Here is a 144179-nt window from a genome sequence, read left to right as displayed (position 1 = left end):
CCTCCCTCTCTTTCCACCTTTTGAATATAATCTTTCCACCTTTTCTATTCCCCCCTCTCTTTCCTTCTTTACTCTCCATATATACTATATGATATGATAAGTCATTTATAATGCGCCTGTACACAAGTGTTTCTAGGTGTATAGACCTGCAGTCCTCTTTCTACCTTTATCGACAATCTCAATTCTCTTCTCATTTCCATTGTCCCCCTCCTCTTTCATCCTCCTTGGAGACTTTAATCTTCATCTCAGTGCTATGCACGCCTCTTCTCCTTTTCTTTCCCTTATTGAGTCTTATCACTTGTACCTACTAAACACGCTGCTCTCATTTTTCTGGCTCCTCTCTTGACTTAATCTTCTCATCTTTCTTGACTAATACTCAAGTCACATTTCACGCCATCTATTCGTCTGACCATGTCCTACTGACTTTATCCCTTCTCTACCTTCTACTTGTATTTCTCCTCATGCCGATCCTCCCTTTCTTCGGTGTGATATCTGCTTTTCCAATCAGGTTTCCTTTGTCCCTTTACTCCCTACTTCCCTACCCCCATCAACTACGTTTACACTGACCAAGCAGCAACAAATCACAATTCTAACATCTGGACTACACTGGACTCCCATTTTCCATCCTATCCTTTCTTCCCTTCTCACAAACCCTCTTATCCCCGGACATCTCTTTCCCTTCGATCCCTTAGAACCTCCCTTTGGAAGGCCAAGCACCATTAAAACAATCAACACTCTTCAAATGACTATTTTAACACTAAGGTCTCTTCACTTCATGCCTCTTTTTATCTCCTGCTATTCACTCTGAACAACCCTCTCACTCCAATTCCCCTCCCTTCTCTCTTGTTTTGTTCCTCTAAAAGATGCCTTCACTGCCACCCTCCTTTCTCGTGCTCATCCAACTGCCTCACCTTTCGGCCCCTTCCCTGATTCCTACTGTGTACAGTTCTTCCCCTTCCTTGACTAACCTTCCTGTGCAATCTCTCGCTCTCTTACTCTAAGGTTCCAGCTTCTTTCCAACATGCAGCTATCACCCATATTCTTAAAAAACCCTCCCTCGAACCTTTGTTTCCCTCTTATTTCAGACCCATTCCAGTTCTCTCTTTCTGTCCTCTTGAAAGAGTCATTTCCAATCAAGTCTCCGAATTTTGAAATCACTGCTCTTTACTTCCTTTTTATGAATCTTGCTTCCAGCCATCTTAGCCTGCAGAAGCATCTCTATTGCACATCTCAAACTCTCTCCACTCTGCACACCACAACAAACTGTCTTTTATACTCATACTTCCTTGCCGCCATTCAATCTTGGATGAACTCTCACTTTCTGCACCTTACTCCCACCAAAACATAGATCGTCTTCTTTCTTTCCTCTTCCTCCTTCTCCTACTGGCCTCCTGTTGCCTTCTGCCCTCCTTACAATCTCCTCCTCAGCCCGCTATCGCGGTGTAAGTAATCGTTGACCTCTTTCTTTCATTCTTCTTCTTCATTTCCAACACTCTCTGCATTTGTCTCTTTTATCTTTTTCACCTCTGCCATGCTTGCCAGTTCCTCTCCAGTCACGTGACCAAACCTCTCATACTCTCTGTCACCTTCTCCCACCTTCAGTACTGTTCCTTTCTTTTTGGTGATCTTCCACATTCCCATCTTACACCGCCGTTCTAGCTATAACTCAGCTATTTTTCACATTTTCAAACTCCCACCTCACTCCTCTATTTCCCCTCCCTTCTCTCTCTCGACTTCCATTAGACTCACCTCTTTCCTTTCACTTTCTTTGTATAATGTTCAAATTCCTTGCCTCTTTCTACCTCTCATCTTTACTCTAATTTCATTCTCCATTCCACACCCTCCTTTCACAGTTCATTTTCCTTCGTACTGTCCCAAAAACCCCTGTGCACTTCTGGCCCCAAAACTCTGAAATGCCTTTCCTTGCCTGTCTGTTCCTTGCCTTCTAATCACACATTTCGTACTTATCTAAAAATGTATGTTCTTTCCTCTTTTGCTAACTCATATGTTCCCTGTTACCTGATGTTTTTGTTTTACCATTGTTCATTCTGTATTGTACCACATTCATGTAATTATTGTACAGCACTTTGGTGAACGCACTCTGTAAATATCAATAAAATACAAAATAAAATACAAAAAAGCATTTTCATGGAAAGTCAGATGCATATTTTTATTCATGGAAACAGAGGTAACTAACTGCAATGAGATTACGCCCAGGATTAGGGGGTGGTTATATTTATGTGTGTGTGTTAATTTCAGTTTCTGGGGCTGTGGTGATCTGTTCAAATGTGTTTGACCTTGTATTTATACACCAGAATATGCCTTTCATTTGCATGTGTGTCTTTTGCTGGTCATAAGAGTGTTCTGGACAAGACAATGACAATCAATCACAGATGTAAGGGGTTTTTCAGAGTTGGGTAGTAACAGTAAAATGAACAGTATTTGTCGAATACCGCTGATTTTACTATACACCGAATTCAGGGTTTGATCAAATGCCATCAACAGTATTACATGGGAAACCACCGTAGTATTTTAGATGGACATTCTGCAAAAAATCTGCCTTTTGTTTATCTCCACCTAGCAGGTGGATGAAAACAAAATCAAAATTGGCCCCAAATTTTGGAAAAACATTTTTGTTGTACAGATTATTTCCTTCAATAGAGTGAAATGAGCTTTTAAAAAGGGCCACATTAAGGGGCATAACAGGTGGGAATCTCTGATAGCTCCCTTCTAAGGCATACAAGGCTCAGAATTGGTTGTTGTGTGGTACAAAATGTACAGTAGTGTTATGAGCCACTATTGTGCATCATCCATTTCTATCTATAGAAGAAATTATTTTTTAAAAAAACACCTTTTTACATTAGCACCAGCGGAGGTGGCATTTCTGAAATAGCACTGGAGGTATACCAGAAATACCATCTTTGCTGGTAGTAAACTTTGAATTGGGTGGTACATATCTCCAGCAGCTTTTCATTAAATAATCCACCCAACTCTGAATGACCCACCCTTAGTTTGTAGTTTACTAATAATTAATATGAAATATACATCTTTCTGTGTCTGTTTTACAACTTTGACCAAAGGTGAGACTACAAACACTCCAGCAGCCAATTCTAAAGCCATCCTTTCATTGTGAGGGTAGATTCAATAAGGTTGTCTGAGTGCATATCATCTCTCATACACTCGATGTGGTATTGGGATGATACCTGGTGTCCCATATAGGGCTCTTCACCTGCTGTTCCAGTCTGACGGAGGTGAGGGGGGGATATAGGGATGACGTTTCCACCTGCTCCTCTACATTGCTCACAGCCTTCACTTTTATTCATTTCTGCATCTTACTTATTCTATTTAACAGAATCTCCATATTGATGCAGAAGGACTTGCCCATTCTGACACCCCAGTCTTTAATGCACATGCATTGTTGTATGCAGAAATATGGTACTCTACATTTAGCGTTAAACACGTATTTTTTGCACATGTACCAACAGCAAGTTGAATGTGGAAGAGCTGAAATGGAGGACCAACCTTTCTAAAAAATATAACATTTGGAAGATTTGACTTGATTGAATGGGGGAACATAGTTGCGCACTGAATGAAATGAACGCAAAACTTGAATTAAAATTAGAACAGTGTGATGAATTATGAGCATGTATCTTTTCATATGTGTGAAAATATAAGCAATGTATTATTAGGTTGATGTGTAGTATGTAAATATGATTTTTCATGACTTGGGGCCTCATTACGACCCCGGCGCTAAACCATGGTGCTATTTGCACCATGGTCCATGCCGCGGTCCGCCATGGTGAATGGTGGAATTACCGCCCATTCCAAGGTTGGCGGGGCGGTAATTCCCCATTCACCATGGGCCCTTCCCCATTCCCATTTTTGCCCCATAGGGCTCAATGGGAATGGGGAAGGCGCTAAGTACGGTGCCGCAAATTGCGGCACCGTACTTAGCACCAAGGTCCCTTTGGGGCACCCTACTTTAACGGCTGGTAAAACCAGCCGTTAAGGTCGGGTCCCGCAAAGGGACCTCGTAATTAGGCGCTAAGTGTTTAACGGCGCCGCAGCCTTTTATGGCGCTGTTAAACATTTAGCGCCTGGGTCATAATGAGGCCCTTTATATTTAAGATTTTCTTGTGGTAAAATATTAATTCTAATTTACTTCTTTTTGTATTATATTTTTAAGTGAACCAAAAGTATGATTTAAAAAGACTACTCTTTTTGGCATAATTTGCAGCAGGTCTTTTGATTCACATTTTGAGTTATAATTGATCATGAATTATGAATGCCTGGATGATGCACACACAGGCCCTTGATACCTGTTAGGGACTCAAAACAGGCACTTGCCCTGCCTTTAGGATTCGGGGCTGTGTAAAGGGTAGGAATTGGCATCAAAGTTTTCGATCCTTATAGGTGTTTACACTGCTATGAACTTTCATCCTCCTTTCACAGAGCATACACATAGCAAAGAATGTCTGGAAATAACTGGCTGCAAAAGCATCGTAAAAAGACATTGGTACGCTGCAGTACATAGACCTATTTTTACTGTTTCTGGTTTTTCTAATATATGTAACGGCAAATGCTAGCATAGAGATATTTTTGAAAATTTAAAAAATTTTAAAGAAATGACTGGCTATGTAGGGCCCACGTAGAAAATGCTAAAAACAAGTGCAAACATCATACATGTATATATATTGTTTCTCCTATGGGCAAGTGTAAGGAATTGCCATCTGGCATGGGTGAAAAGCCATGTACTTTATTATTTTATTCCTAAATAAAATGATGTGGGTAATTTGATTTCCAAAAGATTAATCTGCTAACCAGATTCCCCTTTTCGTCAACTCCATGCCAAAAGCATAGTGTGCTTATGCCCTGCTGCTTCAGTTGCTTGATCCGTAGCTCCTGCTCTACCCGTGGTGTAGAGCAGGTTCAAAGGTCACAAGATGTCCACTCAACATCCACAGAGACAGCGAAGTCTCTGCAGCGCGGGGGCATCATTTAAGATATGCCCCCTCTACCAACATTCTGATGGTCAGAAGTAACCCATTATGGTGGAGGATAAACTCTAAAATAAAGCTACGCCTGTGTGTAGCCATACTGCATGACACAACATATAATCATGAAAGCAACATCACAATTGAAAGCACACATGTGTCAGTTCCTGTGAGTCAGCTCTGCTGTAGAAGTTGATGTGTATTCTGGTTAGCCAGCTGGAGACTGCCAAATGGCTGGCCAGGAACCTGGAAGATGCCAGGAACCTGGAAGATCAGGATGCAAGAACAGCCAGAGTGCTGAAAGCTGTAGAGTAGGGGATTTGTTTTCAGATGTTCAGGGAATGGTTCAGAAGGAGTGATCAGCTATCATCTGTGAATTGAAGGCATCTGCTGAAGTAGTCTGCCAAGAGGCGGTTTAATGCTTCTTCCTCTGGTGCTATTGCTTCCCTGAGCACATAGACAAGAAAGCTTGCTAACTTGCTAGCAGGGTTCCCGGACCCCCTTCTCTGATCTACTCCCTCTACTATGCAGCAACCTGTGTCCTAAAGGAAGGGGGCCCTGAATCGAGAGCAGGAAGCCTGGTGATTATTCTGAAATTCCGTTGCCCCAGCTAAGTTTCCATGTGCATCTACCAATAGGAGGGTTACTGACCTTTTTTTAACATTTCAGTTGGGTACTTCTGCATCCAGGGAATTATCCGTCCTTTCATGGATCCATCCGTTCATTTTCTTTGTAACTCAGTAAGCACTGCTGTAACAGCATTGCGATGCCCCCAAGCCGCTTTGTGCGCTTTATAAATTCAAATAAATAAAATAAATACATTCCTCCGTACTCATTGCTGCCAAACCATCAGTGGCCTCTCTGCCCTTAATCCTTTCTGGGAGACTGATCCTCATTCACAGGCCAGGCTTCATTCTGAAGTGACACTCTCCTAGTGCTTCCAGAGTGCTGTCCCTGGCTTTCCCTGCCTTCATATGTGCGATAGGATGGAGGAGTAACTGTCTAAACTGGCTCGATATCCCAGCAAAAGGCCTTGACAGGGACATTCACTTTTATGTTGTTTGCCATGTTTAGTCAGGTTTCATATGTATTTTATTATCTTGCTACCTATTTCAACCATGTTTTTATAAGTGTTCATTTCTTAGCACCATAACTCCCACTCCCGCCCTGAGAGCATGTACTATGCCCTTTAAAATGAATTCAATTGGATTGGATTTAGTTTAGATATGTCTCTGGAAAATGTGATTTGTAGTTTTGAAATTTCGGACACATGCATTTGCCAAGCTATCAACGTTAGTTCCCGTAGCCACACTCCCCACTGTAAAGCAAAATTCTTTCTTAAATGAAAAAAACAACATTGTCCACGACGAGCTTTTTTTAATCTTATATGATGATCCTCATTCATACATCCAGTTTTCTCAACTTTGTCCAGAGGACACATTGTAATGCCCTGAGAAACTCCATTCATAGGATGTGAGTATATAATGAATGATTTGATGGTAGATAGGTTAGCCGAATTTTGAAGGATTGATGGAAAGGACAGTAACTTAAAAATGTCAGGATGCTGTGGTGTCTATCATGTACAATTATAATTTCAACATCATAATTTGATTAAAGAAATGGGGAAATTGTGAAAGCATTTCTAAAATGTAACCATGACTAGATAGAAATGGCATCCCTGGAGCTAAGGGGACATGACACAGGAGGGTTCAGGTTAATAGTTGAATGTATCACCTTCTGAGGCTGGATAGACTGAGAGAGGGGTCATTATTGCAGGATAATGACCCGCCACCAGGTTATGGCCCGAGGCAAAGCCACCTCTCTTGGCAAACCCATCTCCTTTTTTAGGTTCTTCTACTATTTACAGATGACTGGCAGATCCTTTTCCACCCGAACCCCTCTTCTCTCTTCCTCTTTCTTGAAATGCCTTTTAGCTATCCTCCACTGGATTGCACTTTGTTGTCCTATAAGACAGAGCCATCTACCTCTTGTCACATCATGCTCCACCCCTCTTCCCTGAGCCTTTTCCTTTTCCCTCTACCATCTTTCACCATCACCCACAAGATTAAAACTACCTAACATTAGTAAAATGTACCCCCTCCTCACCTACCACGCCACTAACACTCGCATATCCTCCTTTGTGCTCAGTCAACCTGACAGCTATTCACGTCTTCTCCTGGACCTGTCTCTCTAATCCTTTCCCCCTTAACAAAACTCTGAACTTTGTAAAGGTTACTCGGTGCACCCACCCATGCTCCTCTTCTACTTCTGCCTACTGACTCTACGCTAGCTGGCTCTCCGCGAACCACCTGTCGCTGTTCAAATTCCTCCTAGTCACCTACCAGTCAGCAAATTGCCTGTCCCACCCATCTGTCTAACTTAATCCCCTCTTACTCATCAACATGCACCCTACTTGCCCCGTCCGTCTCAGTCCTGCGGGCATGTACACCTTGTGCTTCCTCTAGCTCCTGTTCTTTTTTCCCCCTTGCCCTTTATCACTGGAATGGCCACTTCTGGGTACCAAACACATAACCACTATCCCTGTTTCCATATTTGCCCTTAAACTTAATCTCATCACCCTGGGAACTGATCTTTCGGGAACCCAGTACATTCCTGAACCTGTACACTGTCCCGCTCACTTTATCACCTCCTCTTCTCTCTTGTACACACAGTTATCAAGCCGTACATATATTGTGATTGCCCTTATGTATTGTAAATTATTTATATTGTCAGTCTATGGCCTGCCCAATCTATGTTTTTACTAACATGACTTCTCCTGCCCCACTCCCTAGAGAATTACCTGCCTGCTGATCACTGCTGTTCCTTGTAATGAACCTTCTTAAGGATTGTTCTTCGTCCTGATTAATTACTCCTCAACAGTGTTTCTGATTGACGTGCTCTGCTTCTTGTCCAATAAATAGAATACAAAAATACAATGCATTTGCATATAGGGTATTATGGTTTGTGTTCTCAAGGTTGCATTCTGTATCATAATTATCAGTAACACACAAGAGTACATTTCTGTGTGTGAAGTTAGTTAGATAATTTTAGGTTTGCTGTCTTATTTCAAGTGTTGTTTTCTTTTTTTATTGAAGTCACTAATAGAGCCGCCAACAGTTTCTTATTTATGATGTATAATCAGACACAGGATGCTAAAATTGGTGGTATGCCCCATCATTAGCCTTCAGATTTAAGCACTGGCTTGCGGCCATACCACCTTGGAGCTACCACTGTGAGGAATTTGACCATCCGCACGGGAAGAGTGTGTTGACGTGGCCTTTTTTAAATTTTTTAATAATGAAAAAGAATGATGGGAGACCAACCTCAGAGGACTGTCTGAGGCCATTCCATACACAGTCCATCTGCTTCCCGGACAAAACGCATTGTCACATGTACTCTGGGAAGACACAGCCGACAGGCACCGTCTTCCCCTGTCATATTCAGCTGGAATGTGGCAGCCACGGTACATCAAAGCAACTCAAGGAGGGGAAAGGTACACTTTCCTCCAGCATGGGCAGCCTAATTTAAATATCAAAGGCCCCATGGATATGCATTGCTTTTGTACCCCTGCTGGGGGCAGTGCATAATAACAAGATAATTGAAGCAAGCCTAGAGAAGAGGCTTGGTTGCCGGAAGAGACAACAGGAAGGCAGGACTAACACCCCTTTGGTATGCAGTGTGTCAACTTGAAGCTAGTTCCAACCTCTCTGTATGAAAGGCAGTGAATGACGTGTCTGGGACCAGCAGTTACCGCAGGTGTCTCTGCAGAGCAAACCCCTTTCAGAGGGATGAAGGATGTGATTTGGGAGAGACAGGAAGTCTTCTCCCAGCACGTACTTCAAGAGAAGCCTGCGCCTTAATCAAGAGTCACAGTGGGCTCAGTTAACCAGAGAGACACTTTGATCTACAACAGACAGGAAGATGGGTGGGACTTAGGTATATGTTTTCACCCCTTGTCTGTCCTGTTGCAGAGCACTCTGGTCCGGGCCTCATGCATAACAGAAGATTGTTGGTGGGAACCCAAGATTGGTTTATTAAGGTGGGCTTAGCCTGCACCAATCACTTGGGCCCATTTGGCTTTAAAAGAGGGCTGAACCTCTCACTTAGCAGATCACATGAAGACCTTGAAAGGAGTAAGAAGAAGGACTCATTTGGACCCGAGCTGAAGGTACAGTCTACCTTACATCTTCCGCCAGGAGTTCCAAGAGGGAAGCTACATCCCTCCCATAAACATCTCCTAGGGAACAGAGGGATATACCGGACTCAGACGACCCTTCCAGCAGCTCCAGAACTGGTACTCAGCCAGCACACAGCATGCCCTGCTAGGTTCTGCCAGCAAGCTTCCTGGGTGGGAAGTGCCGGAGAGTATCTGAATTAAGAACAAGGCTGTTACCTGCAAAAACCCTCCTGAGCTTTGGGCCGTCCGCCTTGAAAGGACATGAGCCCTGTGAAGAAGCAAGGAGTGCCACACAAGCATCATCCAGTGTCCAACTTTTAAGGACATTTTCGAGACAGTCAAGTCCTCGAACTGCATCCGGCTGCAATGCTGACTGTTGTCATGCCGCAGTCACCAGAGCCGTCCGAAACACCTTGACCAGCATACCAGATCCGCCAGCCACCACAGAGACAATGATTCTTGGCCGTGAGCTGCAGCACCGGACAGCCTGCAGACGTCCGTCCAGCCTCGCTTGCCGAACTGCCTGCCGCCTGGTATCCGCAGCTGTCACCCGCCACTAACTCTGTCTCAAAGGTTGCAAAGCACCCTGGAACCACCTCGTCGTTGTCAAGCACCAAGAACTTCCTCAGGACCAGGTACTTTGTGGTTCTGCCCCCATGGTCCTTCTCCGAAGGCCCAGAGAGACAGTTACGACTGTTTGCCCCTTTGGTGCTGAAACCAAATATTCTTGAACAGTAAGACTGATTACTTTTCCAATTACCCTCCTGTCAGTATCCAGAGTGCATCCCTTTCCTTCATGAAACTGTCTATCCTCTGTGTTCCTTTACAGGCTGGGTTCTATTTTGTAGTGTGCTAGAACTGTCTGTTATAGTAATAATAAAGTAGATATTTGTATCGCACCTTGACTGGACAGTCCCTTTTATCATTGGGTAATAATTGTATTTCACTGTGTTGCAACTAACCAACGATCCGCGATCTTGCAGAAATAAGTCTGCCATTCCGTCCACGTTACCAAAATTGGATACAGAGGTCTTATAATTCACTTGTATTCCAATCTGTTCGGATCCCTTCTGGTGTACTATAGGTGTGGGGTTGATTGGTGGTTTAGAAACCGATATTCATCCTGGACCACTGGTGCCCCGCAAGTTGATTTTTCACAACCACCCAGCCCAAAATCCTCAGCAGTTGCTGGAAGGTTTGAAGCTGGGTGATGATGATTTTTTCACAAAACTTTTTGGCAAAGTAAACAAAGGTACCAGTAAGGACGAGAGATGATAGTTATATGTTAGGATCTGAAGGGACTTTCTCAAAGAAACAATGGCTACGATGAGTTCTCATGTTCGCGGCCCAGGAATTTAGAAGGCGCATTCATACAGGGCACACTAAGAAGCCAGAGGTCTTTCAGCGCTGCATTGAGATGAGATTTAAGAGCGATTTGCCGATTTCAACAGCAACAAAGCTTTCAGGTCTGTGTCAATATTTGTTCTGGATGAGTAGAGCCGGAAGTGCTTCATTTATTGGAGTAGCAGAAATCCGTTTAACGGAAGGGAGGGTGGGAGACTCAGAGCACCAGCCCTGAACGCACAAACTGAGCAGCATCTAATCACTGACCGAACAGTGATGGTCATTGCCTAAAAGGACTGCTGAAAGGTGGGGGTAAACTATTCAACACCCGGTGGGTGATTTCCAGCTTCAAAACTTTCCCCTCTTAGGAAATCTGATTTTCTGATAGTGTCTCCTCTTTTGTGAGTCACTTTAAGAGACGTTTTATCTTTGGGGAAATTCATTTTGCCACAGCATGGCTCTAATGTTGAAAGCCGCGTGTACAAACAAGAGTGGGAAGGTGTTCAACCAACCACAAGGTTTGCTACATGGTCGCCATGATCAGTATCCGCTCCTTTACACAGCTTCAGTTATCTGATTGGTTTTATATTTGTATTCCATTCCTATTTTTGCACTGACGGGATCTATAGTTAGTAGTGGAGGATAGTTAAGGGGCTAAGCACCTCAGAAAGGGGTCCAGCGTTCCCTTTGCAAGCTTGAATCCCACCAGGGCACACTCAGCTAGGTGAGTACATTGAGTGCCATTATTAAATTAGGTAATAACAACGCCCAATAGTACCCCAGACCGGCATGTGGCTCATTCAAGTTCCTTGGATTGCATATCTGCTGGTGTAGTCCCAACATATAAGCAAACTGGCTGTCAATCGTTCCCCCTCCCTGCCTCCCTTTTAAAGCTGGTCCCTGGGCTAATAACACTTGAGCTGGCACGCCAGAGAGGGTGTTAGGGCCATTAGCACCCTGGGTTACCAAATCAGTAACCTGGTGTGCTAACAAAAAAAATATTTCCATTCCTTAAAAGGGACGCTGTGCGCATCCCGTTCAATTAATGAAAATACTGATCCAAAATGGCCACCATGGTTATAGAAGGTGGGTCTCCATAAGCCCCTCTTCTATGACCATGGCAGCCAGAAAAGGGAAGCTTCTGCTGTGGCGGCATCATTCAGGTAAGTGGAGATGGGGATGGGCAGGGGGTGGGGTATTGGGATACTTTAAATAAAATGATAAGGGAGGAGTGCAAGGGCTTTCGGGGAGATTGCGGCCCACAGCAGAAGAGGCAGCTAGCGGATTCCGTGGAACATGGGCTGAGATTAAAGCTTTCAGTCTGCGTTTGCAGGACCTGATTGGCAGTGCCCCCCACCCGGGGTGCTAATGGACAATAGAAATGGGCTCTCTGTGGAGCTCCCTTTCCTTTTTCCAATGGCAGCACTAGCCAGCAAGTGCTATTTCATCCAAAAAAAAACTTTTAAAGACTTATTGGCAAAGCCAACAGTTTTGGCTTCAGTGTAAACATGGGATAGGCATTTGCCAGACACTGCCATAATTGTACTCTCTGGCTCTTAGATGGCAACAGCTGGAAACTGATGTGAGCATATGGACTTATGATGCTTGGCAAATGCCTATCTAATACTTATAAACAAGCAAAAACTGTTGGCTTTTCCAGTCCTTGTTTCTATTAGTAATTTAGTGCTTGGACAGCCACCTTGTCCATAAATTAGGTGGCTGTAGCTATAACTAAAAGCGTTCCCAGGACGGTGTGTTTTGGTAGCAGGCCAATAGTGGGTGGATTTTGCCATAGGGGTTTGCATGGCTATGGGTGGTCAGCAGGTGGGTAAAAGCCAAACAAGCTGGGGGCCCATTCTAACATCCCAAGATTTGCCTAGCTGTACTCAAACACACTCGTTTTGGATTATAAGTGATGCTAAAGCATCTCCTAATAGCCAATTAAAAATGCCATTAGCTCCTGGGTATTCTTCCAGTGTGCTACTGGCAATAATGTTTGTGCTTTGATGACTGGGATCGGCCACTGCGTGTAATGCCTCATTTGCTGCCTAAGAAATCTGTCTACCAGAAGCCCTATTGGGTGAAACTACTCTTCCAGCTCTGGCTTTATCTTCAAAAGTCATGAACACCTGTGTGCCAGAAGAGAGGAGGCACAGGGCCATCAGAATAGTTCACCTCCTAGGCTTAACATGTCTGTGGAAGGCTCTGCCTTTTTAAAGGGTGGTACAAGTCTTTCTAGTAGGGATTCAGTATTTCATTTCTGTGACTCTTAATGCAGGCCAATACTTTCATGTTGTCATCTGATATTTCTTTATTATGTATGATAATTAAACCAATAGGTAACCCCTAAGCCCATATGGGCTTCAGTTAGTTTGAGGGTTACATAAGACATAGGTATAATTGTATTGACATCATTAGGGAAGAAGGGAGGTTAGTCACAGAAATAAACACACAGACACAATGGAGGGTTTATTCAAGTGTATTTATTAAGTGTGTATATGCTTTGTACTTTGCTCATCTGGGTGTACAAAGGCACCCTCAATGAAGGGAACACATAAAATCTTCAAGGGCTGGACAATGGGCAGGTCACCCCTGCTCGAGAGTGTTGACATATCTGCCACAAGGACTTTAGGATGGAAAAAAAAAGCTGAAAACAACTTTGGGAGGAAGGGTTCAAAGGAGAAGAGAGAGGCTGAACAAATACTTCCAGGGATACTGTGGCCTTGAGAAGCCCGCCCCCCTTCAAGGCTTCCAAGTTCCAGCAAGCCAGGACACCTATGCCACATAAGGCTAGGCGTGAAGTGTGATCCACAGGCTGCGTGTCGGTGCATATTAGGTGCTTACGCAGCCTGATGGTGAGATGGCCTGTCCCGGGAACAGAAGGACCGTACCCGCAAAGGCTAGCTATGCCTGCTTCCAACCCCTGGTAAGCCGGGGCCATGCGAGCATGGTGGCCCGGGTAAAAGGAAGAAGCTGGTGGCCTGTGGCAGCTATCATCCCGTCCAGAAAACCAGAGTGGGCCGGCCCGAAAACCAGCATAAACAGGCTCCATGAGTGGTGTCACCTGGGAAGAAGTCACACCCTGCTAGACATCCTGGCCTGCCCCGGGGGCCAGGCTGGGTGGCCAAAGAAGAACCAAGTCCCGGTCAAATGTGAGTCAGCGGCCCATGTGAAGGGGCTGCCCAACCCCAGGCTGCATGAGTGGTGCGGGTCAGGACCGGTGTTATGGCCTGAGTGCTCTGCGGCCCTCCCAGGCACTATAACGGGTGGACTGGGAAGACTAAAATGTCCTGGGCCATCTGCGCAGTGCAGCCAGGCGAACATAGCAATGGCCGTGGGGAGAAATCAGCCCACCCCAGGGCCATATATGATGGGGCCATGAAGAGTTGCAAAACCCCTCTGTTCTGGGCACGTGCGCAGAGTGACTCACACCAGCGAACTGGCATTGGGGCCAATCAGGGTGGGCGGTTAGACATGGACCCACCGGGATGGCACATGGTAAGCGGGACCAGGGCAGGGCCGAGTGTGCTACTCACACATGTGGCAAGCCCAGGGAGCAATGAGTCTCAACTAGGGAACAGCACCTGCACCACCATTGAGGAAATGTTGATGGGGTGATCTAGCCCTGGAAAGTTAGACCTTCACTGCCTGCATATGCCTGTAAACTAATTTCAGCACTGTAATGGAGGCAATTATCCAGTAAACCCAGCCACGAGGGGCAGGATGAGTAACCCGTTAAAGGCACCAGTTGTAGAGTTGGGTTTAGGGGCCATCCATGGCCTAGTGTCAGGATGCAAATTGACAAGGGGGGGTCCTGGGAGTCTCTCTGCCAGGCATTAGTCCTGGTTACGAGAGACTTACTCAGAGTCTTTAGCTCACTATCTTTCACAGAGAAGAAATATCCCAAACATATCAGTCTTTGTCCTGCCCTGGGGCAGTCCAGCACCGAAATGCTAGGCAATTCTCCTCTGAACAAGAGTACCAACAGCATCCCCAGACACGTGTTTCGATCTGGTTGGACCTCATCAGTAGGGAGGAGCTGTGCCTCTCTAAGAATAGTGAGCAAGGGGTCCACGTCTGGATTCCCCTAGTAACTTAGGGTGAGACCCAAAGTTACTTGAATATGCAAATTGACAAGGGGGGTCCTGGGAGTCTCTCTGCCAGACATTAGTCCTGGTTACGAGAGACTTACCCAGAGTCTTTAGCTCACTATCTTTCACAGAGAAGAAATATCCCAAACATATCAGTCTTTGTCCTGCCCTGGGGCAGTCCAGCACCGAAATGCTAGGCAATTCTCCTCTGAACAAGAGTACCAACAGCATCCCCAGACACGTGTTTCGATCTGGTTGGACCTCATCAGTAGGGAGAAGCTGTGCCTCTCTAAGAATAGTGAGCAAGGGGTCCACGTCTGGATTCCCCTAGTAACTTAGGGTGAGACCCAAAGTTACTTGAATATTTTATTATTTTAGACTAGCCTATTTTGATCTGCACCTGCCCATGCCTATGTAAGACTAGCCTAGTTGATTTGCACCTGCCCATGCCTATGCTAGACTAGCCTATTTGTTTTGCACCCGCCCATGCCTATGTTAGACTAGCCTATTTGATTTGCACTTGCACAGACTATGTTCTCCAGAAAGATTCTGCAGACCTCTCTACTGTTCATTTTACCGTTAATCCACACAACTATGCCCCAAATCAGGCACTCACCTTGTCCCCTCCTTGACAGAAACAATAGACTCTGAGCCAGACTACTGTGTCTTTATGAGTCCAGAACTAACAATAACAAGAATCTAAATCCCTGCTCCAGCTACAACACTATTACCCCATGCCATGAGCCGGCACCCAGACTACCGACATCTAACGATAAAACTAACCAACCCAAACCGACTGACATTGGAAATCAGGAGCCAATAAACATGACCACTATATCTGGAGCTCTTATTAACGTCAAATCACTAGTGGCTCATACCACGGAAATAGCAGACCTCCTATCCTTTGATGATCTTGACATCCTAGCCGTCACGGAATCTTGGATGCATGACGCAGCTGGTCCAGCCCTCACGCTGGCAACACCCGACAACTATCAAATAATTAGAGTGGACAGACCCAATACCAGAGGGGGCAGCTTAGCTATCATAGTGAAAGCCAACCTTGCCATAAGACTTCTGACTCCACCCCCACTTAAATCTTGTGAATTACTCATTGCCAAATTGCCCATCTCCAGCTGCCGCACCTTAACAATCTACCTGATATACAGACTTCCAGGGCCTACCGGCACCTTTGAGGAGGATTTATCTAGTCTTCTGGCCAACAACACTAAAGACTCCTTGCAAATATTAAAACTGGGCAACTTCAACCTGGGATTTAATGACCCAGAGGACAAACAGGCCCAGGCAATAGCAGCCATGTTTGCAGAACATGGACTAACCGAAAAATGTCTTTACCCCAACACACATCAAAGGAAGGACCCTAGACTGGGTAGCCAACCTGAATTGCATAACCACTATCACTAAGATAACACCACAAATGTGGACTGACCACCACCTAATTGACTTCTCCATAGCAATAGACAAACAAGTATCCAAATCTAAAGTCATGGCAACACCTCTCCCCACCAGATCCAAAAAAAAACATCACGCCAGACAAACTTCTACCACACCTCCTTCCCTCTATTAACTCTCTCCCAAGCAACTCTGACCCCAACTTCCTTGTTGAGGCATATAACAACACTATGACTAAGGCCCTTGCTTTCATTGCGCCTCTCAAACTACGCAAAAGTAAACAACAGGCACACCTCAATGCCTGGTTTACCCCCCACCTTAAAGAACTAAGACTCCAAAAAAAGAAAATTAGAATCCATGTGGTGACACTCCCTTTCAGACGAAAACAAACTCCAACTAACCCTCTTTGCAAACAGCTACAAAAAAGAAATAATTTGTACCAAAAAAAGATCTCTTCAACGAAAGAATTTCCAATGCCAGCTCCAACACCAAGGAACTGTTTGTGATCCTACGGGAGCTAGAATCCCCCAAAAAGACTAACAATGGTGCACCAGCATTCAGAATGCCCTATCCAACAACATAACAACACTTCAAAATAAAATTGCCAAAAAAAGCCTCCTTGTCCCCCACTGAGACACAATTTACCAGCCCCATTACAGCTACTAGCATTCCAGCCCCGTTCAGATTCACCAACGTTTCCATTCAGGAAACTGAGAAAATGATAAAATGATTGCATCTCTGAAGCCATCTAACTGTAAGGGCGACAACTGTCCTGCCCAACTAATCAAAGATGCTGCGAGAGACCTAGCGCCTTTCATCTCAAAACTAATTAATGCCTCCTTCACGTCCAACACTGTCCCAAGCAACTTAAAAGAGTCATGGGCTCTACCTCTTCTCAAGAGACAGACTCTACACCCCTCCATCCCCACTAACTACAAGCCCATTACTCTTTCTCCTTAAAATAATAGATAGAGTAGCCTACCTACAAATTCAGAACTATCTTGAAGTTAACCACCTTCTAGTCTCTCGCCAATCCGGATTTAGGCCACAAGATGGCACGAAAACAGCCTTAATCGACCTTAAAACTCAAATTGACAAGCTCAATGACAAAGGAAAAACTGCTATGCTGCTCCTCCTTGACCTGTCGGCAGCTTTCGACTTGGTGGACCATGCAGTTCTGGGCAAACACCTAGCGTCGGCAGCCCACTTTTTCGAGTGATGCTATAGCCTGGGTCCAGTCCTTTTGAGATAATAGGACAATGAGAGTTTTCTCCACATCGGCATCGGCGGACCTGATCCAGACTACATGCAGCGTTCCACAAGGCTCTTGTGTCTCGCCAACCATGTATAACATATTTACCAAGCTCTTATTTGACGAACTGGACAAACTGGATGTCACCTACATGAATTATGCGGACAACACCCAGATTCTCATTCCCCTTTCGGGCAACTTTGTCACTGATACGGCCTTGGGAAATGAAATATACCTCCTCATTCAGGCATGGATGGCATCCCATGGCCTCTGCCTGAATGATGACAAAACAGAGATCCTGATTCTTGGGTCCGTGGCCAACCTAAAAAAAACTTAACTCCAACTATTCCACATTCAACATAGATGGCAATATAATTAAAGTATCTAAAGAGGTGAAAACGCTAGGATTCTACCTTGATTCCACCTTAACCCTAAGGAAACAGGTAAACTCCATGGCATCATCCACCGCTTACACCTGTAAGCTCATCAGGGCATGCAGACCATTCCTAACAAAAGCTAGCTTCATCATTCTCGCCAATGCCTTAATATTGTCAAAATTGGATTACTGCAACGCCCTTTACCTAGGGGCCAAAACATATATTACTGACAAAATTCAAATGCTACAGAACAATGCCCTCAGGACCGCCCTGAACATACGTAACAGAGAACACGTATTTAACAGGAGAAGAGAACACCATTGGCTAAAGATAAGCGACAGGATCCTTCTCAAAACAGTCTCACTAACATTCAACTGCCTCAGCAACGCAGCTCCCCCCTATCTAACTGAGAGAATAGTTAGGAGAACTTCGACCGGCCCCTCCAGAGCGGCCAACTCCCACTGCCTAGGGATACCTAGATTTAAGCTTACAAAATCTGGTGGAAGCAGCTTCCCGGCAAAAGCCGCTCAGTCCTGGAATGCACTACCACTAGCTCTCAGAACTGACCAGTCCTACTTCAGCTTTAGGCTGCCCTCCAATGATGTATGATCCCACCTGACTAACCCCGCTACATTAACCCATGTATCAGCCTCTGTAACCTTTTGTACTTCCTCTCTGTACTTGCTTGTATCTTTTTGTACTTGACCTTCTGCCTCACTGTATCTTTCTCACTGTGTAACTAAGCTTTAAGTATCCTTGTACCTTGTTGCGCGCAGTTACCCAAGGGTTCGGTGCGTCCTACAAATCAATAAATAAACCAACAAAGAAACATTTCCCTTAAGGGCATAAGACAATTAGGGCAGACTGCATTTGCCAAGCTAGTTGAAGGAAATGTTTTTAGGAAACAACGGGATTAACTAAAGGAATGCTGGAAGCCCAGGAAAGATGTGTGTTGGGGCCTGCTCAAGGCCCACATTAGCGGGGGTTCCTAATGGGGGTTATCCTTTAACCCCATCAATAGACAGGGCAGCCATAGTGAAGATGATATAGCAGGGGGGCGGGTCAAATATATATTTGCTGTAAAGGGCTAAAAACTCGTCACAGTGTGCCATATTTTATTTTGATCAGGGAACTCAGGTCTGTAGCCTACCTCCTGTTAATGTGTACTTTATTCATTTACAGGTTGCTTAACCTTCTTCGCCATTTGCATGTTGACTCTGGGGATGCTGGGTGTGGAGTGGTCCTACCCTGGTCTATTGGCGATGGCCACACCAGTGGGCCAGGGCACCTATAACTCCAGGGCTACAAATACATTTGTTATGTTACATGCCAATCATGCTAAATTCCCTTTGCAATGGTCTCAACTCAATGTGGGCTTCTGTGGGTGAGCGAGTCCTGGATCTGACAGTTCATAGCCTGACATGGCATTACACACATTATTTGTAGAGTCCTGGTATCCGTGCAACAAACACTGTGGTGTATCAGCTTCAAAACAAGGTGTATTAACTTCATCAGTTTGAGGTTGAGATAAAACTCTTATTAGGATTTGGGATCTTTCCACGACAAAACATGATAATCTTCTCTGAGAGCAAACTAAGCAGCACAATGTCATAATTGTGTACATTATAAAGTCCCAGGGTTCGCAATATAATGGGACGGGGTTCCTTCATGAGTTCCCTAGTCTACTACACTCTCTTCGGGTTAATGATAAGATAAGATAATCTCTTATAGGGTTAATGGAGAATAATACTTTTAGTTTCGTGGTGATATTTAAACACATGTTTTGTATTAGATTATTTAACGTGTTTACAGTCGCAATCTTTAAAGCAAGATATTGGTCAGATTATTGAAGACGCATAAGATAGCATTTATTTGCATGTATACGGTTTGTATTTCATGTTGTTAAGTGAGTTGACCATGAGTCGTGAGCAGTGTCGATGAGGTGACCAAAACACAATAATAACATTTAGCATAAGAATGATCCTTATGCTGAATGTTATTATTGTGTTTTGGTCGTTAAATAGTCTAATACAAACATGTGTTTAAATATCAACACGCAACTATGTCTGTCACGGTACTCAATCACGATAATTGCACACATTGTCACTCTCACACAAATGCACAGCCTTGACAAAGACCCTGTGTTGAAACACGTGTTGGCAATTCTTGACATGCAAATGGCATACATTTAACATGCAACTGTATGCAAATTTGTCTGCCAAACTCGGGCAGCTACTGTGACCTGTAAGTGACTCCAATAAAGCAATCCCACTAAGTCAGTGCCTTGTCTGGGATGCCCAAGGGAAGCCCTTATTTATATATTTTTATGGAAAGTTATAATCTGGATGATGAACCCTTGTATAACACCCCTCTCTTAGAATCCCCCTTGATTCCACTGAGCCAAGAAGTAGGCTTGTTTTGCAAATTTAAAAGGTTTATTTGAAAAATTAAACAATATATATATATATCACACTTTTATAATAAATTAATAATTGATATCACACTTATGAATATAATGTTGATCAACAATGGGTAACCTGACACTAGCACACTTCTTTACAATCAATGAGGAGTTGGTATAGGATGGATAATTCAGCGAAAATACTTTTATGGTTTCAAGGGAAAAGCAATGAGGAATGAAATGCAGTACAGCAATAACTTGATATGATTTTAGCAAAAGATAATATAATCACTTTTTCTCTGGCAATTCCCCCCCCACCCCTCTATGCAATGCAAGAAATGGAAGGAGGAGCACACAGTTCTCAGGAATGCAATCAAATACAATACAAAATTCAGTTCCCCCCCAGCAAGCTTAGAGGAAAACAGGTAGAAGTTTGAAACACAGGCGCATTACTTTAATATGGTTTGCAAGGAAGTGAAAAGGTGCTAAAATTGCTTTTAATTCCCTCTAGAGGTTCAGGGTAGGTGATGGCTACTTTATATTAGTTCAGGCTCACTTTAGCAATGCTCTATGAGTAACTAGCAGGTTAAATGAATTTTAGCAAAGGAAAGCAAGGAGCTGCTGACTTTTTTTCTGGAGAAGAAATCAGGCCAAATCGCAAATCACGGTAAAATTTGCGAGTGCGTGAATCGTGATTACGGCAAAAGTATAAGGAGTAGCAAGTCGGTTTTAGGTTCGTTGGAAAGCCTAGAATCTAAGCTTTTAAAGAGATACGGACAATTTAGTAAAGGTAGCTTTTCGGATTTAAAGTAAAACTCAAAATGACAGGTGACAGTTTGCAGCTTTAGAATGACAGATGACAGCTCGCAGCTTTAGAATGACAGATGACAGGATTACTGGGAGGCAGTTCTACTTAGGTTAAAATAGTTTGCATTAGATTATTTTAACTAAGGGATTGGGTTTCGCACAGTTCTGGCAGTACTCACACTATATTTTTAGAAGGACTGGGCCTCGTCACGGATCGGGTCAACTGGACTGGACTTCGGGCGGTTCTGCTCACAGCGTCTGGGTCAGCTCTGCTCTGCTGGTCTAGCCTCTCTGGATACAGCGGCCTCTGGTTCTGGATACAGCTCTGCTTTCCGGTCCGGATCAAGTGGATTCTGGATGTAACACTGCTTTCTGGGTACTGGCAAAAGTTCTTGGCAAAGAATTCAGACAGCTCGCCTGGCTGTGGAATAGTTTGCATATGATTTTAAGGATGCTGAGGCCTGCTGAGAAGAGTTCTCAGTTTGTGGGTTTAGGCCCTTTCTTTACGTTCTGAAGTAAAGTTCTGGTCTCTGGAGATTGATGGATGTGAATTCTGGAGTCTCCCGGCAGAGCGTCCCGCAGAAAATGGAATTGAATCCTCTACCTTGGTTTCAATGTTCCTTTTATGTGTTTTGAAAGTGGGTGTGTGCGTAGCATCACTAAGCCTGCCCCTCTCTTGATTTGATAGGTCAATAGATTCTTTGGTCCCTGATTTGGGAAGGGATAGTGTGTCAGAGTGATGTCATTTTTATGGCCTCCAGAAAGAACACTCCCCTCTCATCTTTACACACAAATCTATTTCTGTTCCAAATACATATTTCCCAGGTACACAAGTGGTTGACATTACATGTACATATTACACATTGCTTACGGTAGTCTCTGTTCCGACTGGCTTTTCTAGGAGCTTGCATTCAAAAATGGCAACTTATTTTCGATTTTAGTGGGTTTTGCAACATTGGTTTTTCATCTAAAATTATGCAAATGTACACCCCCCTTCCACACATATCCCAGTAAATTTCCAGGTCGCTAGCCTAAATACTGTGTGTGCAATATTCATAATTAGCTGGGTTTTGCACCAGACATCACACAAATTGGAGTTTGGTCTTGAATTGTGGGCACAGTTTTAATTTTAAGGATCCCCAAATTACACATTTCTGTCATCTGGTTACAAAGAGTTATCAGTATTTTTATGAAACATATATTTGCCTTCAATTCAACTCCCCAAAGTGTTTGGGTCCGCCTCCAGAAGCTTGGGTGGGTCAGGAAACACATGTCTCTCCTTGCTGGCAGAGGGCTGTTGACAGGAAACACTTAAAATTAACATACCCCATTGAAGGGGAAGAGTCTTTTGTGTGGGCTCTAGCAAGCTGAAGGAAAACCCCTCCTTCTCACTCAGAAGGGCCATGTGATATCCTGCCTCCTGGTGTGGGAATCTCTTAGGTGTTAAGATTTCCCAGCCTCTTGGCCTCTGGGAACAGCAGGTGGCTAAGATTTTTTAATTAACCAACAGGCTTTGAAGTCCAGCTGACTCAGGTCCCTTTGTCAGCTATTGAACTCAGTTCTCCTGTCAGAGTTTAGACCGCTAGCGCTGCCTTGTGGAATTTGTCGGTACTGCATCCATTTAGGAGTTGTCTTGAATTTGACAGGAGATTTTTGCTATTGTTTTGATAGGCATCCTTACATTAGAGTGGTTATGTGGAACCCCCCCACAAGAAGGTTGAATCTTTAGAGTGGTCTTGTGCCCATGATTTCAGCAACTTTTTGACATCAGTAAAACTGATTTTTGAACAAAGGTCTCCGGTATTAGCTATCTTGCAATGTTTGAACTTGACATTTGGAGCTTGCCCTCAAAGAAACAGAGGTGATTTAAAAGCGCTTTTTCTCTGACAGGTGCTGCTATTTTTCCTTTGGCACCACCTTTCACTCCTGGCGCTTTTGGTATGCGCACAACTGCGTGGTTCTCCTCGACTCTGGGATGGAATGATGGGCGGCGAAAGCTCATCCCCACATCTACCCAGTCTATTGATTCACCATGGGTCAAAACCCTTCACAGACCTAACCAACGCACCATTAAAATTGCCCAGATTTACCATCTAACGGTGTACGACAGTTATTGGAGATTCATCCTTGGGTACTACCATACCACATGGCAATTGCCATACATAGCGCCATGGTAACTGAGGTTCCAAACCCAATTCTCCATTTCAAAGTAATATTGCACTGCTGAAAAGTGGCTTTACACTGCCGACACTGAATCGCATATCAAAGAGTCTTGTTTGAATGAAAACTAGGCCACTATTCTGCAACTGCCTAATTACTTCCATGAAACATCCATAGAATCCTATTGCACAAAGGGATTTCTGAACCTTGTACTGGCTACACCAAGGGGTGCCCTTTTTCCAGAATCTCAATCCTGGGTGAAAACCTACTATGCAAATGCCCCCAGACAGATACTACGTACACAAATCCAATTACTTATGGACTTTTTGAGGCAAAGTGCAATAATGGGCTGCCCGGCTAGGCCATTATATAAACCATTGTATCAAGCAAGGCTCCCATCGGCAAGTATAACTCGATAGACCAGTGAGCCATGTGGTATGACCAGCAAAATTAAGCAGGCACGGCTACACCAATGTGGCGACATGCCCTTTTGCAAATCCTGCCACACCCACAGCACTGCTGGGCTCCGAATCCTGAACTGGTATGGCGGGTTTAACAGTGCAGGAAGGACATTTTTCACAATGTTGACCAGCTCTGATCGGATATTAGTTGTATTTTACATAGGGCCCGAGCTGGCCTTGTTGAGTCTTCCAGCATGTGGGGGCGTGGGGATGCACAGAACGCACTCACTCCCTGAATTGCTTTGGAAGGTAGTTTTTACCCTTATGCCATTATGCTTTGTAAGTCATGATCAGTAGCTGAAGCGCATTCTAAATTCATCCGAGAGCCAGCGCAATGACACTGTAATGATATCAGTGGCGTCTGGTGGGGAGTCAGATATGTGTTATTTTGTAATTTTATCTAACCATATGAATGCGTTCTTAAAAAATACCAAGGCTAGAATTGTAACTGATTCAGCAGATCAGCAGATGGATCTTTCTGTAGTGAGTGGAGCCTAGCCAACATCAGACTCCCGAGAGCTGTGCTCAGCCCAGGCTTTGGAGTGCGAGTTACAGGCCACAGAAACACTAGCCTGTCCATCACAGGAACACATATAAGACCCAGTGCTCTCCCTCAATATAGCCAGGGACAACACTTTTCAGAAAATGTACCGTAGATATAGAAAACTTCCAAAATAACCACCAAAACACCTACCCCGTCAGAACACGCCCATTCTTGCAGCAACCCCCCTAATAAATGCAGCCTCAGAAGCAATTCAGAAATATTTCTCCCCGGAAACAGACCATTGGCATTTCCTATGCTAGCAAAGACCTACTATATCAATGATTTACTCCGTGCACAGGGCACAGGCGCGTATGAATCTAAGAGTGCTCATTGTCCCTGGTGTTGCTTTCCACATCATAACACACAAGACTCTTTCTCTAATGTTATATAACCTAAGGGAAAACATGCAGAGTGAATAAATCACTGTGTAATGTCTTCAAAAACTAGCAACAGTTTAAAATCACGTTTATTAATATATCTATATCTTTAAAACAGCCAATATCAACAATGAATCATGACAAAGTGCAAACAGTGCAATAAAGTGCTATGGGGTTAGTATTCAGGTGCAAATCATGCGATGCACTACGTTGCAAAGCTGACATTCCAAATGTCTAACTCCGATTGGAGTGAACATGTCATCACTCCACGGAGAGATGACTTGAACTGGCACGGTCCCTGTATCATACAGGTCATTTAATCCTTGTCTTTGCTACAGTGGTGTGTGAATTCCCGAGACCCTATGGAGATCAGATTATTTTAGCCGTATCTGTATAGCATTTAGTTTTAAGGCTGCTACGACACTGCCACCAGATATGAAAGACTTAAGAGCATGCCAGTGTGTTTGTACCATGGGGCTACATGTTTAAAATAACCTGTTTTCTGCTTCTACATGGTTTTGGGCTTAGCAGTCATTTGTATTAAAACCATCCCCATCATACACATCATCATCAGCAGCTATATTCGGGATAGAAACATAAAAGCAATAGTACAACCCAATCAATTACACATTCTAAAAATCAGTGACACTACTATAAACAATGCACGCAAGCAATGCGTAAACACTAGATTCCAGGAGACGATTTTGCACTAAAATACAATGGGCCTCATTACGACCCTAGCGCTAATGGGGTAACGCCGCTGGAAAAGGCTGCAGCGCCGTTAACCCGTTAGCGCCTTACTACGAGGTCCCTTTGTGGGACCCGACCTGAACGGCTGGTCTAGACCAGCCGTTAAAGTAGGGACCCGCAAAGGGACCTTGGTGCTAAGTACGGTACCGCAACTTGCGCTACCGTACTTAGCGCCTTCCCCAGTCCCATTGAGCCCTATGGGGCAAAAATGGGAATGTGGAAGGGCCAATGTTCAATGAGGAATTACCGCCCGGCCATCCTTGGAATGGGGTGGAAATTACCCATTGAACATTGGCGGACTCGTTACGACACCGGCACCAACCATGGTGCTAATAGCGCCATGGTTTAGCGCCAGTATCGTAATCAGGGCCAATGTATGAATTCATACAACCACGTTAAAATATATACCACCTAATACACCGTCGCCAGATCTGATTCAGAACATTTCCAGGACTCAAACTGGTATCAATTGCTGGGAAGAGAAATGTTTAGTCAGTCTGGATCTCCTGGTCCAGGCCCGGTGTATAATAAAAATATAGTTTCTTTTACTGATAGCTTTGAGGAAACGAAGGTCAGGGGTGCACAGCAACACCTGTGTAATATGATTTAACTTTACAAGTTAATGTTAATGTTAAATGTATTTGTACCGTGCACCGTCACCAACGGAATTGGTCCCCAGGTGCTCTGGCGGATATGTAAACAAGAAGGCAGGGTGGGTTAGTAGGGTGAAGAGGGAGTTGGAAAGTGAGAGTAGTGGTGTGCTGTGGGCAGCATCAGTTCGGTTTTCCCTGTGCGCTGGGCTTTGGTGTGAATATCGGACCGATGCAAGACCTTGTGTGCTCTTGGTGCAGTGTATGTGTTGTTTGTTTGCTGTTGCAGCGTGGTGAAGTGCGTGCGGCTTGCTGAGCGAGAAGATGGTTTTGTGTATTTTCGTGTGAGTTTAGGTATGCAGAGATTTGACCATAGGGTTAAGGGGTTATAGATCTCTTAGTCAAGTGATATATCTCAAGTGACAGTAGGAATTTGAAGACAAACAGATATACACTATTTTTCACCATGATATATCCACATGCCTCTACTCTATGAAGCCTTATTCCCGAAAGGTGGCAACCTTGCCTAACAGTTGCTGGTGTGTCAGTAGACGGTGCACATAAGAAAATATATCTATTGTCAGTGTTTCAGGTACACCACCTCAAGACATGGAAGCCCACCTAGATAGGAACCACTTACACCGAATTCATCCACCCATGATCATCTGATGGTACATCCATCAATGTACCAGACAGGGCACAAGGTTGCCAATCATTTACCTACCAAGTCTCAGGGTTTGGAACAAGCTTGTTTGAGTCATCAAAGCTAGAAGGAACATGGCGAAAGGCCAGGGTTCTGTCATTTTGCCACCTGCTGGGAGAATGCCATAGGAGATGAAGCAATGCCAGGGAGGAAATAGCTGTGCTAACCTGAAAGGAGAGCGTCGCAGTGATACCCCGTATGTGGGAAAACCTACAGGGGTGCGCAGCACCTGTGAAGTAGGTGGAAATGTTGTCAAAGCTGCAGATGAAAAGATCTAGGCTCGTTGGTTCTGAGGTTGGTGTCAGAGATCGAAAGTGTTAGGTGGACAGATAGCAAAGAGGGGAGCATGAACAGCGGAACAAAGTGCCGTATGAAAGTATTGCTTGAGTGACCAACCCTGAAAAGAGGGCATGCATGGCCAGCGGGTAGAGATGGGAATGAGTAGTCACAGGGGGTGCTGCGAGATAACCCCCACCCACAAATGCAAAACATGGACGCAGATGGTGGAAGGCCGAAGGGAAGCAGCTAGCATTTTGGGGCATGGGAGTCACAAACGAAAGGGAAGTGTCATTCCAGCACCACCAACAATAGACCAGCAGTAGAGATTGGTGAAATAAAACAGGCAGCCTAGGGAACTAAATCCAAATGAGCTCCCATGTTTCCCATATAATAAAAAACAAATATCTTCTCTGTACAGAGTTCCCAACGACTTGGTTCCTAGAACAATTTCTATGCTGCACCCCCTCTCTCTCAATGCTAGATTGTTTCAGCTGGGATGACAAATACACACCTACACCTGTTTTGCATTTTGATTGTTGTTTGTCATAATGTAATGCTGGAATGCTGGCTCGCGTAGCTACACATTCATCATTCCACATTCTTGGTGGTTGGAATGGGGCTGAGTGGCGGTGCGTCTACAGGGTCTGTATTTCCAATAAAAGACTTACCTTTACCTCGCCTTGCCTCCACCATTACTTCACTGGCGACGAGGGTTGTGGCGGCAAGGTGCACAACCCAGTACACCCATGCGTGTGAAGCGTGCTTACACCAAGACTGCTTGGTCACCGTTGCTGTTCCTCTGCATCCTGGGTGATGGCAGCGGCAAGAAGAGGAAGCACTGCAGCCCACACTAGAGCACCCATGGGCGGCGGCCACCCAAAATGTAGGCCATATCAAGCCCTGACCGTTGGAGCTTGGAGACTTTGGTGCAGATGAGATTATGCTATTGGAAAGGACCTAGCGACGTTGACGCACCCCATGGCCATCTTTGGTTGCCTAGGAACCCCAAGGACAGCATTGCTATGACATTTGCACACCAGCAAACAGCAAGGTGAAGCTGGCGGTGCAGCTGAGACACACAGTAGGAGGAAATAAAGAATAAGGTTACCAGCATTCATAGGCAACCAGCACAGGAGTTTTCCAGCTCCTGGCAAACAGCAAGAAACAGAGACCGGAGGTGGCAAGTGAGGGTACTGTGCTAAGGCAATCCACAGTAAGGTATTTTGGCACTCCAGGTGGATATGGCACCATGTCATTCTTATATCCAGTTATCTGTACTGCAAGAGGGCACAAGAGGTGAAGGGGTATAAGGGACAGCTATTCAGGAAGTCATTCAGTGCACTTTTGTGTAAGTTGCACACGCACTGTGACCCGAGCAACCACACTCAATCATGCAGCACAGCAACACCAGACCTCCCCCAGCATTATTAATGTCCCTGGGCGAACCCCCAGTCTTGTAGGATCTAGGGGTGTACGCATTCATAGTGTATATGAGAACAGCTTGAGGAGCGAGGTACAGTCATGATGAAAAGGAGGCATTATTGAATTGTCTTGGGACTGAAGGACTCAGAGTGTTCAGGCATCTTCCGGGTGAAGAAGTGTACATCCCAGGTGGCGTAGAAGGGGCGAGAGTAGTATGTGCGTATGAAATAGTTCTCAAGAAATTAGAAGGACGATTTGGGTAGAGTCCCAATGTGGTACTTGAACAATACCATTTTTTCTTTCAAGGCAAAAGGGTTGGAGAACGTATCGATGCCTACGTTATGGCTTTGCATATTCTCATATCCACGTGCAAGTTTACAGGTGTACAGGAAGAATACTTCAGAGACCAGATCATGATGAAAACGAGCAATTCTAAGGCCAGAGAAAGGTTATGGGTAGACAGAGATCCCCCTTTGGACAAGGTAATAGAAATTACGAGAGCCGTTGAGGAGTCTCGTGACAGTGTTCAGGTCGTCACTGAGAGGACAGACAGGAATAGTCAAGGGGAGTCAATCCAGGTGGTGTTGCCACCATCCAAAAGAGCAGCAGCGACACCAGAAAAAAGTCTGAGAGGTTTGAGGTGCAAACTAAAAGACTGAGTAGAATGAAGCAAAGGGGCGGGTTGAGTGAGGTGTACAAGAAGTGCGGTTGGTCGAGTCATCCCACAGGGGCAAAGGAAGCCCGGCATGGGCTGTGGACTGTAGGCGTTGTAAAACTAAAGGGCAGTATGCCAGGATGTGCAGGTTGAATGGTGAAGATGGCAGCGCTAAAGGGAGACGAAGTGTCAGGATGATTCAGGCTGACAGAGTTGCAGGGAGCACTGGGGCCCTTGACAGCAGTGTGATGAAGGAAGAGGTGATATTGCATGTTGAGTGGGGGCCAAGAGGGGGCCAATGGAACATTGACCGTGAATGGTGTGCCGTTGGAAATGTTGGTGGACACAGGTTCCCCTTATAGCATGATCTCTCCAGAAGTATACAGAACTTTGGGAAGGAGAGGTCTTCCCTCAAAGCTCAATAAATAAATGTATTGAGGTATGAATGGGATCGAATTTAATTCAAGGGACACAGCACAGAAGGAAAATTGTACGTGGCACATAAAGGTGCGAGCGTTTTGGGGTGGGATGAACAAGCAGCTCTTGACATAGAGGCACATCCTAGAAAGAATGTGCCTGTGCAGAGTGTGGAGGAACAGTCTGGTGACAACATGTCGGCACAACATTTATGTAGCAAGTACCCTGAAGTGTTTGCAGAGCACCTAGGCATGTTGCAGGGATTCTCGCACAAAATTGTCCTCAAAAGGGGGGCGGTACGCAAGGTGCAAAAGGTCAGGAATGTTCCCGTGTTGGCCAGGGAAGGGTTGAAGTTGGATGTAGAAAAAGTGTAGGAGGCGAGGATAATAGAGGAATTTGAGAGTTCTGAGTGGTTGTCCCCAGTGGCTTTGGTGCGGAAATAGGACAGAGGATTAAGGATGTGTGTGGATTTTAGGGAGCTAAAGTCCAATATTTGGGTTGATCACATCTCCTTCCAAATATCAATGCATTTCTATTGACTATGGGACATGCAGAGTGGTTTTCCACCTTTGATCCACAGTATTTTACAGTTTATGCATTTCCATTATTCTGTGGCTGTTCATGTCACTAGAAAGCACCTGTCTAGTTCTATGTAAACTTTCGTCCATGGTTTCTGTTTATTTTTGGTCCAGTTTGTTGATTTTGTTTTCTCCTTTTGTTTATTGCACATTTTGGTGGTTTGTTACGAAGGGGCGAGAAGTGTCATAATATAATGCTGGAATGCTGGCTTATGTAGCTACGCGGCCAGCATTCCACATTTTGGCGGTTGGAAGGGGGCTGAGTGGCGGTGTGGCCACGGTGTCTGTATTTCCAGTAAAAGACTTACCTTTACCTCACCTCACCTCCACCATTGCTTCATTGTTCCTGTATACCACAGCACATCTTGGAGTGTTATGTTTTGAATTTGGCAAGTGTAAGTCTTGAAAAGTGACTTGGTCCACAGATCACTCGGAGTTCCAGGTCCAAAAATGAATCATCTTTATTCAGTTACAGTGCAGAAAAGAACAGGAGTAGGTTACAAGACTCAGGTTACATAGGGGAACATCCACCGGCAACCCTCTCTCTAAGCCAACCTCTCATCCTCTGTCATTCAGAGAACACCCAGTAGAGAACATTCACACAGCATTGCATTTCCAGGCACTCATGACCTCACATACCTCCTGAGCAGAGTAGAAAGGAAGAAGGTGGCCGGTGGTTGTTCCCCAGTGTATCCTGTGTCTTGTAACCTGGTCCTGTTCTTATCTGCACTGTCATGGAACATAAGGAGACAGTGATATATGGGATCACATATTCCCAAATATCATAATGAGTTTTTCCACAACAGGCATTAATCCTCAAAGTTGGAAATCAGAAGCCACAGTTTCAGTACATATAAAAGTCAATGGAGCCCCTCCAAGGATTCTAAAGTGATATCTCCCTGAAACAGGTCATCTAATTGAAATGGGATGATGCTTTGTAATTGACTAGCAGAATGGTCAGAGATCAATTTCATTTTGACTGATACACGATATGAATTTAGAGAGGGGCTGAACCTCATCGAACAGGCTCTAAACCATTATGTACTTGCTGGAGAGCATGTGCTGGGGAACCCTATGTAGGCATTTGGATTTCATGAACTGAACACTGCTTCAGGGGACAGCTTTTGTGCATTAAATAAATACATAAAATAAAGGGTAGACCCTATTTTTCCAGTAATTAGGGGCTTGCGCCAATGGTCATCTCTTGACGTTGACCTTTTTAACATGAGCAAAACAGAGATGTAAATATATATAACACTGGTGCACTTACCATCGCCCTGTATTTCACTAACCTAAGAATTGATTCGCTGTATCAACAGCTTTAAGGAGGTGGCGAGGGAAGGGACGCTATGAGTGCTGCTGTCTGAATTGTGTGTACCTTTTGCTGCTGCGCCCCATGCACAGAGAGGTAGAGGAAAAAGTTGAGCTTTTTGGAAAGAATGATAATATTAATTTTCTGTGTTTGTGGGTAATTTGCTCCAAGTGAGAGGGTATTGATCCGATAACTCATGCTTCCTCGGGAGGATAGCTCAGGGCAACGGGTTCGCCTTGTAAACAAGAGGACACGGAGCAACACAGCTTCTATTAAGCGCGTTATAAATAACCAATAATAATAATTATAATTATATCATTCCTAAATTGGGAAAACCCAAAGAGGATGTCTCAAGGAGCTCTAGGATTCAGGGCTATGGGCATTTTTTGTGGGCTGTGCTTGTAGGTTTTCTCTTTCCCGGGCCTTGCTCTGCTATTTTAGAGAATGCTGTCTGAAGTGCTGCCTCCTTTTCTCTATATGGGCTTTTTATTTTTGTTTGCGTTCTGAAATGAAAAAAGGTGATGACTTGTACAGTTTCTGCATACAGCCCTACTCTGCTTTTGCCTTGTTTTGACCCACTGTGTTTGATCTCTCCATGGCAGAAAATGGCACCTCTACCAGAGCTGGAAATCCCTGGCCCCAAATCAAAAACCGCAAATGGCATCGCAAACCCCTATGGCAAGTATCAGCGTGCGGGAGCCGTACGGCAATGTGTTGCTGTGATTTCTGTCCACCTCACGCTAATGTCTCCCTGTCACTATTCTCTATAGCAGACAGCAAGTCTCCACCGGAACTCGAGAAGGCACTGCCGCCGGCCTATTCCACCCTTTCCTTGGTCAATAATGCAGCAGGCGAAGGGGACCCACGAGAGGAAGAACCGGTAGACCCATGGGACATGCCAGAACTGCAAAGCACAGGGCCCAGGTGGTCAGGTACTCACACATTCATTTTAAGCTGCCAGGCCCTTCTTTTGTGAGCTTTCAAATAAGACAACATGGCTCTTTATGAAGATGAAATGTTTGTCATTTATACGGTGTGAAAAAATGGCTTTTACTATTTGTAACATGGGGTATGCCAGTAACATTGCACCTTGATAAGTATAGAAAAGATGAAGAGGTGTTCTCTGAAAGCTTTTTTTTTTAATTAACATGGAGTTAGGGAGAAGTTGAGAGAAATGTCAGCAGTGCCATTTTATCATTGAAACTAGATGTATACTTCACTCTGCAGAGCGAGCACATAAAGCATCACTTCATCCAGCTGTGTGCTTAAGCGAGGCAGGGATGACTGATAGTGGCACACATCACTCCCCTTATGACAGGACGCAGCCAGGACGCTACTATCAACTTCATCATCTCCACGTAGAGAGCTGACTTAGCTGCACCAATACACAAAAGGTTATCAGAAAACCAGTACAAAAAACACACACATTCTAGATCCCCTAAAAACCCAGAAACGTTTAAAATGCTGTCTTGCCCATAATGAGTGTAAAAACAACAATTCTGAATCGGAAGCTTAGAGTAGGTAAGCATTTAAATCCTGGCACTTTCTAAAAGCAATGCCTGACAGCAACGTGTTTTCCCACATTTCGTTGTGACTGATTGGAGGTCCAAAACCACCAACAGCCAGACATTGCTATTGGTGAAACCATATCTGCTCGGGGATCTGCACTCCTAAGTGCTAGATTCCTGTGCATTTCGTGCTGTGTTGCGCGACGCCATGTGAAGGATCCACCCGTCACACAATGCCCCGGAATGCAGATGGAGAACCGGTGGCTGGAGCGGAGCACGGCATCCCTGCTTTTGCCTCCTTGGCTACCCACCCCGGACTGCTTTGAAAGGCCTGCTGCTGAATGTGGACAGGGACGAAGAGGAGATATTGAGAGCCCAGGCATGCTGCACTTCCGGTCCCTGCACACAGGCAGAGCATGTGCGTTGTGATATGATATGATAGTTTATTTATATAGCGCCTATACACAATGGAGGTCATTACGAGGTTGGAGGTAGCCATGGTGCTACTAGCACCATGGCTACCCCTTACCGCATTCCGGGTCTGGGTTCCCGAAATAGGGACTTACCGGGTCATTCCAATCTTGGAGGACCCGGTAAGTCCCCATTCCGGGAACCATTCCCCATTCCCATTCGAGCCCCCATAGGGCTCAATGGGAATGGGGATGGAGCTAATAACAGTACTGCAATTTGCGGTACCGTTATTAGCTCTGAAGTCCCTTAACGGGTCCCTTCCATAACGCCTGGTAAAACCAGACGTTAAGGAAGGGACCCGCTAAGGGACATCGGAATAGGGTGGTAAGGGATTACCGGCACCGGTGTCCTTACTGGTGCCGGTAATCCCTTATCTCCAACCTCGTAATGACCCCCAATGGGTTTCAAAGCACTTCAAGACAAGGGAGGGCACAGGGGAAAATACACTGACATTCTTACAGACCGTGAACAGTAATGATGTGAAGTTACCTATCGTACTCGGCCTGACGACATTTCAGATAGTGCGAGAGCTAAGACATAGATAAGGAAGGGAGGGGGAGAGTGGGGAGGAAATGGAAACAGACAGGCGACTACTGTACTAGGCCTGGCAACATTTCTGGTAGAGCCGGAGAAAAACAAGAGGTGAGGGAGAGGGGTGCAGAAAGGGAGGGGAGGAACAAAACAAGTGACTATCGTGTTAGGCCTGACAACATTTCTGACAGCACTAGAGGGTTGGGAGAGGAAAAAAACAAGTAAGGGGGATCAGACAGACGAAGATGCTAACATACTAGGTCCAGGGGCAATTCTGATAGATTAAGTGCGTAGAAGAAAGTAAGGGGAAGAGGGCAGGAGTTAGGAAAAGGGAGAAAGGGAGAGGAGGATAGAACAGAGAGTAAGCAGTCAAAAAGAGGGGAGAGCAAATACAATTGCAGAAGTCAGTAGTAACACAATGTTGCAAGCCTGGATACAAGATGAAGATGGCAACAGCGTGATTCAGGGCCACCATGAGAAAGGGTGATGCACCGTAAATCAATAAAGTCCACAAAAGTCAAATCTAGCAATGGCTACAAGACAGTGTAGTAAACCCAGGATTTATCAGGACAGACTCCTGCAGAAGTAGGCTCGAGGGAGGGAGAGTATGGACATGTTGTTTCAACATGTCCATTCTCCACATGCATCTCCAACATCTCTGACCATGCTGTCACTGAGAGCAAGGATGAGAAAGAGAGGCAAGGTACTGGAGAATTTAGGAACATGTAGCTCGAAAATCCTTGTTCTCCCCCGGATACACTCTTCTCCCTGAATCGTCTATCAAAGTCTGCGCGGTACATCAATGCTCCGCTCCTGTCCAATGCTGACTCCATGAAAGTGCTAGAGCACCAGAAAATAGCGACCATCAGAATTCCCCACACACACAGGCTGTCTCCCACCAGTGGATACTGGGCATACTTGAATCATCAGGCCTTCCAGCACTGATTTATCCTAATGGAATTGGGTTTTTCCATGATAACTGGCTCTGATAGAATCAGATTTCCTATGCTACCTGAGCATAATGAAATTTGGCGTTGCTGGACATTACGGAATTAGGTCTTGGACTGATGTCTGGGCATAGGAGAATCAGACTTTTTGGTACTATCTGGCATTATGGAATGAGCTTTGCAGATCTCACTGGTCATAATGGAATATTACCATGCAGTACTACATGGACGCTATGATATCCGGCCTTGCAGTGCAAATTGGACACAATGGTATCTATTCTTGGAATGTTTACTGGCCACAAAGGTATCTGGCCTTGCAACGCTATCTGCACAGAGAAAATCAGTCCTTCCTGCGCAAACTGGCATAATTTAGCGAGGCCTCGTAGGGATGAGTGGATATAATGTAAAAAAGGCTGTCAGTGTTCACTGTGCATAATTGAATATGACCTTTCTGTTCTAATTAGGCTTATTGAATATATGCCCTTGATCTTCTTATTGGACTTAGACATCAGGCCTTGCTTTGCTTGTTATGCATAAGAAAATGTGGGTTTGGTCGTTGAATTGAGCATAATCGAATCCATGTTTTTCTGTACTAACGTGGCCTAATTGAATAAGTATCTATAATTGAATGCAAACTTGCTATGGTAACTTCACATAATGAAATCAGGCCTTGTGGTGCTTATAATGCAACATGGAATCATTACTTGCTGTGGATCCTGACATTCTATGCAATTTGGGCCTATGAAATGTGGTGTTGCTATATAATGGACCCTAATGGACTCTGAACGTTTCAAGTTAATTTGATATAATTAATAAGGTATTTGTGTGCTTACTTCAGTTATTGGAACAAGCGTTGTACTTATTTTAAATGGCAGAATGTGTTCTTAATGTTATAAAGGGTCATATTGGATTTGGTCAGTATGTAGCAACTGGATCAAATGGTATAAGGCTTTGATGTGCCAACTTGTACTAATGGATTTAGGCAATGCTTTTCTAACTGGACAGAATGAAACCCACAGTTGCTGTGCCAACTGCAAATAATATAACTATGCATGCTCTACTAAGTGCTATATCGAATCAGGATTTGCTGTGCATATTGTGCATAATGGAAACAGACATGTGTGGGTTAACTGGTCATAATGGGTTGTGGCTGTGATGTGCACCATGGGCCCAATATTAACCAGATATGGAGTGCTGACTTTTCTTAATGAATGTGTTCTTGCTGTGATAACTGGGCATCATGGAATCTGACCATATTCTGCTAATTTCACAGAATACAATGTGCCTTGGGCTGCTAATTGGGCGTGATTGATTCTGGATACTCTGTGTAAACTTGGCTGTATGCAAATGGTTCTTGTGCTAGGTGATTGTTGGGTAAGATTGTCATATTTATGGCAAATCTTCATGACCTGTGTCAATCCCAGAATGTTTTGCTTGGACATGGTAATTATTTTACCTTGTCCCCATGCAAGTGTGAATCCTTTTCCCTGCTCACCTAGTCTTTTACTCTTTTTTATGGGTGACCTTTTTATGTCTCTCCATAGTGTATGCTTGGAGTTATAGTATCCTATCTCTTTGGACTGACTGTAATATACTATGGCAGCACACAACATTTTAAATGCAGTGGCTTCTTTTTTAATGATCTTATTATTTCTTGGGTGAACTAAATTTTTTATAGTGAGCCAGCACACCCCACCTTATGTGGAGTGTCAGGGGGATACAATATGTGTTCAACCGTATCATAGAGTAGCTTAAGGCCCCTCCAGAAAGTATATGAGTTGTTTTACTAGCTCTAAACTGAGTTCTAAAAAGTAATGTTGCAAGGTGTATACTTGTAACAGGGTTGGTTTATTGTGTGATTTCATAACTGAGTGTCACTGCATGACTCTCGGGGTCAACTACCCTTGAAATACTGATTGAATTTTAAAAGTATATCTAACCTGGTCTTATTCCCCAAGAATAGTATATCACTATCCTGAATGTACAACCTTGGGTCAGACTCACCTTGACTTGCTTCTTTCTCCTCTAAATAAGGTTATTCCTTGGTTTGCAGACCATAGACATTGAGTTGTTTTTTATAATTGTGTTTATATGATGTTATAGTACTTACTTACCAAAGAATTATCTTGGTCTACTTGTATTTAAAGAAACCCTTTATTTTTACAATACATCGTGTTTCAGTGTTTCTTTGGACCACATGCATGCTATTGTTTCTTTGTACCAAGCTACAGCCCTCTCCCCCTCCGGAGATAAGTATGGCTGCTCTGTCTGTGCTATGTAATGTTCTCAGGTGGTACAGCCTTATACTAAGAGTGGATTTATATATACTGCCTGAGATGTATGGTTTTATGAAGCCATTAGCTGGACTTTAGAAAACTGTCCTAACAGTGCACATAATGGGATCAGACCTTTCAGTGTTATCTGGGTATAATAGGATCAGTCCTGGCTGTGGTAAGTGGGCATAATTGAATCTGCCCTTGCATTGCAAAATGGATATATCATTCACTGGTCCTGATGTGCTCTCTTAACTTAATATAAATTGACCATGCTCTGCCAACTGGCACTATGTTTTATCGGTCATGCTCTGCATACTGAGCCAGATGCAGCCTGATCACAGGTGAAATTATGCAATCTGAGCATGGTGTACTTACAGAGCATAATATACTATGCTCATGTTGCACTAACTGGACTGAATTGGATGAAGGTAGGATGTGACAACTTGGTACAACAGATTCTGGCCATGCTGTGCTAAACGTGCACAATGGAGACTGATAATAAAGTGCTATCGGGGCATACTGTAATGTGGTCATGATATGGAGTTGAGTATATTACAAAATGACAATGATATATCAGCTGAACGTAGCTGGGTGCGTGATGCTTGGCAAATGATGGCATAGTGTGCCATATGTTGTTTCATGCTTATGGTGTAGGTGCCTAAATGATAGCAAAGGTGTAGAAACCTATTATTTTCATGGCGGTGCATGGCAATGGCTTGAACTTCTGGCTTTTTATGACAGTGTTTGGCATAGGATAGAAAAGCATGCGTTTGATTTGAGTAACAGAGAATATGGCAGCAGACCCCGCAAATGGGAGCAGCACCTGGGTATTTCATGGCAAAACCCACCAAATGGTGTGTGTTTGTTTGTTTGTTTATTATATTTGTATGGCGCTCCAAACCCAGAGGTAGAAGTGCACTTAAGAATTTGGTTACAGTGTTGAGAAGTATCTTAGTTTTGCATACTTCGTACAAGTTTATAATATATACATATATATACAGTGATCAGTAAACAAGAGCAAATGCGTACAATATACAGTTTTCAATATAAATACAGTGTCTAAGCCAGTTACCGCAAGGTCTGGTGTTAATGGCGTTATTCTTTGTTTAGAAGCCAGTTGATGACCTGCTTCCTAAAGATCTGGAAGGATTCGACAGTTTTGATGTTAAGCGTGTGTACATGGCCTTTTGATGTCAATGCAAATCAAATGCATTTACGTTCTCTATACCAAAGCCACAACTATTGGTATTGATCATTTTGTATACGTGTGCTTGATTGGTACACACCACACCTCCTGCTTCATTACTCTTAAAACACATGGACTATGAGTACTTTCACATCTGTGATTATTGGACAGCTTTGAGCATTGTCTGTCATTGTCATATATGTATTGAGTAACACTTCCTTTAATGTGTACTGTCGAGAGTCTACCCATGCATATGAGTGCACTTAGGTTATACTAGAGTTATAGTGTTATCTTTGACTCCTTGCTCTCTTTTATTCCTCACATCCTGAACCTTTGCTAGAGAGCCAATTTCCAACTTTTCCTCCTCAGGGGCATCCTCCCTTTCCTCACTTTTCCCCAGAGGCTTAATGTCTCCAGAGCTCTGGTACTCTCCATGCTGGACTTTTGCAACTGCCTCTTCCTTAATCTACCTTCTTCTTCTCTCCGCCCCCTCCAGCAAATCCAAAATAGGGATACAAGACGTATCCTTGGTGTGATGCTGGAAATGCCTTATGGAGGGACAGGGTCTCCTAGTCATTGGCCTACCACTTCTCTGTGTGTGTGTTTTCCTTATGTTTTCGGCCACTGTGGTCCATACTCGACCTCTGGCAGTGCAGCTCTTCATTTTATCTTTTGGTGAACAACACCCATGGGATACCCTTGTAGCTCTTACGTGTGTTTTTGGGCACCTGTGTGTTACCTAAAGAGCAGGGTATGAGCTGGTGGCAGCTACATGCTGACTTGGCAGTGGCTCTGAGTATCCTCCATTTTGGGATACCCAGGCCCTGCCATAGGAATCAATGGATTCCTACACAAAGGCAAGATGGCCAATGTAGCCTCTTGGCTTCTATTGCCTTTTACCTTGTTTCCCAAGGTGATGTGAAGCCCTGACTCTTTCCCTTCCTCCTGAATGGCTGTTGGGTGGAAAAACCATATATGGCTCTGGGGCAACCTCCCGTCAGACTGACCGGAGCCTTCCCAGGGGCTGTGTGTTGTGGGTACACCCTTGGGTGTCTGGTTTCTGTGTGTGAATGAGATAGCCCTGATTAGAACTGACATGAATGCAATGTAGTGTGCTGAAAATCTGGCTCCTTACCACAATCCACATTCCTTGTTATGGGTGACTGGGTGGAGTGAATGGCCTCAATGCCTTTGAGCCCTTCTGTGTGATTGGCTGAATGAGCCTGGCTCAGCCAGATTGAATGGGGAACAGATGTGTGTATCAGGAGACCTCTCACTTAACACTTTGTTCAGAAGCTGAAGTCGAATCTGGAGAAGTCTGCTGCTGCAATTTCTTCACGGTAATACAAAAGCTGTTGTGTCGCCCATGGACTGATCCAGAGAGGACCTGCAAAGGAGACCTCTCCCAGAGCTATGAAGGACCATCGTGCAACTGATGTTTGTCATCTGAAGTGCCCTGGAAAGCCAATCCTTTATGCCTGCCATATGTAGTAGGGGCCTTCGTGAGTCCTGAAGAGGAGTGACCGGACATCTCGAGTCAAAGAAGTCCATTGGTGTCTCCCAGGGTCCGGATGTGTGTTAAATGTCCGCTGGAAGCTGTTGCTGTCTACCACCCAGAAGTGGGGGTACCCTGGCATAGTGCTGATGGACACCCGTAGCTGGGAAAGTTCCATACTGCTTAAGGACATTTTAAAGGACATCCTTGCCATCATCACTGACCACTTTTCCCACAGGAGAGAGTCCAGAGTCACTTGGTGCTGAGGAAGGTCCCTCGGTGGGTTTCCCATCAACAGAAGCTAACAAAGATGTCCCTAGGGTCCAGACTTGGTGAGAGTCTGGGGACCACTACAGTGGTCTAGTCCAGGTTGAAGAAGCCATCCAGAGGTACATGTTGCAGCTGCAGCCCCGAAGAACTGAAAGACGAAAAACCGCAATATTCTGAAACCCGACACCAAAAATGACCTATGCACCCGTTGCCACCAGAAGTCATTGAAGGGTCTCAGCAGTCTTACTCTCACCCACCAAGCCTTTAAGGAGCCCACAGCAAGTTTCATCCTCACAGGACGTCTACAGTCAGAGAAAAAGTTGACCAAAGGAGAGCACCGCGAAGAGTAAAACTGCTGCACTTCAGAAAGAGTGCGTCCTTCTTCCAAGGGGGTCCATCTTCGGAGGGAATCGAGGAGTGAAACCAAGAAACTCTGCCACTTTGCCTGCGACGGCACCAAAGGTACTGTGAGGATCTTCTAGTGTCAGGAGTCACTCAGGGGTCCCAGATTCATCTTGGATCCTGTTCTTCTGTGGCCTCTCAGGTACTTTGGGATGGCAGAACCTTTTAAAGAAAGCAGAAGGTTATTGAATATTATTGGACTGGGCTGTAAAAGACAAGATACGTTACTCAATAACATTTCCTTTACAGGTTGCTTAGGTAGGGGGATCTTAACACAGAACTGTATATCTAGTCTAAAGAGAGTCTATATATTTGCCATTCTTTGAATAAGTATTCCAAGTACAAAGTGTTATTATATATATATATATATATATATATATATATATATATATATATATATACTGGTAGGGGCAAAAACCTTATTTTATATAAAGAAGCTGTGTTATCACCTAACATAGTGTGTGGACACTCTTTTGTGTGGGCTTTGGGCAAACGCTGTACTTAAGAACCAGCCTGCATCCCCTCCGGAAAGCTTAAGCCCGGTTGAACGTCCATTACTACCAAATTGAGAGCCCTGTCTGGGGTGTTCTGTGCCCTCACCCAGCCATGTAGAGGGCAGAAGTACACATACCCCGTCCAGTCTTTACACTTAGCCTGTGGCACAATGACCATATCTCTCCAGCCCTCAAATCTCTCCACTGGCTACCAGTTGCTGCAAGAATCGAATTTAAATCCCTCTGCATCATCCATCAGGCTGTCTGGGGCCAGGCACCACGATATCTGCAACTTACTGTCACCAAATACTTTACTTACAAATACCTCCGATCCTCTGGCTCCAACTCTCTGCCTGTCAAGCGCTTCTCTAAGCAGAAAGCGGCAGCCGTTCGCTTTCCTCGGCTGGATCCCTTCTCTGGAAAAGCCTCCCCCTTTCTGTCTTTAGCCGGATCTCCTCAAATTCCACAAGCACCTCAAGACTTTCCTCTTCTCCTCCTCCTTCCCGCTCTCACTCCCTTGCTAAACCACAAAGTCGATGTGATTGGTGGCCTGAGCCCTTATGTGTCCTGGCCTTCTGTCCAATCAACCGCAGCATCCTCTGTTCCTCTGCACTTGCCTTAGGACACCACTGGCCTATGATGTCTCACAGGCCTGCATTTATTGTATTGGCTGGTGACCCTGCTTCCACCAAGTGGTCACTGACTGGCACTTACCTGTTGCCTTTGCAACCAGTTCTCTGGCACTTAACTGTTGTCCTGCAACTGGTTCTCTGGCACTTTACCCCTCTGTGGAACCTCTAGCACTTAGCCCCTTCCCCTGTCCCTTCTCTCCGCCTGCACTTGCACACTCCGAATGTTCACAAAGCCTAGTTGGGCCGCTTCTGTATTCTGCTAGTCACTGTTATCTTATTCCATTGTCTTGCTGTTCCCATGTTCCCTTCCCTTTGCCCTGTTGTCCTTTGAAACACAATTTCTTGATGTATAAGCGCCCTACAAATGCCCAGTAAAATAAATAAATAGTGTATTAGAGATAGTGATTTATTCGGATAGCTGCAGAAACTGATTACAAATTTGTTAAATACTACACACCAGTATTAATTGTTCAGATCCATACACACATACGTGTACTTTATTGTACAGGTTGGACTTACAGTCATTGCAAATCAAATCTCAATCATCATACATGTACACAAACGATATAATGTGCCCCAGCCGACACGTGTTTCGACCTATACGGTCCTTATCAAGGCTTTGACATGGGCAAGTAACTACATAACATGAGTATTTGGTGATAATATATGACATAGGTTCTGTATCCTTAATGATCATCTAAACGACTCTTGAATGCGGCAATTTGCGCCAGTTGACTTGTCTTCAAAGATCCTAATTTAATGCCCCCTACTTGGCGAACTGACATGTATAATTGTGATAATGCTGTTGTGCTGAATTAATTGCGGTCCTTACAACAATATTTTCTGGTTGGATGTCTACCATCTACAACTAGTTGGGCTACATTCTTAATAGCCCTTTCTCAATTGGATGTCCTGCGAGGGTTCATCCAAGCTGCCCGTGGCGGGCTGCATGTAAAATCTCCTCGCTTTTTCAGAGGCACTCGTTTTTCATTAGGACTCTGAAGCTCAGGCATGAGTTTTCCTCACGTGAAAGTTAGCAGAGCCAGAGTCATTATTCTGGGCTGAGGCCCCCATCCCCTTTTCCTCTACGCAGTTGTAGTCATGAAAGGTCACCTTGTAACCTGTATCGAGTAAACAGAAAACTCAAGGGAGAATCAGGCCAGATTTCTGACTTACGGAAAAAGTAAGGTTAAATAACAAGCCCTAGAATTATCTATGGAAATGCTTTCTGACTAATTTCCTGACCTGATTTTGCAAATATATCATATTTTGTGGCGATTGTCTGTATAGTCTCATGCTGCTTGCCTGGCCCTTCTGTGCGCTTCAAAGATAAAAGTGGCTAATGTGTGCGTATTTTGCAGAACTGGACACGAGAGGGAGGATCATTATGGCGCTCCGTTCCATCGGAAAGTTTTTCATCTTGGTTGGGCTGCTGTATCTCTTCGTCTGCTCCTTGGATGTCCTGAGCTCCGCCTTTCAGCTGGTAGGAGGTAGGCACTCTCTTCTCTCCACAGTTAAGCCCATAGATGCAGACTGTTGACCGTTTTCCTTATCTCCACCTTTTGGTGGCTATAGGGATTGAAGCCACATACAGTGAGCGTGAACAAGATTAATTTCTTAAGATGAGGCGGAGCAAGCAACAGGCACACCGCTCGGCTCAGCTCCAACTACTGTTTGGTTCCAGAACCTGGATAGGTTCTGGAACCCCATTAAACACAAACAAGATAAGGAACACAACAACGGCCATAAGGTTCTAAGGAGATGCGGACATGAACTAACGACTGCAGGAAAAGGTTATAAGCACATTCACTGCTCAGACTCTAACAAATAACAAGGGCCCTGATCCAGAGCCTGTGCTAAATATATCCTGGAAAGTCGCCATTCTCCCCTCCAGTTTCCAGCACCATCATTCTGAGGTGGGTGGAAATACTGGAGGGGAAATGTCGTGCTTTCCAGCAGTAAAAGCTGCTATAATCTACCTTTGCAGGGGAGACATGTGCTCCAGTGGCTTAGCGAGCATTCCCCCTAAGAATGCCACTTTTCTAATTCAGGAAAGTTCTCTTAAACTTTCATTGAACTAGAAACGTGGTGCTGCAGTCTGAGAAATGCTGTCTACAGAACCGGAGAATGGGTGCTGTGGGGTTTAAAGGTACCTCCAAAGCTACCGTCCATGTCCGCATCTTTTGGCCGGTGCAGGAAGGGTGTTCTGGCCTCTGAATGCAGTCCTTGCCAGCCTCTCACATGTCAGGTGGTTGGCATGCCGTAAATCACGGCTTCACATGATTGGTGGGTTTCTTTTGGTTGCCAGACATTTCGTCGAAAAAAATTGGTCGACCAGACAAATGGTCGAACCAATTTGGTCGAAAACCAAATGGTCGAAATTTTCTTTTTTTTTTATTTTAGCCCTTTTTTTTTTTTTTGGGGGGGTCCCCCCCAACCCCCTTTTTTTCTCTAAAAACCCCTTTTTTAACTAAACGAAAACCCGAAAAATAAATATATAAATAAAAAAAAAATTCGACCATTTGGTTTTCGACCAAATTGCGTCGACCAAATTGCAGTCGACCAGTTTTTTTCGACGAGTTGACTGGACACCGTTTCTTTTACTGTCGCTACTCCCGTAATGCGTCAGAATGCACTTTTCCATTTTGACATGCACCTCTGAATCAGGCCCCAAGGCTAGTTGGCGGTATGTGAGTTTCTGCGGCCAGATAGCACTAATTCTGTTTGACAAACACACACCTTGCCCTTAACCTGGCAGCAGGGGAATTTGCTGGGTAGTTATCCCAGGCCTCCAGTCACCTCATTACTTACTAGTAATCAAGTGCCTGTCATTCAACACAGGGCGCCATGAGAGATTTCTGATCATCCAGTGCCCACCCGCACACACAAACGCCAGACCTTCCCTGGCACGCGTTAATTGTGTTGTCTCCCACAGCTGCTGCACTCACCATTGGAGCTTTCTGTGTATGCTAGCACAGAGCACAACTTATTTTATTTTCTCAAAAAACAATAGGTATATTGTGTACAATGACGAAGGCGAATGAGCGTACTGAGAAAGCCTGTGACGTAGTTTCGAATGTGAGGGTAGAGTTTGTCTAGCAAGATAATGTTAGGTGGCTGTTTAAAGACTCCTCTGTGATAAAAGTTGCCGGGAAAATGTCACCAGTGAGGCGATTTTGTTCCCCTGCATCCTAAAAAGCCTTCCCCAACATACTCTAAGACTGGTGTTATTTACTAATGTTAAGTCCAACCCTGGAATATTTGGGGAAAGTGCTTGAATTTTTTGATCAGGGTGCAAATTTGGGTACATATCGCCCCCACCCCTCCCCAACAACATTGTTCCTGTGGAGTTTATCAGCAGGTGCATTCATGAGGTAGCCCCAAAGTCATCAGACTGGCCCCCCAAACAGCAAATATTCCAGCATTTCATGGGTGGAGGGTGCACCGGAATTGTTCTTTGACCGAGGCGGCACAAATCCTTGACCTGGCCCTAATCAGGGTGTCAGCCCTGTGCTTTGCATGACCTCGCCTCACAAATCTTTAACTCAGAGCCCCAGATAGCACCCAAGCAACCATGAGTGAAATGTGTTTCTGTGAGTAATAAGGGAGATGAGTGACTGCTTGGCGGACGGTGCAGTGCACTGAAACACTGCAATCAAGGGGGTGTCTTCGTTTTTGAGGCACGCTCAAAGGCATGTTGTTTCAGACACGCCTTTCCCCAATCCTCATTGGATCCATGCAAGCTGTGGACATTTTGACCTCCAACAATCTCCATGAACTGCTGATCTCACAAACCTCTTCCTTATCCTGGCGTTTATTTAATAGTTATACTGAGCCAGTGTGTGGCTTGCTGCATCACCACTTTCAGGAACAGCCTCACAACATACATGTTTCCCACACATAACCCTGCCCCTCCATCTCCTTTGTTACCACCTCCCTATCCCAATCTTTCTATCCTATCCTGAAAACATTTTGTAACATCTGCTTCACTTCCCATCTTTTTCACCTTTGAACCTTGTAAGGCACTCCGAGGGCCCGATTCTGAAAAGGTGCAGCGAGCATGATAAACACCATGCTCCACTCTGCCTTTTCTTGACGCTCAGGTACAGCCCTTATTCTCAGGGGGTCCTGAGCGTCAACACAGAGTACGACACTGGTGTGTCACAAACGGATTGGATTCCGCCTGTGTTGTTTGATTAATGGGTGGAATGCTGTTTTACTGCAGCATTTTTGTTAAATTGCATGAAATTCGAAATGTAACGAAAATGCTGGCGAAAACCCCCTTTGTTTGCAGCTGTACATGAGTGGAAATTAGGGGGGTCTGCAAAAAAACATAAAGAACACGATGTAGAAGACCCTCTGGGAAGGGCCAGCGAGGAACAAACATTCTAAATAAATAAATAAGTACTACTTGGCTTGCTCAATGCACACAAGGCGAGCTTCCACTGCTACTCAGATGATATGCACCTTTACATCAATCTCTCTGGTAACCTTCGGCAGCATTTTGTGTAAAATAATGACATATTCGTTATTTTACAAAAATGTTGCAGAGAACACAGGTGTGTACGAACATTTTCCCAAACACCGTTTCTGGGAGCATTTTCGTTAAATTTCGAATTTCATGCAATTTAACAAAAATGCTGCAGAAAAATAGCATTCCACCTGTTAATCCAAAAAACAGGCGGTATCCAGTCAGTTTGTGACACACCAGTGTCGTACACACACAGCTCTGTGCTGACGCTTTAAAAGCTGCTTACTTTGGTGTATGGGAAAGTGTGCATATACACCCGTGTAAATGAAAGTGTTCATTCATTTACACCAAAGTAAGCAGCCTTAACGTTGCAGACTACAACGTTGAAGCTGCTGGCTTTGGTGTAAATGAAAGTGTTCATATACACCCGTGCGGTGTATATGAACACTTTGGTGCAAATGCAAGTGTTCATTCATTTACACCAAAGTAAGCAGCTTCAACGTTGCAGAATGCAACGTTGAAGCTGCTTGCTTTGGTGTATATGAAAGTGTTCATATACACCAGACAGTTGTATATGAACACTTCTATATACACCAAACAAGGCTTCTTGTGGCACTCCTCCAGTATAACGGCACCAAAATGGTACCGTATATGTGCGTGATTTTAGCACACATATAAAACTGGAGGAATGCCACAAGAATACCCTTCTAAAAAGCCAGGTAACAAATGTGGTGGTTGCTAGGTTGGTTTCCAACCCATCCTAACAACCGCCACATGCATTCCAAAAGTGGAGCATTGCTACCGACTTCGGAAGAATGCGCTACCTTCCGAATAGGTCTTAAGTACCGAAAAGGTTGTTAACCCTTTAAACAACCTTTCGGTACATAAGACCAGGGTGAGAATTGGGTCCTGAATCTCAAGTGACTTTCTGGGATTACTCTATGGACAACAGTGGGCAAAAAGTGCAGTATTCTGGTAGGTCATGTCAGGCCCTAGGAAGCAACAGTCAGTCTTACAAACATTGCATCTTAGATGGGCCAGATCTGACGACTCTCCCAGGGAATGGAATACTGATATAAGAAGTGATCAGGTGCACAATGTACTATATTCACTGATTCAGATGGCCAAGGACCTTCCTAGACCAATCCCAGCTGGCCTCCATCAATGCAGAGCTGATAACAAGAGGCCTTTAAGATGGCTCTGAATCTTATGAGCAGCCTTCACAAGGTGCAGAATGCATTCATCAGGGTTGTGGGTATATACCACCCTGATTCACGTGGACTGGCTACCATTGACACCAGGATTTAGCTTAATCTCCTTTCATTTGTTCATAAAATCCTGCATAATAATACTCAGTGCAGCAAAGATCTATAATTTAGCACTGACTAGTACCCACTAAGTATCTTCAATCAGCATTTGCCTGTAATGTCCAGATGCCCACGATCAGTCTGAGAATCCTTCTAGGAAAGAGCCTGCCCGTCTCTGGCACCAATGATCTTCTGCTAAGAACTTAAATCAATTTTTGGACCTTTATAACAAAGCTAAAAACAAAGCTAAAAACGTAACCCTTTTACATAGCCCACAGGTCCCCTTGCTGCCTCACCCAGATCTGGTTGTAGCATGTCTTTCTTGGCTCACTTTGCCAGAATAAACAAGGATTTAGCACTGCCCATTTAAATAGAAATGTCTTATGCTAGAGAATTACTAACTTATTAGTGTTTGATGGTATACTTTCCCTATAGGGTACTGGCTATGTTAGGCTGGAAACAATTAACTAGGAAATACAAAACTCTGTTATATGCATGATTGAATCCTGAAAAATACCCTAGATGATAGTGGGTTCATTTCCATGTTGCCACTCAACCATTTTTTTTCCCGATGAGATAAACCAAAACACAATTGGCATTAGGTGGCACTTGTCCTTAGGAACAATGTCCAAGGTGGAATAAGAATATATGGTGGGTCTTTCTGACGTTAGATAGCCCTCCTCAATTTTCCTCAGAGAATTACACAGCAGTCCAAATTCTGCCTTCCTGCACAAGAAGTTACCGGCATTTACCATATTATAATATGGAGTGTTCAACCGCCTCCTTTTAGGGACGTCCAGTGTCCTGTTGACCAAAATCTTTGATTCATTTTTTCCTCATAAATTGTGGTCAATATACGCAGCCCTCCGTACTGTGTGATTCCCTTCAACCCAGAAAGTGTATGCGTTAATCTGTTTTGCGAAATTCCTGTTCAGAATGATATGATAAGATTCAAAGATTTGTCAAGTGGTATATCTTGGAGATGCATTAAAGCTGGGTGTTTACTGCATCAAAAAAGTCCCATCTTTGTATATGATGTGGGAAAGTAGTGCTCTACACTAATGGATGTTTCTCCATAGGGAAAGCGGCAGGAGACATTTTCAAGAATCACTCTGTGCTGTCCAACCCGGTGGCTGGTCTGGTGATTGGCGTTCTGGTGACAGTCATGGTACAAAGCTCCAGCACATCTTCGTCCATCATTGTCAGCATGGTGTCATCGAAATGTGAGTTAATATTCTTTGGCTGTTGGTCTATAGTTACATGCAATTGTATATTTATGCACAAAGTTATACAACAGTAGCTTTGCATTAACGCTTTTTCAATTTAGCACAATCTCACTCATAAACCTTCTTTTTTTGTGTATACAATTTTATGAAGCAAGAAATATCTTACAACATAGGAGTAAAAGACACAGTTAAAACCTAAAGCAAATAATCCGATTAGCAGCACTTCTTATAAAGACGTTCAGAATAGGATAAATCTAAATCACAAGGAAGGATCCAGTGCAGACAAGAAGACAAGACAGGATCCCTGGACATGAGTTCCATGAGTGCAGTGACATGGAAAAGGGCCAGATTTGTCTTAGTCGTAGATTTCCAGCGGCTGAATACTTCGATTGTTGATACTGTAATAGCTCTATTGACACAAAGGGCAGAAGAAGTGTTTGTGTAAGTAGAGTGGAGTAGAAGCTAACTTGAATACTTAGGTAGCGCTTTATAAAATACTGGTTTGTCTCTATCTAACACCTTTTTTTACAGTGAGTTAGTTTAGGACTGTCGCAAAACATGTCTACAAAAGACCCTGCCACCTTCCTACATTTTCAACTTAGGTTTGACTCTAGAAGGTCAAGATGAAGCATTCTCATGGGCGACCATTAGCATCAAAATACCACCCTTGGTTGAACATAACAGAACCATAGATTGTTTTTATCCATTGTAATTAATCTTACATACTCTGTTGCCCTGTGCATCAATAACCTTCACCTCCTGTACATTTTATATCAGCTCAGTTGCAAACCACTGGATATTTAAGTTCAAATCCATCCACTTGTCCAAACATTATAAAGTGGCGAAGGTGGTAAGATTTTGACTTTTTGCTTTGATTTTCTGAAAATTCACAATTTCTGCTCATGCCTGCAGTCCAAACTGCTAGATTGATTGTGTTTTTTTTGAGGATGCGGATTGTGTGAGATATGATTTCTTTTAGTGTTTTTTTCAGAAATCCATTAAGTACTTTAAAAATAAAAAATTCATTGAGCAATTTTCCCCCAAACAACGCAATCATTTATTTTTCTCCCAAAATCTATTACTCGAGTGAAGACTTTTCAGAAGTGAAAACCCACCATCTTGGTTTCCTGCGGATCAGGACAGGAATATATTGAAATCATAGGGTGACCTAATAAAAAAAAAAAGAAATGTTCTCTATTTTTAAGCTTGTTTGAAAAGTGTCACTGGTGCAGCTCATATCATAAGCAGGAGCCATTTGTCAGTGTGGGAGCAGCAGCAGGGTTGCCTGACCGAGCAACATCTCCAGAGATCATACAATCCTGGAGTCAGAGGAGCCACTTCTTTAGTTCCAGCCACGCTCTCTGTTGTTGGAGCCAGCACGTGGTGTTGCTTCTCAGTAGATGGCAAATGGAGCCTAAGATGTACCAGGCGTAGAAGCACGAGAGAGGAGCGGAGGGGGTGGTAGCACCTGGAGCAGCACCAAGGCATCCAGAGTGAGGAAGAAGAGAGCAAAGCAAGGAAGGGTCACATGGGGAGAAGATCAAGGGGTGGGAAGACACAATGTGAGGGCTCTAAAAGATGGGTAGCCATCTAAAGACAGGTGAAGGGGTGATCAGAGCTGCACCATCTATGTGTGAAAAAGTGGAAGGAGGGGATGTGGAACAGGCACTTATCAGATAATGCTCTGGCCCCCCAGCATTCAGGACAGACCCTTTCATGAGAGGGGGGAAACACAGACTGTGGGGTCTTGGAAGGGAGGGCCAATGACAGCCACGTGGAGATTTTCAGTGTGATACTGGGCACACAGAGCACCAGGTGAAAGAGCATGGCCCTTGGTGTTGCAGGCAAGACTTGTCTTGTTCTCAGATTGTTATTTGCTGTGGTCCTGCAACACCCATTCTCCAATTCAGTATGTTTACATAAAGGCACGTGCACAACACTGGAGGGAGGGGTGTGGAACCTCTACTTCCAACCTGAGCCAGCTCCCATTCATGTCCTACTACTAAACGTCTCATCACCCACACCCTGCACCACTTTTGAGCGTTTCCTTTGCCCCATGTACCCCCACTAAAAAACAGCGTTCTGCTCAGCGATTCCTTGTGTCCCTCCCCCTGAGTGCTACTTCTGAACCGGGGTCCCTTTTCTATATGTATCCCGCTCTCTTCACAAATCTGAGCATGCTTCCCGTGTCCTTTCACTTCATATGTAGTGTGCCCAGGTCTCTATGCATGCATATCATCTCGCCGTGTTATTTCATTCACACAGAACCATGACGTCCTATGTTCTTTAAGCTCTTGCCCTTTTGTCTCCGATTGTAGGCATATGATGCAAAGTTACGTTTTGAGATCAGGGATAGTGTGTCCAAGCACGATAATGCCGGTCCTTAGAAAGCATTGTGTACTGCTTGTGACCACTGAGCTGGACAGTGGTTGGTGGTGTTGGTTCCCGAAGTGGATTACTAAGGCTCGCGTTAACTGGTCCAAATCTGAACTGGGTCTGTGATTTTAACGCAATGTTAACAGTATGTGTCTGGCTTTAACTCATACCTCTTAATGTAACATCTTGCAATCATGTGGCTGTATTACACTAAGATGCGTTTTTCCCCACCGTTGGCCAACCACTACTATCCACGGTGTTGCAGTTATTTACTATGGTCCTGAGGATTGAAACACAAAGTACCTACGGGTACGATTCTAAAAGGGGAAGGCGCTAAAGGCCCAAAGATAATATGTTTAAGCTGGAGGCCGCATGTTCCAAAGACCCGTAGACCACCCGTAAGGGCCTACGATATGTGTAAGAGAGGGGGAAAGGGGCTGGGTCTTAGATGTCAGCGCTCTACCCTGTTAGTTATCAGAGAAGCCGGTTAAAGTGATTAATACAAATATGGATCATTATGCAATTAAATGTGGTTAGCAACAAAATATAAGCTTTCAGAAGTATTTCTTGAGGATTGATTGTGCGATCTGACACTTCCGACCTTGGATACATGTCCATGAGTTGCCAAGAGGCCATGGCGCTCATGCTTCATCTGTTGCCTTGAGACATGAACAAGTGGCTCATTTGCAAGAGAAAACACTTTTGCAGATGAGCTGCAGGTACTGTTGCACCTCGATTGCAGACCACGCTCCCTTTAGGCTCCTTACTGCTCATTAAGTATCCCAAGCTTGTTTTTAAACTCAATCCCCCGTACCATACCCAAGAGAAATAGCTCGTGGTTCTAACAGAGTCTTTACGCTTCTGGATAAGCAGGAGACATGGAAACCTGGTTAACATTAACATTGAAACCATCACTTCCTCATTGCTCTAAGGGAGCTTTAGTTGTGCAGTAGTGACCTCATATATGCTTATACTGCCTTGTGAAGGGCGTGCAGTGATTTAAACGAATAGAAAATATCTAAACATTTATAATGAAAAAAATACAGAATTTTTAAATATATATATATGTGAGTGGTGTAAGGGGTTAAAACAGGTGGGGGGGGTTGGGGTGTGATTATAGCAGGGAAATGGGGGTTTGGGGAACACTCCCTCAAATAAAAATAAAAATGTTTTTTTTGTTATAAATGTTTAGATATGTGATTAGTTATTTTCTATTTGTTAAAATCACATGTAACCCTTGAGAAGGGGTTGGGTTGTTTTGACTGGCTATCTGGTGAAGATTAGCTCCTGCTGAGTAGGGCTTTGGGTAAAATCCGACTTATCGAATGCACTTCACATACTAGTCTGTCGTGCCAGAAAATGAGATGTAATTGTTCTGCCTACACTCTTAAAGAGGCCGGGCAATGACCCTATGCAAATGTGGTATAAGAGCATTGGAAGCCAGAGATCAGAGTTTGAATAGAACTCTGATCTCTGGCTCTGAACAAACACACATTTCTCCCTCAATTATCCCTGTGTTCTGTAGACAACTCTGAACAAACACACATTTCTCCCTCAATTATCCCTGTGTTCTGTAGACAGGCCGTCAACGTATTTCCTCCTATTTTTTCCATTTCTTTTTTGCACAGTGCTGCACACCACCCTGTAGCCACTTCAGAGCGCTTTCAAGGCTTAGGAATAGAATTCTGGTAGTTGAGTTCAAATTTCAATGTCCCCGCGTTTTATGCGTTATGTTGGCTTTGAGCTATAGACAGAGAACAGGGGGGGATTGCCCTATCTGGAACTCTGAAGATTTACTGGTAGGCCTCTGCACCCTGGGCCTCTTTTGTGTGGAATGTCTGTATGTATGTCAAACAGTAGAGACAGACCATACAAATCTCCCACCGCCTCAGAGCAAAAACGTCTTAGAGCGTTCCAAAGACGGAAATGGCCTGGAATCTCCCGCAGATGGGCTGGTAATGAGTTCCATACTATAGGGACCAGGAACAAGAAGGAACGCCCCCCTGCTCGAGCTTTACAGAAACGCAGTACCTGCAATAACTTAGCAGAGTCTGAGTGCAGAACATGTGAGGGCGCATGGCGGATACGTTTCCACTGGAGAAAGACGGGCCCAGTCTGGAAAACGGCCCAATATGCAATGCACAATGTCTTTAACTTTATGCGCCTTCTTACAGACAGCAAATGAAAACTAGCCAATAAGGCAGAAGACCGACCATCTGGGCACATTCAATGCCAGTCGTGCAGCAGGCATTTGCAATATCTGAAGCCGTTGGATCAAAAATTCGGCATGCTCCAGATAGATGCCGTTACAGTAGTAGTCCAATGCCTCCATTATGGAGGCTGTGAATACTGTTGCGCAAAACTGCAGAGGGACAGAAGGAAGCACCATATTAAGAAGTCTCAATTTAAAGAAACCAGCCTTGAAAAGTGCTGCAATCTGCCCCTCTCTAGAGCCAGAGGGGAGGAGTTTAACCTCTAGACTCTTAACGAAAGGACTAGGCGCTGGGCAGGGTCCTAAAGGCCCTGGCCACAAATTGGCATACCAACCTATTTTTTTCATCATTTTCTCAAAGGAAAAGTTGCAATATGCGGCCACTTTGAACATTATTTGCAGGGCCTCTTTTGTTTCCCAGTCCACCCCTGGCTGAGGGCACAAGGGAGTTTAAGCACATGCCGATCGCTGCAGACAATCTTGTTTGCTGTCCGAGGGATGTTGGGACTGGGCTTTCGGGGAACCTATTCCCCAGGACTGTCTGGGATGTCGGGCACTTTATAAGAAAAAAATAAAATAGAACAGAAATGTGTTACTTCAGGTAAGGTATACATGTTTAACACCAAATCTCCTGTTGAATAGTTTACACTGATGACATCACAGACACATCACTAATCATATCAAGTGAAAAAAGTAGCAGTAGATGTGGTGGGGGATAAAGATTAACAAAACACTTCAATTTCAGTGGAAAAGTACATCCAGGTGACAGTTAACTTGCAGCTTTCCAAGATAAAAAAACCCTTGCAATCCAGTCACCAAAGCTCCAGTTGAAGCGATGATAAGGTGAAGGTTTAACACAACAAAACCCCAGAAATTGTGAAGTGATTGTAAGATTTGTTCATGTCAATTTCGGTAACACCTATAATAGTAAATTTACTTTGTATCAAGAGTGCCTGAGAGATGGGCATATTTAATTTCGCTTCAAGCTGATTACAGTGTATTTTTCATCATCCCATTCTGCGAGGGTTACCCCCAAATACACATATTGGGAAACACGTTCTAATGGCGTTTGTTGTAAAGTCCATTTATAACTTGCTAGAGCTCTCTTGTTTATTCTGCACACCATTGTCTTTGTTTTATCTAAGTTTATAGCAAGGAGTTTGCGTTCAACATATCCCTGGAAGGCAGTCAACAAGGCTTGTAATCCGTGGGGAGTTTTTGACATTAAAACTAAATCATCAGCGTATACTTGTCCCTTGGAAGTGTGATGTTCAGTGATTGCCTTAATGGTTAAGAGGTTGATTGCTGTGCCCATACCCGGTATAAACACGGTTTGAAAGGGATCGCTCTGAGACTTTGTACTTGTCCATGCATTAAAACCTCTTAATACAAATCTCAAGAATATTTTGCCTGGGGTATCAAGAAGGGTAATTGGCCTGTAATTCGCCGGACAGACCCGATCACCCTTCTTGAAGATGGGAACCACCAATTACTTTTTCCAGGACTCTGGAAAGACACTCCCAATCAATATCCTCTGGTAGATCGTGATCAAAATCTTTGACCACATAAGTGGATGCTGCTTGAACATAATTTGTCAGGCCATCTGGGCCAGGGGCCCTTGAATTACTAGATTTCATCATATAATAGTAAATATCTTCTTCTGATACTTCCAGACCTTTGAATTTATTGAAATCTATCTCCATATTATTGAGAATAGGAGTGTCGTTCCGTGTCTCTGGACATTCCTTCATTTTCGAGAAATACAAAATCCACTCGTGTTGGCGCACTCCATTAATCTGTGCTGGTAACTGTCTAGCATGAATAGCTACATTCAGCAAGGCTCAAATTTCAGCAGTGCTCTTTGCGTAGATGGCCCTTAGCATGGACTCAACATCCTTTTGATATAATTTTGATTTATACATGCAAAGCCAGTTTTTATATTTACACTTTAAATTAAGAATCGTGTCTACCCGCTTCTGTAAAGGCAACCGTGAAGCAGCTTTTTTTGCCTTGCGAAGTGTGGATTTTTCGCATTTGAATCTCTCCATCGAAAGTGTGTTGTGGTTTGCAATACACATAGTTGCTCCCAGAAGTATAGGTTTTATATTGAAGCACGAGCGATGTGTACTGTTCACCTACCCATGTGGTATATAACTTGTTATTATTCAGTTTAGAGAGTGTAAGGACTCCACATTCCATTGGAATCGTGTTTTCACAACATTAACACTCACTCTCATCTGATATTTATCGCAAGTTGATTCTGCAACTTCTTACTCATAGGTCCACTGCATAGTTAGCAGTTCATGGTCGCTGATTTCTTGAGAAATTACTTCAAATGTAGATGTTACACCAAATGTATGTCTATCTACAAAAATGAAATCTATGATTGACTTCCTCTTACCTCGTTTCCACATGTTCCTGGGAGGATTATCCTGCTTAAATGCTCCATTTAACATGCAGAATTGGCGTGTCTCAATGAATTCTAACCATGTTGAAACTAGTGGGTCTTTATTCAGCTTCTTGTTAGCAAAACATTTTAAATTAAAGTCACCCACTAAAATTGTATTGGTTACTTTTGGTTCTAATGAAATAACATCCATTAGCTGCCTCAATTCTAATAGGAATATTGTATTGGATATTGCCATTGGGATCTGGTATATATTAATTAAGGCTATTAGACCTCCAGGATATGTAATTTATACCAGTTGGAGGTAGATATTTGGAGAAGCCCAAGGATAGATATGAAACCCTTTGTTGCTATCAACCGCCACAAGTAAACCAGAGGAAGGACGACCAAGCTTGTTGGCTTTGGCTGGTAGAAGCAGAACTTCATGGCCATCCCACATGGGTTGTTCCACAAGCCAAGTTCTTGTAGGGCCACAATATTATACCCTGCAAGTATGGAACAAATGGTATTAAATAAATGGACAGAGCCACAAGTATTCCAGCTTGCACAAGTAACACAATTGTCATTCGTAAGGTTATCCAGTTATCATCTGTCGTTTTCAACCAACTTGCTTGTTGATTAGTCACCCCACTTCTCATTGGCTTATAGATGTTTAGTGGCCTTACAGGAGTGACGTTGCAATTTGAGCCATAGATCCCTGATCCTGTGATGTCTTGTTTTTTTTTACAACTGAAGGATCTTGAGCCAAAATAAAGCCTAGGGTAAATAGTTCCATCATGGATTGCCACAAAATGTTCCTTACTACATACGATGGAACCCAAACTCTTACAGTAGACAACATTTCTTCATTCAAGAATTCGATCTGTTTTATGTCGCTGGTGGTAATATCCTTGAGGCCTGATATATCCTTAAAAATGGCCAAAACTGAGGCTCGGTTGAGATCATAAGAAGGGAAAGGAGAAGTTCTACATTTGATTATGACACAGTGATTACAGTTTTGTGTGTCAGTCTGAGATGGTTTTTTCTTTTCTCAATTGGAACATGAAACAAACGCCTGCTTCTCTTTTATAGTATCATCCTTCCTATAGGCACGCTGATCTTGCAATGGAGTAGTAAAGGTCGAAAACATCTGACAATTTTTTCTCATTTGTATTTGTTGGACCCTTAAAAAATCATCTAACGATGACTGTATCATGCCTTGTATATGTGGCAAAATATCTCCAATTGAGTTTGTCTGAATTTTTCGGACCAGCATTGTCATTATTAGAATAATTCCTGTTAACAGGGAGCTCAATTTGGGCTGAGTGATTTGTTTGTTAGTGTCTGTGGATGGAACAGCAGTACCCACCGCCAGAGATGCAATTAGATCATCTAGATGAGGATGGTCTCTTACTCCAGCATTAAATACCGAAGAGGTGTTTTTAGTCTGACATTTTGCCACTTTTTTGTATTTATTCAGAATGTTTTGGTAAGTATCTGCTCGAGGCACAGTTTTTATAGTTACTTGCTTTAAAAAGTGTTTGACATTGGTTTTTCCATTTTGCACTTTTTTAGCACGTGAAGACTTCGCAATCACTAGCCCCGAACCTTCTTTCTCTAAGATGTTCTTTTTAGAAGAAAACATATTGAAGAGATTTGGTGTATTATCACTTCCTTTACTTTTTAGAACAAGATCACCAGATTGTGCGGTTAAATCCACAATCTGTCCTGACTTCTCCGGCATAAGGAGGTTTCTCTCTTCAATTTGAGATTTTGTTTTATGATTAGGTACTTGTGTGGAGAAAGCAGCCTCTAAATCACTTTTGTTCACGTGTGACGCCTTGTCCCTGGTCCCGGGACGCAAACTAACAGCCTTAGTTGAAGCCTTTTTAATTAGGGCATGTTCTCTTGCTTCCACTGTTTTATACATTTTAGCCATCCAGATTACAATCTTATCAATCTGTTTTGTTTGCAAAGTAAGTTTATTATCTAATGTTTCAAAAGGTTTCATGAGAGAAGTCATAGCAATATTTACTGTGTTCAGTGTTACTTCAACCAGGGACAGGTGGCCCACGTGATTTGTTTTAGAGACAAACTCTGTTTGCGGTTTTCGTGGGGTGGGCTATATTTATAATGCAGAAAGGTCTGATATGGTATGCATAGGATGATCGAACACTGTGTGACATGTTCGTAGTAATTCGTGGGCATGGCAGTTCATTTGCTATTGGTGAGAAACACGCCAGAACCCCAATCGATTCATTAATCTGATCAGTCGCGCCTTGATCGCACGAAACTTATGGGGCATGGTCAGCATTCAAGGACTCTAACTCGTGTTTTTTCACACCCTCTTCATTGCTTTTGTTGGGAATTTCAATAATTATGTCCTCAATAAGCGGTAGCACTGAGGGTAAGTACACAGGGATCTCAGGCATCTTCGAATCACACTCCAGCGGTTTATACGCTTGTACAACTTCTACAATTGGCATAGCGCCAGAAACCAGTTGTGTATCAGTAACTGAAACATTTGCTGAGGTCCGTCCCTGTGCATCACTTTCTGGTATTATAATGGGAGACTGATTACTTTTTAAAGGGGGTGGGCAGTCACCAATTGTTTCTTTCGACAGCAGCTCACGTGGGGAACAAAACCACATATATCTGCTGAATTGAGTCTTTTTTCTACTACAAAAGATGAAACCCCCGTTAATTTTTTTCTGCTGGCTATAGTGGGAGAAGCTTTAGCAGGTGTTGATTTGAGAGTCATTGAGGCTCGAGATACCAAGAAGTTAACAGGCATGTCAGTAGTAAGGGTATACAATCCTCGGACCATATTTAATAGACCTACTAACTAGGCACAAAAGAAAGCACATACAATTTATAAATCTCAACTAAAAGCGTTAGGACACGCCAACTCGCCCTACTCAGCCCAAACAGCCACAAAAGCTCTTGTCGGACAGCTCTTTGCCCGGAATGCACGCGCACGGATGCGTGTGCACGCTGATGTTATAGGGATTGTGGGTAAGGGGAGTGTCTTTTCCAGTCAATGGAAAACCTCGCTTTTATTTTCCTCCTAGGCAGGGAAAAGCAAGGCAAACAATTAATAAAATGGTCCGTTGCTAAGTAATTACTCAGGTGTGTCCAGGATAGAACATTTGAAGAGTCTTTTTTCTCGCACCAGAAGGCAGCCACTTCAAGCACACCGACTTCTCAATTCAAATCATGTCAAAGCAGCACAGTCACAGGAAAGTCTGTGAGCACTCCAGCCACAACAGCTCTTGTCGGACAGCTCTTTGCCCGGAATGCGCACGCGTGGATGCGCTAGCTCACTGATGTTATAGGGATTGTTGGTAAGGGGAGTGTCTTTTCCAGTCAATAGAAAACCTTGCTTTTCTTCTCCTCCTAAGCAGGGAAAAGCAAGGCAAACAATTAATAAAACAGTCTATTGCTACATAATTACTTAGGTGTGTCCAGGATAGAACATTTGAAGAGTCTTTTTTCTCTCACCAGAAGGCAGCCACTTCAAGCACGCCGACTTCTCAATTCAAATCACAGCAAAGCAACACATTCACAGGAAAGTCTGAGAGTACTCCAACCACAACAGCTCTTGTCGGACAGCTCTTTGCCCGGAATGCGCGCGCATGCGCGTGCACGCTGATGTTGTAGGGATTGTCGGTTAGGGAAGTGTATTTTCCAGTCAATGGAAAACCTTGCTTTTTTTTCCTCCAGAAGGTAGCCACTTCAAGCACGCCGACTTCTCAATTCGAATCACGGCAAAGCAGCACAGTCACAGGAAAGTCCGAGAGCACTCCAGCCACAACAGCTCTTGTCGGACAGCTCTTTGCCCGGAATGCACCCGGAATTAACTCATTAATGATGGTAAGGAAGCCTTTTGTCAATCCCTTCAGTCAGGCCTCGATGCGTCAGACTGTGTTGGCCGACGTATAGGCTCTAGCACAGTGATCAGGAGATTTGCTTGGCTGTGCAAGCCTGAGTTTGCCCCCAATGTCCATTCAATGCCACTGGATATGCCTTTTGATGGGTCCAACATTTTGGACCAAATGCAGACAACAGTCTCTAGAAAAGCTACAAGCTTCAAAGGCTGCAGGAAAATCTCTGAGGGTCACTCATCAGCTGCAACAACACCCGCCTTAGCAGGATAGGAGAGGGCACTCCTTTGGTTATTACTGTTCTTTTAGCCAAAGAGGAAGAGGTCAGGTGCTCCTTTGGTTATTACTCCTCTTTTAGCCAAAGAGGAAGAGGTCAGCCTACCCACAAAAAAGGAGAAAGGAGGTTCACATGTACCCCCAGAGGCCATGGAGGAAAGAGTGCTCAGGCAGCAACCTCCTCATTGCCCTCTGCACACAGCCATGGTCCCATAACCTCTCTGAGCACTTTTTTCAAAGAACCCGGTGGAAGGCAGATTGACCCAGCATCTGCAAGAATGACATCTCATTACTTCAGATGGATTTTCACTACAGACAGTGGCCCAATGGTACTGTCTTCCTTTTCTGCAAAGACCTCCAGATTTTCACCCAAACCAGAGCTGCTCCTTCTGCAGGAGATTATTCTCCTGTTGGAGAAAGTTGCCATTGAGAAGGTAGCGATAGTAGAACAATACCAGGGTTGGTACCCCACCTATTTCCTGGTTCCCAAGAAAAATGGAGGACTGCAACACATTTTGGATCTGAAGCGCTTGAACAAGTTCCTCAGGAAGGACACATTCAAAATAGTCACTCTTTCACAGATCCTCCAGGCTCTTCATCTCCAGGACTGGATGGTGTGACTCAATCTTCAGGATGCTTATTTTCATGTGCCTATACATCTCAAGCACAGAAGTACCTAAGGTTTGCCACTGGCAGTTCTCACTATCAATTTTGAGCACTGCCTTTCAGGCTCACCTCCGCCCTGAGAGTCTTCACCAAGTTGATGGTGGTGATGGCAGTGAATCTAAGGAGGGTAGGGATTCACATTCTTCCCTACTTAGACAATTGGCTGATCAGGGCTTGTTCTGCGAAACAGGCTGTAGAACATCTGAACAACACCTGCCACTCTCTCCACAAACTAGGCTTCTCCTTCAACTTTAGCTAGTCCCAGATGACACCTTTCAAAAGCGTTCAATTCAATGGAGCAGTCCTGGACTCTTCCCCTGGGAAGACTATGCCTCGCAAGTTGAGGGATCAACATATCTTACAGAAGATAACGAGATTTCAGAATGCCCAATATTTACCAGCATTTGACTTTCTGAGGTTGCTGGACCTCATGGCATCCTGTATTTTCCTGGTGCCAAACGCCTGTCTAAGGATGAACTCCCTCGAATGCGCCCTCAGATCCCAATGGTCACAGTTCTCAGTCTGGATGGCAGACCTTCTTCAGGTCCCTAGCAAGGTCGCAAAGGACCACCTGATACTGCCTACGTATATATGTAACTAGGGTGCTCACCAGTCTTCCGTGAATGTACAAATAAATAAGTCTGCTGTCCAAAACTGATCTCACTGATCCACCACAATTCTGAATAAATTAAGGTCAGAAGAATGACTTCCTTCTTCTGAGGATTCTTCTTATATCAGTCTTTGGATTTCTTGTTAATAGGTAATCTTTAGATAGTCTCTAGTTACTTGCTCTATCAGGTCATGCAGTTCTTTCATGAGATTGCTAGCCTTTTTTCTCTCCTCCTGAAGAATATCTTTTCTTGAACTTTTATACTTTCTTTGATCCTGGAAGCGTACACTTTCTTCTGTAGTTCCGGCTTTCTAGACAATTGTGGGTCACCTTACTCTGATATTCTCTGACTTGTATATTGTTTACTTTGCTGGTCCCTCTGAGCTTCAATTTATAAGACTTCCTTTCTCTTAGGTTCCTCTATTCCTGTTTTGAATAGCTTGTTTGCTTTTCCTCTTCACAGGGGATTGATAGCCATCTTCTCTTGTTCTCCCTCTCAGGTATTTCTATGGGTTTCTTTTCTCACATTAATATCATTCCTAAAGGTTTCTCTATACATTCATTCATAATATTCGCTTTCTCTCATGTTCCTTTCATTCTGTATTGAAGGTTTGGGTACTCTCCCCTTTTCCCAGGGTAGTGATATCCAAGGTTTATTTCTCTCCCTCTCAGGGACTTCAATGATTCTCTTTCTTACATAAGTTTCTCGTTCTCTTATCTTCCCTTCATTCTGTGTTTAAGGCACGGGTACTTTCGGCTTTTCCCAGGCTAGTGTTATCCAAGGTTGCTTTCTCTCCCTCTCAGGAATTTCAGTGATTCTCTTTCTTACATAAAGGCAATTTAAGTTCACCAGTTTTGTACTCAGCATTTCTCTACTTGTACTGGGACGAGTTTCTTCAACTGTATAACGATACCCTTTTGGCCTCCCGGTCTTACTGTTCTCCCCGGTACCTTAAACAATGCAGGGGAACATCTCGAGGCTCCATGCCTGTCTGGGAGCTTCGCTCACGCGCCTCGTTGCTGTCAGATCACTGTCACCAGTGTTCTCTTCCTGGAATTCTCTCTCGCTCCAGGGGCATCCTGGTGTTCCTTCAGATAACCAGTTGGATTGCTGCTTCTTTCTTGTGATGTTATCAGCGTTGGTTTGTGGGCTACCTTTTCACAATGTATCCTTTGTGGTCACGCCACCACCTCATTTTGGACTCCAGCCATCTCTACTTCTCGTATCTGGGATTATCTGTGTCTTTGTCATCATCCCCATTGTTAAGCGCAAGCTTGAAGGTCGCAGGCTTTATGGCTCGCTTCCGCAGGAAAGGGCCTTCCCATGCCTGGATATGTGTTCCTCTCTCCTCCCTCTGTTGTTTGGCATGTACTTGCTGTTCAACATACTCGTCTCAGCTGATTGGAGACATGCATTTAAGGGGACATGATCTCTTTCGTCTTGATAATGGTATAGATTGACCTTTTCTTCACCCAAATCTTGAGACTTTTAAATCTTTAGTATTTTAGAGAGTCCTATGTATGCCATTATGTGTAATAGTTTGGGGAGTTCCTCAGAGGAGCAGGAGTCCTTGTACCTTAAGGCAGAGTATCTCCCTGTGAGGTCCCACTTACCTCGACTCCCATGGAGGGTGCTGCGGAGTGGCATCACCTCCCTAGCCTAACAGTGGGGCAGGTCCCATCTTGGGGAGAAGGGACACATTCCCTCAATTCATCACACTACACATAAGCATTCTAGAGCTGATGGTGATCAGAATGGCACTGATGGCATTTTTGCAGTCCATACAGAGGAAGAACATCCTGATAATGACAGACAACACAGTGGCCATGCATTAACTCAACAAAAGAGCAGGTGTATTGGCACCCGGACCTTCTAGACATGTCCATTCTGTCTTCTCCATAGAGTGGACCTGCACTCCCAAGAGGGAGGTCGTCTTCTTCACTAAGGAATCAGGACTCTGAACCTTCATGCCTGGTTTCTTAGAGGCTAAGATATAAAAATTGGGACCTCCCTGAAGATGTTATGGAGGTGTTGCTTTCGGCTACAAGACCAGCGACAAAAGCACTATACAGCTGCCGTTGGAACAGGTTTTGCAGCTGATGTAGAGCTAAAGATATAGATCCTGTCTCTTGCAATACCCATGCAGTGTTTTCTTTTTTACTTTACTCAGCCCACCAAGGGCTGCAGGTAGCTACCCTTAAGGTGTACATTTTTAAATGCACACCAGAACAAGACGCGTACTTTAATATGCCTGTTGTCATATAATTCCTAAAAGGATTGTCATATATATTACCAACGGTCCCTTTTCTAGTTCTGTCCTGGGATTTGAACCTGCTAATAACCTTTTTAATTAGAGCTCCATTTGAACATCTCCATTTTGTCTTCACAGGTTATTAACCTTGAAAAATGTCTTTTTCGTAGCCATCACTTCTGCTTGCATAGTGGGTGAGCTACAAGCCTTGTAAGGTAAACCACCATTTACTATAGTCTCCAAGGAGACGGTAGTTGTGAGGGGTCATCCTTCTTTCCTTCCCAAGGTGGTTTCTGAATTTCATCAGAGACAGAAAATATCACTACCAGCTTTTCATCCACCTCCTCACCCTTCTAAGGATGAAGAGAGGTTGCACAGACTTGACCCCCAGGGCACTTAGCTTCTATATTTCTAGAATGACAAATGTCCGACAGGATGACAAACTATTTATTGGTTAGACTGGCTACAAGTTAGGCCAAGCCATGACCAAACAAACTCTATCACGTTGGATCATCCTATACATTTGGAAGTGCTACTACATTGCTGGAAAAGATGTCACTGAGCCGATTCCACTAGAGGAGTGGCAACCACTTTAGCTCTTCAAAGAGTTGTACTAGTGCAGGACATTTGCAATGCCTCAACTTGGTCCTCACTCCACACTTTTTGAAAGCATTAATGGGGCCAGGAGCTCAATTTGTAAGAGTGGTTCTGCACAATATTACGTGCTAATCAAAATTATACAAAAATCCACGTGTTTGTTTGTTTATTGATTTGTAATGCGCGCCAGACCCATAGGTATCAGGGCGCAGGGCATACAAAAAAATCTTTAAGCTTGAGTTACACACAGGATATATACAGAAATGTACATACAGTAAAATATATACAAGAATTTAAAAAATACAAGTATACAGTCAAAATGTACAGTTATTAGTCAGTACATAGATATTGTGGAACAACAGTGATGGCAAAATTTCAGGAGCGTGATTAGAAGCTATTTGCAGTGCATGTGTACTAGGAGGCCTTTACATTAGAGGTCATTGGCCCTCACTAGAAGGTTGAGGGTAACCATGCCGCTTTTAGCGGCATGGTTGCCTCCTTACCGCAATCCGGGCCCGGGTTCCTCGAATGAGGAATTACCGGGCCATCGCAACCTTGGCGGACCCGGTATTTCCCCGTCCGAGGAACCCGGACCCGGTCCATCCCCATTCCCTTTGAGCCCCCAGAGGGCTCAATGGGAATGGGGATGGAGGTAACAACGGGCCCGTTGTTAGCTCCCTGGTGTCCTCGCAGGACCCGGTATGGATGCATGGTTTTTCCAGGCGCCCATTGTGGGTCCCACGAGGAGACCTCGTGGTAGGTCGGAATGGGTTTACCGGCACCGGCGCCTTTACCGGTGCCGGTAAACCCATTACGCCAACCTTCTAATGAGGGCCATTGTCTTTGAACCAGTTCATAAGATTCTGTCTAAAGTTCAAGTATGTTGGTCGGCTCTCAGGTGTGGAGGAAAGGAGTTCCACAGCTGGGATGCTTTGACTGGGAAGCTGTTGCCCCCGATTGTAGACAGTTTGAATCTTGGGAAACTTCTCCCACCTCTATCAACAAAACTGCTTTTAGAGTCTAAGATGAGGAATAAATGGGAGGACACAATCTATTAGAAGACGAAATTACTTACCCCTGGTAATGTTCTTTCTGGTGGATGTTCCCTCCACGGATTCCTCATCAACCTCCCAACCTTCTCCTCTGATTGTGGGCAAATTATTTTATCTTTCAATGTCCATGCGGGTTATCTATTGCTCAAGATGGCTGATCAAAAAAAGGGGAAAACCAGAAACGGAGGCAAGGGGGGCATTGCATGCTACTTATACTGTCATCAACGTCACATGTAGATGCGTCAATGGTAACCGTCGAGGGACATTGACTTGATTCCGCACAGCGCCCTCTGATGTTGAAAACCTTTCCTAGACTGAAAAGCAGTATGCAAATATTTCGTAGATGAGGAAACCGTGTGAGGAACATCCATCAAAAAGAATATTAACAGGGGTAGGTAATTTGTTCTTCAACAAATGTCTCACCGGTGTAGAGCATTTCATGTGCAGCATAAAAATGAAAGAAGATCACTGCATATGCATCATGGAAAGAAAAGACCTAAATCAACATTCAGCCAATCTTTCACCAGCTTTCACAGTTTCACTGGCCCTTACAAAATGGCGGCTGCTGTAACATTTTTTGAGCAGGATGCAAACATTACATATTTACAAAGTCCCAAAATATCTCAGTCACACCTATCTTAGACTCACTTTTACCTTCCCAAAAATGTGCATGCACTTCAGTTTTTAATGGCATCAACCTTTCAGAAAACCTTTATCACCACTCAAAAAAGTGTGCTTCTCCACTTAACCAGACTCACACTAAAACTATGACTTTGCCCTTGGGGATCTGAGTAGGCGGGTCTGAAAAGTGTGCAGCGGTTTCTCTGCATTGCTTGGAATGTTCACACCCCCTCAGAAAAGAGAACATTGGCCTGTGTACGTATGTAACTAGGTCTGGCTAGCAAGCCATGGAGTGCAGTACACAAAAAAGAAAATGCAGCAGTGTACACAGCCCAGGATTGGCCACCTGCGAGGGTTCATCTCATGGGGCATGCACATGTTTGAATTCCGCCAGTGTCATTTCTGCCTTTCATCCTCATGCAGCTGCTAAAAGGAGTACCATTTAGTTGGGCAATAGTAACATGTGAGATGTGTAATGCAATGCAATGAAGATGGCCTATTAAAGCTATAACTCTAAGGTGCAAACGAAATAACTCCAATGTATTATGTACACATGCCCCCCATGCTTTATGAGGACCCCTGCCCTAGGCCTAAAACATACTGGTCGCACCACTGCACATACGTATAAATGAAGAGGGTGAAATGCCACGTGGTAGTCAGGTGGCCCATTTAGTGATATAAGTAAGATTTACAGGAAAGTGACGGGGAAGTTGGGGGCGGACTCCTAGGTTCCAAACAGGGAAGTGGATGTGGGATATGGGGTCAGAGACTTCAGCAGATGAGCCCAGGCAGTGCTCCTTTTATATTGTGCTTCTTCATCTTGGTTTTGAATAAGGAAAGATGACAATGAATTTACAGGGAGGGCGTCTCTGAAATCTGTTGATGCTTGTTGCTCATTTAAATGGCAGCGGCCCTGCAGGGCAATACAGTCGTTGGCTCACATGCGCCAGCAGTGAAACTGGTATAGAGTTTCGTTTCACCCAGAGAAGCCAAGGCTTACAGAACCAACATTGTTTGTGCCAAGGACTCAAGAGTACAGAACCAACATTGTTTGTGCCAAGGACTCAAGAGTGAATAATGTGGCACCAGGGGAAAGGAGACAGTGCTGCAGAGGGGTGAGGACCGAGGTGAAGGAGGTCAGCGGAGGAAGGCTTTGAGTGGCCACATGTTTTAGGCTGTTCATTGGATGCTTTACAATTAGAATACGACACTACAAAAATCATTGACATAGCTAATAGTCTGGGCTTTTGAATAGGCTTTTGAATAGGCATTTCATTCTATAGGTACTCCCAACATTTGGCAGATGTTGCCATGATATTATATTTATAACGCGCCTGTACACAAGTGTTTCTAGGCCCGAATAGACAAGGACGGGAAAAAAATGACAAACCATTGATCTAATTTAAGAAAGATATTTTAAAGATGTAAACTTAGAGAAAAAAAAAACATAGAACAATTCCATCGGTTTAAAAGTGACAATTCCATCGGTTTAAAAGTGACAATTCCATCGGTTTAAAAGTGTTTGCTTGGAATTCATCCATGTCAAAAAATCTTGCTAAACAATGCCTTCAGAATATGAAGTGACCCATTCAATACTTTTCTTCGTCACTTACTAGGCATCAATACTTTTCTTCGTCACCTACTAGGCATCAATAATTTTCTTCGTCACTTACTAGGCCATGTGTCTTCAGATGTTAGGCTACTCCCACTTGGTTGGTAATAGACATCCTTGCTAGCTTTAACATCAAAAGCCCAAGTACTCACACATTTTCCAGGCATTGCCAACAAGACCTATAGATACTTACTCTATTGCTACTTATTTCCAATAAATGGCGAGGTTAGCTGGCCCTTTAGCTGGCCCATTAGCTAGTGCACTGGAAAGGAGTGCAGAGCTGCCGACACATGGCCACCTGCCCGGGGCTCAGAAAGGGACCTGGCCTCCCTAGCCTCACTCTCTTTCAAGACCAGGTAAGTGGGCTTGGCATGGGGACAATCAATGAGGCAGAGGAAGCAGGAAAATGCATAGAAGGGACCGTGTGCACTTGGCGTTCAGGGTCTTCCTCTGCCGTGTTGTGTGCATGAGCTCCAGGACGTCGCTAAGCAGCCGCATTACTGCCAAAATGGCGACAGGAAGAATGTCCTACCACGCATTCCATATCATTGTGCTCTATATGGACACTGCAACATGGCAGCTGATGGTTACATGCAATGGACTACTTCCCCATATGGAAGGATACACAATGCAAGCAGTACCAATCCCGTGGAAGGCCGTTCTGAGACCAGTAGATCCCCTCAGCCCTTTTGGTATTTTATAGCTACACCACCAATTAGCCAAAACTAAAAATGGCAAAACGTATGGTGTTCAGCAAGGGGCTAATATGTTCTCTGTACTGGTGGGATGACCCTTGCTTATTTCAATAGTTTCAGGGTACGTTTCCGTCAAATTGTTCAGTGAGCTCTATCTTGGACATTATATAACCTGACTTGTTACCAGGCTTTACCAACAGGAATAGGTGTGCATGACAGAATAAGGCCTGAGTTTCCAGGCAATATGATTTCCATGTCTATTAAATGAAATAATGCGGCGATGTAAATAAGACATACAACTAAATCACTGACTTTCTTATCACCCCCCTGTTCTTGCCAGTTTTACCTCTAGCATTCTGGCACCTGCCTTAGTTCAGGACTATTAAGCCTTTGGGACATCACTATAAATGTCCTTCTTAGAAAATCCAGGGAGTAAATCAATAGTGTGTGTAGAACGTTGTTGTCACCCCTGATCTGTGCGGGCATATACTGGTCAAGGCAATAAACAGTTCAAGTTGATTTTGTTGTATTCTCTCTAAACAAATACTATATGCAAAGTCCTTCAAAAGCATGATTATGTGGAATGGTCTTTCAACTTGTTATCCCTATTGTTTCTTGGATCGGTCACATATCCCCCAAAAAGCAATTGAGACACACGTGTAATCTGCGCTCTTGCAGCCCCTGCAGCTCAAGGGGTACTAATTATTCAGGGGAGTCTGACCTGCTTGAGGGACGTTGTGCTTCTTCCAGGGATCTCGGAGGGCCCTCGTCACATTCTTCAGGAGCCGTCACTCCCCTGTCACTTTATAGGGTGCCATTGGGTGCCTATTTTGCAAGTAGGCCTGTTCGGGGAGGCCATTAAAATATGAGTATAGCCGTGCCTGAAAACGCTGCTTCTTTTTGTTTTTGAAAGTGCTTTCACATTTAAATAAAGTGAGCGGTAGTTGGCAGGTGGATGGCATCATTTTGTTTTGGTGCTGTGTGCTTAATTATGTACATACGTTTAGTTGAGTGCCCTCAGGCGATTGCAACCTCCCTTTGGGAGTTCACCAAGTGAACTGTTTTATAGTTATGTTTATTGCATGTGTATTGGTGCGTCATTCGATGATTCAAACAGGATTGGGGGCAGTACCGCTTGAAGTCCCATTGCAGATGTTGAGAGTCGAAGAAGAGGGACAGTCGGTGGCATGGCCTTGCATGAGATTCTGGAAGGAATTTGTCACTCAGGGAGTCGTTTTGGGGGTGTGTGAGTACTGAACTCAGGAAGGCTACAGTTCCACAATCTGCCCTCTATTAAAAGCTCACAGGTAGTGGTGGATGTCAGAAGGAACAAGATGTAGTGATTAGAAGAGGTTGTGAACTATTGCACCAAGAGACACTGAAGACGAGCCTTTAGATGGCATCATCGTAGTACATGCAGCCGAGACTCCTTGCAGTAGTAACCAAGTCCACATCTATGTCACTCAAGGTAGGATCGCAGTACATATAGATGTAACCCCTTGTAGCAGTAACCAAACCCTGATCTATCAAGCTAAAGGTGCTATTGATCGCAGTTCACTGTAAAGATGGTCGACGCCTTATCCTGCTTGAATGCTATCTTCTTGAGCACCGAGGAACCACACGATTATAAGCAGCCTACTGGTAGGCTGATACCCACAACTAATTGCAGCATTCTGCAGAGGAGGGCCCTTTACAAAGGCCCGAGTCCAAGGACCCTGTCTCTTCCTTGTCTACTGCTTACTGCCGTTCTGCCTCTTTCAGCTGGTATCATTGGAGCCCACGTTTCGCTTCTTCCCTCCACTGGAGCTCAGCAGTATTAAGGAGCCCCCCACCGGCACCACTGCTCCGCTCCACACTTTGCTACTCTACAGGGCACACCACCTAACAATATCGTCCGAACTGCACACCCACATACAAAACTCTCATGAAACATAACGCATGTGGAGTAACTGCTTCATTCTTGACTGTTTGTGCCTTCTAGGGGACGGCTTCTCATAGCCGGTGTGGCTATTTGAACACATCATATCTCTTACACTCATAACTGAGGCATCTACTATCTAACCTCCCATGTACCTGCAAACCGCTGCCTTTACAACATGAGGTGTGGCTTTTCCAGTGTATGCATGTACTACCACTTTGACTCATGTACCTGCATAATTGATGTAGCCCCCATAACACAAGGTGCGGCCTTGTCTGTTTATGCTGCGTTGTTATCTTGTACCCCCTAAGTAAGTCTTCTTACCTGCACTTCTGAAACTAGCACCCTGATACCTGACGGTTTGGTGTGCTGCTATAAATACGAAAATAAATAAATAAATAAATAAATAATAGCCGTACATGTAGACGTGACCCTTTGCAGTACTAACCAGGCCTAGATCTATCAAGCTAAAGGTACCATTGCAGTACCTGCAGATGTGACCCCACGTACTAGTAACCAGGCCCAGATTTATCAAGCTAAAGGTACCATTGCAGCACATGCAGACGTGACCCCATGTAGTAGTAACCAGGCCCAGATTTATCAAGCTAAAGGTACCATTGCAGCACATGCAGACGTGACCCCATGTAGTAGTAACCAGGCTCAGATTTATTTTTCTTGCCCGATAGTACCAATTCAGTGTAATAATGCAGGATTTCGACTCTTTGCATCGGTGGAAGGGCTTTCCCGGTATCTATCCTGGACTGAACCTCAATAAATTGCCATTTTCCTCTCACTCCTAAGTTCAGTAAAAACAGGTGTTATAACTATCCCCTTTAACGGTACTCAGTTACTCAACGTCGGGAGGACAAAGGACTATGTTGCCCATGCCATGGGCTCAAACCTGAGAAGTGTAAGACAGTTGTAATCAGAATAGGCCCTGACCCAGGTTATGACAATGCTGGGTGAGTAGGCTCTGTTCAGGGCACTGTCAATCTTCTTATCCACCAGGTTCACTGATTGCCTCATCAGGTGTCTAGTTGTTCCGTCAAATCAGATGTTTCAATTGGCCATTCAGCTTCACTTGTCCTGAATATTGTGACTCAGATTCCATCAATGAATACACACTGAATATGGATCTCGGGAAAGAAGTCTTCTGAGTGCATTTCACTCTTTTAGCCAGACATGTTCCATGTCTTCATGGAATAGAAAGGCAGCCAAGTGGAAGCCCACACATTTTCTAAATAGCTTATTTTCTGATAGCAGAGTAGCAGCAGAGAACTCTAGCTTTGCTCACATATGCTTCAAACACAATTCCAAGTTCTCTTGATGTAGTTCCCCACAAAGGCAGCAGCCTCCTCATCCCCTGTACATTCCAGTGGGATGGTGTCCTCTTCTCCCCCTGCTGCATCCCCATTATCCTTAGAGGGATAGGCAGCTGGCGTAGCATCTCTGCCACGGATATCCTCACCAGGATCTGTTGAGGAGAACTGGGATCTCTCCTATGTCTGCGACAGCGATGCCTATATCTGGATCACGCAGGAGAGGCAAGTCCTGCTGAAGGGGGGGAAATGTGTCTCCTCTACTTAGTAGCACTTCTGTGTTCCATTTTGACTGGGCTCTAAAACACTGGCAGTACAGTGGATGCCCACATAGATCATAGGGCCATAAGTCATAGTGTCCCGGCTAGTGAACCTTTGGAGGGGGCATGAATGTATGTGTCTAATATACGGGAGCTACCGAGCGCAGCAGGGGATCCTTGATTAGCAAAGAAACTTATTTGATCAGCAGTTTTGTTCTATTATTTTTACTGTCACCAGAGGTTACTTGTGATCAAGACTGTAATGAGCAAAAGTTCAGCATTTTCTGTGCCTCTGAAGTAAGACATGAGATGAATGTCTGTCTGCAAAATGTAAAGGTTGGCTGCATAGTTTTGCACAAATGAATAATTGTAAATATTAAAAAGGCTATGAAAACCGTTCTCAGTTCAGGGCTCTGTGCAGCTGAGTCCAGTCAGTGTTGCATAGAGAGTGTCCAGTATAGTGTATGCTTGCCCCATCATTTGCTGTGTAAGGAGAGGTTCAGAAGTTTAATAAATCAAAATGGTCACACTGTTAAAGGAAAGTCATACCTGGATACTATGTAAGTAGTATGGCATTGCGAAATGCAGGGTAACTTTCAACTTCAGGTGGGAAAGGTGCCCCTTGTCTCTCATTGGTGTCAACTATTTTCAATATAGCATTAAATACCACTTTTGATTGAGGGAAGGCCCAGTAACGGCACTCAAACCTGAACCAGGTGGGCCCTAGTGCAGCATTCCAGTCCTGTGCGCCCACAAAAGTGGGATGTATCACTCCTAGCCGCCATCTTGGGTGCTGATACTTTTTTCTTCGTTTTTAAGTGAACCCTTTAAGTGAACCAGCACAATTGATGCTTCACTTAAAGGGATGTATCACTCCTAGCCGCCATCTTGGGTGCTGATACTTTTTTCTTTGTTTTTAAGTGAACCAGCACAATTGATGCTTCACTTAAAGAGAAATGACACACATATCCATAATTAAACCTGGAGGTGGGGCACAAGGTGTGAAAATGTGTGGGAAGAGGGGCTTTCTGGGGGACTCTTTGGGGTAGCGGGGGTCGAGTCGAGGCATTCCAGTAGAGACTCATCCTAGGGCACCACTTCCAAGGACAAGATATAGGCTGGGAAGCAGCACAGAGTGCCCACATGAAATTCAGAAGGCTAACCAATCATTCTTGGCATCCTGATTGGTTAGATTTCTCCTCCAGGCACTAAATATAATGCAATCCTAATCGTTGAGCAAGGTGAGCTTTGGAGACTAATTACAGTGTTTATTGTATTGCATTATGTCTGTAGATATACACACTGGATGGAACTACTGATCGCTACTTTGCGTAAAACATCTAACTAGCTTTGTGTATTCATTATGTATGAGTAAAGAAAGTAAGGAACTAAGCAGACTGAATGTCATAGCAGGCAGCAAACTGGGCAAACTAGAGGGAACATAGTAGTTTGCGGACATCTCACATTCAGCTGCTGTAAAGCAACATGGCGATTAGATAGAATATCAAGGAGTTTGGGATCAGCTAACAGATAAAGCACCGGTTGCACAGATGCATACAACCAGTAGCTCACAGAACTAGGTTTTCCATTAAAAGGATTTGACCATGTGATCATGTACATTTTGAAAAGTGTTCACTCATTAAAATGAGGCATCTCCTCCTGCAAAATGCAATATTATTGATCATTTGCGATTTAGATACACTAACCGAAACCTTTCCGAAAAACATGGAGACAGTGTGTTACAGAGGAAATACTGTAAGTATGCATTATTTAACAGCTTGAATGTTTAGGAAGGGAATTGCAGGACTGTATTTTAAAAACATAACGTTAACACCTACTAGTCATTGCCGAGCAGAATATAGTTAGCTTAAAAACATTATCTTACTTATTACTTCTGGTTTGTAATTATTTGAAGAAGCAATACATTTTCTTGGCTAGCACTCCTGTCAGGCTTTTGGCACTTTTAAGAGTGGAGGAGATTATCACTGCTGCGCTCTCTCTCCATTAGCCTCTTTGAACATGCATTGAACAGAGAAAAGAGGGTGGGGAGACCGCTCAGGGAAAACGAGGAATGCATGGAGTGAGCCTTTTTTTATTGAACCTGGTGATTTAAATCGCCATCTGCGCTACACGAGTGTCAATTTAATTTGCAAACCGACAGGATTGCATAGCAAATTGCCATTCGACACTGTTAATTTTATGCCTTGTATGACATGAAAAGACCCAATAGATGCAAGTTACTAACAGTGCACAGGACCATTTTCAAATGCAGTTTCACAATGCCTTTGCCCATAACATATGCCAGTATATAAAAAAATGTCATGTTGGCTGTGCCAATAAATGATCATGTATGCTTCACCAATTTGTACCATATAAGGAATCCATCCAGTATCTACCATATAAAGAATTCCAGCCAGTAAAAAATAATGCCATATTACAGAAAGAAAGCATATCCAGACTGGCTTTATATAGCCCATTTTACCAAGTAATCACACTTATGTTTGCTTTTACCCTCAATACAAAGTAGAAAAATGCCATGACACACAAAGAATATATGGCTGGAGCTACCAATGCAGGCCAGTTTATCCATGTTATCTTTAACCTAGGTGTCAAGTAAAAAGTAACAAACACCATGACACAGTAAGAAAGTAAATGCACATTGACAACATAGGCCAAGCTAGCCACCTAATAACACTAATCATGTTTGCTTTGCCCTTGATGCCAAGTAATTTAAGAAAGTAACTGCCTTTCAGTTTCATGAACAATTATTTCAGCAGTTCGAACAGTTATGCTATAGGATAGATTTCTCCATATTGTGACTTTTGAAGTCACAGAAAAAATTATGTTGGTTGATTTCTGAGAATGGTTACTGTGCCTTCACTCAAACCACTCTGGAGTTTATTCCAAAGAACTTCATATATGCAACATTTGGGACTAGAGGGATGTTGAGATTGCACAGAGGGAAGGACGCTCAGCCAATCGGGTGGCTGGAAACAAAGGTGGCATCTGCATTTTCCCAGCCTCTGTAGTGCCTCCTCCAGTTACACGCATTGTTATCCTCAGTGCCTTGTCCACTTCCCAGTCCTCCACCCAGCCCCCAGACACAAAGCATCCAACGCCGCTCAGCCCCTCACACCCTTCCCCCAACTTATCACCTGGCATCTGGGATTCCTCCTGAAAGATGCTGCTCTCCCTTTCTGTCTGCCCCACCATAGAAATCCCTTTTTGTGTCCTATCGCGGTTGCCATCTTTGTTTACTTGTTTGTGACAGGAGATTGGCCAGAGTCAGTACGTACACAGCCCATCTTCATGTAAAGTCTATTCGCAAACACGAGGGTTCATCTGGGTGCAAATAGTGATCAGCCCGACGTTTGGGGCCCTAGAGGGGCACTCGCTGAGGCCCTGGCTTTACTCGGGCCTACCTTAGGATCATGTTAGGAAGCCGTTACTATCATATGTGTACCCCCGACTGTGGGGCTGATCTCTATGCTCTCTTCTCTGAAACAATACTGGGTCGGACTCCACTTAGGATCACGAGCACCTTTTGATTCGCAAATCTTGCCACTGTTACAGGCTCGGACTGGGGCATAACATTGTCTCGGGCGCCAATGAAAAAGGGTCCCCTTGTAAATGGCAATTCATTCCTTTTGTGACAGGCTGTTTAAATAAAACCCAAAGGGAGATTTTTTTGGGATAAAATGTAATGCAAAATGTGCAATTTAAAAAAATATGTATTCAGCCATAATGGTGAAAACTGCTAGCCGCATAGTTAAATGACTCATCAAACTGGCCCACACTAGCATTTTGTGTTTTTGGTTCAGGCATTGCCCTATTGCCCCATAGGTCAGTCCGAACCTGTAACGTTAATGACAGACGCTATGCGACCGTATAAAAGGCGCCTGGCAGAAAAGGCAGCTCTTTTATTTTTGAAGTGCTAAAAACAGTAATGGATTAAAAAAAAAAAACACCTGCATGGTCTATTAATGTTTACTTCTCTGTTTACAGTGCTGAACGTCAAGTCTGCCATTCCTATTATCATGGGGGCAAATATAGGCACCTCGGTCACCAATACAATAGTGGCCCTCATGCAGTCCGGGGACCGGAATGAATTCAGAAGGTATGGAAAATATATTCTTTCATGGTAGTGCTTTATTCATGTAATGCTTGAGTTTATCATAGGTGTCATCCTCAGCTGTTGTTTCTACATTTATTTAATTTCTGTCGATTCCATGCAACTCATTTTTTAAGGAAATACTGCTGTGTAATTCATCAACCTTTATTACTTTACCATACAACATCATTAGAATATAGAACCATGTGTACAATAGCTGGCACCAGCTCAGTTGGTAAAGCTTGAAGTTTGAATAAAGTTTGTGGCACTGAAATAGAACAAAATAAATATTTATGTATGTATTGTTTTAAAAGTTACGCATGAACATAGGTGAAGAGCCCCGTTTTAGTTCGGGCTATTAGTTGGCGCTTGCTAGGGAGAAATGGCATATGAGGAGGGCCTAAAGCTTGCAGGTGTTGTTTGGTTATTTGCCCACCCATTGACTGCCCATAGCCATGCTAATCTCTATGGCCATTCCCACCCAGTTCCTTCCCCTCCCTGTCCAAAACACCTCCTCATGAGTATTCTTTGAGCTCGCTTTAATCAATCCTTACCACCAAACTTTGCACTCGAAGTACCGCCAGGCAGTCTTTTGAAAGTTAATGACTTAATTGAATTTAAAAACCTGCTCCTGGTGTAATAAAAATGTCTTAACCAGGTCTGCCTTCAGTCACTGAATATATAAGCACTCTGCGTGCCCTTCACCAAGGCCCTGTTAAAAACAAGCATTGGCAAAGCCACCAGCTTTGGCTAGTGTGTAAGTATTGGGAATTTTCCAGGCACTTCCATTAGATGTGCAGGTACTCGCACCATTTTACACCTGCTACCATCAATGGCCACTTAATACCACTATGGTTGTGCCTGGCAAGTGTCTTTCCCGTGCCTACAAAGAAGCCAAAACGGTGCCATTGCCAATGCTTGTTTAGTTCTCTCTAGTGAACCATAAGGAGGGTATTTTCAATGATGCAGTTGATAAGCCTGCATTGAACATTTACGCATACATTTTATGAGCCATTCAATTTTCATGACTTTGTATTGTGGAGCAGGCTCATGGACCTTTATTTGTGAATCCGCCATACCCCTCTGATTTTGATGCGGGCAGACATGCTATAAATTGCAGTGGAATCTATCAGCTTCTTATTTTAATTGTATTTATTGTATTTTATCTTTTATAATGCGCCAAAGCCCGCAGGCATCAGGGTGCAAAAAAATTAGCTGGTGTAAACAGATCATAGAGAAGAGAGCTATCTATTTGAACAGAAACGTCTTTAAACGCTTCCTGAAAATATACAGATCCGGAACCATTCGCAATTTTACTGGCAGTTAATTCCAAGTTGCTGCAGCCACTACAGGGAACGAGCGACCATTACCCCTACCTCTTTTAACACAGGGACACTTGAGAAGCATTGTGCCACTTGATCTGGTAGTCCTCGCAGACTCCTTCCACTGTATGCTGTCTTGAAGATAAGCCCGGGCTGAACCGTACACGCATTTATGGTTGATGGTACTAAATTTAAAAGCGATCCTCTCATCAATGGCTAACCAATGGAGGCCTCTTCTGTGCTCGTTGACAGAAGCGCCTCTAGGAATGGCTTTAACAATGCGGACTGCATCGTTTTGCATTACTTGCATCCTGTGGATGCATCTTTTATTAGCCCCTGCTACAACGGCATTACAGTAATCCAGCCTAGGCATAAGCACAGCTCTTGTTAAAGTAGTGCAGTTGGCCTGGGAAAGAAAAGGCTTGATTACCCTAAGAAGTCTCAGATGGCATTGTGCTTTCTTTACAATGCCATTGGTATGAGCGTCCGAGCTCAATGAGAACCCGATCACAATACCCAATGTCTTGACTTCTGCTGAGACCTAAATCAAATGCTGTTCAATATAGAACCCTGTGTAGTCCACGCTCAGTTTTGCTCTTGATTGACTAGATCCGAATACGAGGAGCTCGGTCTTAGAACCATTTATACATAAGCCATTTTCCAGCATCCATGCACTAAATGATGTGTACACGTGGGAGATCTCCTCTCCGTCTCTGCGGTAGTCCCCACTTAATTCCATGACGAGCTGGGTATCATCCGCATAGTTGGCAAAGCCGATGCCCAGCTCGTCTAGGAGATCGCATAAAAGGCAACAAAACACATTGAACAATGCATGCGACAAACAGCCCCCCTTAGGAACGCCACACTTTACATATTCTGGTTCGAGCTTTCCTCTCCCCAGTGGACTTTTGAGATCCTGTTACCAAGAAATGAGTTAATCCACCGAACAGCTGACTTTGAGCAGTGTCCCACTTCTCCAAGTCTTTTTAGTAGGCGATCGTGGCCCACCAAGTTGAAGGCTGATGATAACTCTAAAAGCATCGGCAGCCCCGACTTGCGGTTGTCCAAAATGTCCAGCATCCCTGCCCAGAGGTCCAACAAGGCACTTTCAGTGCCATATAGGCTCTGAAACCCGATTGTTTACCGTGGAGTACCTTTTTCATCTCCAAGTAGTCCTGTAACTACCTGGTTGCTACTTTAGCGATGATCTTGAGCAAAAATTGTACGTTAGTAGTTGGTCTCAGGTTGTCATATTTCGAGGGTCTTGTCCTGGCTTTTTTACCAATGGAGTACACACCACCCTTTTGCAACAATCAGGAACTATGCCTGAATTTAGCATTCATAAAACGTAGCAGGAAAGGCGTTTTCTATTTTATCCAATATAATCTTAACTGGAGAGATATCTCCTGGACAGGTTGTAGGTCTCATAGATTTTAGTATAAGAACCATGCCAGGAGTATCTATATTCTGGAATACAAAGTGTAGTCCAGCAGTGTTTGCAATGTGCCTCTTTTCTCCTTGCCTGCGTAGCCCCTCAATTTGACATGATTTTCAAAAATTCTGGCTTGTGCCAGCTTTGTCTTTGTTGCAAATGCTTTTTACACCGCGGAACAGTTTTTTAGCTGTGTGATCCGACCAATCGGTCTGCTCTGAATTTATACTATACCTTTCTCTGTACGGTGTGCTGGGGATGCACTGACTGAGTCCAAGCCTAGGTGTCATGACGTAAGTGTGTAAAGGGAAATACTTTCAAGCTGCTGGGGGGAATAACCAGGTTTTGCGGGCATTTCTGAAGGAGAGGTAGTCCTCATCACGGCAGATGTTCAGAGCAAGGGAGTTCCAAAGAGTGGGAGCTTGGACAGAGAAGGAGGATCCTCCAATTCTGGTGGAATTGGAGGGGAGATCACAATGAGGAGTGCAGACCCAGGTGTACGTTTTCTGATGGGTTGGTAATGTGTAAGCTTGTGCTGGAGCAATTCTGGGCCTGTTTTGGGGAGGGAACGGTGTGCATGCACCTGGCCTTGAAGGTCACCCGTCAACTGACAGGAACCAGTGGAGCACTCTAAGGGCAGGAGTGATGTGTTCTCTGGGTGAGAGTGCAAGGAGGAGTCTTGGATATGCTGCAGTTTTCTGAGCTGATATGCATTGGCTCCCAGTGTTTGGGTCTGCAGTGAGAGGCAGACATCAAATTGTAATGTTCTCAACAATAGCCTTGTTTATTAAAAGAAAAGGGGTTTCGATAAAGGCCTATCTGTCCCTATCCAAAAGAGAATGTCCCTGCCTATGAAACGAAAACTAAAGCAGAATTGATCTTGTGTCTAAAATACATCTGACCGTCACATTAACATACAGAATCAAAAGATACAATGGAAATTTTCTTGTTTTCAATACGGCAAAAATGTGCAACAGCATGATACAATTTCAACAAAACCAGTCTAGTGTTCAGGGTTTGTTCCCTTCCCCTGAACTGTTTTAAAAAAGATTTTTAGAATTTTCTGTTTCACCAAAGATCTATTAAAGGTAATGCAAATGTCTCTTTCACTTAATGCTCACCTCAAAATGGCAAAGCAAATGCCTTTTCTACAACACAGGTTGGAATATATGATTTTCAGAATGACCAAACAAATATTCTTTCCACACGCTGGTTGGAATTGACCAAGAATGAGTCTTTCCTAATTTTCAGGAATGCAAAGCAAATGTTCCATTTCAACAAAGGTTTCATCTCCTTAACACAAGATTGGATTACCCGTTATACACCCCTACCAGGAACTCCCAACTGAAGAGATATCCTGTTTTACTCTCCTGCCAGGAATATCTCCCTTTTGATCTTTGCAGATCCCCTGGTGCACTACCCTGCCAGGTATCTATTCCCAAAAAAGTTCACTATCTGATGTGCATCTTGTATCAGGTCTGTCTGCAATGTTCACTTTCCTTTTTCAAGTATAACTCAGTTGTACCTCTTTACTGATTGAACTTTTGTTGACTGCAGTTAAAACCTGTTCCAACTTCTCCTACACTGACATACCATATATGGGGTTTTGCCCAAGTTCTGTCTGTCAACGTCCTTCTTAATATAGATTGGCTTTTGGCAATGTTTATTCCAGGTTTCCCCAAATTGACATTTCACGTAAGGAGAACGATAAAGGTTTTGCCCTAGTATTTCTTCTTTTAAGTTGTTTGGCTTATAGCAATGCATGTTTCCAAGTTTCCTCAAATTGACATCTGATATAACTAGAGTTGTACCACTTTTACCCTTGTGCTTCAAATCTATGTGGTCGATATTCAAAATATGTTCTCAAGTGTTCAATAACCTGTGGGCCCGTGCCGGGCCCCCAGCTCCTTTGGGTCGATTCACTGGTTATACGTGCATCTGCGGCAGAGGTTTTATAGTTGTAGGCTTTTCCCGTCAGGCAAGGTTTCTCTCAGTTCCTGCGTTGTCTTTTTACTGCTCTTGCCATCTCACAGAACCGCGTCTTCTCCGATCCCGCAGTGAAGATTTCTTGTCTAACAGTCTATCCTGGTCTCCCGCTACAAATTGACCGGAGTACCTCTTCTCCGGCACCTTACACCTCTAGGAGGCTGTCTGCAAGCATCACTGCTTTCGAGCATGGCTTGTCTCTATAATTCTGTCTCTGCCTCTGAGTCAGCTTCCTGACCCACACTCTCTGCAGCTTGCTTCGACTTCTCCTTCACCTCTGTCACCTTTAGGTGATTTTTGAGTTTAAATGTCCCACACAGCTGTGTCAACTAGACTGCACGTTATACTTGGTATTACTGTTACTCCACATTAACTCCATTCTCCTCTTCTTCGTCCCAGTACTTAAGGCTTTCTGGCAATTGTACTCCAATGGATTTTCACATGGTTTCAAGTTACATAGTGGAACACTTTTATCTACATAAGAATCATCATACACATCTGATATTAAACGACAACATGCCATCAAAGACTCTGGAATTAGGGTTTCTTCCTCACAGAAAAGGGAAGAATACTGCGTCCCTCCGATCAGAGTCATCACTCCCTACCGGTATTCATCCCCACCCCCGTGATCCTCCCTCCTGACACCATGCCCACGGTATTTATCATGTAACGGCTGCCTTTCCCTGGCCATGTGGCAAGAGACAATCACTGGGGAATCAGTGTTGACTCTACCGGATTCATCACACCAGAAAGTGGGAGTTTGCGAAGTCTAAACGGGTGACACCAAAGGTGACACCCTCCTGACACCACGCACAGGGTCCGGATCATATAAGGGCTGCCTTTCCCTGCACATGTGGCAAGAGACAATCACTGGGGAATCAGTGTTGACTCTACCGGATTCATCGTACACCAGAAAGTGGGAGTTTGCGAAGTCTAAACGGGTGACACCAAAGGTGACACCCTCCTGACACCACGCACAGGATCTGGATCATATAAGGGCTGCCTTTCGCTGGCCATGTGGCAAGAGACAATCACTGGGGAATCAGTGTTGACTCTACATGATTCATCGCACCAGAAAGTGGGAGTTTGTGAAGTCTAAACGGGTGACACCAAAGGTGACACCCTCCTGACACCACGCACAGGGTCCGGATCATATAAGGGCTGCCTTTCCCTGGCCATGTGGCAAGAGACAATCAATGGGGAATCAGTGATGACTCTACAGGATTCATCACACCAGAAAGTGGGAGTTTGCGAAGTCTAAGCGGGTGGGGATGATTGCAAGGATTGCTGAGTTTCTGTGAAGGTAGGAGGGAAAAGGGAACATTTGTCTGGTATCCATTAGTCTAGTATCTATATAGTGCAATACTGAGCTGAAACGTGCTTTGACATTGCATGGCAAAAACATTAGATGTATTTGTAAAATGTAATCTTTTGAATTGAGGCTAGTTGTGAAGCAGGTCTGGGAGTAAATATCCATTTAAGATACATTCACTATGTGTAATGTAATGTAAAGTGCTCTTGTGTAACGCCATGTTTGCCATTTTGGCACCCTCCTGGTACTAGGTCATTTATGACATGAGAGGATGGGGCGGTGGGTGAAGGGGCTTATTGGGAGTGGTTGGAGAGGCAAGTTGTAAAACCTGGAATGTTGATGAGTGCAGACTGAAAGAACCTGTGTTCTATGTGATGGTAAGCTTGTAGGTGACCTGTGGCGGGGGCCTTTGGAGGTACATGCATCCAGGTGTAGGTGTCCAGCTTCCCTGAAAGCAAGGATGGGGCAGGAGTTGCTGGAGGGCAGTGTCTGATAAGCTGGTGTGAGAGGTGTTGATATTGAATGGTGTCATTGTGTGCAGCGGAGTGGGTACTAGTTTCTGTTAACTTGCTGAATTTGAGTGGCTAGTCGTTGTGTGTTCTATAGAAGGTGAAAAGCAAAATGGTGAGAAGCATTGTGGGGGGCACAAACAATCAAGAGGTCACACATAGGCAGGGCCATCTTAAGCATTTTTGGGCCCCTGGGCACTGACATCTTTGGGCTCCCCCTTCACCAAACCAAAGGAATTAAGGGATCAAGAATACTGGTCACACCCCTCACCCGTCGTGCTCACAACCTATAGGTTGATATTCTGTCTCGCAGCATAATAAGCACGTTTACTCCTTTTAAGTCCCCTTGCCCTCTTCATTCTTGCTCTAATTATACTGACAAACAAGTAGCATTTGAAGACCAACATTAGCAGTCTACAAAGGAGTTACTGTTCTAGTACATACAGGATACCTTTTAGCAATAACATCCAGGAAGGGAGCTGTAGTATGAATGTAGGACTGTATGAAAAATCTACATGTAACCCATAATAGACAGATAACTCACATTAGCTGCCTCACAGAATGCAAAGGTGCTCTTGCATGGATAGAGACCACCAATTGGAAGGAAGGAAAGTAAAGAGAAAGCTACATATACCTAGAATGGATAGTGGAGACAGATTGGAAGCTACCAGGAAGGTGTCTTTATCCAGACAGACTGAGATTAGAAGTGGGATATGGTTTTCAAATAGTGTTCCCATTAGATATCAAAGGAACAAATGCCTGTGGTGTGCGATATAAATATGCTCACTATTAACACAGTGAAACCATGAATAAGGCTTTTATGAAGATCATACCATGAGAAGGAAATCACTCGGAAGGGCTGACAATTTGAAAGGTTTAGGGACTGGCAATATTGAGAGGTTCGGCAATACAAGATTAAATGAGATGCCCAGGATCACACATTGGTTATGGGGTGAAGTTGAGATTTGTGTCAACTCTGCAATTTCTGAATTTGAACACTTTTCTCCAGGTCTTACCATGAACTAAAACAATCTAATTTTATTTTTAAAAACGGACTTAGAAAATACACAAATCACATTACCAAAGATGACCATTTTTAAACAAAATATTATAGATGGGTGTTATGCAAAAATGGAATGATTCTAGCTTCATTATCTCCATCATCAAGGGAAGTATATAAGAACCAGCATACCAATCAATGTGATTTACCAAATTTAATCTGGGTTTGTCTTTTGTATTTTAAAGCTTTAAATACTTCCAAAACAACGGCTTGTGACATTTTCATTTATAAACGTGCATAAAAACGTTTGACTTTTACCAAAAAGCAAACTGTTTTTTGTGTCAAACAAGCAGATCTTAAAATATGCTTGCCTGAGGCCTGCAACATATGGTCCACTCTCTTCTATCTACCAAACCTTCCACCCAAATGGCCTACATAAGAAGAAAGATCAAGTAATGGACTAAACGATACCAGTAGCATGCAAGAAGGCAAACCTAACAGAAGACAGCACAGTAATGTAAGATATATTCAATGATTTGACCATGATCACTGTATCATCTGCTGGCAAATCCAGGATACAAACATGAACGCTCCCGTACCATAGTCTTGAATTTTGATACTTATTCACTTCTTGGACTAACAGTTTATGTCATCGTTGGAGGCGATTGCCTAGGTTTTACAGCACTCCATCTGACTAAACCAATTTCTAGACCTTCACCATATAGATGATATGTTTATTTTATAGCAACCCTTATCTGGTACAGGTCATTGCTGATAATAGTATATGTTGTTCTGCAAAACCAAGTACATATGCAGGCAGGTTTATAAACTTCAGACATATGAAAGGCTCAGCCAGCCTTGCTGGAATGTGATATTCTAATTTTGCATATGAACACATATCTCTGCAATGGGTGCTTCACACACTGAGCTAACTTCTGAACTATTGCACTCAATTTGTCAATATGCATTTCACCATTGCCTATTGCACATGATCAACATAATTCCCACAGGAAGGAAAGGATGCTACAGAGTTGTGCCATAAGGAACACACAACTATATATACCACAGTCAACACAAAAAGCAATACATGATGAATTGATCAAGGCAGAATGCACTTGCCAAAACAGAAAAGCAATGGGTTTAGCGCCTCAGCAGAACCCCATAAAATATCCTGACGTGTGCTATTTAAGACTGGTGAACAATGCAATCTTACTTCTTCAGATCAGCTAGCCTTGTGGGGCCCCCTCTAAGGTGGGGGCTCTGGGCAAGTGCCCCTTTTGCCCTCCCATAAAAACGTCTCTGAATAATAGGAAGGCATAGCAGGTCATAGCAAGGCATGAAAGACACGACAAAGGCATAATAAAGTATTAAAAGGCATAGAAAGCCATGAAAGGGACTAGCATGGCACGACATTGCCTCCTCCCCACTTTTCTGCCACTGGGCTCTGCAGACGGTTCGTATTTTTACTTTCTCGCTTTGTTCCACTGTCTCAAACCTGTCTCTCTCTCCCTCTATATCTCTCTCCCTGTATCTCTCTCCACCTCTTTCTCTCGCACCCTCGATACTTTCTTACTTTGTTTCACTGTCTAACCCTGTCTCTACCTCCCTCTATCTCCCTCTTCCTCTTTCTCTCTCTCTCTCTCGCTACTTTCTCTCATCCAGTGTCTAACCCTGCAGTTCTCTCTCTCTCTTGCTCTCCCCCACTTTCTCTCTTTCTTTCTCTCTCTCTCTTTCTCTCTCGCTCTCTCTCTCTCTCCCTCTCTCTCTCTCACTCTAACAGATATAGTCTACATCATGTACAACAAGGATCAGGGAATGACAAATGAGTGGAGGTCACTAACTGGGGACTCCCGTCTTTGCCATAAGTGATTTGGCAAGGGCTCTGGAAGGCTGGAACCATTTGATTCCATTGCACGAGGTTCTTCACAGGGAGGGTGAAGAGATAGGAACCAGGAGGCATACAAGATAAAAATAAAAGAAAGATTCCCCAAAATGCCTCATAAAGCAGGGTTCACCATGCTTGGCTTGCAGGTGGTGCATTGGCTGGTCTTAAGGTATTTCATGAGAAAGTTCAAGCATAAATCCCTGTACTCAATTCACCCTCAGTTTTACCGGATTATCTGCTGAAATATATGACGTTATTTTGGGTATGCAAGCTCACCAAAGCTTTTCCACAAAACACATTTTCATTAAAATGGCATTTGTCTTCTCTTAACATCGTTGCACTACTTGTTTTTAAGGGAACCTCAACATAGGCCCTGGTCTCGGGAGGATAGTTCAGCGGCAACCTGCTCGGCTTAAAAGCAAGACGACACAGAGCCACACAGGTTCCATTCCCAGTCCAGCGCTTAGAAACCTCTGGGTATTAAGCACATTATAAATAACCTATCATATCATATGTTGCATCGTGGAGGGTATCATTATTGCCGTACACTTTTTCTCCAACTTTTTGCTGTTTTTCAAAATGATGGTCCTGCTGTGAGGGGTGGGTTAGACACAGCCCCTTTTTTTACCCCCTCCTTTGCCCCACTCCCGACTGCAATTTCAGGGTCCATTTTCTGGATTTGCTATGTAATTTGTTCTAGATTCTTTTATGAATCGTTGCTTAATTAAGATAGATAAAAGAAATGTATACGACTTGCAACCTTAACTCTTGCCATACATGTGAGTGACATCATAATTGCACTTCAGATACATGTAGAAAAGTGAGCCATGCATTTTGGCTGAATCTATTGGAGAGTTAAAAAGGTGATCTGGAAAGCAAACACGGGTTAGTCAAGTGATTCGCTTCTGGCTTCATGACCGGCCTGGGATCGATGTCACCAGGTCAGCAGCAGCACAAAGAGTCAGTGGATGCTCTGATCTCTGCACCTCTTCATTGCTTCTAATAATGACTGACATTCGGAACCAGCTTTTGTAAAAGGGTCATTTTTGACAATCTTCATCACCTCCATTTTGTAGCTGAACTTAATGTGCTTTCATACACTTTGCTCGGTAAAAAAAGTAGGTCTTTCAGCGGATTAGAAGAGTGGCACACCTGCGGTGCATCTTGCTAAAGGTAGGAGCAAGTATCATGCCTCGGGCATTGAACCATAAAAGGAGTGGCCTGCCAGTATACAATGTCATGCAATTGATCTTGGCAGGTGCACGCTGAGGAGACATGCTTGCAAACACTGGCCCATTGCCACACCATTGGAGCTAGGCTCCATATTTTGTGGAGGCCGGAGGACAGTTTTAGAAAGCAGGTCGTGAGTGGGTTCATACGTGATCTCCCAACACCCAATTCCCCTCCAAGTGCCTGCATGCTCAATATCAGTTGTGCCTTTCCTTTATGCACTCTATCCTCTAGAACTCTAATACATAAGATGGCTCTCTGCTCCCAACTGTTCTGAAAAAGATTACGGCAAAAAGTAAAGCACAGGGGTCAGTGTCCATACGTTGCATGTGTTGGGGAGCAAACAGGGCTCCTTCTCGAGATGCTGTGAGTGACTACAGGTTCAGCATAGCAAGCAAACCTGTGTTAGTATCTCACTAGGAACAGGATGTGTTTGTTCCCTGCAGGTTAACCATGGCACTGTTGACCCTCCTTTCTGGAGAGAATTAGTCTGATTATCTATTGTTCCTGCATTTGTCCAGTTAGATCCACCTCTTACCCAGATTCAGAGGATAATTAATTAAACAAAGAGATATTAACCTTTGGGAGGTGTGAGCCATCTAAAAGCTGAGCGGAGCTTCCTCATGGGTGGGGGGGTGTATTGATATGGGAAAGGCAGGTTTCTGCCTGATGCCTCTCAGAGGGCGGGTATTATACCCTCATCAAGCACTTAAATTGCCTGTGGGATGCAGCAATGCTCCTTGTACATAGATGGAACCCAGGAATGAGTGATTGTTGTTTTGTACAATTAACCAATTTCTCGCCTTGCACTGCGCACCACCGTCGCATATTAGTGGAAGGCACAGCCTCACTCCACACACCCTCCACGCACATACAACACACACACTCTTGCACATCACCTCTGCCATAAGAATGAAGCTACATTTAACAACAAAAATTCCAACTGTAGCTTTCCATGTAACTCTCTGCGCCCTTACACACTCCATTCAGACATGGGTGACTACCGGGGTCTTGGTCACCGTTGCATTACTATAATGGCTGAGATGCGCACATGCACGATAGCACCAAACATTTCCAACCGCAGTTCATCTAAGGGCAGTCAACCAAAAGCACTTTGGGCCCATAATAATGGTGAAAGGCGCTTAACAAATGACAAAATGAATGAATTAATTAATTAATGAGAATTACATGATTTTAGCAGACATCAATATGCGGGAACTGAGGATTTCTTTAAATAATAAAGATTAAGTAGAATGGGGACTAGATTGTAAATATTGCTTTAATTAATTGACTAGTGATCGAGTTGTGTGTTTTACTTGAATAGTGTATATATTGTTTATATGTAAACTAAAAACAGGCAAACTAAAAACAGGCATTCAACATTTAAAATAACATTTAAAAAATAATATTATGGCCTGAGCCTTTAAGTGAACACAGTGTTTTTGAAGGTGGCGCCAACTGTCTGGCTGTGACTTCTGATAACGACTCTGATGCTTGCCAGACAGTTGATTAAAGAATTATCAATTGAAGATTGTCGTCTACTAAGACTCTCTTTGATACCACAAGTCAACTGTTTTTTGTGGTCAATTAAGTATCTCGTTCTTGCTAGCGGGGGCCAAGTTGAAGAAATACGACTCTCATCGGCTTGCTCCTTTGGGTACACATATGCCAGTGACCGTCAGTAGACACCATCATTGGCTGTGCCGACGGGCGACCTTATACTTTGAACTTGTAATTGTTAAACACATGTCTGTTTCCCCTCTGCAGGGCTTTCGCAGGTGCCACTGTCCACGATTTCTTCAATTGGCTCTCTGTGCTTGTGTTGCTACCCATTGAAGTGGCCAGTAGTTACCTGTACCACCTTACTAACGTCATCGTCAGTACCTTCAACATAAAGAGCGGCAAGGATGCGCCTGACATTCTGAAGGTCATCACTGATCCCTTCACCAAGCTCTTTGTTCAGGTAACATCTTTCAGGACATTTAGAAGCCACTAAAAATGTTTATCCTCTCCCAATTTTGCAGAAATAATTTTTTAAATGTTGGGATAATGTGTACATTGTTGGATACATATTAGGTTGCATAGCATTGAATGATGCTTAAAATAGTGACAGAGCACTAAGGAAATAATATTAGGTACGGCCAAAATAAATCTTAGCGCACATGTTAAGTCAATGGGCGTCATTATGAGGTTGGTGGTAGTTGTGCCGGTAAATACTGCCATAGGAGTCATGAATTTTCCGGCGCCCGGGAATGGGCAATTACCGGGGCATTAGAGCCCCCGGCAGACCCGGCAATTGCCCATTCCCGGGCGCCAGAAAATATACCTCCCTATTCCCATTTGAGTCCCACTGGACTCAATGGGAATGGGGAGGACGGATGCACCGGCACCATTTATAAATGGTGCCGGTGCATCCGCCAAGGTCTGCGAGCGGGTGTCACACGCTCACAGAACTCGTAGTTTACTGGTCCGGAAACAACAGTACTGACAAGCTTACCGGTACCGTTGTTTTCCGACCAGTAAACTTGTAATTAATGACTTCATTAAGTTCTATGTACTATGCCTGCCTTCTTGAATTCCCTGAATTACTGAAAGAGCAACAATGCAGATCTGTGGGGCATTGGTGAGAAAGTATACAATTTTGCTGCAAATGTACACTGAGCCAGAACGTAATTACCAACCAGTACGAGAGTCATTTCTGGTAAGTAATTTCCGTCAGTGCGTTCTGGCCAAATCTGACCATATTTCCTGCAAAGTACTATGGCATGAGGCGTAAAGTACCCTGCACCTCTTACTGCTGATCAATGCAGGAACTAGGCCCGCCTCTAAACCCACATCTCATTTTGAAGTGGGCAGAGAGGCTCGAACCTACATGTATTCCACATTTGACACCTGTAAAAAGCAGGCAGAATCCATAGGGATTCATTGTAATCCCCGCCCGGCAGGGATGCACATGGCCGCCGGCATTACTGCTTGCATTGCGGCTCATGGATACCAAGGCACAGAAACCAGACTCCATCTGGAGTTCCATGCCTTATTTACACACCTACCTCAAAACCATAACAATTTGGCAGAGAAAGCTGTGGAGTATTAAAGGCAAACGTGCACTTAAAAAATGATGATGTTCTCATCATTGATTTGATATTCCTCTTTAGCCCTGTGTAGCTTTAAATGACTAAAGGCCCCATTACAAGTACAGTGGTGCGGGGCAGAACTGCGGAAATGCAGTGGTAACTGCCGCATTACTGCACCGCCATACTACAAATGTAGTGGTGGTGTGGCAGAGGAAAGACCTCCAGCTAAAATGAGGGCGGTAATTCTGATGCATTGCCGTGAAAAATAGTCCATTGTCTCCATGGGGTAATTCCACCGGACCAGGTGGCTGTAACAGCCATTCCCTTTGCTGGTATTCTGGCAGGTTTACCACCAGAATACTGCCAAACTTGTAATGTGGCCCCCAGTGTCACCACAGACACATGTCACAAGCAGACATTATGGGTATGCAGACATTTAGGCTGAAGTGTTAAGGTGTAGATCTGTTTATAGGATGATTTCTTCTTCATTGGTACTTCTTCTCTTTCCATAGCTGGATAAAAATGTAATAAATGGGATTGCCCTTGGAGATGAGTCCGTACGAAATAAAAGCCTTGTAAAGAGCTGGTGCAAGACTACACATGTTCTTGTAAGTACTACTTTGACCACTTATTTGCCTTTCGTACTGTTTTAGAATTGTCCACCCATAGTACATTAATTCTGCGACTTTTTCTATTCTAATCTACCGGATCAACCTTTTGGATACATCCTTTATTGAATAGTTTTGAAGTTAATTGTTATGTTTAATGGAACCGATGGTTTAAAAATTATGAAATGGAAATCTACCAACGTTTATTTCTAGTGGTTAAATAGCATTGGCGCAAGCATTTTTATTCACCATTATATTACATTTTTGCTGGGAAGCTTCTTTTATTGCACCATTATGTGGATTCCTTGATCACTTTCACAATAGAGCCAAAGGCCGAACCATCTTATCTTCTGATGCCAAGGGTGCATGACGTAGCAGCTCTAGCTGAACTGCTTCCTTTTTTCAGGGTGGGTTCAATGCTGCTTTTCCGGTGGTTGGTTACCTTCTGCAGTGGGATAGACAAGTTGAAAATGATGGAGTGGAATGCTACCAAGAGGATTTCCCAGTTACTCAGGAGAATTAGGGCATGCATCTCCATACCTAACTGACTCCTGTTCTTCTCAAGCTCACACACATGCTTCAGAAAGGGATGTGACGTCTGATAGGTGCTGTCCAGTCTCCATTCCCTTCTGGCGCATCAAATCTTTCCTATGGAAATGATGACTTATGCATACATCTTAAAGGCAGCGAGTGAGTGCGTACATTATAACCCAAACGTCAATTAGCCTACGATGTCTGGTTCATATGCATTGAAAATATACTCACAGTACTTATGATATTGCTTTGCTTTGTTGATAAATCGTGGAACAGAGTGGCGTCCCGCTTTAGGAAGGAAATCCCTTTCCAAGATGGCCACCATGGAAAAGGAAGGCAGGGCTCCATACAGAGCCCCCCTTCCCTTTCCATGGCAGCCTGCAGAAGGGGACGAGAGAACCATACGACCATATTATCACGAGCACAATTTGTTTCTCCTTTCAAACCCATCCTACTTTCAAATAACTTTACCACATAGCCGGTCCCAGATGGACAAGGGCACTTTAATCCCATTTGTTGTCCCTCGTGGTCATACCCAGTAGCCAGATTGTCCGGGTCATGACCTTATGCCATGACCCGGACAATCTGGCCACTGCCCATGGCCACAGGCGATACCTCAGTCACCAAAAGTATGTCATAATTTTTTGTACCTACATTATTACACTTGTCAAAAAATAAAACTCTGGAACATTTGCAAAACGTTATAGACCCCCCCTCTAATTTAGCCCCCTGTTGACAAAATCCCACCAAAATCATTTATATCTAGAACTAAAATGTTTTTGCATCCGTTTGTGTAGATTCGTCAAATTGCACCACATTTATAAGCCTTTAAAATATTTTGTGACCCCCTCTTGACAGAATCCCACCAAACTTTGCAAAACCATTCAGAATCAGGTCTAGAATATAATTCAATGCAGTTTCATTGAGTGCCGCCAAAGTTATAAGCCATCTAAAAACTGCTTTTCACCAACCTTGTAATGCAGAAATAGGCATAGATGTCCACGAACATTTAGTGTTCGCGAACATTCACAGGACCGCGCCCGAACAGCTGGACTGTTCACGGACTTCGGGTTCGAAAAACACCCGTTTTTTGGCTTCTTACAGCCATATTCCATCCCATCCTCATCACCCCTTGCCTCCCCAGAGATTGTTTGATAAGTTTGATAAGTGTAATGTGTTTTTTATATGTTTTTACTGAGATGTCCGCGGACAACCGCCACTGCCTACGAATCCAACATGGAGGACGTTTTCAAAATTCTGACGCACTTCACGCTTTTCACCATCCAATCATTGGGCACGTCCGTTGTCCGCGGACATCATGTCACCCTCTAGGCCAATCAGATGCCCGTCCGTGGACCGAACAGGGAAGTGGGTCAGCGGACCGAATTCAGATATCACTAATTTTTGTTTACCTGCTTTTAGCCCGTTTTAAAGAAAACTACTGGACGGATTTACACCAAATTTACAAAAGCACTCTTTTGGGACCAAGCAGCCGATCCTGCCTCAAATTTTGTGAAAGTCCATCCAGCGGTTAGGACTCTAAGCATGAGCAAAGCATTTTTTCTATTGCGTCGATGGAAAAAAGAAATGTTGGGCCCCCCTCTACAACTTTTCCCCCCCTTTATGAAACCTCATCAAACTTGCCAAAAACATTCAGACGGGACCATATACTTTATTTGCAAAGTTTGGTAAGAATTCATCCGGGGGAGAGGAAAGTTATAAGCTACCCAAAAAAGTGCTCTTCCTATGAGTTGAGCAACTTAACCATAAGTACACAGCAGCTGCCGCAGGCCCTGTGATATGTAGTATGTAATAGTGAATATTAAAGTACCTGGCTAGATTTCTGGCACAATTATATTCAATTGTCATCATTTTGGTGTACCTGGGCTGCACAGACAGAAAATTGTTTTATTCACCCATCCTATTTTAAAAAAAAACATTTCAAATGGATTGTGTCCTCCCACACATTCCCATATATTCCTCAGCTTGGATACTCAAGTCTGCTTGCAACTTGCATCGGAATATATTTTTCAATTATTGGGAACCCTGCGGCATCGAGTCGCGGCCCTCATCGGCCTCTGTCCTGTCTTCGGCCATGACGTCAACGATGGTATAAATTGCACGCACAGCGACCATTGCCTCAGTTCTGTTTTTCAGCATGCTAGCGAACTTTGGACGGTTCTTTGCCTCCGCAAAATTTTACTGCGTTTATTCGAGAAATCGATAATGATGTCGACACCCAATATGAGGTTCAAGCATTGTTCTGATTGTGAAGCAATAATGTCCTTAACAAACCTGCATCGTGTCTGTTTGTGGTGCCTGGGAGCAGACCACAGAGTGGATGAAAGTGTTTTCTGCCAATCAATGACTGTGAAGGCCTTGTGAGAGAAGAAGGGGAAACTCGTGGCAGGTAGGCCCCATTTAAAATGCCCTTTTGCTATCCCGTCAAAAAGGAGGTCTTCGGATGACTCGAGGGATGTGTCACTGATAAAAAAGTGCGCTAAACACCAAAAGTGCTGGAGGTCTTGACACTCGTCACCCTCCTGACAAGATGGTTACTTTCCTAAGTAAGTTGGTGTTCCCAGATGACTGGGAAAAGTTTAGATAAAAAATGTTGGAGGTATTTCAAAAAGGTGCTCTGAGTGTCCCTCCGAGCGCCCCTCTGAAAGAGCCAGAAAAGTCTCCTAAGCCCACCACATCTGACAAGACCGGCAGGGCACATTTAGCCTCCGTTTCTCATGCGCCAGAGAGCCCGGGAAGAAAGTCTCCTCAACATGTGTTGAAGGAGTCTTCCTCGAAACACAGGCAGAAGTTGGGTTCTTCTTCTTCGACGATTGATAGAGGTCAGACACCTGGTACTTCGACGCATGCATCGAAGCATTCATTGAAATCGGCAAAGTCATCAACGTCCTCGACACTGCATCTTACTTCAACGCGCATCGGTGCCTGCAAAGGTTTCCAAACCTGCTGTCGAGGCATGGAAGACTTTTACGCCTCTACAAAGACCACCTTTTATCAGGTGTATGGGAGCTATATTCCAGTAGAAGGAGAACAAAGATGTACTCTTTGGGTATGAGTATGGTAGCCCAAATGTACCCGAAGAACTAGTCTCGAAGGAATCCAGGATGGCAAATCTCATGGAGATATTGAAAGAGGCTAGTAGTCTGGAAATATTTCCAGAAACTGACTTTGCAAATCCATGGTACTCTGACCTTTCTTGTAGATTAGTAATGAGCAATGTAACTGAGTAACTTGGCTGGGGGAAGCCGGCTGCCATAGTAGAGAAGGATGTTCTCATGGACATCCTAGACAGTGGATCACCAAAAGAAGCAGTACTGCCGTTTCACACTGCTTTGAGGACCAGAATTTTGGAGAACTGTCTGAAGCCTGTCTCCACACCAGCAGTGAACACACATTTGGCAAAAACATATAGGGCTGCCTCTATTGTCCCTGCTGTTGTATTCAAGGCATTACATTCCCTTTACACATAAGCATGGAGCGCAACCATCCAAGCTTAAACACTCTTTAAGAGCTGCCTGTTTCCACAATCATGCATCTTATATTTATGCACTCAATGATATTTTGGAGTGTCAAGGAGCACGTTACGTGAATGTTCACACTTTTCAAAAACACCCACAAATACACTCTCAATCTCCACAACATGTGGTATGCCAGTGAGCTGTCCCTATTGAGGGAAATTAAGTTTTCTGTAGTCCACTGTTCTTTCATGTTCACTGTGGTCTTTTGGATAGTGATCACCAATTGAGAGAAACATCATTAGGTACATATCATACCTCTGGGCCCTATTCTCAGCATTCAGAGCCTGCTCATTTGATTCTTCGTGTATGCACGTCAGTCCCACCACTGACATGTTCCCTTGACATTTTAGAACACTACTTCCTGGATTTTTACCTGTCTCTCCATACAGTTTCTTAGCACTGTAGAAACCTGACTTCCAGTCTCCAAAAGTGCTGTAGCAGCAGCATTAGCCTTGTCAGACCTCCAGGTCCAGGGCAGTTTAAAGCAACCTCACCAAATTCCTGCTGCTGTTGCTGTTCTGTTGTTACCTGTGGTTACTATTTACACATTTAACTATGTTTGCTTTGTAAACCCTACCATCGAGCTATTCCGATTATTTAAAGTACGCTTATTCCTAATCCTTCTTTGCTATGACCCTTAAATTACTACTGTTTCATTCAATATTCACATTCATTCTTGAAGTTGAGCCTGAAAACTAGTGCCTTTCTTGGCTTAACTGATGGGTAGCCTGTTAGGCGTGTTCAGGCCGTTCTGAGGTTCGCGTGGGATGCCTGCCTGGTGGACCGGACTTCTTTCTGTCCTCCTTGTTACCTTTGACTGGCGTAAGTTCTCTGCCGATTTAGGGCTATTTAGTTCTGCTGTTCTAGGTGCCGACTCAGTGGAGACCTACAATGATTTCCTAATCCAGGGAAACCCTTACGTTACTTAAATCTTATGTTACTTAAATCTAATCCCGGTAACATTACCATTGGGGCTCTACAAAACTTCGTACTCACTACATTTATGTTCGTCCGCTGCAGCAATCAAATCAATGCAACAGCACAATTCGACCTGTTTAAAGAGGAAACACTGGATTCTTGTTTTTAACTGAAACCTGATTTAACATTGCTTATATTTATATGTTTCACTCCCTGGTCTGCCAAAATTACTCAACCAAATGTTTAACCCAAGTTATTAGTAGAGGAGGTGTTATCGCATTTATATATGTCAATCTGAGCATATTAAATGTTGAGGCTCTGAATTTGGATGAGGTCTTGCAGATTGGCCTTTTGAACCTTGCTCTGTTCCTGGTTCTTTCTTTAAAACTATTTCATGCTATCGCCATCGTGGCCTTGCTTCTATCTTCCTAGAAAATGTAGATAGATTCTTAACCACAACTGCATCTCATGGTTACTGATTGTTGGCAACCTTAATATTTGGTGCGATGCTGCTCATTTATCAGAATCAAATAACCTATGGGATAGTCTAACTACTATCGATATGAAACCGCTAACCGTGACTCCATCACATCAACAGGGCTGCTACCTTGATCCACTACTACTGTCTGGTTCCGGATTTATTATGTGGGACACATTACCCACCTCGTGGTCTGACCACTTTATTTGATTTTTTTCCTTTGTTTGACCCCAGCCACGATATACCAAAATAAGGACCAGGAATGGAATCATTAAAACTTAGACCTAGCCAGGGGAGTTGCTAGGTCTGTAAAAGACCCGGGGCTACGCTGATGTCGGAACTGTTGGGACTGGGGGCTAGCTAGTCTTTTGGCTGTAGCTCCTGAGATTCTATCCGGGGCTACAACCAAAAGATCAGGGGCTATAGCCCCCTTAGATCCCCACCTAGCAACGCCCCTGGACCTAGCAAGGACACATGGTGTTGACATAACCACTGCCTTGGCATCTTCTGGTCAGGACTGTGGATTTGAGTTGTACTTTTATGCAGTCATGAACGGATGATTGAAATCGATCTGTGATAACTTACCCCCTTTACAACTTAGATGGCCCAAAACACACTTGAATCCCTGGTACACCCCCAGTTATCGCAAGAAAGAAAAAGCATGCAGAAAATCTAGGGACTCGACTGTCTTAGATTGTGGCAAATCAGCTTTCAATTCATATAAGAATGCCATCTTTGAAGCTAAGGCTTGGTTTCTACAGAATAATATTGCAGCAGCGATGGAAAAGCACAAGGAACTGTTTGCAACCATTTAAAAATGTGTTAATCCACTCAGCGTTTCATATAGTTCTATTCCTTTGGCCACTTTAGCTAATGCTCTTAAACAATTATTTACTATGAAAACCAAATCATTCAGGGCAGGATTTGTCAATAAACCTATCAGAACGAACCTTATCACTGCAACTCCTCATCAGCTGATGATCTATTTGGCTTTGCCCTGGTTAGTTCAGATTCTATGCTTTCTCTTCTTCAGAATTTGAAACCCAAAAAATACACGTTTGATGCCTTACCTGCTTCCATTGCCCGACACAAGCTACCTTCATGGTACGGTTTCTGACCACTTTTGTAAACCTTTCATTAGGCCAAGGATCAGTACCTTTAGCCTTGAAGATTTCTGCGGTCACTCTCTTAATAAAAAAGCTGTGTTTAGACTCTATCGCCTCATTACAAGTTTGGCTGTGTGGGGAAAAAAGTGGCAGTAATTCCGTTACTGCCACGTTTTTAGTGTTAACTGCATTACCACCGTTTTTCTTGCACAGCAAATTCAAGGTTTTGGTGGATTTACTCCAGCTAGTTGCTGAGCGGAAATCCTCCACTTTACCTCCAAAAATGGGGAGTTACACCCCGCCACCACCACTTGTAATCCTGTGGTAACTCCACGAGACCAAGTGGCAGTAACAGTAATCGAGTTTGGCAGTAATATAGTGGATTTACTGCCAAATTACTGCCAAAGATGTAATGAGGCCCTAAAATTCCTACAGATCTATTGTTCTGCGGCTGGCCTGACTTGGGCAGAAAACACATACTAGGACTAATTAGGGCCCCATGACCGGAACCAAAGGCCCACATCAGAACACACAATAGAGTCCAGACTTAAATATATTATTTTTACAATTTACAAATTCGAAGATTAACTATTTTCACCCACCAACCTCTGCTTACTATCCCCCCTAGATTGCCTTAACTGAGTGTGCACTGGTGCACCTCTTATCTCGGGTGAGGGGACAGAAAAAGAGACTAGCCCTAAACTATATAGGAAACCAAAGTTTTGAGCAAATTCATTGGCCACTCTGGCAACAGATGTGAAATTATTATTAAATCCAGCAAATACCAGAATGGGGGCACAGAGGGAAGTCAACATAATTTTATTTCTTCTCACTCATCTGCTTACTGACTGGTCACTAGTCAGACATTCTTTTTTGTTAGTGGTCGACCGGTTTCAGTGGGTTTCATCATTTCTTTTCTCTCACTTTCTTCAGGACCCAATACACATATTTACTTCGTATGCCTAGAGTCACTTACAGCCTCCCATAGAGTCAAATTACATAGCCACATTTCTGGAAAAGGTGGTTTCCTTACAGCTACAGGATCATGTAGGAACATTTCCATATTCTTGATACTTTTCAATCTGGATTCCTCCCTCTACCTCGCGATAGTATGGAAATCTGACCTGATGGCGGTCTGGGATGACATCTTAAAAATGATGATGATGGTGACATTATGCTGTTGATTATGCTGGACTTGTCTGCAGCATTTGATACCCTGGACCGGGATATTCTCCTCCCCAGATTATCTGAGGTTGCCGGTCTATCACCATCTGTACAAAGGTGGTTCCAGTCTTTCTTGACTAATCGCTTTCAATGCATTAAGATAGGGGATTACACTTCTGATTCTATTCCAGTATTCTATGGAGCTCCCCGGGGGTCTGAACATCTATATTCAACCACTCATGACTATCCTCAAAACAGATAATCTCTGTTACCATTCATAAACTGATGACACTCAGATATGCATGAGAATTAGCAAATCTGCTGAGTCACTGCATAGCATAGTACAGTGTACTGCGGAAGTTAGCTGGCAACAAATGAGCTTCAGTTGAACCCAAACAAGACAGAGATCAATCTGTTTGTGCCTCAACACATTATAGGGGACTCACTCTTCTTTGTCTTTTTCATCTACCTATGGCCATTTCTACTCAGGTTAGCAGTTGACAGTTCTATTGGCAGTTGAACGACAAGTCAAAGCTATGGCTCAATCTATCATTCTGTACGCCTCCTCCGCCATGCTCTTCCTTTAATCTTGGCAACTGATCATGATGCTGTGGTGGGCGCTCTGGTTAATTCTAGGTTGCACTATGCAAATGATGCAAATGGTATGCTTATTGGCTCCCTGTGAGACAACTGCACTGTTTCAAAAGGGCCCAGAACACAGCAGTTCGATTGATACTCAAGGTATTGAATTTAAATGTTTATTTTTATAGCACCTATAAACAGTGTGTTTCAAAGCACTTCAAGGAGAGAGGGAACATGGGAGAAATAACAATGACATTCTTACAAGTCCTTGAAACAATTCAGAATTTGAAAAATAACTATCTTAATCAGCCTGGAGACATTTTAGATAGTGCAAGTGCAAGGAACAAATAAGGGAGGCGGGGGGTGAGGGGCAATGAGACAAAACAGGTGGTTCATTACTATGCTTGACGACAATTGACGTAATGCCGGAAAATTAAACAATAGGAGGAGGAGTGGGGGGGAGGAGTGAGGGAGAAGGAGAAGAACAACACAAGCAGCTAACATACTAGGTCTGGCAACGATTCAGTGTAACGCTGGAGGGGGGAGTGGGAGGAGAAACAAGAAGGTACAGAAAAAGTCTCAGTTTCAGTGTTACGAACATTACTTCACTGGCTACCTGTCAGGCAGAGGATTGATTTTAAAATCCTCTGCCTAGCGTTTAAATGTATTAATGGACACGCTCCTGTGTATCTGTACAAAACGATTGTACTCTATCAGCTGACTCACGCACTTTGCTCGGCTGACAAGCATGTATTCTTGATTCTACTATCCTGCTGTGTACACCGAGGTGACTGACGATTTTCCATCTACGGTTCTCGGTTATGGAACTCACTACCTTCATCTCTATGAAGTGAGGGCTCCTTTGTTACCTTTCGGAAAGAGTTGAACCCCATCTCTTTAGGGGATGGGTGTATTCTTTTTGTGAAATTGCCTTCTTTTTAGTACTAGTCTTCAGCTTATGTTTTGCAAAAAAAACATTGCACATAGATGCAGTTGATTCTGCCCGGATCGCGATATAAATACTGTAAATCGGATCAAACCAAATCAGTTCCATGTGTTAACATCCCCGCAAAAATATCACCATACAAAAATATTCCCATATTTATGCGGCAATATTAGGCATGGAACCTGCGGGGCAAACCCCTGCAACCCATGCATTCTTTTTAAAGCAGTGGGGGACACCACCGCAACCCCCGCTTCCAAAAACCCCCAAAATTATCCCCCCTCAGAAAATATATCCTGTAGCCGTTCCAGACGACCATATATATACGGTCATATTTTTGGTGGGGATAATATCTGTTGATACCACCAAATCTTACACCCCTTCTGCCGCGATTTATTTAATGTCAACGCCAGATAAATATTTAAACAATATAAGGTATACTTCTTCTCATAACCATGTTTCTCCCGTTTCACCTGTTCAGGCCTATTTGTATTTTAATAATTTTGTTCTGAACATGAAATTTAATGACAGACCAATTTATCATTGTCAATGTGGCCATTCCCTCTTCAATGGTCCTCCTTTCTTTCAAAGAAATAAAAATCTCTACGTGTAACCATTCTTACCTTTCTGATATAGCTTGATTAAATATGTTTCTAGAACCTTGAAATGAATTTGACATTTACAACTTTCTCAAAGGGAAAGAATTTATCTCCAGTTAATTTGCAAAACTGGACAAACTTCCGCTTTGCCAAACGTACAAGTTCATCTGAATGCATAGTCGGTTTTCGGTGGGTTTGCGATTCACTGTTTCTCCCAAATTGTGCTTGAACTCGCAAGTGAGTTGGGATAATCAGAACCACCGAACCGTTTAGGGAGATTTAGGCAGGCAAATCAGAGCCCATTCCTGACTGCTGGAGAAAGTTCCTTCTCCTAAGGTCTTATTGAATTATGTCCCAAAATGGGGCATATTAACCTATTACAGGGAGGCAGATCTGCACTCAATCAAACCCTCAAGTACTGCATTTTATCTGCGTATTTTAAATGGGAGGTTAGCTAGGTTTCTTGCAATGTCATGACCATAAAGTCCCAGTAGAAGCAGGAGGGATTCCTCTCTGTTTATATTATAGTCTGGCATTCATACATTCAACAGTAATTCTTGCAATCAAGTGGCAATAGACAATTCTGGGTAGGTACAGTGAACTAGGACATCAGCTGTAAATAGACCAAGATTGTACTCTCCTGTTCCTGCAGCAATGTCTCTTTTTCTTTATTCCTTCTGATGGCTTAAGTTAACCATTGATGAATAGAAAACAAATTAGAGGGAATGGGATAGACCTCTTGAGTGACCCTAGGGAGAACCAAAGGACTACATGATACACAATGAATCCTTACTGCTACCATGGCTGCAGGGTAACCAAAATCAAAGCTCTGTAATTGTTGCCTGTAAGAACCCCAGATGACCTGATCAAAAGCCTTCTCCATGTCCAGCTAGATAAAGATCGGGTCAGTCTGGCGTCATTCTACAGCACCTATGAGAATAGTGCCAGAGGCAACATACTTGCTTTGGTAACAAGATGATGCTGTGGGTTCGATTACCATGCCTGGCACTGAGAAGCTGGCGCAGTCCAATGTTAAGCGTGGCATAAATCATGAATACAAAACAATACAAACATCTTTGACATTTCTTCCTTAGGAATCCCACCTGATCCCAATGGAGCAAGTCAGCAAGAACTGTGTCTATTCTGTAGGCTTGTTAAAATCGTTGTATTAACATTCAGCTGTCGTATTGGCCCACAGGGAGCACACTATCTGAAATCCACACACTCTTTATGTAGCACTTCGATGGACTCTTGCATAAAGGAGGGCCGAATCCAATATCCTTCTCGGATACGATTAAAAAGGTCCCTTAACTTTAGAGCTAATATTTCATAGAACCTCTGCACCGTTCATTGATCTTCTGGGCCCAGAGATGTACCTGTTTAATATCCTTAATTCCAATTCAGCCTCCAAATCCATTATCACAGTCCCTAAACTTAGCAGAGTTTCCTCCGTCAGTTTGGCTAAAGAAAGGCATTAAGGGTGGTTCTACTATGTACAGATGTACATTCATTCTCAGTGACATACAAGGATTCAATATTATTTGGCAAATGAGTTGGCTATATCCATTGGCTCTCTTCTTTTCTGATTGGTGTTACCAATATGCTTGCTACCTGATGGTCCGACCTCTGTATCTGTAATCTTGTAGCCAACATTGTGTCAGCTTTATCCCTTTTTCTAAAGAATTTCTGTTTCAGAAATCTCACTTTGTCATAATTAAGCTCCAGTTGTAGGGTCTGTAGCTCTACTATTATTGTTAAAATCTTGGCTATCGTCTCCTCATCACCATCCGTTGAGATACATATCCCTTGTTAAAGGCAAGGAAGCTATGTTGTAGGGCATTTCTCCTCCAACATCTTCTCGCTTTTCTTGCTACCCCTTCTGCCATCAACAGGTATCTAAATGTAACTTTGGCAGTGTGTCAGCCCATTGCAACTGTGACAGCCCCCTTCATTAACCTCAAGGTTTGCTCCATGTCATCTCTCTGGGATTCTATAAACAGTGCATCACACAATAATGTATCTTTACATTGACATCTTCCCGTACCATGAGTACTTTAACCATCAGGGGCCTTCCCTCCAAGCGCATTATGATTTCAATTTGCTCCATCTTGAGAGCACTAGAAATAAGAATCTTCATCTTTTCCTTTTTTGTGTACATGAGAAACTCAAAATGAAAGTTCCATCCCCAAATCCTTGCTAGACCTTTTCAGACCCAACTGATAATGTGTTTTGGGTAAAAAATAATATCATGGGGTTATTTTTTAAGTCCCTCTGGAGTCCATCTCCAGACATATCCATGGCCATAGCTAACAAGTGTACATATTTCCCCTCTGAGAGGTAATGCAACAATACATGACATATCCATCTGCTGCAATTAGCCAAACTAACATTAAAAACCTTGTTGTGTGCCTCCAAAAGTTTCATTCATCCCCATATGCTTTGTCCTGATTTTTCCCTGATTTTTGCATCCATATCCCACACTGCAAATACCAGAGGATTTTTTCTCCTCATAGATAGCACATGATAACTTCCAACATGAGCTTTTGACCATCTTTGTAAGGAAGTGTGCCATTTTCTTCTGTAATAAGAAGCCTCAGTTTGGGCTCACAAAAATGAGGTAACATAAGTCCCCCAATTAAATCCAGGAAGCTAGGAAAGACCAAGCTGAACTGATCATTCCCACAAAAAAAGAACCCAACTATACAAATTTCCCTATCTCATATCATTGAGCAAAGCCAAAGGGCCATCTGTCTGCTCATGGATGGAGGCAACCCAGTAGGGTGAGTAAAGAATAATAAAATGCAATGCTTTGCAAATCCAAAAATCTTAAACACAGATCAACATTTTGTATATATCAGTTCCCAAGTAATAAGGAAAGAAGCCAAGTTACACATTGTTTCTCCTTTCATGATTAACACTGCAAGCAAAACATACACACCTCCTAATTCTCCAGGATCCTCAAACAAACATTTCTCTTTGTCTCCTTAACATTCCAGATGGCATATTCATATTTTCAAGTTTTCTCCTGCCTGCAACCCAGATTGTGGCATTTCCGTCAGCACTCTCCCGATCCTTTGATTATTGTTAAGGTGCGAAAGATTCTTTCTGACTAGCTCATGTGTCCCCCACTAGCAGTTGCATGACCTCACGAATCTTGTCCGAGTGGGTCATTGAGTAAGACTCTTCCTCGATTTCGATTATCAAGATAAAAGGGTATCTTCACCTATGCTTACTAACCGTTTCCTTCAGCCAGGCAGTGGGGGTTAGCCCTTGTGTCACTTTGTAAGTGTGAGAGTGGAGAGATCTTGGAAGAAGCATACTTTATTGCCCTAATAATCCACTAACTCTTTTTCTCTCATGTTTGAAAGGATGCATTGCTTGTCTGTATGATAGTGGCAATGAACCACTGTTAACACAGGGACACTTCCAACTTGATTCCATGTATACATTGTCTAAAGTCAATTCCATTCCCCTCACATCTTGAAACAGACCAGACTGTATACAATGTTTTTGATCATCTTCTACACCTGTGATAGCGATTGGACTTCTGTTCCCTCTCCTCAACATCATAGATCTTCAACTCTAATTCTGTTCTCTGTGCCTCTATTTTGTTGTACTTTATTTTGACTAAGTCTGTTCATAGATGATTGCATCAATTCTATCTTCAACCTCCTTGACCCTACCCATCCACTCTGTGATGGCTTGCAGATGGATCGTAGTGATCTCAAACTGTCCTAGATGTTCTGTGTGGTGGCCCCTTCTTTCTGTGATGGGATGACATTATTGTTGTCCATTGTTTGGGGTCTATCATGTTTGAGGGGAATGAAGTACTGGTGTTGCAAGCAAATTCCTGGAATCTCGCCTTTAAAGAGGGATGTAGGTCTGTGATGGTGATATCTAAGCACTCCTCTATTCTTATCCTCCTTGACCTCTCTGCTGCTTTTGATACTGTTGACCATCCTCTTCTCCTTAACTCTCTCTCTTCTTTTGGCCTCAAAAACTCTGTTGTTAACTGGTTCTCCTCCTATTTTTCCAACTGCACCTTTGCTGTCTCCTGGGGTGGCTGCACCTCTCCTACCTATCCTCTCAACCACGGAGTCCCCAAGGTTCTGTCCTTGGTCCCCTTCTCTTCTCACTTTACACTACCTTCTTAGCCCCTATTATTTCCTCCTTTGGTGTCTCACACCAGTTCTACTCTGATGATACCCAGCTCTTCCTCTCCTTCTCCTCGTTCTCTCCTGACTCCATAAGCTTTCTTCTTGCCTCTCTGCTATTAAATCATGGATGTCTTCTCACTTCCTTACTCTTAATGCAGACAAAACCGAAGTTCTATTCTTCCGTGCCAACACACTTCCTCCTCCCTCACCTCCTCCTTTCATTCTCTTCCCCCCTCCCAACTCTCCCTCTCTCCCCATGCCCGTAACCTTGGTCTTCACATTGACCCCCACCTCTCTCTATCTCACCACATTTCTCTTACTGCCTGATCTTGCCGCTTTCACCTTTATAACATCCGTACAATTCGACCCTTCCTAACCTTTCACGTGACTTAACTCTTAATCACCTCCCTTATCTTCTCAAGACTTTCTACTGCTCCACTCTTTTCTTTGGACACCTCTCCACTCACCTCTCCCCCTCAAATCTGTCTACCACTCAGCCATCTGCTCCCTCTGCCTTCTCTCACCTCACAACTCAATCTCCTCTTCTCTCACCTCACTGGGTTAGCTCTCATTTCACTCCCAGCTCAAATCCAAATTCCTCTGTCTTGTCTTCAAATCCCTCTATGGTCTAGCTACCCCGCTACCTATCTTCCCTTCTCACTTTCTATAATCCTTCTCGTTCTCTCTGCTCTGCCAATCTTTTCCTACTCTCTCCTCCTACACCACCCTGCGCCCCCTCCCGCTTCCGCTCTTTCTAACTACTCGCTCCTTTCCACTGGCTGGAACCGCTTCCCCCTCTCCATCCGCTCTGGCCCTCCTACCCTACTTTCTGCACTTCTCTAAAATCTTATCTCTTCCATTCACCTCCCTAACACCTTTTGCTTCCTCTCTTACTTCTGCTTCTACCTCTATACACTCCTCCTACTCCCTCTCTTACTTTACTACCACCTCACCCTCTCCTTCCGCTCTACTCCCTCCTACCCTACTTTCCGCACTTCTCTAATTCTTTCCTCTTCCATTCACCTCCCTATCTCCTTTTGCTTCCTCTCTTATTTCTGCTTCCACCACCACCACCCTCTCCACTCACGATTAACCTCATCAATAATGTAAATTTTCTGGTTTTGATTCAATTATTATGTAATGCTTGTTTTATTTTGCTTGTTCCTCATGTAAAGCGCTTTGGCGCAAAGTGCTATATAAATTTAATAAATACTAAATACTAAATATATGGTGAGGCTCACTCCCTATTACTTACATCATGCTTCTTAGGTGTCATGCTGATCAAGCTTGTTAGTATTCCAGCGTAGTTGATGGAACTCAGCTACTCATTATACCTTCCAAGGGGTGCCAAACTCTTGCTCCTCAAAGAGCATTACCGCTGATCTCTGGCTCTGTGGTGCTGTCCTATCAGAGCAATAACTGGGGCAATACCCTACAGTCCAGGGTCAGCATACATTCCTGCACTGTCTGTCTACACTATTTTCAGGTCCAGTTTCAGGTCAGAGGTGTGCTCCAGGAAAATCTGAGTGTCAAGTCTTGTTCATGAGTGTTTGGCATTCGATACCGTAGAAGTGACAGAATCCAACGTTTTCGAGGAAGAAGTGACCAAACTGTTTTTTTTATTCTTTTACCGAAAAAAACAGTTTAAAATAAAATATATGTGGGGGTGGGGTAAGGGATATTAATAAAGGTAGGGGGAACGAGGGGGGATCTAGGGGGTCTCCCCCGAAATAAAAAAAAAGAAAATCCGGTCACTTCACTCTTTCGAAAACATGGATTTGGTCAAATCACTTACATCCTTTGGCATTGGGGGCACCTTCATTCCTGGGCAGAGTCAGTGGCCATTGCTGACATGGCCCTCCCACCCCGGACCTCTCTGGGTCTCACAGGGAGACCATTTCCTCAGGCTGTTACCTCATGTGTCCAAGCACAATCCTGCGTGCCCCACTCCACCAAAAAAAGCTAACATTTGTGAAACCCTTTGTGAAACGCTTTCTCTTAGCCCCCCTCTGCCCCCCACATGTTGCTTCTGCTGTTGAACCATTCTATGGTGTAATTATTTTAAACTTTCTTTAGCAATGGATCAAAAAAGGCTTTACTGGATCTCTTGGAAAGTGGTTACTCGTCAGACGAGCATGACTGTGTGTACGGTGTGACGGCTGAGGCCACAGAGTATTATCAGCCCATTGAGGTTGAGGCTAACACCTCATCTGTGCATAGAGATGTGCTAGCTTCCAGAGATGAGGAATTTACTCTCTTTGGGCAAGGAGCAATGCTATTCTGGCGCATGGGAGGAGCCACCATGCAAAGGATAGCAACGTTCAAGGAGGAGATGGCATGCTCACATGGAGTCATCCCTTCACTGATATGGGAAGTGGTGGAGAAAAAAGCTTGGAGTCTGTTGAGGAGCTGGGAGCTGTAAGTCAGGAAGAGGTTGCAGGAGCTATTGAGGAGCTGTTGCAGTGGGAGGCATCATGTGAGGGACAGCAGGAGAAAGAAGACAATGAGTCTGGTGCAGCAAGGAGATGTCAAGAGGCGATGGAAGAGCAGGAGGTGAAGGTGAAGCTGGCAGTGTACGATCATGCATGGGGCAGGAGGAGAAGGTGCAGAAGGTGGAACAGGGTGAGATGGATGAGGGGCAGGTGGAGGAGCAGCCTGAGGTAGAACACGAGGCGCCAGATGGGCGGCAGGCAGAGGAAGCTGAAGATATGCATGCACGGCAGGAGGAGGAGTGGCAGCAGGAGGAGGCTGACTTTGCTGATGCCGATGGCTCCCATGGGATGAGACCACTGACAAGGACCTGCCCTTCTAATGTCTGCAATGTGCTTCTCTTGGCTGTGTGAGTACCTCCTCCTTCCTGAGGTTAAGAAGCATGCAGAGGAGTGCAAACTCTTCAACAACAGTGTGAGGCGGGGCAAGAGTAGTGAGCAATACATGTTGGGCAAGACTACAATGCCTTAGCATATTCTGCAGTGGCACAAAGTCCCCTATAAACCGCGTGCAGTATCCGCCATCCCACAGTATATCCTCCAGTAGTATGGCAGACGAATCTGCTTGCACCTCTGGTGATGATGGTTATTCCCCATCTTGTTGCTGAGTGTGAAAGTTTGAGAAGATGTGCCAACAACTGCTACCGGCCACAGCTATCAAGCTTGTGTTGGCTCCTTACACCAAGTTGTTTAGAAGGTAGCATTGCATTTACATGAAGGTTAATGGCAAGGTTGTTTGCGCTGGCAATGCAGGTGCAAACTTCCTGCATTGAGGGTTGGTGGTCAGGCGGAGGGGAATTGGACAACGGTGCAGCGCTAGTCAATCTGGGGGATCATCTGTGTGGCCATTACTACCCCCCAACATTGCCCAACAACAAACATGATAAAGAGCGGGAAAGGCCAGTAGGGCCTGTATTAGAAAATGGGAAAGACGCATCTGTCATATATTAAAGAGAGTTGATTTGCCTACTCCCCCATGGGATAGGGGGTGCTGCTATTATACTGTGTCAGTAAGTTGGTGCTTTTGTTGTTCAATAGTAGGTCTGGGACACTGCAAAGTTGTATTATGCTAACATCAGAAACCCTTTGATACAAGGAGATACACTTACATGTAAGTCTTTGCACAGAAAACGTATTTTATGTTTGAAATGTAAAGATTGTTTGTGACGACACATGCTTCGCACCAATCATGGTGCCTTTTCAGCGCTTAATCACGTCAGGTGTGTGTATGAGTTTAATGAAGAGAATCTGGTGCATGAGAATAGGTGGCTGTTGCTAGGAGCATCAGTAAGTACATCACATGAATGCACGTTGGCAAGCCTGTGATCATGAGTGTTGCGTAGCAAATACAGTCATGTACACATGAGCGAGCAGCATCGAGGTTCGCGCATGCGCTCAAGTTATTAAAGGCGGTGCGCCGGCAGTTTGCGGCGGCGACCGGAGCAGACACACGTCTCCGGCGTCTGATCTGTGGATGCCTGCCCGCATGTGTGAGTGTGTATGCGTGTGAGGCCCCGACACGCCCTGAGGCCCGTAACACTGGCGACGAGGGCGGACACGGAGCCGTCCTCCGCTCCGAAGCCATCGGAGAGAAAGAACGTTGCTTCGTGTGCATTGATCGTATGCATACAGACCTGCACGCATGGCTGGTGGCCATTTTCTTGATCTACTTCTGCACGCAGATTGCAGTGGTTGCGGCCCGAGAGGGTGCTCGTGCGCCATCTGCTTTCTGCACTGCTCCAGAGCAATTTTTGGAACCACCACAGCCCAGATACCACAGGGTTGTGGTAAAGACAAGGAAGACAGGGTGAAAGCCCTCTGAAGTTGACTGGTCAACTCGACATCTACTGGACAAGGATCACTGTGAGTACATCTCATCATCATGGATGAAGAAAGAGAGGAAGAAGAAAATGCTGTCGCCCCAATACCACGCAGAATGCACAGTACTCTAGCCCCCATGCCTGAATTTGATACCACAGGCCCCCCATCTAAGCTAGGACCGAAGTGGATCACATGGGTCAAAAAGCTGGAAATGTTTTTTAGGGCCTCGGGAGAAACGGATAATGAGGCGAAGATTGCCATCATGGTCTATTCTGCAGGGACTGAGGTTCAACGCATATATGACTCTCAACATTCCAGCAGCTACTTATGATGCGGTCAAGCAAGCACTCTGTGACCACTTCCTTCCTATGGCGAACGTTGACTTTGACAGGTTTGTCATGGGCGCTGAGAAACAATTGGAAGAGGAGTCATCAGACCAGTTTTGTGCTCGTTTGAGACACCTAGCGAGTTCCTGTAGATGGGTTAACAAGGAAGAAATGGTTCGCAACCAGCTGCTGCAGGGCTGCTGCTCAGGGAAACTGAGGAGACAAGTCCTAAGATAACCTGGACTGACTCTGCAGCAAATTCTGGACATGGGGAGAGCGTACGAACTGGCGGAGGCAAGAGGGGCGAAAATGGACGCTGCTACACGCTCCAGGAAAGAGGAAGAAGCATATGCAGTAGGACGTTCTGCCACAGGGAAGGCAAGATGGACACCAAGGAGAGGTGACGGGCCCACAACGCAAGGGAATGTCTCATCGTGTTCATACTGTGGATACGATTTGCCGCATGCGGGAGAGTGCCCAGCAAAGTCAAGAACCTGTGGTCAATGCGGCACATCGGGACACTATGGGAGGATGTGCAGGGCAACGGCACCAGTAACAGTTTCAAGAGGACCAGAGAGAAGTGGTAGGAGTGTCACTGGGAGAGTAAGGGGTGTATCCTCTGTCGAACAAGGAATGCAAGATCTCAATATCGCAGAAGAGGAGGAGGAGGATGAAGAAATCTTTTTCATCTCAAGCATTGCACAAGGCCCTGGAGACCGTCGACAACCCAGATGCACCATCAACATTAGCGAGATGCCAACTCCAGTCCTCATAGATACTGGGGCGTCTGTCTACGTACTTGCAACCAAACATTACAATGCTCTTCCTGGTCCACCAAGGCTGACGGATTCCACAGCGCGAATCTACGCATTCGGAGGAGATACACCTCTCCCCATCCAAGGAGTTTTCGTGGCCCCAGTCTCTCATGGTCAAAATAAAATAAAAGCAAGGTTTTCTGTCACCAGCGTAAGCCCACATTCCCTCCTAAGCTGTGCCGCGTCAGAAGCGCTAAACATTGTACACTTCACTTTTGCTGTATACCTCACCGATCTGGACCGCCTATTACAGCGCTTTGAGAAGATTTTCACTGGTATTGGAAAACTCAAGGCTGAACCCATACGGTTGCACATAGATGGGTCAGTGAGACCGACAGCGCTTAAACATCGCCGCATCCCTTTTCATCTAAGGGAACAAGTTGAGAAAGAGCTACAGTCACTGGTGGACAAAGACATTATCGAAAGGGTAGATGGACTCACTCCCTGGGTCTCTCCAATTGTGGTGGCCCCAAAGCCGAAACAACCAGGGGCAGTACGCATCTGCGTAGATATGAGGCTGCCCAATGTGGCGATCAAAAGAGAACGCCATCTCACACCTACCCTAGATGACATTGTCGGAGAGCTCCAGGGAGCAAGGGCTTTCTCGAAGCTAGACTTAAGATCAGGTTACCACCAGTTGGAGCTCCACCCCGAGTCTAGATACATTACTACCTTTACGACTCATGAGGGGTTGTATCAATACAAAAGACTTAGTTTCGGGATCTCGTCCGCAGCGGAGGTCTTCCAGAATGCCATCAAGGGGGCACTGTCAGGACTAAAAGGGGTCATCAACATGTCGGATGACATCCTACTTTTCACCAAGTCAGAAGCTGAACATTTGAAGCGCCTAGAGAACACCCTTGAGAGACTGTGCAGTGTCGGTTTAACCTTACATAAAGAAAAATGCGAATTTTTGAAGGACAAGCTTGAATTTTTCGGATTTGTATTTCATGCTGGAGGAATTTCCCCTGATCCGGAGAAGGTAAAAGACATCCGAGGTGCATCCCCACCAGCGTCCCCAGCCGAAGTAAGAAGCTTCCTAGGGATGGTCAACTATTGTGGCCGCTTTATCCGAGATCTAGCCTCTCTATCAGAACCACTGAGGGCGCTCACCAGAAATGATATGGCGTGGACATGGACAGGGAAGGAACAAAGAGCGTTCACCGCCATCAAAAATGCCCTATCGGAGCAAGAAACAATGGCTTATTTTCACCCCGGTCGCGATTCTGAGATCGTAGTTGATGCTAGCCCAGTGGGATTGGGAGCAGTCTTCATGCAAGCAGACCAGCAAGGGACCATGAGGCCCATCGCCTATGCCAGCAAGGCCCTGACCGACACGGAGAGGCGTTACTCCCAAATAGAGCGAGAAGCCTTGGCCATACTATGGGGGTGTAAACATTTCAGAATATATATTCTAAGGAAGCCAGTCGTTGTGGTGACTGACCACAAACCCCTCATCCCGATATTGTCAGGAACTTTGTCCAAACCGCCTCTGCGCATAGAAAGGTGGATGTTGGCACTCATGGAATATGGGGTCAAACTACTATATCGACCAGGGACACACAACCCGGCGGACTACCTATCGCGCCATCCGGGCACTGGGAGGCCCAGGGACTCACTAGAGGTGGCGGACTGTGTGGAAGCCATACATCTGGTAGTGGAGGCAGCACTGCCTGTTGACCTGACACGTCAGGAAATCGCAGATGAATCCAATAGCGACGAAGCATTCCGAAAGATAAAAAGTGCGGTGGACACAGGAGAATGGCGGGAGGGCCTCCTAGACAACTCCCGAAGGACTGCAGAGGCACAAAGGGATCTACAGGCACTCTGGAAGACACGCCATGATCTATCGGTGGCGGACGATGGAATACTGCTAAGAGGGCACCAGATCGTGATACCAGGGGCTTTAGTTGTGAAAGTCCTACAGCTGGCCCACAAGGGACATCAAGGAATGGCCAAGATGAAAGCTCGTCTCAGATTGAAAGTCTGGTTTCCTGATCTGGAAGGCAGGGTGGAGAAATTTGTGAAGGCCTGCATCCCATGTCAAGCCGCAAGCCCTGTGGAGAGGGGGCCACCCATTCAGGCCATGGAAAGAAGTGACCGCCCATCGGGGACAGTGCACGCGGATTTCGGATCCACGGGCCGAGGTTTATACTTTCTGGTGGTGACCGACCAGTGGTCACGATACCCAGAGGTGGAGTTGGTCCACATCCAGTGACCACACCATTCTAGCCATGGACAAAATGTTTGCCACACATGGTTTCCCTCTGGAGATTTGCTCGGACAATGGGTCACCATTTCAAGGCCAGCGTTTTGCTCAATACTGTGAGGACAGGGGAATCAAACATCGCAAAATCACCCCACTATGGCCGAGAGCAAATGGCGAGGTAGAGCGGTTCATGCGAACGCTCAACAAAGTGTTCCGCGTATCGGTGAATGGGGGAGAAGATCTCCGGCGCAATCTGGTCGACTTTCTCAGAGAGTATTGCACGACCCCACATCAGTCCACCGGAGTCGCCCCCGTAGAAGCCCTTTTCAAACGAATACGAAGAGGTCTACTACCCGAAGTAGAAGGAAGGTTACCAGGAGAGATCGACAACCGCAACGTGCGCACAGAGAGGGCCATTCTGAATGAGAAGGAGACTACACGGCGAAAACTACCAGAGAGGGTGATCGCAATAGGTGACACCGTGCTAGTGCGCAACAGAAAGCCAGAAGGGAAGTTAGCGCTGCCGTACGAACCACAACCATTGGGGGTGACCCACGTCAAAGGGTCGATGGTCACGGCTGCCAACGCAAGAGGGACTGTTACCAGAAACATTTCGTTCTTCAAGCGCATAGAAACTGCGAACCCTGAGGCAACCGTCAGAGATGACCCTGATCAGAATACTGGAGTGCCGTTGGAAAACGATGGGCCACCAGAGACTCCCGTGGCACCCGAGGACCCCGACGCAGGGGCACGCAGGTACCCGAGCCGGGCGGGGCGTAAGCCACCACAGAGGTTCAAAGACTTTATTATGGACCCTACCTCGTAACTAAGGGCACACATATAGTGAAAGTTATGGGGGACCCTGTTGGTTCCTATGTTTGCTAATGTTATTTTGTTTTGGGAGAAAAGGAGGGATGTTGCGTAGCAAATACAGTCATGTACGCATGCGCGAGCAGCATCGAGGCTCGCGCATGCGTGCAAGTTATTAAAGGCGGTGCACCAGCAGTTCGCGCCGGCGACCGGAGCAGACACACGTCTCCGGCATCTGATCTGTGGATGCCTGCCCGCATGTGTGAGTGTGTATGCGTGTGAGGCCCCGACACGCCCTGAGGCCCGTAACAATGAGTCGATGAGCTGCGTGGCTCAGGTTTACAGTAACATCAGCACGCTGTTATACTGTTCACTTACTGCTTGCTGCTCCGAGCGAGAGCTGAGATACTCTGAAAATCCAGAGTGTCTTTATTGGACTCATACACATGCCACCACTTGCCTGAGACTTGAAAAGTTGCCATCGAGGGTGTGATAGCATGCGTCAGCACTCTGGGCATGTTGCCTCTTCACAGAAAATCTTTAAATTGCAAAAATAAAGAATGTAATGTAATGAAAAGACATATATGTAAGCTAGTAGCCTTCGAGTAATGTATGATGTAGACATATTTGCTTTTGCAACTATTGCATATCGGGGAGAACAGATATATATTTGTGGGTGCAGCTATGGCATAGAAGAAAGGCCTAGAGAAATAATTGGCATTGCAGAGAAAAATTTGTTGTTTCAAATATTGTGTGGCAGGGAGGTCCAGACAAATATTTGTGGCTACAGTGTTCATGCTGCAAGGATATTGTAGGACATATTTACTATTGCCATGTCAATAAAAAGATTTGCTAATACTGTACACTGGCATGGGGGCAACTTTGCTATGCTATGCTACTCTTGCTGCTCCTTGAAACACTTGTGTATAGGCGCGGCATAAATAAAATATCATATCATATCATATCTCATAAGTGAAGCAGACCAGACCGACCTCTTAGTACACCAGTCCTGTCGTGGATCTCTACTCATGAGAGATGTATCAAGTAGAAACGCAAAGAACAGGTTAACTGCAGAAGGTCTGCTAAATGTTCCTGCAGACTCCTGCACGTGGAGGATTACTGACTCAATGAGAAGTGGGTCCCGCTGGCTCTCCAGTCTATCAGCAGTGCTCACAGACAACGGCTTATGTAGTCTAGGCGACAGGAAGTAGTTGCTTCCTGATGCTGAAGAAGTAAATGTTCACACACTCTATGGTGGTGTCTTGGGCACTGGGGTTGTTTCCTGTGCCTCCTGATTTGTTTTCAAGCACAGCACGAGACCTTCTTCATACATTCTAACTGTGTCTTGTGCTGCAGAGTCTGGTTTCCCTGAGCTCTCTTCTGCCACATGTGGCTAACTAGCAGCCACTTTAACCTTGAATCATGGTGTAACGGGGTGATCTTTCAACACACCTTATTGGAAGACAAGTGTAGGCGGCCACACAAAATACATCTTAAACCTTCACTTATAACTTGGTCCGCCTCTTACCTGTCTCCAAACCCTGCTCTCCTGGGTTCAAGATCACCCCAGTGCACCCCGCTAGGAAGATGTTAAGGGCAGGGAACATCAAGAGGTTGGGGCAGCCAGGTTCCCTAAATACAGCTAAAGAGAAAACACAAGGTTAGAGTAACTGGAGCACAAAAGAAAAGGCGGACAAAGCGTATGCTGGGGTACAGTTCTTTAGTTGCTTAAAGCTTACATATATACTTTTCCAGTACACCAGCAGGGTTTTGGTTGTTTTAATATAAAATAGGCGAACACACTATATATAACTTAAGTTACTCCTAAGCAGCTGTGTTACTAGGAAAATAAAACACAACATTATAAAAAGAGTCCTCTAAAAATATAAACGTGTATTTAAAAATATATGCATAGTCTGTACAGTGCACTGTATTAAAAACTATTTACAATGATTTTACTTGAAAGACAACCTGGCCAGGGTTGTCTCAAGGTGCCTGGCTGCTCCTCTCTGCACTCCTCTGTGGTGGCTTTTGTATGGCAGATGACAGCAGCAGCAGTTAGCAGCAGGAGGCAAAGATGGAGGCAGTCCCAAAGTCTTACCTGGGCTGGGCTGCTTGGTAAGATGGATCCCAGCACTCAGATGCAGCGTGGGCTGGCCCCGCAGCACTCCTCACACCTGGGCCACGTCTTCCAGGTGTGGGCCAGGTCTCAGTGGGCCACCTGTTAATCAGGGGGTGGTCCTTTATTTAACTTCAATCCCAGAAGGGACTGAACACATTGAGCACTCCCCAGCTAAGAGGAGTGGCAGTAATTAAGTATATGCCCCGGGCCAAGTGGTGATGCGAAACCACCAGGGCGGCAGCAAACTTAACAAGTGCTCCCCTGGTAATCAGGGGAGCGACAGCAAGAATGCTCGGGCTGCAGTGGTGACAGGGCACAGAGCGCAGCGTCTGAAACCCTGTTGAAGGGGTTTTCCGTTGTGAAATCATTTTTTAATGAATAGTCAGCACACACTAAGGGTCCGTGGCGTGGCTCTCGCACCGGGGATTCGATTTTCATTTCCCTTTTTTCATGTTGGGGTCCCCGGCATGGCTTCCCATGCCAGGGATACTTTCTTCAATCCCCCAATAACCGGGAGTTACAATGGGTTGGGAAATGATGTCAGAGGATAATTAAAGTTACCTTTTATTGTGACTAGGCTTGGACCTCCAGGCACGGTTTAGAGCACATCCCTCACCAGATGAGCTGCATCCACCCCTCTAGATACATCATGGAGCCTGATCCTATTGGACAGGTTACGGCCCAGGAAGTACCTGCAGCTATTTCTTTTGAAGACTCAGAAACAACATGTGTTCAGACCTAGGTATAGCGTTTCTCTACACATGGAAATGCCCATTAAGGGATCCGAAATTATACTCAGATATAAGGAGATATGAAAAGCAATGCTACTACACATGTGTACTTTCAAAATGGCTTCCCTTTCTACTGGGTGCTGAAATGGATACATCCTGTGATATGGTTAATGTATGACACACATTGGGTAAGGTCTGCATGCTTTCCTTAAATCAAGTCACACATCTTTGAAGGAACAATATATATTGCTTTTACCGTACAGGTACTAAAAAATACAACGCTCACAGTCAATGAGACCTGCGAGGCTCCTGCCGCCTGCTTCTCTGAAGGAAACATGACATGGATTGAGAAAAATGTGACTGAATCGGAAAACATTGAGAGATGTAAGTAGCAATGGCCGTAACATGTCAAGACATATAAATGAGAAGTTTTAAAGTATTAAACATGTGACTTCTTGATACTGACCATTCTTTTATTCTATCATGCATGATTATTAAATATAAAGTGCACATGTTTAAGTACTTAGCATTTTTTTGTTCTCACTTGGTCTTCCCTTCTCTGCCCTTTGAGTGACTTTATCCTTGTGTGAGGAACACAACAATCACAATGAGAGCATGCGGGGGAAGGGCGTGAATGGATCCCTGGATACAATGTGTAGTGCCAAACAATAGTGGTCAATAGAATGGCACACCAGGCTTCAAGTAATTGATACACTTAAGAGTCATTGTTATAGCTAATGGCAGGGGCCACTGCGACAAAGATCGAATAGGAAAGGGGTACTGTTCCTTTCAAATGTTTCACTTTCATTGAAATTGAAGATAGTTGTTTGCAGGAATTCTGACCTAGTAAAGCCCTACGGGCTCAGGGAGGGATTGTTACCGCAGTGTAATGATCCACCACCAAGTTATGGTGAAGGGTCATTATCCCAAGCGATAATGACCCATCCGAGGTCTATAAGGCTATTAGCACATGGCAGTAAGTAGCAATACATGTTTTGGAGATTTCTTGGTAAAGTTAAAAATGGTGCTTTAAGAGTGAGTAAGGTTAATAGACAAACTGAGTTGGTAAATTAAATGTGTGTGAATTAAATGTGGTTTCATTTTGAGGTATTTAAAGAACATGTCTTTGTAAATTAAGCATTTTAATTGCAACTTAGTTGAACTGGAACAGACTTAACATGAGCATGCATTAGGTGTCATGTGGAAGTAAATGGGTTCTCTATAAGAAAGTGAAAGTATGTTCCAATGTTTTATCTTTCTCTTTTGTGTGCAGCAAAAAGAAAATCCTCCTGGGGGAGAATTATCTTATTGAAGCAAATCCTTGCCTGGATATTGCATTGTTGTTTCCCTGTCTGCTTCTGAGGATAGAATGTTAAGTAGGCAGTCAGTACCAGTAATTATTAACTACACTGTTCACATTTTAATTGGCTGAAAGGAGGTCAATAACGATTTCAATGTGCTAATGAAATACAGATACAAAACAATGTTATCCATCTATTTGAAAGTTTGGAACCATGCTCCCAGAAAGCTCTGCTAGTTCCGTGCTTACTTGATTGTTAACATTTGTTTGACTCCCTAGAAGAATATGCAACATTAACTATGCCTCCGTTTTGCATTGTCCAACTGCCACCACTTTAAAATGCAAGGTGGCTGTCACCGCTCTTTTACAAAAGGTCACCTCCAAAGTGATGAAATGTAATATTGAACCCTTTCTTAGCTTGTGCTCCTACAGAACTAGCTGATAGTGAGGCTACCAGACTGGATCACATGCAGCATATTCCCATCCTGTGTTTCCAAAAACTGAAGGTGGATGCAAAATGGCGTCTTGGCCCTTTACAGCTCTCCTGGACAGCTCCATGTTCTAGAGTAGATTAACAGTATAGGTCTTTCAAGATGCTTCCACAGCTGCACCATGAACCCTCATCACCAACCCTCCACTAGCGTTTCCATCCACTCGAAAGCAGATCACAACTCCCTGAATCTTCCATCAGGCAGTAAGAGATGTTTCTTAAGCATCCTGACTACTAGAACATACACTCTGGAGGCTAATTGGGTCTATCAGTAATAACATCACGTGGCATAACTTCTGCGTTCTTTTCCCCCAGGTAAGCACATGTTTGCCAACACCAACCTTCCGGACCTTGCCATTGGTCTGATCCTATTGGCTCTGTCCTTGCTGGCCCTCTGCACGTGTCTGATTTTGATTGTGAAGCTCCTGAATTCGATGCTGAAAGGACAAGTTGCTGTTGTAATTAAAAAAGTCCTCAATACAGGTAATCTGTCATACATAGGATAGTGCACCCTCCACCCTGGCATTATAAGGGCTTTAAAAGTCACCAAGGAGTTCTGTGTATGTAAGGAGCAACCAGGCCTGGAGCCGATTTCATTATGCAGACACAACACTCCAAAGTTAATTTTAAAATCCTTACACGGTACATTTTGGCGGAATGTCTATTGTTTATAAAACTAATACAAAGAAAGTGACCAAAATAAAAAATATCTAAATTGTTTCTTGTAATTACCAAAATAGACATTTGGTGGGAATGCATTTTGTTGAAACGTTCTGGATAAGCTAGCATTTTACATGGTGTCCTAATTCTGACCCTAGGTAGGAGCAAAGGTAGAAGAGACTCTGAGCGGGGTTCAGCCTCAGAGTGAGTGTGGGCCTTAGAATTGGAATGGATCCCTGCTGCAGAGATGGCCCTTAGGTGGAGATGGATTTTGTAGCAGGAATGTGCCTGCAATCGGGATGGGCCTTGATGGGATTGTGGTTTCAAGGAGGGGAGATGAGCCTGGGAGCAGTGGTGCGCGTCTGGGCAAAGATGGGATTTAAAGTAGGGATGGGCCTTGGTGCAGGGATGAACCTCAGGACAGGGAAGGACCTTAGGCAGGCCAAGGATGGGGACTTAGGTAGGAAACAGCCTTAGGAGAGGCTACCATTAATGAAAATGCACAAAATATATTATAATGCCCCTTCTGTACATTATCACTCTGTTTGCGGGTCCCCCGATTTATTTGTGTGCATCGGGTTGTAGGGATGCACCTACAGAGCAATACAATCTACTTTCTGGGACCAGAATCTTTTTACCACCAACTTCCGGTTGGTGGTAACAATTTGCAGAATTCCTCAGCAGAAATCCAAATTAGATGCATGTGTCATTCCTGGAATACCACATGACATCATAATTAGGCAGACGGTGAAAACAGCCAGCATTTCCGGCTTGCTTTTGCAATTACCACCAAACTTATATAGAGGGCATCTGTGTCTTTGTGCTTAGAAGGCACGGCTTGCTGACCTCCGTAAGCTTTAGGCCGTTCAGAGAGCCAAACAGAGAAGATAGCACACCATGAATCCTACACTACACACATGAAATCATAGCTGGGCAGACTTCTGATGTTTAATGTAGACACATCTGGAACCCGGCTGCCTGCTGTAAAATGAGTGGTGAAGATCCTGATGCCCTGATGCAGTGCACTGGATACAGGGATATGGACCATGTCTTAGTGTCCTGTCAGCTAAGACTGTGAATGTGAGAAGTTCACATGAAGGTCACCTGAAAGGAAAGAGGGCCTCTCCTCATTACACGTTTCACTGCCAGCTGATATTTTGCTCGAGGAGATTTGTTTTTTATTTTTTAAAGAATATTAAATGAATTGGCTTAGTTGATAACCCTTACACAAAATGTAGCATGTAAGAAGAAATTCATCGGGTATATAGAGAAATAGAATACGATCTAAAAAACATAGTATTTTAGTGGCAACAACAATATACAAATATAAAACCGAAACCTGGAAATTTGGCTAATGAGCATAGTTCTTTTTTACAAGATAAAATCTAAAATCTATTTCAAATCAATCAGTTAAATTTGTGCTAAAAATCTGATAACAGCCATAGTCAAAGGAATCTCGTGGCCTGCAAATAAGCGATACCAACATTCATCAGTGGATAGCCAGTCAATGGGATATACAAATATCTCAAAAGTATCACAGCGCAAAGGAGTCAAAGTCAGGCATTCCACCAATAGATGTTGAAGAGATTCAATTTTCTTCGGCTGATATATTGAAACGGAATCGTAAGAACTGGGTCCCCCAGTATGCGTGGGAAATTGCATTAAGTAACGAGGAGATGCTTTTTACACTGTGTCAGCACTGTACTTTCCTGAGGCATAATGACTTTGGAGTAATAAACAACTATGGGTTACTTCTAACCAAGGGCGTTGCTGGTGGAGAGGGGGTGGCTAGGCGGGCCATTGCCCCAGGTCTTTTGGTTGAAGGCCCGGATAAAAGCTCAGGGGCTACAATCAAAAGGCTAGATAGCCCCGAGTCCTGACAGTCCCAATAGCGTAGCCCCAGATCTTTTCCAGACCTAACAATGCCCCTTGCTTCTAACATCAGAAGTAGCCAGAGGCATGTTGTTGCATACTATATTTTACAATTAAAATTGCTAGGCAATGGAAAGCCATTACTCCAGTTTCCTACAGCATAAACACATTCTCAAAAATATAGCAACAAACACCTGTTCTGGTGGTTGAACTGGTAACCTCTTGGAGCCCTACTTCGTGAGGTCCTTAATGTCGGGTTTGCTGCCAGTACCATCCGGTTCATCTCCCAGAATGGGTGTTCGTTGCTATTAGCACCACAAGGCAAACCCACATGGTGCTAAGAATAATGCATCTGTGAGAAACATTGGGTTGCAGTGAGTGTGCAACCTCTTCTTTCTCATAATACATCCTTACCTAACTTGACTGCCAAGGAACTGGAGGTCGGGACTCCATGCAGAGCTCTGCTTCCTTTCCATGGCGGCCATGGGAGTCAGTGAGGTGAGGAGAGCAGCGGAGGTGCCGCAACCACAAGAGCCTCAGATAAGTGGGGTCTGGGGAAGGTATGGAGGAGTGAATAGAGACAAGACAAGTGGCGGATAGTGGGAGGGAAAATTGTTGGCAGGTGTGCCCAATCGACATGTTGCTCTGAATCTGGGCTTGAAGCGTATGATTTAGCCCAGTTTGGAGCAACCTGATTTGCTGTCTCGCCCGGCGAAGGTGCTAAGGAGGATTTAACAATTTCCCTTGGTTTGCCAGTGTATAGTTGCTCTTTATAGCATTATCAAAGCCATGGTAGGGCAAGCGTTAAGACAACGAATACTAAGGCTGGGGAAGATGCTGTACAAAAAAAATTATGGGAATAAAAAAATAATGAAGTAAAAACATTGAGATGATGCAATTCGATGGAGAAGAAGGTATTACATAGGAAGGTATACGGGATCTTCTGACGTCTTGACAAGACAGGGTGATGACAGAATATAAGAATCCTAATACTAAAATGTAAGCACTGGTCCGAGGGCATGCTGACATGAGAGCATAGCTTTTCATTTGCAATCTATGTGAACTTTTATTTTAAGAGCCCCAGTTTTCATCTGTTTCCCTCAAGACATCATTTGTTCATCTTTCAGATTTCCCTTTCCCCTTTGCCTGGGTCACTGGCTTGTTGGCGATTTTAGTTGGTGCTGGAATGACCTTTATTGTTCAAAGTAGTTCTGTTTTTACTTCTGCAATAACACCCCTCGTTGGTAAGTCCTCAACATTTTCCTAATAATTAGCCCAACACTAAAAAGTAAGACCATATTCTGAATCTTCCCTTGCTTCCTTTTCTAGGTATTGGTGTAATAAGCATTGAGCGAGCGTATCCCTTGACGCTGGGGTCCAACATTGGCACAACCACAACAGCTATACTTGCGGCCTTAGCAAGTCCCAGTGAGACATTAGGAAACTCTCTGCAGGTTGGTGAATACTTACATTGTCCGTATACATATACGATATCTCAGTGATTCTGTGGGCTCCAATGAGAACAGTTAAAGATCCATGACCATGGAAGTAGACATGTTGGGTAGGATGTGCAACCTTTCATGGGTTAGCCTGGTGCGAGCTGGGTTAGCCTGCAACCTACATTCCAGTTTAGTGGAGTGGATGTCGAATGCTGGCTATTTTAATTGGTTGATCATATTCAGCTTAGAAGAGGAGAGAGCAAATCTACACCTTGTTATGCACCTCAGCTTTGAGGACACTCACCTTGACCTGTTCTGTTATATGCTTAGTATAAGGTTGGGGCAGATTTCTGCTCCACCTCTTATTGCATTCCAAGGGTCACAACACCCTCCTTTTTGGGAGCCATTGTGCTGCTGGATGACGCATGGTGCTGTAGGAAGAGAAACAGCAGTGTAGCTTTGCTTAGTGAACTTATTTTTGAATGTTCCTCCACAAGGCTGATCTGGCCTAGAGTATGAAGCAGGCTTACTTCCATAACATTCATCAGTCAAGTTATTTCCCATCAGTAATTCGGAAGTAGGTATTCAATCTTTAGACCGTGTTTCCTGGGCCGCCTCCTAAAAGGCAACCCTGGCATCATGCCCCAATGACCACATTAGAATTGAAGTGGCCCTGAAGAGGGACGTTGAGGGCAGTAGTGGGGGAGTAGGACAGCGATATGTCTCCCTTGGGCCGGGTGGCTGGACAGTGGTTACCGGGCCTGGTAGCAGATCAAAGTGGGGTTCCAAGTGTGAAACACCCCAATGCAACGAAAATCCTTTTGAAAGCCACTCCAGGACAGCCAAGAAAGGGGAGTCTTTTGGACGAGCAGATTCCATTTGGAAGGCTTATAACATAGAACACTGAACTACCCTGGGTTCTACGGTATTTTGGGAGGTTTCATTTCTCTTTTGTAGTCATCAATATCAAACAAAAATTTGAATCACTGTTGATGAATGCAATATTTTTGGGAGTGTCTCGCCAAGGCTTGATTCGAGGTGTGGCCCAGCTCGAAGCACGGCACACGTGAGTGACACTTGCACAGGTTGGGACCAGCACGTGCCATTTTGCTTACTGTTTATGTTTTCTCAGTGTACATTTCCCAGCCCGAGCAGTAATTCCTGGCTTCAGGTTATAGGTGATTTATATATGCTTTTTATTAAGCATTATGCCTGCAGCCTTTTGGTCTCATCAGATTGCTTCAGCCTATAGGCTGACTGTGGATTACTTGATCTGATGTGCAGGTGATTAGCTGCAGGTGAGTTGCTTGGGTCTCTCGGCCCAGCATGCTCGGGATCCATGTATGGCATACCCGTCCACTTGGGGTGTGATAAGCAAAACCAAAATCCTTCTCACCGATGACGCCAAATGAGGCTGAAACATGTCTGGGAGGCTTGTGATCTCGTGCAGAAGCGATGTGACCAAGCTATTCGGGCTGGACTATGCCTTTTGGGGTGGGAACAGGCCTGACCAAGCCTGACCAATCCTGATTTGTATATGGTCTTTCCCCTTCTGTAATGGCTTGGGAGGCGAACAACTATGGTCTGGAGGGTTGCCCAGAGCAATGCAAGAAGTAAGTTAAGATGAATTCTAAAACTTCCAGCCATCCCCTCTTTTGTTTCACTAGTCACTCATTCAACCACTCAATCATTGAGTCGCTCACTCACTCCTTCATTCAACCACTCACTCACTGACATGATCATAACAAATTACACATGAATCATTCTCTCACTCACTTTTCCACATGATCATAACAACATGATTTTCTAATATACCTAAAGCAAGCCACTTGTTTTTGAATCTTTAGTATGGATCTGCATTAGATAAAATATTTGCTGTTATAGATTATCAATTGTGCAGCTATTCTTCTGCATTTCAAAATCAAATCGTATTTTTTTCTCAGTTTCCATGTTTTCCTTATTTTAATGTAGGCATGGTGTTTATTTGTATGGGTCTCCATCTCAAATGGTTTCCTGATGCCAATGTAGTGCATCTGCTCACTTGCACCAGCAAACGTTCATCCTCTTCACACCAGGTTTATGAAGGTGCGCATCAATGACACCCATGAATGATAAGCACAATAAGATACCTACATCTGAGAAGCTGCGCAAATCAAGGGTAGGAATGGGGAACTTGCTCACATTTGAAAGCACATCCTACATTCACAGAAGTGATGCTCTTTAAACGCAAGAAAGAGGTTAGTATCTCCCTTCATCTGCTTGGAGCGGCTTTCAGGGCGAGTGGTGGTGACAAAATGGGTGGACCTAACGGCCTCAGTAGGTGGCCACAGTGGTGTAATATCTTGACTATGGAACCCATTTGGGTCTCAAGTTTTATTTTCTAGATGAGAATAACAACATGTAGGATTATTACTTAGGCAATGCAGATATTTGGTTGCCCCAGGATGAATGTTTACTGTCTGAAAGGACTGTTCCACTTGGGAAGCACTCAGATTTTCAAAATAACGCTGTGTCTTTAACTGCAAGGACTGCCTATAAAGACCCATTTCTGGCTCCTAGCACCACACTTGGGTCCGTGGTTGAGTCCAGTCAAACTCCAGTGTACTGTGTGAGAGGACTGTTCCACTTGGGAAGCACTCGGATTTTCAAAATAACGCTGTGTCTTTAACTGCAAGGACTGCCTATAAAGACCCATTTCTGGCATGTAGCTTTGCGCCTAAGTCCGTGGTTGAGTCCAGTCAAACTCCAACTCCAGAGGACTCATGGAACTCCCACTGGAACACGAGAATCGGCCTAACACGCGAGTGAAGCAGCACCCCATTTTGCGCCTGATCCCGCTGGCTGAGAAGACCTATCGTAATGCGCTCTCATTCTCGCCAGAGATACATAGAACAAATGCGAGTGGGAGGTGGCGAGCGGTAAGTGACTCTTCTATCGGAAAAATGCCAGCGAACTGTGTGAACCGTCCGAATGCTAAGTGCGGAATGGGGACGGCAGAGGTGAACTTGAGATGGGAGGTACTTGATACAAGTGAGGTAACTGCCGAGCCCGGCAAAATAGAAACAAGCAAGATTGTTAGGCTCGATAGGCTTGATATTACTGATGCTGAATTAAACGAAATTGGATCCTTTATCGATCCACAAAATGAAATGGTGTTACTCATGATTATCGAGTCAAAGGAGGTCTTGAGCAGACAACAACCACAGAGAACGTGTGTAATCGCACTGACAAACAAGTGAGCACCACCTTAAATGCATCACTGGCCATAACAAACTTGCCTGCAGTATTAGAAGCGCCATCGCCAAAACGAAATGTCTTTTTAGACGATTCGAAGAATACCTGTTCTGAGGTGGGAAAACCAGATGACATTGCTGGTGCAATTCAACGTAACCTACGTGAACCACAAGAAGAGATCCTTAAGTCTCCACCCTTAATCAACTTAAAATCTGCAGGCCATACCCACACAGAGACAGTAGCGCAAGAGAACAACAAAAGCACTCAGACTTTAGAGACTGCCTTGAATGAGCAGTCAAGCAATCAGACATGGTGAATTTTTATAATATGTAACAAGGACAGAGAGAAAGTGGTCGAGCATGTTGAGCTGTCGATTTGTACCGCACCAAAAAATACTATGCGAGATGTGGAGTGTGAGCACAGCAAAAAGATCAGCGGGGGAACGACGAAGAAAGAAAGACCTATCATTTCAATGATTGAAGACATACAAATGGCAGACGACTCACAAGAAAATCCTGAAAACATTCAAGACGATGATTATCTATGGATTGAATCAAAGTTGCAGCGCCACGAGGATCAAACCAATCAGGCATTTCAAACAGTTAATGCAGATAACCCAGGGGTGCATGTGGGAATGGGTATGGGAGCGGCCATGGGGAGTGAGCAATTGAAAATCCCTGTACAAAATCAAATGTCAACACCACTGATCGGAAAAAGGCAGAATAAAAGAAACGTAAGTTTAAACCAAACTTCGATAGCAGAAGAAATAATGGAACATGAATTGCAACAAAGCTTCATTAAAAAAATGAAGACTAACAAGAAGTTTAGTCCAGTTACGCTGCACCGGATTGACGGGAAATTAAAAGAACACAAGGGGCCAAAAACTGATAACCAATGTAACTCCCATACCACTTCTCTCAAAACCAGACGTTGAGATAAATAATAATTATCATCATAATAATAATATGATTATGATTATTAATAATAATAATAATACACATCATATTTTTATTATTAGTATTATTATTATTAATATTATTATTATTATTCTCATTATATCATATAATGTCACTTGACACAACGGAAAGAACAAAAAACCTACATAACCTCTAGGGAGGAACAAATGAGAGATAGTGGAAATGTTACTAAATTGCACAGACCTGATGGATCAGAACAACAACTCCCTCAGGACAAGGCATGCATGAGTACCCAAGAGGTGAACGAGCATTCCATAGACACAGGAAATGACTCACTAGTGAAGAAACTGCACCTCCTGAGAGTACTAGGTCAGAGATACAGACGGAAAGACTACACAGATGACCAAAATGACCCCGCTGTAGTAGGAGAAATTCGAGGGAAATCTCACCCAAAAAAGACATGCTTGGGAGAAAAAAAACGGAGTGGCGAGGAGCAAAGCAAGACTACAAATTAAAAAAATCAACTGTCAATTGCGGTAAGCATACAGATACAAAACAATGTTGGCCGCACTGACTATCTCCCTAGCTCCATATAGCAAACTATACGAAACCATCAACGAAAATGTGAAAGATAATACAACAATGCTTGCGCTGCTCCATGCCAAACTGATCTCGTTAGAAACCTTTGCCAAAAAAATAGAGGAGCGACTAAATCAGGAAGCACAGACCTCGTCAGTCTGGCAAAGAAGGGTATGTGACATGGCAGCCGGCGAGCAAGCTGAAAAATCAACCATGATGCAGGCTCCGCTAGACTCATTAAAATGGATGAGAAAATCAGTTGAAAATAAGGAAAGAGAGACTATTGTAGCAGCACACTTCGATATGGAGGAAATACATACAGCCAAGGAGGCCTCTGATCAGTTCCTTGAAGCTCCCATTGCATCAAAGATAGTGGCCAAGCCCGCTAAATCCATAACAAGCAGGAGGATACCAATATAAAGAAGTCACAGCAGCAAAAGAATAAAACAACTAAAGAAACACCCATACCTCCCAGTATGTGGGCGCAGGGCGGATGTTACACCCATCGACTCAAGCAACCCCATTGACAAACCATAGTGAACTTAAAGAAGTGATGAGGAAAGGGAGAGAGGCTTCTGAGTATCAACAAATTACTAATGTGCTCAAGAAAAATCTAAAGATCCCTGAAAAGAAAGAGATGGAAAAAACGAAAACCTCCACTAGTGATGCAAGTATTTACCCAGTATTTAACACCAACCAAAGAGGGACTAATGAAGCGACTGAAAATGAAGATGAGACGGGATCTCAAAAGATCCAAAAAACAACATGAAGACTGAAAGAGCCATACAAAAAAACCCTAAAAATATTCAATCCTGCCCGAAATCAAAAATGTGAGGCTCAAGGGTATTTTTGCAAAATATCCACACATCACCGGACAACACCACGTCTCAAAAGAAGATAAAGTTAAGGAAAGAGAGTCAAGTGGCAATGTGTGGAGATAAAGGTAAAGCGCCAAGCAACTAAGACTCTTCCATAGATACGACTGAATCTGAATTGGAAGGAGAAGACAACGAGACATTACACAAATTAATTGACAATGCTTCCTTCTATATTGAAGAAAATAAATTAATGGAAGAGATTGAAGACCGTGACTGTGCTGAAATAGACACCTCCTCTGAAGATCTGAATGAATCAGAAATAAACATAACATATATGTTCTCCAGCAATGAGGAAGACAAAGAGGAGGATTCCATTGCAGAAGCACGTTCTTTCATAATGATGGAAGACAACCGCAAGCAGAAGCAAGCCGAGGAGAATAAAGCAAGGATTGATACCTATAAAAAGCCGAACTCAAACGGAACGAAATGTAATCCAAAAAACATGGCAAGACACCTGAATAAAACCTTGACAGGCATAAAAAGTGAGATTAGCAAGCATTGTATGAGGGAATGTAAGACAAAGGTGATGATTGAAAACATCCTCAATGAAAACAATGAAAGAAATCTGAATCAGAAAAATGTGTTAAACCTTTTACATTGTATAACAGAGTTAAAGGACATCGAAACAGACGACATTGCGAAACGTCGAATATATACATGAGAACAGAGTCGATAGAGTAATACTACAGCTAAACTCTATTGAAACAAAGAAGATGTTATTAAAAGGTGCAAACAAGCTTAGAAAACAAGGCTACGAATTAACAGATCCAAGTAACAACGACTCCAATGACAATGGAAAACCAGTACGAAACAAAGAAAAAAACATTGACAAGAAAAGAAAGAGCTGAAGACAACAAAAGCATTTTGAAAAAAGACACCAAAAGGATTCAGATCAGAATAAGGAACTCCGGTAGGGATATTCAATCCAAAGAAAGCAAACAAATTAAGCAAAAACCGGCGAGAACAAAGACGACTGGTCTTGGGTGGCTAGTTCTCTAGTCATCAACAAAAAGAATTGGCAAAAGGAAAGAATGGAAAAGGTCCAGGACTCACTAATCTCCTGGAATACGAGGGGATTCAGTCATCTGTTTAATGACTCAAATACAGAATTGAAAAACAAATCGCTTATATGCCTACAGGAGTCATGGATACAAGACAAACCCTTCTGCGAAAACTTTGAGGTGCTAATTAACCTGGCACAAAAAGGATCTAATGGGAGATCGTATGCAGGGTTATTGAAGCTAATAAAATAAAAAAACACAATCATAAAAAAAAGGAAACCCGAATCCATTTGTACAATGGGCAATAATCAAATCGCAAGAACAGATTACTACTAACGAAAGTAGACTACTACTAATAAACACATCTTGGAACCTGCAAAGAATAAAATCACAGGAGTTTCTTCAAAGCATCTCCAAAATAATAACAGATTAAATGGCTGAAGACCCTCAACTAACCTTAATCATATGTGGAGATCTCAATCTAAAATGGTTAAATAAGCATGGAAGGCCGATCCTTGATAAATTGAAACTTGGTGAGTTAAATGAATGAAAATGGATACAGATGGTAGAAGAGAACAATCTAACCAGGCTAAATGTTCAGGTGTAGGGAGATATCCAGAGTAAGCCAACCTGGACGAATGGGAGTCTAAGTTCAACAATCGACTACATATGGATTCTAAACAACTGTCTTCAGCAAGTTGATAGATTTGAGGTAATTCCGCAAAATGCCAGTGACCATAACATTGTGAGACTCACATGGCTAAGGAAAAATATATAAATACCCCATTCCAACTCAGATCAGTTAGAGGTAAATCATGGGGGGAATCGGCTGAGATTAAAAAGAAGGGATATCGTGGCTGTAACAGAGAGATATATGCAAAAAGTCAGGATTGACAACACTGAAACTTGCTATGATGCTCTACTAGGATCATTTGAAATAAAAGGGACGGGGATGAAGCTACCGCTACTTAAGCTGAAACATCAATATAGCTGTAGTGTAGTAGCTAAGAAGAAACAACTACGACAAGATATAAAACAAATAAAGAAAGCCCTTACAGGGACTGATCAACAACAAAAGATCAAACAACGGACACAATACTATAAGAGCTGGTTGACTGGACTTCGCCAACAACGAGACCAGGAAAAAGGCAAACAAATGCTGCGGGCATTAACACTAACAAACTCAAGAGAACTATGGTCAATAATTAACAACCAAACATTGAACCAACAGAGTCATTTAGCAAGTGCAGTGAAAGGCGAGAACTGGATAATCCACTACTCTAAGGTGTTTGGAAGCCAAGCATCGACAACAAAACAGGCCAAAGTAAACAAGGCATATGCCTGGAAAATCCCCATGGATGAAGAACAAATAGAGCAGAAAATAAAAAAGCTAATGCATCGTCAGCCGCAGGCCCAGATGGGGTGATAAACATACATTTTAAAACAGAGCCGGGTAAATGGTCAGCACCAATCAGCTTGATTTTCAAGAACATCCACATGCAAAAACAACTGCCATATTCATGGGCAAAAAGTATCACAGTACCGATCTACAAGAAAGGAAAGAGAGAAGATCCATCTAATTAACAGCCCATAGCCCTGCTTGACACCATTGGGAAAATATTTGCTGCAGATCTGCAAAGTAACCTAATGGAATGGGCGGCCAGAAATTGTATCATAGATATCCGGCAAACAGGTTTTATAAAAGCTATTGGCACCGAACGAAACCTGTTTGTGCTATCCCTGCTTAAATTGAAGGCCATCAAAGCCAAAGGGAAGATTAATTTGGCCTTTATAGATTTAAAGCAGGCTTTTGATGGAGTGGACAGGGACTATCTCTGGACAAAACTACAAAAGTACGGCTTCCCTGAGGACATCCTTCAACCCATAAAAGCCCTATATTCAAACACCTCTACGAGAATAAGAACCAATGAGGGAAAATTAACCACGGAGATAAGAACAAAAAAAGGGGTAAAACAAGGAAAACCATTTTGCGCCGACTCTATTCAAACTTTACATCGCCGACCTGCCGCAGACCTTGAGACTTGCCCAGCACTTTCCACCCAAAATAAACAACAGTAAAATAGAAATTATGTGTTATGCAGACGACATTGTCCTAGTTGACAGAGCTCCAATCGGCCTGCAACATCTGCTTAATGAACTACAGGCCTACATTGTGCTAAACAAGCTTGAAATAAATGTAAATAAAACAAAAATAATAACGATCGGAGGAACAAAAAAAAGCCAGTGAAAACAGATTTGCCTGGAAAATTGGAGATAAGAGACTGGAAACGGCTAACACCATAAAGTACTTGAATTTAACATGGAAACCATGGGCGAAACTGGAAAGTCTTTTCTGGAAGCCAATATTGAAACTGCCTAGATGTACACCAATAGTTGCAATAAGAGCAGAACTAGGGTTACAATCTCTGCATGGGGTGGTAAGATGGAAATCAATATCTCTTCTAAGAAAGATCTTACTAAAGGAGCCAATAGACGGTTATGCAATTGCTGAACTAATTGCTAATCCAAATAAAGTAAAAGAAAAAGCAAAGAGACAGGATTGGATTACAAGAGAATAGAGACTCTCACTTAAATCACAAATAAATGTAGCAATAGAAGATCGGCAAAGAGATACCATCCCAAATTATTTGAGGAAGTTCCCAGGAAAACATTATCGGGAATGAATGCCTGATGAAAATACGGCTTGGGGTGTACCCTATCAACAAATTTCTGCATAACACTCGGAAACAAGGAGTAATGAATGGCTCATGCAGATTTTGTGGCCATCAGGAAGTTATGGAATCAACACAACATCTTCTGCTTGACTGCCCCGCCCTGGCGCATGAAAGGTCCAAGCGTTTAGGTGCATACATAATCTCCTTCAAAGCAAAACCAATTGAAGTCTGGTGGTTGGATTTCATACAAGGGAGAAATCAGCACTTTATATGTGCTGGAATACATTTTCTACAGTTCTTACTGCAAGAGCAACGTCTACGACAAGATCAGGCTGCACTAATGGATAGCGAGCTGGCCAGCACATGAAAGATTATGAAAGTGTTAAAGGATGATGGACTCCACGACTAAAAGCTCACAACACAATGAACATGGATACAAGAGTGAACGATGGAAAGACAGACATTCATTTTAGCAGAAGATAGTTGGGTGGTTTTATGTGTAAAAAGTGTCCTAGTAAAACTAATTCACAATAAAAATAAAATATAAAAAAGAGTGTTTATTTAGTTTTGTGTGGTGGTTGGTAGAGTGTTTTTTGTTGGAATCAGCATTCTGCTTTACTTTCATTGAAATGCATAAATCTCCTTGACTTCCAAAGATTAATGGCAGTCTTGCAGTTTTCTAGGGTGAAGGACACATTGTTTTCTTCTGATGCAGAGTCACATAGCTATAGTTGGGTGTTAGCATAGGAGTGGTACAGTAGGTAACGGTCGCAGATGATGTTAAGGCGGCACGGAGGTAGATATTGAAGAGTTCTGCCAATGGAAGACATCTTTGTGGAAACCACAAAATACTTGCTGGCAGTCAAAAAGGCAGGCATTCATCCTGAGTCACTGAGATTTGCGCCTCTAGGGCAATATTCCTGCTTCAATGTTACAGTAAATGTCGAGACACTTTTCTTACTACACTAACATTGCAAAGTATTGTCATCAATGACAGAGCCCCGGGCAAGACAGTTTACATGGTTTACTGAGTGGGTTATACCAACCTTATCATGCTTTACCTATTTTAGATCTCAGGTGCCAGCAGCTGGTATCTGTTATAGGTTTTCATGGCTAGCGATTCCCTTGCATGAGTGTTGTCTGTGGAGTTTCTTCCTTCAAATCAGTGACAGACCCACTTAAAGTTTCAAAGACTATCAAAGCATATTCCTTTTAAATATTTAAAATGTCTCTTCCATCATACATGCATGCCTGTGGGTTCCTCCTTCAGCTGCAGCACTCCCTGTCCATCCGCGTCCACAATACCATAGTGATGGAAAAGTAATTGGCTATTTGCTGTGGCAGTGGCCATCTTTATTTATTTTGATGGGCGCTTGGACGCACGCAGTACGTGCGGAGTCCATTTCCCATAAACATTTTGTAAAATACACTATTCACACCTCAAAGGGAGCCTGAAGATGGGAATAGCTAGGATCCCTTTGTTCAGAGGCGTAGGGTGACAGTAGCATCCCTAAGCCTTTGCAGAGTGGGCCTGTCGGCACTTGAATATGGGGCTGCTGGCTATATTCACTGAGCACTTGCCAATGTTCTATATTCCATCGTTTAAAAATCAAACTTGGGTGCTAGAGGTTTCAATGAGTGGGTGGGATCATTTGCATAGCGTGCACTATGAACTGGATCACCTCTTGGCGTTAACGGAGAACACCTCTTACAAGTGTATCACCTTCATTAGTGTGGTAAACATTGCATTAATACACATTTAAATGTCCAAAAGTCAAGCATTATTTAAAAAGAAAATGGTATTGCTTATCACACTAACCTACCTCAAGAGCAGTGGAGTGCATTAAAATAGGAGGTCGCCAGCATTGGGTTGGCATTTTCTGCAGGATTGTTGGTGGAGGGTAACAGGGATGTTTAGTCATTCCACATTCTGTAGGGCTAAGCCAATGCAGTACCCACGCTCAATAATCTGTGCTACTTCAATGCACATATTGAAGGTGGTGAACAGTGAGGAGAGATGTAACAATGTTAGTCCATTGGTGGAAATGTTATCAGGGGCAAAGTCTATGGAGAGGCAATTGACCCTTTCAAATACCATAGTACAACAGTTGCTCTAGAACCTGAGCTTACAGGTATGTGTTGACAATATGTATGCAGGATGCATTTAAAGTCATAGCATTTCGGTGAGCACCCATGGAAAGAAAACCTTTTGAGTCCTAAATACCACATTGATCGTAGTTTGCCTGGTATTTTCAGTAAATGTAGCTATCTATCTAAAATGTCATTTTTAAAATGTGTGTCCCAACATCCTATTATGTGATGTAGCAAATGTATATATACAATGTGCCAAACTGAGTTGTCTAGTGTATTGAAAGGGCTTAAATCATTGTAACATAGTGAAAGATAAAGGACAGGAAAACAGATTTTCCCTGACAGTCCCCCTTTTTGCATCACTTAAGTGAAGCACAATGGTTACCAGTCATTTGGTCAAAAACCAAATGATCAAATGCCATTTGGTCGAATGCCAAATGGTCGAAAAAATGGTCGATTTTTTTTTTTTTATTATTTTTTTTTATGGGGGGGGTCCACCCCAACCCCCCTTTTTCTTTATTATTATTATTTTTTTTTACCAACCGAAACGAAAAAAAAAATATAAATAAATAAATAAAAAAATTCGACCTTTTTTTAAATCTCAATTGTTTTCAGGGCATCGATTTCTCTTTCTTCCTCATCATACTTTCTATATCACTGTCAACCCTGACACTGGAATAGTACATCCCCTATAAGGACTGTTTGGAGGTCTGGAGGTGTAAATCTTAGCTTCGCCCCCACTTCTTGTACATTCACATTAACATATTAGTATAATGTCTAAGAGAACAGTAAACATTATCAGACTCACAGCAATAGCAGTGGCAGGTTTTTCCTGCACTGTTTCTGTTATCATGCATAGAACATCAGAGGGGGTGGACAGGGTGACATGCCAATTAGCAATCTGTAAAGCTTCTCTGTCCTCATTAAAGACTACGGGCCTCATTACACGGAAGGCGGTAAGGGTTAACGGTCACCTGTAATGGTACCGGTGACCGTTAACCCTTACCGCCTTACTACGAGGTCCCTTTGCGGATTGGTACTTTAACGCCTGCTTTTTAGCAGGCGTTAAAAACCAACCCGCAAAGGGACCAGGGTGCTAATTACGGTACCGCAATTTGCGGTATTGTGATTAGCACCTTCCCCATTCCCATTATGCCCTATGGGGCAAAAATGGGAATGGGGAAGAGCAATGGGGAACGGGGGAATTACCACCCGCCAACCTTGGAATAGGGCGGTAATTCCCTTTTCCTCCAAGGCGGTGTCTGTATTTTACCGGCATGGACCAAGGTGCTAGTAGCACCTTGGTCCACCGCCTACCGTGTAATGAGGCCCTACGTCTTAACCATCTGGTTACTTCAATTTTCTGTACCCGAGGCAGCATTTCTAAAAGGTTTTCAAACCTACGTTGTATCACCTGATTTGAGTCCTCTAAAAATTCAAGCTTGAGACTTACCACTTCTGACTTTTCTATTGGCAAGAATATATTCTGGGTTTTAGCACTCAACCTAAAGGAGAAATGTATGTCAGCTGTTTGTGTTTTAGTCATCCAAATGCAAGTATGGTTCTCTTGAAACAATTGCAAATACTGAATAATCTGTAGCTAATCCCTGCCAACATATTCAATTTCCAACGGCCATCACTGGTCCACAATTTATAAAACATTGCCGCTTTGGAGGCTGAATGGGCCACACTAACCAATCAGTACCCAATCCTATCCAGAGATCTGGGATTATTCGGATATTTGTGTTTTCATCGCTGAGAACAAATATTGTTGGGTAAACGATATTTGTTTTCACCTACTAAACACCATTGCAACATATTTTAGGACTGGTGCAGTTATATAAATAAACCAGTCCTAGTATTTGTGGGGAAAGGGTTCGATACTGGCGGAAAAAAATATTGTTTACGCAACAATTTTTTCAGGGCGCAAAACACAATATACTGATTAGTCCTGGTGCACCTAACAGATAACAGGATGGGAGCCCTGGAGCTCTCAACTCCCATACACTGCGGTGTGTCACCCAGACCCAAGTGCAGCCAGCCGATGGTCCAAGTAAGATCTGACAGGTCATAGCCCAGATGTCAATAACAGGCCCTCTGTACTTCCATGTCTTTGTCCGGCACAAGAGATATCTTACTTGTTACTCCCTTAAAGGAAATAGTGAACCACTTGCTCCATTCTTACTCAAAACCGTTGACTGGGCTTTCCTTACTCTCAGATCAGGAGATTTAAGTTTCTCGGGTCACAGTTAAAGGACCCAAATTGTGATGTGTCAGTAATGAGATATGGTAGGTTGCTAGCAAACCTAGGTCTAAATGAAGATAATAAATCACATAAGATTGAGTGTTCCTCTATTATGTTTAAATGTGATATGATGTGATATCAGTCATTTATAACGCACCTGACAACAAGTGTTTCTAGGTGCGAGAAGACAAGGGAAGGAAGACGGAGGGAGGACAAGACAAGCGATCTTGCTAGGCCTTGTGTCATTCAGATTGCGCAAGTGCAACAACGCAAAGTGCAGTGGGAAGGGTAGGAGGAAGTGCCAGGGAGAGGGAAGGAGGGAAGAGCAATCAGGGCAGCATTGCTCTTAGTAAGTGCAGACAGGGCAGTGCGGCTCTGGGGAAGTGCAAGGAGGCAGGGGACTGTAGAGGATGCAGTTACAGCTCCCTAAGTGTGCAGTACCCCTGGAGGCAGTGCAGGGGAGACTGATCATGAAGGAGCCTGGTACCCCGTGAGACACTGGGGGGTAGCCAAGGGGCCAGTCAGCACAGCATACAGGTTGGTCAGCAGGGGAGAAGGAGAGATAAAGCCGAGGAGAAAAGGTTAGTCTTGAGCTGCTTTCTGAACTTTAGGTGAACCGGATCAAGTTTGAGAGGGGCAGGGAGGCCATTCCCATTCCAGAGGCAGGCACCTGCAGAGGAGAGAAATCTGCCCCCAACTCTCTGCTTGGAAAAGCAACAGACCCTCAGAGAGTTGGAGGTGGCTGAGTGAAGGGCTCGAGAAGGAAGGCGTTTAGGAAGAGAGAGTTGGATGTAGTGCGGGCCCTGGCCCCAGAAAGCTTTGTGGACAATTCAGAGGACCTTGAACTTGATCTTTGAAGCCACACTGAGCCAGTGGAGAGATTTCAGGGCTGGGGAGATACGGTCCATGGGCTTGACCCCAAGGACAAGTCTCGCAGTCATGTTCGGGATTAGTTGCAAAGGGCGGAGAGTAGAGGAAGACAGATTGAGAAAGAGGCTGTTGCAGTAGTCCAGCCTGGAGAGAACCAGAGCTCTGGAGACAGTGAGCTTTTGGGGGAAAGTGACAAAACGAAGAATACCTCTGAGGAGGTGCTGCTGGTAGTGAGCCTTCTTTGCGAGGTCCGTGATGTGAGGAGAGAAGGAGAGAGTGGAGTCGAAGATGACTCCAAGGCTTTCAACCTCACAGGAAGGCGAAGGAAGAGGGCCCAATGTGGATGGCCACAGTGAGAGCGGGAAAGTGGGAGCAGGGGTCCCAATGAGAAGGATCCTCGTCTTACTGATATTAAGGCAGACATAATTGGAGGCACACCAATCCTGAAGCGTAGATAGACAGTCAGGAATGAGCGAGAGAGGAGAGGAGGCTGAGGGGTGCCTGAAAGAGAGCTGAGTGTCATCCGCATAACACTGAAAGTTAGAGGAGACGGTAGAGATCAGGTCGGATGAAGTGGCCAGGTAGACATTGAAGAGCCAGGGTGAGAGGGTAGAGCCCTAAGGAACACCACATGTGGAGAGAGAGGTGGTGGAGAGAAACGACCCAAGTTGGACCTGGCAGGGTCGGTACAGGAGGAAGTAGGTCAACCACTCCAGGGCCTGATCCGTGATGCCTAGTTTATGGCATGATTAACTGTGTCAAAAGCAGAGGAAAGGTCAAGGAGGATGGGAACAGAAGGAATGCTGGAGTCAAGATTGTTGAGCAGATCCTCATAGGTTTTTCGGTGAACCGTTTCCGTGCCCCTGGCTGATCTGAAGCCAGACTGATGGTCATGGAGGCAATCAACAGATTCAGGTTGGAGACTTAGCTGGGAGATGGCCAGATTTTCCAGGAGTTTGCCCAAGAATGGAGTGATGTGTGATGTGGATACAAACATCTTCTAACAGGCTCCTTTTAGTGCTGATATTAAATCCCAAGGGATTTCCCAGACTGACAGTGGTGCTGTCGGTCGGGCACTGACCCATTCTAACCTTTCTCTGTAACAAGCAACTTTCTGAGGTTGTCTCAGGAGAATCCTTGTTTTCTCTCCACTGTGCAGTGAAACTACACTGCAGAGGGAAGTTAACGGCATGTGCCTTTCTTTGGATTTTTTTCCCTGTTTTCGGTAAGAACTTTTATACCCCTCTGCCAGGGTACTAGAGGACACTTTTATTTATTTATTTATTTGCATTTTTTTAAAGTGCTCACACAAGCTGGGGGGCAAGAGGCGCTATTACAGGAATATGCCTTAGTTGCATATTTATAATGCACTTAATACCCAGAAGTTTCTAAGTGCGGACCGGGGATCGAACCTGTGTTGCTAAGTGTCGTCTTGTTTCCAAGGCGAGCACGTTGTGGCTGAACTATCCTCCCTTTTATTTCTGAAAATGATATTATTAGTGTTAAAACATCTCTAAAAACGATCTAGAAGCTTTATTTTAGGCTAGGAAAGCCAGTGAACCCCTGTAATAACTTGGCGCTTAGCCACAGAATATGGCATATGATAGCCATCCTCCTGCACTTAAACAATAGTGAGGATTATTGTCCCAACGAAAATGAAGATATATAAGTTGCAGACTTGCAGGTTGATTTGAGCCTGGAGCCACAAATGGGGTGGAATAACACACTTGACATTGGATAGCCTGATCAATCTACATATATGCAGGTCTTTCTTACAAAAGGGCAAGCCCCCTCCCCCGGCCCCCTTATCTTGCCACTGCACAACCCCTTTTCATAGATCGGTAGTAGATAGATAGATAGATAGATAGATAGATAGATAGATAGATAGATAGATAGATAGATAGATAGATAGATAGATAGATAGACAGACATTACCACAGCAAGCCATTTTAACTTGACCAGTATCTTAATATTTGGTAGGTGAAACCACTGCATACTCCAGTGAGGTACTACATAAGTATTAATAAGTGGCTCCATGATATGTCTGACACCGCTCATCCAGCCCCCTGGCCTTGCAGTAAATAGCAGTTTGCATTATGTGACTTGAAGTTTCTCATTTCCCAATGCGTCCTGTCCGAATAATCAACAACTGCAAAGTGCCATGGCCTAAAAAGAAATTACCGGTTATCAGTCAGCTTCTTTCTCACCACTACCTGCTTACTCTCTATGGTGGTTGTAAAGCAAGCCGATATGTGTATCACCTCCCTCCATGATCCTGCATTGTTTGTTTCTTTGCATTCTTGCACCCATACGATATGCTTAGTCCCCTATAACATACTATAGGTAGCAGAATGCAAGAAAATGGGGTTGGACGGGCTGTTCACATGTAGCATATTGGACCCAAGAGTTGTCTGTAGTATTTGCATTTCAAAGTTCCCAGCACTATTAAAATTATGTTTTTGCATACCTAAGTTTATTGTATATATGCATCACCTAATCAAACAGCAAACAATTAAATATATATTGTGTGCAGCAAGTTGACTTGTTTATTGGATCTTATTTGTGAGGAGTTGTCCACAACAATCTTTCTGTCGATTTAAAGCACATATCTAACTATGCCCCATATTCGCTGTGACTGGTGCATTCTCTGCTGTGTGTTTCTCTGCATTCTGGTACTTGCAGTTTTGTTTTTCCTTTGGAAACGTGGTGCTGTAGGTGTCTGCATAGTCTGTTATGGGCTAGTTGTTTTGTATTCATATTAATAATAACGTGTTCTTATTTGTTTATATTGTAACAGGCATCCGGAATGTTTTATATTATGTAACCAAAATGTGAAGTTTCACCCCAAAGAAACGTATACTATCCCACCTTTTCTTTCACAAATGTATCAATCAGTTGGTGAGAGCTGTTGTGGGGACTTGGCTTTAAAATGGATATACATTACATCAACAATTAACAGTCCCTACATTAGCACTTTACATGTAGAGTGTGCATTGTGCACATAAAAGAGACACTGAAGATGACCTTCACCCCAGGACCCATTTCCCATAAATTGTTGCTTGTTAGCCAGAACCTTATCTGACCATATACCTGTAATTTACAGCTCTAAGGGAAGCCACAGAATTGAAAGGTCTTTCAGAGTCTAAACCCACACACACACACATCTTAAAACCGCACGGGCCTCTTTCTTAATCGAAAACTCGGTGAACATACCCACTTCCTGGCTAACACATACAAGGATTTTAAAGAGGGATGAAATCCGGATTTATTATAGTTAGTTCGGAGAACCGGACACAGATACAAAAATACAAACAGTCCGAACGAAATCCAGACATTTGGCAACTGTATATAATGCACAGTTTTTTTAAATACTGGAAAGTGTAAGTAGTCTTCGCCCTTTAAATAGATAACCACACTTATCAGTCAAACAGCAAAAACACATGTAATACATTCAGTTCAACTTATATCACGTTCATTGATGTTTTTTAAAAACAAAAAAAGCAAAAAACAATGTTTTTTCAAATGCCCTTATTAATGTTTTTCTTTACTTTTCAGATTGCCCTGTGCCACTTCTTTTTCAACATTTCCGGGATTCTGCTCTGGTACCCTATTCCCATCACCCGTCTCCCGATTCGTCTTGCCAAAGGCCTGGGGAACCTGACGGCCAGCTACAGATGGTTTGCTGTTGTGTACTTGATCGTCTGCTTTTTCCTTCTCCCCTTGATCATCTTTGGACTTTCCATAGCAGGCTGGCAGGTTCTTGTGGGAGTCTGTGTGCCCATCGTGTCCCTTATAATCATTGCTATTGTCATCAACCTGATGCAGAAGAAATGCCCCAGAGCGCTGCCCCCCTTCTTAAAAACCTGGGGCTTCCTCCCCAGGTGGATGCACTCTCTGGAACCCTGGGATAGGGGGATGGCCTCCATGACATCATTCTGTGGGCAGTACTGCTGCTGCTGCTGCCAGTGGTGCAAATGCTGCAAATGCTGCACAAAATCCCAGGCTTCGCCCAAATCTTTACAGGTTTATGACAACCACGTGACCATTGAGGACGAATTACCCAAAGGGAAACCAAGTCCCGCTGATGAACTGAAAACAAGCTTCTAGGGTGGCTTTTATACATTGCAGAATTTCAAAATTCTCTTACAACAGTTAATTATACTCTGCAGTCTGCATAGCAACCGCCAGGTGCTAGGAACAATGACAACAAAATGATACAGGACTATATACCACTCGGTGAAGATACCTGCTGCAGCCTGACTCACACTACACAAAATGGCCGCTGGTGCACGTGCATGTCTCCTGATATAATTGTAATCAAAGGAGAATTCATAGGTCGCTTGAAATCACCAACATGTAAACAGTGGCTCGAGGTAAGGGTGGTCAGAGCCATACCACCTAGGCATTCTCTACCTTATCTTACACCTTAATGGAATCGAGTGAGGTCATTGCTCACAAAATGGCCCTGCTTTAACACTTATGAATCTAGTGCAGCTGAAGTCGCAAATCAAGAGGACGGCCCAGCGAGACCCTCTGTGAATATGCGTATGAACTGTTCAGCACAAGAGGAAGCAGGTCTCCATCAGCCAACTTACTCCAAGCCTCCTGGTGAATGGGGAATTGTCACGCCTATGTAAAAAGTAGTTCCTCTTTCATACCATTGTAGTGAATAACATTTATGTCGAGAATACTAACTACATTGTCAACCTGCGTTTAGAACAACCTTGACCCAGAGGTGATGTTCTTTAGTGTATTGTGTATATATTGTAAAGGTGATAGTCTAGGGCGTTCGGGGTGTGAATATTTGACGTGTGTCTAGTCTTTAGACCGAATGATTGTGTACATACTGTAGTCTTTGCCAATACTGTAATGAAAGTCTGTGTACTGTGTACACATGAACACTGTTCAGCATATTTTCATATTGCAATAATGGATCTCATATAGGCCTGTGATGCAACTTATAACGTGCAAATTCACTGACTGGCTTTCTTTGTCAGTACAGATGGCATTTTAGGAGCAATTAGGGAGAACGCAAGGACTCTGCAGCAGAAACATACACACATGGATGGGTATGCCCGAACGACTTCCAGGTGCAATATAAGTAATGTTGTTAGCGTCTTCGAAGATTGGGCAGTTCAGATTTGGGAGCCCCTTGGGTTGATTTTGCTTAGTTTCAGTTTAATCTTGCTACAAGTAAGGAAACCTGTTAAGAAATTGCATCTCATCTCAGTATCCTTAATAATGTGACATGTACCTTTAGAGATTGATGCAATCTAAACTGTTCATGTCGCCTTTGAATCTGCCTTTCATACTTCACCATATATTAATGCATCATATGTAGATCTGGCACAAGAAAGACCTAGGCTGTTGGAATTCTGAATTTGTTTGATATTAGTTCTGCTTTCATCAACATCCTGGGTTGGTATCATCCTCTTGCATCAAAGCCCGTTAGCCAATCATTGCCAGGAAGTTAAGGGCAGGCAGGATCATCGCCCCTCTCAGTGGCAGAATGCTTACTTCTTATTTTACTAATGTGAGCTCTCTTCTCAGCTCTGTAACAACCTATTGAATTCCACATTATTGTACGTATTTGCACTAAAAAGTAGAACACGCTGCTACACAACCCTTGACTTTCAATTATTGGGCAGAATTGATAGGAGCATTTACAAAGCTCAATATCCAGAATTGTCAAAACCATAGCAATAATTAAGCATTCTTTACATACTAACATGTTACTGTACAGGCTCCTCTACATGTAGATAGGAAATGTATGTTGCAATGTCTATTTCTGAAATACAGATAGGAAGACTCCTGTGTCTGATGTACGTGTAAAAATGTAAAATAACATTGGATTGTACATTTTTCCAAACCTATAATGTGTATGTCTGTAATTTACGCAAATTATGTACCTGTTCACCTTTTGTAATACATTCGTGCAGCATGATTTTTGTTTAAAATGTGTATAAATAGTTCATATTCGATCAGATGCGCCACACAAAAAGACATATTTAAAATGTCGAGACCTGTCTGTACCATGCTGTACAGTAATTAAAAAATATAACCTTGACTTGGAATATCGACATTGCATTGTAAATTATGCATGTGAAATGTGCAGGATGTTTGCTCAAAGATCCCAATTTGTCTCTGATTTTTGGTTTTATGCTCGTGCCTATAGGGTTATGACCTGTGCTCTCGCTCAAGCATCCTTCTTTTTCCCCTTTTACGTTTTCGAGACTTTTTTGGGTGGTATTAAACGTGCCACCTCGAGTGAGGGAAAACCATTGGTGTAAACCGGAGTCTGCAACCTTTGGCTCTCCAGATGTTTCGCGTTCGTTATAACTCCCATCAGCCCTCTTCACCATAGTCAATGGTGAGGCAGCATGGGAGTTGAAGTTCAAAGCATCTGGAGAGCCACAGTTTGCAGACCACTGAAAAGAGATATTGTTCCGTGAGACATGCAGACATTGTTATTGTATGTGCCTATCCAGAGAGGGCTGCATCCATTCCTCTCTGGAGGATAAGCACCAAAGAGTTCAAGTTTTAGCCTTTATCTGCAGTGTTGTCTGTCTTTTCTTTTCATGGTGTCATGGAGAGAGATCTGTCAGCCAGCCTCACTCATTTCAAGGTGGCGCTGGAGTAAAAACTGGTCTCGTTATAACTAAGGCCATCGAAAGGGTCTTTGGGGCCTGGGCACAGACACATGTGGACTGCCCCACTCCAACTAAAGGAAGGGATCCAAGAAATTCTTTTCACAGCCCCCCTTTTTGCCCTGCCACAACCCATATGGAGAAATGCAGCCCTGGCAGGGCTCGATAGGCAGTGGGAAATCCCTTGAGGTCTCCTAATGCTTTTATCAGTGCTGTAATGAAAATAACCAACAGGGGGGCTTTCGTGGGCAGCATTAGCAGCTGACGAGGGTACTTGTGCTCCAGCACAAGTACAGGAACATTTCAATGATAATAGCCATGAGGCAGATGAGTAGTTTTGTGAAGAAAAAAAAAAGGTACGCGTACGCCAGCATGGAGAACTTAGATTAAGCATAATCAGGAAGGACCATGTAGCACAGCATGTGTTTTTAGTTATAACGTTATACTTTACACATCATGAGGAAGGTACACATCCTCTACCATGGATACAAGACACAAGAAAGGTGCATTTGCACTACTACTAAAAAAGGACAGGGGTTATGAGTAAAGTAGACATAGGGCCTCATTACACGGTAGGCGGTAACCATGGCGCTAATAGCGCCATGGTTGCCGCCAGTATTTTACCCTGTCCGCCTTGGTGGATGGCGGAATTACCGCCCTACTCCAAGGTGAGCGGGGGCGGTAATTCCCCATTCACCAAGGCTCTTCCCCATTCCCATTTTTGCCCCCATAGGGCATAATGGGAATGGGGAAGGTGCTAATTACGGTACCGCAAATTGCGATACCGTAATTAGCTCCGAGGTCCCTTTGCGGCACCCTACTTTAACGGTTGGTAAAACCAGCCGTTAAAGTCGGGTTCCGCAAAGGGAACTCGTATTAAGGCGGTACGGGTTTACCGGTACCGGTGCCCTTACCGGTACCGGTAAACCCCTACCGCCTACCGTGTAATGAGGCCCATAGGCATACTATAAACATAGAATAGCAGTATCACAGAAGGTGTAAGTGCTCAAGCAGGGATACAGGAGACAGATTGGAAGAAACAAGGTTGAAAAACATACCATTGCCTAGACTCTAGGATATGAAATATAAGCTAAAAAGAAGAAGAACATTTCTGAACATAGACTGAGATTAGAAGGCGGCCATGCGGTTCAAGTGTCGTGGTCGCAGTGAGACAAGAAACAAATAGCTTTGTGATGTGAAATTCATGAATGGTCACTTTTATTGCATGTGAATCGGTGACATGTGGTTTCGTAGAGTGGTTTTGTGAGTGGTAATTTAGTCTGACTTATTGTTGGTAGTTCCACCAATTTCTATCTATCTATGGGTGTTAGTGGGTATGGGGGATGGTCAGGGTAATGAGAAGGGACCCACCGTGAAAAGACAACATATATCGAGCTACCAAAAATAAGTAGAACTACATTTCCACAAAGAAAATGTTGTCTATGAATTATGAAACCACAATGAACCCTACTGATCAACACAATAGTCAGTTACACCATGACTGAGGCTTCTTTGAAGAGCGTTTTCTGGTAACTACCTCACTCTCAGGAAGTGACCATTTTCGAATACTGAGGGACTGACAACTTTGACAAGTTAGGTACTGTGATATTAAGTGGGTTGCCCGGGCCACGCGCCACGGGTGAGTGATGAAGCTGGAATGTCAGTCTGCAATGTCGCCACTTTGCAACATTGTTTCCGATTTCCTATTGCACAGTAAGGTACAATTATTTCTGAATGTTTGACTTCCAAGAACTAAAATAATACCCTCTTTTGTAGACACGACTTGGAAAGTGTCCAACCAATATTTAAAAAGAAACCCTAACAAAAGTTATGCAAAAGGAGCATGCTTGCAGATTTACTTTCTCCATCATAAATGGAAGGCTACAAGTACCAAAATCCGAATTTATGTGAGCTGAAATATCTCATCTGGGGTTTAATACCAGATTTTAAATATTTAAATACAATACGGTATTTGGTATTTTTTGGAATTTTTAAAGCATATTCTTCGAAACGCTGCACAAAACAACGGTAGGTGAATTAGAAAATGCTACACTGCCTTTCTGGTTGTATTCTGGCATTGGTATTGTTCATCACTAGAGTTTGGATAGTGGCGGGGACTAAGTTGGCCTTAAGGCCGTTACCACTAGCTCAGTAGCGTAACTAGCAGGCGTTGTAATTTGCAAGAGTATCCGTATGGTGACATGGGGGTGAGTAATTACACCTGTAACGCCCATGTAGAGTGTTGAGTTGATAATCGTGGTGGAACGATGAGGTGCTGTGAGTGGATATAGTGTGTGGGAACAGAAAAGTAAGTATGAAGGGTTTTGCGCGACCCCTGGATATAAAATTGGATATTGTATTTATTTTTATTTACTGTTTTTATAGAGAATGTATTACAATGATTTGCGATTGTGAG

General features: G+C 43.9%; 1 protein-coding gene across 1 annotated transcript; it reads left to right on the top strand.

The window, feature by feature from the left end:
- The first annotated feature begins 31810 nt into the window (after positions 1–31810).
- On the top strand, positions 31811–141144 carry LOC138515327 (sodium-dependent phosphate transport protein 2B-like). The gene is made up of 11 exons (XM_069630219.1): positions 31811–32033; positions 42675–42803; positions 48171–48314; positions 75059–75170; positions 87608–87803; positions 89427–89522; positions 115129–115249; positions 116971–117138; positions 120315–120431; positions 120517–120641; positions 138672–141144. The coding sequence occupies exons 1-11, from the start codon at positions 31811–31813 to the stop codon at positions 139221–139223; spliced, it is 1983 nt and encodes a 660-aa protein (XP_069486320.1). The 3' UTR covers positions 139224–141144.
- Positions 141145–144179: the final 3035 nt, after the last annotated feature.

The sequence above is a fragment of the Ambystoma mexicanum genome, chromosome 6q (assembly GCF_040938575.1).
Source record: "Ambystoma mexicanum isolate Mex_15411 chromosome 6q, UKY_AmexF1_1, whole genome shotgun sequence".
Taxonomy (NCBI): Eukaryota; Metazoa; Chordata; class Amphibia; order Caudata; family Ambystomatidae; genus Ambystoma; species Ambystoma mexicanum.
This window is presented reverse-complemented; position numbering and strand designations above follow the sequence as displayed.

Excerpts from the sequence above, each read along its gene's own strand:
- LOC138515327 (XM_069630219.1), top strand. The coding sequence starts at position 31,811 with ATGTGTTGCTGTGATTTCTGTCCACCTCACGCTAATGTCTCCCTGTCA. Across the intron at positions 115,250-116,970 it reads ATCGGAAAACATTGAGAGAT|GTAAGCACATGTTTGCCAAC; the intron begins GTAAGTAGCAAT and ends CTTTTCCCCCAG. Across the intron at positions 120,642-138,671 it reads CATTAGGAAACTCTCTGCAG|ATTGCCCTGTGCCACTTCTT; the intron begins GTTGGTGAATAC and ends TTTACTTTTCAG.